Source organism: Phyllopteryx taeniolatus, chromosome 13 (assembly GCF_024500385.1).
Source record: "Phyllopteryx taeniolatus isolate TA_2022b chromosome 13, UOR_Ptae_1.2, whole genome shotgun sequence".
NCBI classification, from domain to species: domain Eukaryota; kingdom Metazoa; phylum Chordata; class Actinopteri; order Syngnathiformes; family Syngnathidae; genus Phyllopteryx; species Phyllopteryx taeniolatus.
The window spans coordinates 13,606,474-13,713,590 of record NC_084514.1 but is presented as its reverse complement, the minus strand read 5'-3'; the positions used below and the strand labels follow the sequence as shown (position 1 = coordinate 13,713,590).

At 43.1% G+C, this 107,117-nt stretch overlaps 1 protein-coding gene and 1 long non-coding RNA gene across 6 annotated transcripts; one reads left to right on the top strand and one right to left on the bottom strand.

Annotated features, from left to right (window-relative positions):
* Nucleotides 1-24,208: 24,208 nt before the first annotated feature.
* On the bottom strand, nt 24,209-90,096 carry runx3 (RUNX family transcription factor 3). Of its 5 annotated transcripts, none has more exons than XM_061794791.1 (8): nt 89,058-90,091; nt 88,716-88,810; nt 58,347-58,588; nt 57,725-57,881; nt 56,361-56,465; nt 42,123-42,266; nt 33,334-33,408; nt 24,209-27,059 (listed from the first exon to the last, which is right to left on the bottom strand). In XM_061794791.1, exons 2-8 carry the CDS (start codon nt 88,771-88,773, stop codon nt 26,590-26,592), a joined length of 1,251 nt encoding a protein of 416 aa, XP_061650775.1. In that variant the 5' UTR covers nt 88,774-88,810; nt 89,058-90,091; the 3' UTR covers nt 24,209-26,589. The 5 variants fall into 5 exon arrangements, with proteins under 5 accessions (XP_061650775.1, XP_061650774.1, XP_061650773.1 ...); XM_061794790.1 differs by having other exon boundaries at nt 33,334-33,411; nt 88,716-88,897; nt 89,058-90,085; XM_061794789.1 differs by having other exon boundaries at nt 33,334-33,411; nt 89,058-90,085.
* On the top strand, nt 68,389-85,592 carry LOC133487909 (uncharacterized). Its single transcript, XR_009791504.1, has 3 exons — nt 68,389-68,684; nt 82,969-83,068; nt 84,529-85,592. It is a non-coding gene; the product is annotated as an uncharacterized LOC133487909 (long non-coding RNA).
* Nucleotides 90,097-107,117: the final 17,021 nt, after the last annotated feature.

Sequence of the window (107,117 nt, the reverse complement as noted above, 5' to 3'; positions counted from 1 at the left end):
ACACCGAAACGAATGTAACTTGCTCATTTCTGAACCGATGAGAGTTACTGCTTAGTCTATGCCAAAACGTATGCTATACTAAACATTTGACAAAATCGGCAAACTTTTTATTTGTTTAGTTTTTTTATAATGCGAAAGGGACTCCCAGTTCCCTTGTCATAATCGTATGCCGTTTTATGCAATCGTATCAGAATCATCTTTATTTGCCAAGTATGTCAAAAACGCACAAGGAATTTGTCTTTTGTTCGGTAGTGGGAGCCGCTCTAGTACTTCAACAATTTACAGAGAATACTTTTGAGACATAAACACATACAAAAATTACAGTCACTGAACAATAAAAGGTTATCAGTAATGTGGTAATGCCAGTACAATTATTATTATTTTCTTTTTCACAATTGTGCAAAAAGATGCAATTAGTTTGAAATGACTAATAAAACGATAGTCCGGTCAAATGACCGTTGTGCAAAGGACGCAGAGACTTCAAGAAATTGATGCAGTTTAAAGTGACTAGTAGTGCAATAATCTGGGACAATGTCAATTGTGCAAATAGTGCAGATGCCACTCAGGCATTGGGCATTGCCAATGCAACAATGTGGAATGTGCTGAAAAAAGAAAGAAACTACTGGTGTGCTGAGCAACAGACATCGAACAGGTCGGCCAAGGGTATCAACAATAGTTAATAACAGAAACATTGTGAGAGCTGTGAAGAAACACCTAAAGAAAACAGTCAGCGACATCACTGCCAACCTCCACAGGGCAGGGGTGAAGGTGTCACAATCCACTGTTTGAAGAAGACTTCGAGAGAAGGCCATACCACAAGATGCGAACCACTCATCAGCAAAAAGAATCGGAAGGCCAGATTGGATTTAGCAAACAAGGACAGAGATGAACCACAAAAGTTTTGGAACAACGTTTTATGGACTGATGAGACCAAGATTAACCTCTACCAAAGTGATGGAAAGGCCAAAGTATGGAGAGAGAAAGAATCTGCTTATGATCCAAAACACGCAAGCTTATCTGTGAAGGATGGTGGAGGTAATGTCATGGCTTGGGCTTGCATGGCTGCTTCTGGAACGGCCTCACTGGTCTTTATTGAGGATGTAACTAATGGCAGCAGCAGAATACATTTTTAAGTCGACAAAAGCATTTTGCCTGGCAATTTACATAAAAATGCTTCCAAACTAATCGGGAGAAGCTTCATCATGCAACAAGACAATGACCCAAAACACACTGCCAACACAACAAGGGACTTCATCTTAGACTGGTCAAGTCAATCACTGGACCTTAACCCAATAGAGCATGCATTTTACCTCCTGAAGAGGAGATTGAAGGGAGAAACCCCCAGAAACAAGCAAGAACTTGAAGAGGCTGCAGTAAAGGCCTGGAAAAGCATTTCAAATGAAGACTGCAACAGTCTGGCGAAGTCAGTGGGTCGCAGGCTTGAAGCAGTTATTGCAAGTAAGTGTAATTATGCCGCCAAATATTAAATGTTATTGACTTGAAGTGAATTTAATAATGTCTGTTCCAATACTTTTGGTCACTTGAAAAGTGCGTGGCTTCCAACAAAAGGTGCTCTGCCCTGAGTTGTTGAACACATCTCGATGTAAATACTATGAAATAAAAGCTGGCATTCTGAACTTTTGTCTCATATACATCTTTTGATCTGAAGCCCCAAAAGCGAATTGACCTTGCCGTTCCAGTACTTTCGGAGGGGACTGTACATCAGTGCATTCCACAGCGCACTTAACAGGACACAACGGATTCTTTTTCTGGGTAGGCCTATGGGGGGGGGGGGGGGGGTCTTGTCTTTGGGTTGTACCTGCCTTTACTTGTTCTCACGGAGTTAGCAGGTTTGTAGTGTATGGGAATTCCATTGGCGAGTGTACTGGACGGAACATTATAGGCTCGGTGTGGTCGGGTTTCGATAATGCGGTCTAGTGGGTGGCGTGAGTCAAAAGGTACGTCGGTATTGGTCAGATTGTGTAGGTTTGGAGGCCCCAGCTGTCATCTGAAATGGTCCCCAAAAGAATTTGGATTGTATGAAGTTTATATATTATAGATCAGAACCCGAAGCTCAAAACTCTAAGGCAGCCCATGCTCAAGACTATTTCACTGAACATTTACCAATTATTGTAGCGTGTACTTTGTTTTGCTAAATCCTACTAAAGTCTTGCGAGAACGTATGAATGTGTCAGTCGAGTGAATGAATGGAAGTAAAAGTGACATACACCGAACCCTGTTGTACGTTGGTACCTGCATATTTCAAGTGCATTTTGCAACATAATGCTCACTGTGTCCTTTATCTGACGCTTGCGAAATGTTGGCCTTCAGTCGGAGGTTACATTGGCATCAGTGTTCAAAACTCTTCATCTGCTGCTGGTTAGAGGAGTGCTAAGGCCGCGTTGAACCTCCAGTAGAGGTGTATTTTTCTTTCCAAATGCCTTAAAATCATACGAGCTGTCATTAAGCCATCAATCTTAATGTCTTTTTGGGCTGCAACAGAGTGGTTTTGTCTGGTGGGCATATATAAGTCATAAATAAGCCTTTGATAGCGCTGCATGACACATCAGTGTGCTTAGAGTAATTCAGAGTGGCACATGGTGGAAAGCATGAAACCTGAGAATATTCTTATATATTGAAACTTTTCAAATGGTTTCAAATGCTGTTAATGTCAGTCTTTTAGCATCTGGTGTCAAGACTGGAATGAATGGCTTTTGTGTGTTTTGTATGTTCAGTTTTTGTGTGTCCTTTCAGTTTACAATTGCTAGAATACACTATCAAAGTCATGAAGTATCATTTTAATTCATTCATAAGTTAAAAATAAATATGCAATACACAACAGTCAATTAAATAAGTCTCGCAACACAAATATTACGAGTAAATACAGCTCTAGTTGTACAAGGTACTTGCTAATTCCCTTTGTGATGGTGGTATTTATTTATTTATTGCACATTTCTATTAGGGAATATGTCATGAAAAAGAATGTCTTTCTCATTAAATACGGCTGTTGATGGAGGTTTTACTGTGGGTGGCTATCTTGTATATCATGTTTATGAAACTCAACGACGACTACTACTACTACTTATTGTGCTTCAATTGTTTCATATTTATTTCATGAAACTGTGTTTTCCTCAACGCGTCACAGGCGATCGGAACGGGCCAATGTCGGAACCTCCCAAGTACAGTCGCGTGGTTGTCGGTGGAGCGTCGTAATCTCGAGCCCATCGACTTCCAAGCCATCGAGCCCGGCTTATCTGGCCTGCGCCCATGCCTCCAGTCAACCAGTCAGGGTGGGTTCTGTGGGCTCACATTGTTTATTTTAACCCTCATTAAAATGTGGTGGGGTGGCTTTTTCTCTCTGGGGCTCAGTGGCTACTGTGGTGGGGAGATAGGGGCCTGTGGTAGATCCCCTTGGGCTGCTCACAAAAGCTGCTTTGCCCCCCATCCCTCACTGGCCACTCACCCCATGTGGGTCCTGCAGTTACACCCTGTGGCAGAGCTGCGGTTTACTACTGCAGTTGCCTGGTAAAGAAGACGAAGTCAGAGTGAGGGTTGAAGGACATTGCAGTTCACGACACGCACCACAAGAGGCCACAATAAGCCACAGAATCTTCCTGCAGGTTTTGGCTTCATTTCCTTTCCACTGTCAGCACTTCTTCACGGGAAGTAAGCACGGGGGTGTTTGTGTGCAAAGGGAGGGGAGGTGTGGATAAAAAGACATGTGGGTGGTAAAGCTGAAAAAGTCTCACACAAAAAAGGAAGGGTATGTCTTTAAGTCTTGTGTCGTCGTGTGACGTGACGTCAGCTTCGTCAGGCCTCTGAGGGGCCTTTCTTGGGGATGTTTAGTCTCTTTATGAGCATACAATAGCTGCCTGTTTTATTTTGTCTGTTTTGACATAAAAGACTGGTGTTGTCAGCAACCACCTCAGCTTTACCTGCCAGCTTATGTTTCTTCAGTGCGTCAAACTAAACGTCCGGTATGTTAACGGCTACAGACGTGTGGGTGTCACAGTGGGCATTTCATGTCCACTGTCCGAAAAATACTCAAGAAGTGTGTGTGTCGGGAATCCGAGTTGCGTGTCCTATGAAGCAGTGTACATGCACAACAGTTTGCGCTCAAGTGAACTAGCAGGTTCGCCTTTGGAGCGTCATGGCGCTACTATGATGAGATCATGACTTTGAAGTTTTGCTCCTGCCATCCATCTTGAAGTCACTGGCTTTGTTTCCCTGCCAGCCACTGCCAAGGCCATCCCCATCCCCATCCCCATCCCCATCCCCCGTAAAGCAGTAAACTCCCCACCTGGCTCCTCCCCGCCATTTCTTCCATTGGTAAAACGACAACAGATTACTCTCACATATCCCCAACTGACACTCAAGCTCTGCTGTGAAGCCCAACGTTTTGACCTCGAAACAACCTTTAGCACCATAGATATAAATGCGGCAAGCCTAGACCGAGAGTCAAATGATGTACGTGTGATCTCGATCTGTTGTTATTGATAAACTGTTGTAAACTGATAAAAGCGGGGTCGCTCGAGTCTAAAAATGGAAAAGTGGTCTCGAAGAAAACAAAACTGGAATGGTTGACTGTGAAAACCAAGATTTTCACGTCAAGTGTTTAGTGTAGTCATGCTCAAATACAGCACAGCCCAGTCACACCTCTTTTATAGGTAACTACCGCTACATATACAGTAAACACACGAAGGTAGCCAACCAGTTCTCAAACACGACCCGAGGAGTCCTGTTACTTTACAAAGTAAATATCGCCTACTACTGGCCCGGCATGCATATTACATGATCATTTTGCCAACACTGTGTTATGTGTGTGCAAAGAAGAAATGTTCCTGTTTTGACTATGTGGTTGTTGTAAAGGTACCCTGAATAAGGGAGATAACTCGTTGGACGCCTGCTTCTACTTCCAAAACCATCTTGTTTTTATAAAGGTTGTGCCTCTCTTTTTTTTTGCATGGAAAGGCACTGCGGTTTTCACTGTTTCAGATCACTGTAATTATTGGGTTGGTCTGGCTTTCACAGCGTGCACACGCTGGCATATGATATTCAAAATGGCCTCTTGAATCTACAGTATATGACTTGGTTGACACAAACTGTGCACTGACATACAGCTTTATAGATATTTGAGTCCATTTGAATAAAAACACTCTCGATTCTCGATTCAAACACATCCATCTATCAAAGGATAGAAACTGTATTTTGTTTGGGTCAGCTCCGTTGCAGTGTTTTTTTCTTCATCCCAAGTAATGGACCAGGATGACAAAAGGGCAAAGTAATGGTGCTACAGTATTGCACGGAGTCATCTCACTGTCAGAATCAGAATCAGAATCAGAATCATCTTTATTTGCCAAGTATGTCCAAAACACACAAGGAATTTGTCTCCGGTAGTTGGAGCCGCTCTAGTACAACAGACAGTCAATTTACAGAACACTTTGGAGACATAAAGACATTGACAAAAAACAACAACAAACAACAATTGTGCAAAAAGATGCAGAGTCCTCAGTTCGAATGGCTAATAACGCAATAGTCCGGTGCAATGACCATTGTGCAAAGGTCCAATCCGATTGCGCCGACATTGTAACCTCACTGTCCAATCCCATTGCTCGGATAGCGTCCTTTCAAGCATCCCATCATATCGATGAACCTTGACCCTGCGAACAGCCCCTATCGAGCATATTTTCATGGAAAAGTATCTCGGTACGTGATGTGCTGTGATGTACAAAGCAACTTGCTAGTTGTCACTTCATTTCTGTTATTAGCGTTCTCGGAGCTTTTGTTTCTTGTTTCCAGCGCACTGCCCCATTTCACCCAACCAACTCGTCTTCTCCCCGGATATTGTGGCACATTCTGATTCCCAACTCTCTTGCCTGTCTACTGCTGCAGTGTCTCTGCAATCCATCAAAGTTCTGGGCCTCAATGCATTGGTGACCATATTTTTCCACCGAGAGGACTGTCGCTTGCCGGGAAAGCCGCACATCGTGTGTGTGTGTGCGTGCACTCATGCCATTTATAGCTACGTGTGCTTTGCACCAGCACACGAGCTTTACGGAAGCCCCCTGGGTCCGTTTCTTCTGTGGTCGGACCACATACCTCAGAACCATGCTTTAGTTGGAAAAGTGTCTGTTTTATTTTCCAGACATCATAACGAGGCAAAGTCCTCCACTGTGTACCCATTGGACAGTAAAAGGCTGCATTGGCCTTGGACTTACTCTCCCCAGTCTTCTCTGGGTTGCCGCTGGTTACAATAAAAAATCAACACCTCTCGTACCCCAGACTTAAGACTTTTCAACATACAGATCTAGTGTCTCCCATGTGCAATCAGCTTGTTCAAGCATCAGGAGGGGTGTGCGCAGTGTTCTAACTTGAAAGCTCTCTAATTGTGGCTTCTGTGTCCGGTGAATCCACGGCGCAGAGCTTAAGGTTTACTACATAGTTCAGTGGCAATTCTTTTCTCCTGGTGAATGCGCTTGCTGACATTTTCCGGTTTCCTTGCTTCACCGTCGCTGCCATCTGGCTGTACATCAGCAACCCTCCAGGACAAATACTGTACGTATCTCAGGTGGCCTCTTTCGGATGGTTGCTGTCGCCTGACGGCGGGACAGAAAAGACTCGAAGGCCAGAACAATGAGCTTGGACATGCTCTGATATTTACTTTTGGATTACTCATGCCTAAGCACTCCTCTTTGTCTTAAATCCCTCAGAGTAACTGTATGGTTTGGATATTTGGGTTTGTGATCCCTTTTTGTTCTATGATCAACAGGCCAAGTGTTACGATGCCACAGCTTCCCGACGAGTGTTATCAAAACTTCTCGAAAACCAAATGGATCTTTTTCTACAGAAGGCTTCAAGGAACTTGCGGAATCGATCCCAAAATACATTCCTTTCTTAAGGCTCACGGCACAACACATTCATTAAGCTTTTAATGTTGTTTATTGTTGCTTTCAAGATGTCACCCGAGACTCGAGTATTGTGTGTTTGATAAACTTGGCCTGCTTTTCACTGCTGATTTATGAATATTTCCACTGATGGGCTTCCAGGATCTGCCCATAAACAGCATCTAAACGAGGGATAGTGGAACTAACACTCAATTCTAAACTATATTACCACCCAAGCGTGCGGGCCGCCTGCTGCGGTCCCTTTTGCTTGGCCCTCACTAGCTCCCGCAACGCCTTGTAACCCCCCCCACCGCCAGGCCGGAGGTAGGAAATCAAACCAATTACTGTTGTATTTAAAGAAAATTGGAGCAAGGCCGGAAAAGTGGGGGCATTTCCAGAAACCGCAAAAAGAAAACTGCAGGGCCACTGTTTGGCATAACACAGAATGACTGGAGCAGAGTGGAATGGGACTTCTCGGGGAAAAAAAGAAAAAATCAATTGTTTGACAATTTACGGTAGAAGCAGTCTTTTTCCAAAGCGATAAAACTACACCAAAAGATGTCAAAAATGAAACTATAAAACATGACTGTTTCAAATTCATCGTCATTGTAGGTTGTATATCTTAATGATTTCTGGATTTTGGAGACTGTTTTTAAAAGACCCTGTGAGGTGATTGCAAGGATTTGTTTCGACATTGTGTAAAATGTAAATAAAAACAGAATGCGATGTTTTGCAAATCGTTTTCAAACTACAGTCAATTGAGGGCACTAGAAGTGTTCCTGAGCTTCCGTGGCAGAGATTGCCAATCGCCGATCGTCAGTGGGGGTGCTGGGTGGCTGCCCATATCACCCATATCAGAAACTGTCGATGATGAAATCCCTAAATTCCTTGCAATTGTACGTTGAGGAACATTGTTCTGTAACTGTTGGACTATTTGGTCACAAAAATGGTGAACCTCAACCAAACCTTGCTTGTGAACAACTGAGCCTTTTGGGGATCCTCCTTTTATACCCAATCATGATCTGTTTACAATTAAACTTAATTGGAATTGAGGTTTGTAAATACATTCAATATGTTAAGACAAATGCTGTCAAGAACAATTTAGTGCTGAAGTGCAGCTATAGGTTTAACTCTTTTTTTCCCCATTTCAGTTGTCTGGAAATTTTGGGCGCAGTACTCACTTGGGCTTTCTGGCACGAGTCAGCCCTTCCCATCTATATAAATACCGAGCGCTTTCATTCCATCAGTGGCTATTAGGCACAATTGAGAGTTACTTAGTAATAATAACTTAACCAATTTTCACCACTACAGCATGCTGTTAGCTAGAAAGCTATTCTGAAAATGCGTCTTCCCTGAAGTGATATGTGTTGTGTGTAATTCGGGCTACAGTGTCTCTGTTGTGTGGACCCACACACGGCGCACAGAGCGAGGCCTTACTATGAATCCCACTCGAATTCTCGGTAGGATATGATGATTGGCTGCTGTATCTTGGGAAGGGCAGGCCACGCAGCTGTAACAAGATGACAATTCCAAAAGTTGGAAACAAAAACACAAATCGAGTTTGTTATGGTTAGGGCTAGGTCTCGGGTTAGGGTTGGTTAAGGTTAGTGGGATTCATAATAACTCCTTCACACTGATGTCAGATACTCTTAGACCTACTGTCCTTCCGGTCTGGATGCAGAAGCCAATCAGATTGTAGCGGCGCAAGTCCTGCAGCCAATCATATTGTGGCGGGTGTGTCCAATTCGCCACCGCCTCACTCCGTGGGTGGGTCCACACAATAAAAACACTTCACTGTTCACTGTTCATTACGTTCACTAGCCCACTAGCTTGCTAGCTAAGGAGCGACTCGCAACCAGCTCATCCAATACGTCACCGCCTTAAGGCTTCTTTATACTCGCGCGGACGTCACTGCGGCTATCCCGCACGCAGTTTACCTTTACACTCACCCCCGCACGCCGTTTTGAAAGTGTGCTGCAGTTCTCCTCCAAGTCGGGGGTGTCGCTACGGCTGGTATTGGCTAGGACGCCACAGGGTGGAGTTTCCTCTGCATTTTGTGGCCATTTCCGGTACCCGTTTTTACTTTCCTTTCCGTAACGAGGAGCAAAGCAACAACAATGGCGACCGTGGAACAGTGTCTGCTAGAACAAATGGACCTAGATGACCAGATGATACGTTTAATGATGCTGCCAAATCGATGGAGAAGGCGGCGGCGTAGGTGCTACGTGGAATCGGGACGAATGCTGATTACACCGTCACAGCATGTGACTAAAACAGACCAATCACGAGAGATGATCTGCGTGGTATTCTACGCGCAGCAACAATTTTTGCCGTGTGCGCGTCAAGAGGGGCCGCGCGGGCCAATGCAATGCGGGCGTTGTCGGCCGCGTGACCGCTTGTGTATAAAGAGGCCTTTACTTGGTGTTGTGTCGGTGTGTGCGTCCACATAACAGATACACACACTTTAGGGAAAGTGAAGTGTTTATTGACACTAGAAAAGACAGGGTTTTCTTACTCCTGCTGCAACGCCTCGAGGACAGCCCAAAGGCTCTGCGGTTTAAAATTAACAACTCAGCGGCCTGCAATTAGCCACCTTTCTTTTGTAAATGCGGCCATTTTTGCCAGATTAGCGGTACACAGACGTGACACACGTTAAATGCTTGACTGCTTGTCTAACAGGGACATCGGAATGTGGTCAACACCACCTTGTGCGATGTTAAAAATAGCATAGGCAAGTGGATGATTATTTTTCACAAAATAATGGCGAAGCAGTTAACAGGCCTCCCTCCTATTTCTTCCGTAGTGCAGATTCAAGTGGCCTTGTGCAAAACTGCCATTGACATTAAGATTTTTCAATATGGTTTTATTTCATTTATTTTGAAGTGTTTTATTGCGGTACACTTTTTTATATTTTTCTTGATTGCACTACTTTCCTGTATATATGAATGGCATGTGTATGTTATATATACATACTTTTTTTTATATAACCATGCAGCACTTTGTGCAACTGTGGACATTGTAAGTGTGCTTTATAAATAAACAGGAAATCCTGGTGAAAAAAAACAAACAAACAAAAAAAAAAATTACTACAGGCTCCAATTACTAATTGTCGCCTGTTGAACACAATGCTGTGAGAAACTATTGTCCACTAGTTCTAAAGCTCTCTCTCGTTACATTACAACACCCTGATTTTGATGGAAATGACTGGCTGCACGCTTACACAACACTGCATACTTTTTGTTTGATACATCTCATGACAGATACACGCCCAGATCTCCTTATAAACATATAGTTGCATTACACATGGTCGCACGGACACAACAAACGCACAAAATATCAACACAGGGCACGTTGGGAAATTCAGTCCGACGTTCTCACCGTGCCCCGAGATTGTGGTACTCAAGAGACAGAGCGAGCTCCATTTTCTATAACTCTACTAATGAACATGTCGGCTATTGGCAGGGATACGTCAGTCAGTAACTATAAACTATGTGTTTATAAAAAGTTCTGGGTGTGCATCAGTAATGGGATGTATCGAACAAAAGTGTCGTGTAAGCATACGGCCAGTCATTTCTATCAGTTCTCTTTCAGTAACTGTGTAAAGAGTCGAGAGTAATCGCCTCATTTACAGAACAATGGTGACAAGATGGTGAAGAAAACTGAACCAGCCAGCCCTTTGGCCATGCAAATTAGAACATCCAAATTGCTGGGCTGTTCACACCTGAGCCACTCGGCATTACACGTAGAAAAGCCAAATGTCTGGCCTTTGGGGGTTCTACTGTTAAACATGCGATATTTCTTTGAATGCCTCATTTGAGTCATTTTTACACACCACAGTTATTCTCTGTGGTGTGTAAAAAAGGGAGATTTCTTTTCACTTTTACAGGGTCTTTCTGTCTTTGTTAAATCATCCATGAACCCGAATGACAAAATTCAGACATACATTATATAGGACGTGACTCCCTATAATGAAGTTGTATCATTTGGGCCTGATCCAAATGAGCATTTGTTGACCTAGGTGGAGATCTACACTCTTTCTAGGTTTTGTTTTGGAATAAAAAGAGTTTTTAAACCTAACAAATTAAAAATAATAATGGCCAAATGCATTGCATTTAGGAAAAGGCATTTCGAGAGCTGCCATGTTTGTGTGCCATGCTCAGTCCAGACAATATTCAAGTTGTGAACATCATGTAATAATAATAATAATAATAATGCCTAAAATATATGCAGGCATCAAACTGAGGAGAAAGTATAATCCTGAAATCAATCTGTGGTTGGACTATGTCACAGGCTGAGGTCATCTTTACTCACAAAAAAGTGCTCTTTTCCACCCCTGATCTGATTTTCTTCTCCTACTTTACCTCTCCCACGTCACCCTCTGATCTGCCTCCTCGCTGTCATCTCTTAGGAAAACCCCTTCATTACCAGGACTTGAATGTAGCGTCTTCATTGTTCCGTGGCCGATCTGGCTGTAAGATCTCGGCACTTAAAAGCAATCATTCCAAAATATGAACGCTCCCTGTAGGACATCTCCAGACAAATGTTCTTCCTTCATCTTCCTCCATGCCTAATGGGCAGAAATAAAAGGGAACCAAATGAAGGTGTCTGGTGTCTACAGGCCAAGAGTTCTGATGCACATCAGTAAACTCATAGGCGCGCGCACACACACAGACACATGCACGCACATGCTCCTTTTGTCATATCTAGGTTCAGATAAAAAAAAAACCAAAAAATGTCATATTCGTGTAACTGGAAAATAACTAAATAACTAAATTTACCCCAAACTAGATGTGTGTTGTAAAGAGTCATACACAAATCCTGTGACTCCGCGAGGACCAGAAATGTTTCAAATCTGTTAATCCTGTCAGAAGAAAGTCACAATGTGATGAAGCTAAAGTTAGAATATCACACAAAAGATCAATTCAGAAATATTTTTTATTGATTGACTGATTTTATTTTTTAAAGTGAGCAGTTATGTGCTGCATCCGAACACATTATAAACGAATGATGCCCAACCAGGGTGCTGCGGCACAGTCATGTGATGTGAGAGATCATCAGGGGTGCTGTGGGAAATGATCCAACTTCACATAATTTGTCCCCCCCAAAAAAAACATCATTTATTGATTACCAATATCTCTTTGTTCATCGATCTATGCCAACAATGTATTGTGACAGACAGACCAATTAAATGCTTTTTCCATTAGATGGGAGAAGCTACAATAAACCTTTGTACCTGTTGCCATCATAAAACAGAGTAAGTCAAGGCTTCCTGCAAATCAGCTTTGTGTTCAATTAAACAGGCTCAGATTTTACACTAAGTCAATTTGTAAGTAAATTGCGACGAGATCATTCTCAGTATTCATTCTTTTTGACATTTTTGTTTGGCGGTGGGTGTGCTGTGATAGTTTTCTCATGTAAAATGTGTGCCACTGCTCAATTAGGGTTGAGAAACACTGCATTAGACCATTTGAACACCACCAAACACCTCAATTCAGTTGGGTCCACATTGCAGAATAGCTTTTAAAAACAAACAAACTAAGTTGGTCTACACTAGTGTCAAATTATTTTTGTTTTGAAGGAATAATCACAGACCTTAGAATTAACATGTTTTAGCCCAGACCCTCTACCCTACTGTTTTTCTGATGGCAATTTACAATGGGGGTTGAATAATATTGAGTGCAACTGTATGCGTGGGTTTTAAATGATTTTGTTCTCATTCGTTTCATGTAGCTAAATAAGAAAACCAAAAACATTTGAAACACGTCAGTGTGATGCACTGCAGTTGTACAACACTGCAAACTAATGCCATGATAATAAGCACATGACACGAACACACACACGCGGGCAGGCACAAACACGCACACACACACACACACACACACACACTTCAAACAATACTTTGCCTTTGTCTCTGCAGGTGCATGCACAATAGACAAAAAACACATTCACAAAAACTGTTTATATCACATGCACACACACTATAAAGCGTGTAAGATGATCTCCCATTAAGGATGAAAACAAACCAGTGAGTGGGAGGTGTCCCCTGAGGTAGTCAGTATAGTGGAATCATGGAACCATGGGAACTGGTTTGCAGGGGCCTGCGGCCAGCCGTGGCCAGACGTGGGGGTGTGTAACACTGTTTGTTGCACACACATACTGGAGACAAAATCACAGTAATCACCTTTTTAGCACTCTGGACACTCAGGTGCTTTGGGGCCCCATGAAAAAAAAGACTTCAATATTATACATTGAAAATAGAATTATGTAGCAACCCCTGTCAGTCATGTTCTCTTCGAATCGTCATCCCATCCCTTTTCTCTCCCTGGGGAAAATGTGGCGGCTGTCGACAGTCAAGCTTTTTGGAGGTGTTACTCCTAAGTCTTTAGGTTTCACTGATCTATTTACCGGAAACATAACTCAAGCCCGTGACTGAATTTTTGTGATGCGGTCCGTTCGTGTGCGCTTCGAAGGGTGATTCATTTTAGATACTGCTGATGGTAAAACGCTATTTGCCTTTGCTGCTTGGGAACAAAGCAGTGGGAAATGAAGGCACAATACAAGCCAATGGCCGCTCACATTCCCACGTGACTTAAAACAGACTTTAACAATCATCCTCATTTTGCTTGCACATTTGGATGAAAAGAGTGAGGGAGACAGAAAGATTGTTTATGTGAACTACAATTTAGCATGTTCCCCTGGCCCAAGCAGGAAGTGAGTAGAGACCTGGTCCACTGGGATCGGATATGTTTCCCCTCCTCACCCTTTTGCTGAAGACACTGAACGAAGCCTGGCACAGAGCTGCAGCGCGTGGCGTCGTGCACTGTGCGTATGCGTGTGGATGCTAATTTCCTGTTTTCTAGCGGAAGCAGCGTGCACGTGTACAGATCGTTATTCTGATTTTCTGTGTGAGAAAAGAGCAAAGAGAAAAAAATAAATATTGTGTCATTTCTCATGAACGTTCATGGGAAACAACTCACATTGTGTCTGGGAAACTGACCCGCTCTTTTAGTAAAACCATATTTTGGTTCCCTGCAAATCCAAATTCTTCAGTTTTAAGTCCAAATAACACAAATCCAATAACACTACAAGTTTTGTTTATTTTCTAATCTTTACAAAGTTCTGGTTTACCCCAACTAATTAATTAAATTCAAGGCTAATTGGGTGGAGACACTTGTGGTCATTTTGCACCAAGACAAGCTTAGATCCATTCAGACATTTTTGTTTTGTGGTTTTAACCAGTGTAGCATTTAGAGGTCTCAGCCACTCGTCCACCATAGTGTGGTCTGTGGAGTTCTATTAAGGCTCTTCTGATTTTGACTTACTGGCTTCCTCGAAGTCAACGGGAGGACAGATGAGTCAGCATTCAGCATTTATTTGATCAGCAAAAATAAACATGTATGACTATGGGCATACTGCGATAATGACCTCACACTTCCAAGTCCCTGTAAAGTGTACATCAAAATGTCACAAATTTGAAACACCGCAGAGAAGGGTATTGTGACAAGTCTGTCAAATTCGAATGAATACAAAAATTGCCAAGTGTATGAAATCAGGCTTCAAAATGGTGAAAAATGGTGACGTCCTCTGAGCTCTGAGACGCTGTGGTGGGTGTGTCCGCTGAATTTGCTGAAATCAAGCCCCGCTCCACTTTTAACTGTCACGCAAATATGTTCACACGTCAAGCATATGCCTACAGTGCGTACGGAAAGTATTCAGACCCTCTTACATTTTTCGGTCTTTGTTATATTGCTGCCATTTGCTAAAATCATTGAATTGAATCTTTTTCCTCATTAATGTCGACACAGCACCCCATATTGACAGAAAAAATGGAATCTTTGCAGATTTATTAAAAAAGAAAAACTGAAATATCACACAGCCATAAGTTTGCTCAGTATTGAATAGAAGCACCCTTTTGCGCTTTTGAGCTAATCCAGCCATGAGTCTTTTTGGTAATGATGCAACAAGTTTTTCACACCTGGATTTGGGGATCCTCTGCCATTCCGCCTTGCAGATCCTCTCCAGTTCTGTCAGATTGGATGGTGAAAGTTGGTGGGCAGCCACTTTCAGGTCTCTCCAGAGATGCTCCATTGGGTTTAAGTCAGGGCTCTGGCTGTGCCATTCACGAACAGTCACGGAGTTGTTCTGAACCAACTCCTTTGTTATTTTAGCTGTGTGCTTATGGTCATTGTCTTGTTGGAAGGTGAAGCATCGGCCCAGTCTGAGGTCCTGAGCGCTTTGGAGAAGGTTTTCGTCCAGGATATCCTTGTACTTGGCTGCATTCATCTTTCCTTCGATTGCAACTAGTCATCCTGCCCCTGCGGCTGAAAAACACCCCCACAGCATGAGGCTGCCACCACCATGCTTCACTGTCGGGACTGTATTGGACAGGTGATGATGAGCAGTGCCTGCTTTTCTCCACACATACCGCTTAGAATTAAGGCCAAAAACTTCTATCTTGGTCTCATCAGACCAGAGAATCTTTATTTCTCACCATCTTGGAGTCTTTCAGGTGTTTTTTTTATAGCAAACTCCATGTGGGATTTCATGTGTCTTGCACTGAGGAGAGGCTTCCGTTGGGCTACTCTGCCATAAAGCCAGGATTGGTGGAGGGCTGCAGTACTTTCTAGAACTCTCTCCCATCTCCCGACTGCATCTCTGGAGCTGAGCCACAGTGACCTTTGGGTTCTTCTTTACCTCTCTCACCAAGGCTCTTCTCCCCCGATTGCTAGGAAGGGTTCTGGTCGTCCCAAACGTCTTCCATTTCAGGATTATGGAGGCCACTGTGCTCTTAAGAACCTTAAGTACAGTAGAAATCTTTTTTTTGCAACCTTGGCCAGATCTGTGCCTTGCCACAATTCTGTCTTTAAGCTCTTCAGGCAGTTCCTTTTGACCTCATGATTCTCATCTGCTCTGACACGCACTGTGAGCTGTAAGGTCTTCTATAGACAGGTGTGTGGCTTTCCTAATCAAGTCCAATCAGTATAATCAAACACGGTCGTGTTATGGTCGTGAAAATACGCTAAATGATTTTAGCAAATGGCTGCAATGTAACAAAGAGTGAAAAATTTAAGGGGGTCTGAATACTGTCCGTACCCACTGTATATATTGTATCCCCAGAGATGCCAACCCCTATCATCACCTCAGGAACATTCTGGATATTTTGTCAGGAACATTTTGATTTTGTCAGGAAAGTTTGCGTCTCAGCCAAAACAAATACACTCCGCCAGAAAGACTCCAAACAACACTTATATTGTCATTATTTTTTCATATTTGTATGATATTTTCTTGATTTGAATAGTTTTGAGCAACAAAACAGCCTTTTAAAATTGTATTTCCGTTTTGATTTGTCCAATATGATGCTTTGGGACTACATGAATTGCTAAATATACAATATTGTAATGACAGTTTAATTTCTCGAATGAGGCATTCAAAGAAATATCAGGTTGTATGGTATTTTAGTAAAGCTAAACTGAAAAAAAAAAGGAAAATAAGATATATTGTCATTTTGAGAAGACTTATCGTAATTTATTTTTCATTATGATTGTGACAAAATGTATTGTGCAAACAAATAAATAACATTGCAGATATAGATATTGAATATGCTAATACGATGAATTCATGTACTTTTAATCGTAGAGGCCACTCCTCTCGGCTGACGTAAACGGTAACGGTCTCATTCCTTTCTGTCCTGTGTGTGGCTGTCGCTTATATATTCACTCTCTGTTGATTTTGGGTTACTCTCGGCTGTAACACCCTTCCAGCCGGACTTCGGTGAAAAGTGTACTGTAGCCGTCCCCAAAAGCACTTATTTTGCTGTGTCACGGCTGCATTTAACAATAGCTTCATGGTTTAGCGTGGCTTAGCGGTCTTCTCCTGTTAATTAAGCCTCATCCTACTTTCGTGATAACAATATTTGTCAGAATGGTAGCTTATTCATCACCGCCATGGAGGCGATGATAAGTGACTGTGAGAGGAGCGGCTCCACACCGTGTTTAGCCACGCTAGCTAGCGAGCCGCACCCACGCAGCTACCGGTCGTCATATGAGGAAGATTCGATGACATCGTCATTAAACGTTTTTGCGATTGGTCGCTAGAGTCCAAATCTTATGTCGGCCAGTCAAAGGTTGCTGTACTTAGAGGTCAAGCACAGGCTAGTTAGATAACTGCACGCTGTAGAGGTGCAAATAGGCAAATAAGTTATTAAAACTAAGTAAAGATTGAATGGAATGAAGGCACTCAGGACTACCTGTATATAGTGGGGGAGGGCCGACTCATGCCAGAAGCAGAATTCACTTTACAGGGTCTTTAAGCCATGTCCACATTAGCATGCGTATTATGAAAAAGCAAATAATTGAATGTATATGCATTATGCAGCAGACAGGGGGAATATATCTAATGAATATATTTTTCAGTATAATCAAGTGATAGTCAAGAGTAACTTCACTATCACTCCATACAATTTGCCATTGTTTATATTGTGCCCTTTGCTGAAATTACTTTCTTTAGCCAGGCAACACTGTGTAATAGTGGTTAGCATGTCTGCCTCACAGTTTTGAGGTCTGAATCTCAGCTCCAAGTTTCCAGTTATTGCTTTTTTATATGGTGCGAAATTACAGCGAGGCTTCCCAATGCACTTAACAATATTAAAAAAAGGTGTGCACACAGATACATCACCGACAGTACGCGTGAAAAGGTTACGAATACAATATGTGAGCATCGCAGGAAAGCCCGAGATATCGGGTGAAACCGCGAAGAATGAGGTGGGCCCACTTACTGAGGCCCTCATTCAAAGTGGCTTTCTGTGAGGAGTTGCATGTTCGCGTGTAGCTTTTCTCCGGGTACGCCGCCTTTCTCCAACGTTGACAAAACGTTAACTAAGGACTCTACATAGCCCATAGGTGTGCATGGTTGTATTTCTATACTTTCCCTGCAATTGACCAGCAGCAAGATGATCCAGTTTGTGAGTGTTGCACTTAAAACGGAAATAAATGTAGCAACTCTCTAAATTGACCTGAAAGTGTTTCTGTGTTTCAGCAAGTGCCCCTTTTCAGTGATCCTCTGGGTCCAATGAGTCCAAAAATCCATGGAGAGGAGCTCCACTGTGGGAACTAGGCTTTGCCCGTTGTGTTGTAATATGGAGTGGTCTCTGTAGACCCGACATTGATGAGATGAGAAACTACCTCACTTGGAGAACCACGTTTCTTTCTCTCCTTCCATTTCCCACTCGCAGTCCTCGAAACAGCACCAGGCATCAGTGTGAGAACAGTTGCATCACAGCCCTGGTGGTTTCTCAGCCCATGGCCCCTGTGTTTCATGATCAATCTGTGGGAATCTCAGTTTTGGACCGCAGCCTGTGTTCCCACCACCAGTCCGGTTAGAAAATAGACTTCTGGATATGTACCCTTCATCTAAACCGAGCCGGTTCTAGCCCGCTTCTTCTCGTAGGTTCGTTTGGGGTAGGAGAGGTCAGTAGGTCAGTAGGCAATGCGGAAGGCCGAATGGTAAGTAAGCAGGCACAACGGTAGTGACACATTGAATGTTGCCTGCATGAGGAATGAGAGAGCTTTACTTTACTAAGTAAGTACTCTTTCCTAAACACTCCCTCTTCTTTGTTTTCTTCCTCTACTCCCAAATTTGCACGAAATACTTTTACCAAAAGGACTTTGATTGATTGAGGATTAAACCATGTGATAGCAGACTGTAAAAATGCACAGATACTGTGGCACTTGTTATAGTTGAATATTTGATCCCTCTTCTCATCCGGCTTTTCACGACAATCCCATCCAGACAGGAGTCCTCCGAGCCAGGCACATGTTTCCACACTTCCTGGGCTGTTACAATATTCGGAAGAACAGCATAAGCAGGAACAGAGTAGGGCTATAAAAAGAAGCTCATGTGCAGTATACCTCCAGATGAGAGCTCTCCTCTGCTCCCCACATGTGGACGAGAGAGCCTGCTCTCACAGTATGTCCAAAGACAGCTGGAAAATCCCCCTGAGCCCCATGTAATTGAAAGCTTATCATCTTCACTTTGTGCTTGGTGAGCAGCGTTTGGGTCAGGAAAGGGGCGTGGGTGTGGAGGGGGTAAGCGGTGGTTGGCAAGGAAGAAGGCAGAGGATGCCACGGGGGCGGCACCCACAGAGCATAAGACAGGAGCCTTGAACAAGACTGTCATCTGTCACACAATGGGAAGTGGACTGTAAGGACTCCGGGCTAGTGCGAGATCTGTCAGCAGGGGATCGTGTGTGCGCGCGTGCGCGTGCGTGTGTAACAGATAGCATGACTCTTTGAGTGTGCAAATTGAATACAGTGTGTGTCAAGCTCGGGTATGTGCATCCTGAAGCTTTGTTGCTTTGCCAACATTGCCTCCATTGGCTTGAGACACACACACACACACACACACACACACACACTAGATGTCTGAGGGAGAAAGCTGAATGGTAAAAATATTGGGAAAAAAATTACATATAATATAAATAGTGGGGAAAGCCAGAGAAAAGTAAAAACCCTTTCAGTGTATGTCCAAGGATTTGGTGGTATTGAATTTCTGGTTAACCACAAGAGAAATCTCAAGTCAGACCATGAATCTTTGGAGGCAAACTACCATAGTTAATAACATATACAAAAATACAAATGCTACAGTGGATCCTCGAGAGCGGGGCAAGAGTGACTTAGTCCATAGCACGCACATTGACTTGGGACCGAAGGCCCAGCGCTTCAAATCCTACGGTGGACGAAGACAAATATGTAATTTGCATCTAGTGGTTTAGAGTGAGTGATTGAATTCTTAATTTCAAACATGAGAAAGAAACAGAACACCAACAGAACAATAGACTTGGAAAAAAAAGTTTCTTTCATTCAAACTTATTTAGTCCTATCTCTACTTCCTTATAATCCTTTAGAGCATCAATATAGTAATAGAATATTATGATAATATAACAATAATAAGTTGGAAATATGAATATATACACATCCTTATTCCTATAGATGAATACAAGTGATTATGTCAGTCACAGCATCATCTTGGATTTGAATAAAAACGTAGAAAAAGATAAACTAAAACAAACAAAACAAAAGAAAACGTAAAAAAAACACCTTTATCTATATATACGTATAAAGATTGTCCCATTTAATAATAATAGGGGCCTCCCACCGTGGAGCAAAAAATACCCCATCAGCTCGACAGAGCTCGAGAGGTTGCGGCAACGTACCGTCCCCCGGATCCACGGCTGCGGTGTCCTTGAAAAAGACACCCACCGATACCCCAAACTGCTTCCCGGGTACCTAAGTAGCCCCCTGCGCCACTTTGTGCCACTAGTAATTTGTGTTTGCTGTGTCCACTACTGCGATGGGTAAAATGCTTCTTCTTCTTCTTCTTCTTCTTCTTCTTCTTCTTCTTCTAATGACTACTCAGTGCCTTGCCATGTTTCGACTCGATTAATCAAAGTGGGTGTGTTAATGTGCGACTGTGTGTGTTGGTGTGAGTGTAGTTTGTGTTTATATGTGGTTCGAGAGAGTCTGCCCTCGGAACACTGCTGCCCTCAACCAAGGCACCGTACCCCCGCCCCCCTTTTCTCAGCTCACACACTGTTTGTGGACCGCATCACTCTGACATTATTTACAATATGTTGAATCAGGCCCGCCTAAATTTTCCGGAAAAAAAATTGCTTCTAAATTTGGAGATCAATTTGGAATTTGACCCAGAGTCATGCATGACCTGTTCAACAACAACCTCTTTTTTTTTTTTGCAGACTTTTTATGACCAGCGTCAACAAGGGGCGTTAGAGAAGCGCACGAGAAGAGAAGCAAAACGCAGACACTGAAGGTTAGGTGACGAGTCCATACATGTCTGGTTTTATTTTGATGCTTTACTATTAACAGTGGTTAACTTCTTTTTACAGTTCTCTGACAATTACACACACACACCTACACACATGCATGCACACACGCACATGCACACACACACACACACACACACACACACATATATATGTATATATATATATACAACCCCAATTCCAATGAAGTTGGGGTTGTACTAAACATAAATAAAAACAGAATACAATGATTTGCAAATCATGTTCAACCTATATTGAATTGAATACACTACAAAGACATTTTATATTTAATGTTCAAACTGATAAACGTTATTGTTTTTAGCAAATAATTATTAACTTTGAATTTTATGGCTGGAACACGTTCCAAAAAAGCTGGGACCGGGTCATGTTTACCACTGTGTTCCATCACCTTTTCTTTTAACAACATTCAATACACGTTTGGGAACTGAGGACACTAATTGTTGAAGCTTTGTAGGCGTAATTCTTTCCCATTCTTGGTGGATGTACAGCTTCAGCTGTTCAACAGTCCGGGGTCTCCCTTGTCGTATTTTACACTTCATAATGCGCCACACATTTTCAATGGGAGACAGGTCTGGACTGCAGGCAGGCCAGTCTAGTACCAGCACTCTTGTTGTTGTGACATGCAGAATATGGTTTGGCATTGTCTTGCTGTAATAAGCAAGGGTGTCCATGAAAAACCTGTATGTACCTTTCAGCATTAATGTTGCCTTCACAGATGTGTAAGCTACCTCTGCTATTGGCACTAACACAGCCCCATACCATCGGCTTTTGAACTTTGCGTCCATAACAGTCCGGATGGTTCTTTTCCTCTTTGGCCCGGAGGACACGACGTCCACAATTTCCAAAAACAATTTGAAATGTGCACTCGTCGGACCACAGAACACTTTTCCACTTTGCCTCAGTCCATCTTAGATGACCTCAGGCCCAGAGAAGCCGGCGGCGTTTCTGATAAATGGCTTTTGCTTTGCATAGTAGAGTTTTAAATTGCACTTACGGATGTAGCGCCAAACTGTATTTACTGAAATTGGTTTTCAGAAGTGTTCCTGAGCCCATGTGGTGATATCCCTTATACACTGATGTCGGTTTTTGATGCAGTGCCGCCTGAGGGATCAAAGGTCACGGACATTCAATGTTGGTTTTCGGCCTTGCCGCTTACATGCAGTGATTTCTCCAGATTCTCTGAACCTTTTGATGATATTATGGACCGTAGATGATGAAATCCCTAAATTCCTTGAAACTGTACGTTGAGGAACATTGTCCTTAAACTGTTAAGACTATTTTCTCACGCACTTGTTCACAAAGAGGTGAACCTCGCCCCATCTTTGCTCGTGAACGACTGAGCAATTCAGGGAAGCTCCTTTTATACCCAATCATGGGACCCACCTGTTCCCAATGAGCCTGTTCACCTGTGGGATGTTCCAAACAGGTGTTTGATGAGCATTCCTCAACTTCCTTGCCACCTGTCCCATCTTTTTTGGAGCGTGTTGGAGCCATAAAATTCTAAGTTAATGCTTATTCGCTAAAAACAATCACGTTTCTCACTTTGAACATGAAATATCTTGTTTTTGTAGTGTATTCAATTAAATATAGGTTGAACATGATTTGCAAATCATTGTATTCTGCTTTTATTTATGTTTAACACAACGTTCCAACTTCATTGGAATTGGGGTGATACAGCTCACAACTGTATCTGAAAGGTCAATGGCCTTTACATTATGCTTTCTTCACCATTAAATTAATTTAAGTCCTTTAGTGTATAATTAAAAACAGTGGATAACAGTTGATAACAGTTTATCAGAACAGAATATCAAAATATTACTTTAAATGCTTAATACAAGACTTAATGCAGGTTTATATGTTGTCATTGTTGAGTGGGAAACTCCTTTATTGAAATTTGGTCAATTTCATATTTCTTTTTATAAATCAATACTATTGGTCAGTCCCCACGTGAGTCTATTATTTTTACAAATGATTGGAAGTGGTAAAGAAAATGGATGGATGAAAATGTTGCAAAATTGCTTGCTGTCTTTGATGATGCAATGTTAATTTTTTGAAAAGTGATGGTTTTGGAGGTGCAAGGATTGCGCCTGATAGCAACGATATCAACATTCTGCCCAAGGAACACCTTCTTTGTAGTCACATTATTTTCAATGGTATAATTGGTCAGGAGCTATAAAAGCTACACCAATGAACGTATACATTGACGAGATCAATTTAGTCTTGTAGCATTTTGTCAGTCAAAAAGATGACTTGTCACTTCCGTGCAATTTGATTTTGTTAGATTAACGCAGTCTTGTTTGCATTCACTCAACAACACAATTCTTTAAAACCAGTAGACATTACAATATCTCAGTCAGTGGCATTGGGTTTTTAACGTGATGTTTTTTTTTGGGTTTTTTTTTGAGGCGGGTTCCAAGGACAATGCTATACATACACTACAGTAACACATATTCATTCTTTCATTCATTTTCTGTATTATAAAACTTTGCAACCAAAATAAACCATCTATTTTGAAATAGTCACTGCTCTGTATGAAATATAAAATATGTATTAGAAAGAAAGGAAAAAGTAATATGGCAATGTATTGCCCTTCCTCCCCTTAATCGAGAGTTGTAGAGTTAAATAAAGTCAGTCTTTCATTTTTTGTCAGTACAAATATTGCAGAAAAGTGTCCAAATATGTGCATTGTATCAATACAATATTGCTGGGGCAATACAGATATGCCATTTTCCTTATTACATTCCTGTGTACCATATAATTCCAATGAGTTTGAAGCTGTTAACATTTATTTTATGTTACTACACGTTGCTTGGACAAGTGATAATTGATGTACTCTCATTCAGGCTGCCAGGGTGAAATTGCATTTTCTGTTTGTGCTTTATTTATTATGGCTTTGGTGCCACTATGTTGACGCAAATTGTGCTTGATTGCCCGTCTCACTAACAGTAAAGAGGAGGATGGTAATTAAAAGAGGGTTGCTGGGAATGGATTGACATGAGGTGGTGGCATGCATGCAATGTCACCTGTTGTGCAAATAAAGAAGATAACTACTGTCGAATTAGTCTGAGTTAGAATGTGCTGGCATGAAACTGTGCTCTATTAACCTTAACCTTAATGATGTTTTGGTTTATGCTCAGCCAACATTATGGTGTCTGTTTCTACATGAGAATTTTACCCCCTGTCATCATGTTTAACATTTTTCCTTTAAACACCTTCCTGTGTTCAATTATAAGAGGCCTCAGAATCCAGACATGGTAGCATTGAGTTTCAGTATTTCAGCTATTGCTGCATGGTATTGTTTTAAGGGCTAAGAAAATAATGTTGAAGAATGTGTGCATAAAGACTGATCCAGAAAATTTACTCAGGTGGGGTTTTCCTCAAAGTGGGTGGTGGGACGTGATCACTTGTAATAATACTTCAGCCTGTCTTTTTTATGTAAGTGAATGGAATTCATATGACTTGAAACTGTAACACATTTGTTTTTAATTACAATTATTAAAAACTACATTATCTGCAAACTTTACAAGCACTCATATGGAAACATGAATGATATTAATACATACAGGGATTCTTTAAATTAACATCTCATGTACATGCTTTGAGCATAAAAACAAAGAAAGCAATTAAGGTTTTTGGTACATTGAAAGAAAATGGGAATTCTTTTGAAAAGAAACAAGCAAGTAGTATTGTGGCCATTAATCCAATATACATTAAAATACAATTCACGGATACAATTTGGCTTCCTAGTTTTACATTGAGAATGACATGACTTTTACCACACAGCCATCATTCACTGTTTTTTACACGTATAAATATTTTTTTTTGTTGGTTTTGTTTCTGTAGCTGCGTTTTTTTTGTTTTGTTTTTTGTTTGGCTACAATAAAAGTCTTCAACCACATTGTAAAGGGGGGCAGGGAAGGTGCTTTTCCTCTGTAGCACAAGGAGACAGGAATGTGACATAGTAAGAGGAATAAGGCTGTGATTGACTGGAAAGCAGTCCCTGGTGTTCCCAACCTCTTGCCCAAAGTTAAGATGAGATAGGCTCCACCTCATCCATGATCATCCATGACCCTAATAAGGACAAGTGCTCTAGAAATTGATTGAATGGTAAGAGAAATAAAGACTGTATGATTGCATAACTTGGAGCAAATGCTCATTCTTTTTTGGCTCACTATTCTCTCATTTTGGAACCAAACAACTTTTAGAATCATGACTCATGTTGTGGAAGATCTTCTCTTTGCTTGATACCTGATACACAGAAGATCATCTTATGTGGGTGTATGAAATAGTGCCAGAGTCATGAGCCCCTGGCACCAATGATTAAATTAGTCCAAAAGCAACATTGAAGGCCAGAAAGGTTTCAAAGTCCTTCCAGATTAACCAGAACAAAGGGCCTGTGACCAGTAGACAGCTTTCTTCTTTGGAATAATCGCCTTTGGTGTTGGTAAGAAGACACCACTGTGACCTCCCTGACATCCCTCTCTTCTACCTTCTTCAGCGATTGAAGGCTCACAAGGGTAGCGACAAGGGAAGTGTACGCACTAACACACACGTGTGTGATGCCGGTATGTACGTGGATGTTAAATTAGGAGCTGTGCATATGTGTGTTCAGCAAATACGTACACGAAAATGCACAAATGTTATCGTTTTTTTTTAGATGTCTGTAAGTAGGAAACAGGGCTGGGGATGGGGATGGGGAATCATAATTGGAATAGTGCAAAAATGAAGCAAATGGCTTGTAAGCACAGGAAGGTAAATTTGGGAAAATGAAAAGATGAAGGGCTTAGCTACCATCTCACAAACAAAGTTGGGCGTGGTTCATATAGAATAAAGATTTTTAGTGCATCAAAGCTACATTGAAAGACAAAATAATAACATTAAAGCTTTGTTTTCTTTCATAATTTAGTTGCAATATATTACACGAATTCCAAATGTATACTTAACAACAAAACATGATATCCATATACTGTAAAAAATATATATATAAAAAGAGGAAAGACGAAGAGAAATGCTTTAAGGATGTGGGGGTAGACGCACACATTTCCTCAGAATTTGGCTCAAATAAATATCAAAAAGTAAACCGTGTCATCCAGTTTCAAAACACCAGAATGCCTCAATAAAAGGCAAAGAGTCAAGGGGCTTGCTTATTCCTGCAGGGACTAAAGAGAGCAAAGTCTCCTCTGTACATTCCTCCAAATATTGTCGTCCATCTTTTTCAAACTTGATTCCCTGATGTCACAGCAGAGGACGTCCAACTGTACTGTACTGAAGCCAACCTGCATACCACATCGCCAAGGTGTCTATTTGAATAATAAGTTAGGGCCATCTGGGCATATGATGACGCTTAGGATGCTACCTGGGAGTATTTTTTAAAAATAGGTTTGACATCATGTTTTTGCATAATTCCAAGTGGAAGCTTAGAAGGACTGATTGCTACAGCAGTGGAGCCAAGCCTTGGAGGGATGTCTGAGTCACTCACGGGGCAAACATTCAGTCTGGTTGCTCTCGTTCACCCTCATGAGGGCTGACTCAGTCTGAAGAGTCTGTCCACCGTCTGCTGTTAACTACAGTATATGGCTTCTCTCAGTTCGTATGGCTTTTGATAGGCTTAAAGGGTACATATCTTAGCACAGTGCAAAAATTCACACAAGAGTTTACAAAATACGTGGACGTTCTGTCAACTTCAAATGCAGAAAGTCTTAATAAGCGACTGCTATGGAAATGAAAGACAAACATGCATCTTTTATCTCTTTTTTTGCTTCTTTTCTTTCAGTGTTCGGGATTTTGTTCATCATTCTCCTCACTTTTCCACCCTTCCCGTATCATCGGGTTCCAAGCGTCTACCAGTCAGTAAGGCCTCCAGACAGATTCATCCAGACGGCCCGAGGCACTCATGGCCGTGGGGGAATTGCTGTGGCTGCCGTCAGCGTCTACGCCATCGCTCTGGGTGTTCAGGCTTGGGTTCATCAGACTGTTGGTGCCACCGGTGCCCGAGGCACCCGAGCAGGAGAGGAGACGGGTAGGGGAGCGCTCACCTCCGGTGTTTGCAACCATGGAGAACTGGTAGGACCCAGATCCTGTGCCGTAATACAAGTAGGAGTTGGATTGGAAGTTTTGGCTCTGGTTGTTTGAGTAGGGAGGCGGCAGGTAGGTGTGGTATCTCGATGGAGCAGACATGCTGAGGCCGCTGATGCCAGTGCTGGAAGTGTTGGTGGAGTAAGGGAAGGCCCCTGGGTAATGTATGCGGGGGTCTGAGAAGCGGGGGTCGGTCAGGGGAGACGGGAAGGTGGTCCTCTGCTGGAATAGATCGGTTGTCCCTGTTGGCAGAAACAAAAGTGGGTCAACAAGAATTTATGAAAGAGAGGAAAGAGCTGTTTGCATAGCATGTCCACACATGGGTATCACCCCCCCCCCCCCCTCCTCCAAAAAAGTATGCATTTGACCTTACGTTCATACACAAACAGCTGTTTTAGGTCCCTGAAAAATGACATTAATTTGACTTCCTAAAACTGCATCGTCAGAGTTCGTTGATCTTATGCTGTTATCTACTTTTCGCTCTTTGCCGTGGTCGCTTTGTGTCCAGTGGTATCCAATTGATAGTTTCTGCGGTCCACCTTTTGTCAGCTCTTCGGGCAACGTGGCCAGCCCATTTCCATTTAAGGCTTTTTATTTTTTGAATGAAGTGGGTAACTCGCGTCTGCTGTCTTATCCAACTGCATCTTTTCTTGTCGCGAATGCATATTTGGCGTTCCAGATAGTTGGGATAGGCTCCAGCACGCCCGCAACCCTAGTGAGGAGAAGCGGCTCAGAAAATGGATGGATGGATGGATGGATGGATGGAGGTTCCTTTGGGTTACACGTAGTCTTTGTATAACTTTGGCATTCGTAGTCCAAGTTTCACTTCCGTAAGTGAGGACTGGTAAAATACATTGATCGAAAACCTTTCTTTTCAAGCAAATGGGAAGATTGCTCTTGAATATAACACTGAGCCTTCCATAAACCTGCCAGGCAAGCTTTATGCGGCGTTCAATTTGAGTGCTTGTATTTCCATCCATTGTGACAAGTTAGCCTAAATAGAAGTAGTTGTCGACGGCGTCTAGGACTTAGTCCTCCATTTTGATATCTTTTTGTGGACAGTAACGTTTGAACATGACCTTCGTTTTGCTTTTGTTCATTTTCAGACTCTAATTCCTGAATACGACGCTGTAGTTGTTCAACATCGTAGGAGAATAAAATGATGTCGTCTGCAAAACAAAGATGGCTCAAATAAGCGCCGTTTCCCAATTGAGCTTTTTAAATATTTCTTCAAGGCAAGCTGTAAATAGCTTCGGAGACAAGTGTGTCGCCTTGCCTGACCCCTTTTCCTAGACTTATTCGTACTCTTTCATCATCAATTTGTATTGAACCTGAAGAATCGTTGTATATTGATTGTAGAATGTTGATCAGCTCAGGTCAGCCCTATCCCTTGATATACTAGCGCCTGCAGTATCGAAGTGGTGGTGACTGAGTCAAACGCTTTTTCATAGTCGATGAAGGCTACACACAGACGCATTTCGCACTCGTTGTGTCATTCGATTATTTGTTGAACTGTCTGTATGTGGTTCATAGTATTCAAACCGCTACGAAAACCCACTTGTTCTATCGGCTGTGCTTCACTGAGTTTGATTCCAATTCGTTTGTCCGATATCTTTGCAAAGTCTTTATAAATCGTTGAGAGCAGGCTTATTGGGCGAGAATTTCTTCGGTCCATCTTATTGCCCGATTTATGTAGCAAAATGATTTCTGCGTTTTTCCATGTGGCCGTTACTTCTAGCAAGTCCAAGCAGCGTTGAAATAGTTTCACAAGGATGTTATTAAGTTTGTTACATCCGGATCGCTTGAAGCATTTCAAGAGAAAGTTTTTCCAGCCCTAAATGAACTAATAGCATTTTAAACCTCTTCGTTCGGGATACATGGAACTGGGTCTCCTTCTAGCTTTCCAATAATCATACATATGTTTCACATATGTCTGTATAAATACATTGAATAATAATACCTAGCCTTTCACTATATTCAGGAAGACAGGACCTTGAACCTTAACCAGTGCAGTTGCTTATTCAGGCTTTTGCTTGATTAAAGAGCATTTGAAACTGGCACCATTGTGTGGGTATAGATTTGTTTTTTAATTCCACAGTGAGCCAGATAGATAATCCTAGTCTGCACCTTTCAAACCCAAACAACTTGGAATTTGACCTGGAAACGGAATAAAAGTTGGGTTGAACAAGATTCTAATGGGACAAAGTGGCTTGACATGAGCTGATCTCCTTCACTCAGCCTCACCGTTGGTATCGGGTCTCCTACCACTCCTATTGCTTGGCTTCCCCTCCTCTTCTGACATGGACATTTTGATGCGTGATTGTACAAAACTATGAAGATGTGGCTTGTTATACACACACTGATGCAGACTTTTGTCTGGCTCACTTCTGTATAGTCACATAGAAGCAGCAAGTATTGTGGCCCTTAAGGGTCCAAAAGGGCCCCGATACTTGACTGGTCGGGGGCGCTGGAAACGCACATTATGCCATTGATGCCAAAACATTACCTGTTGAGTGTCTAAAACCTTTGCGAGGACAAAAGTCATACAGAAACGGATTCATTCTGTATCAGCAGTAGTAGTCCTTCTCCGGAACGTATTGTCTCGTGTGTTTCAAGGGTGTACTGTATGCCTCTCAATTCGAGAAATTTTCTTGGAAATATTTTCATCTTCTCTTCCTAAAGCCTCACAAAGATGAATGAACATATGAAACCCCCTCACCACAGCCCACCTATCGCTCTTCAAAAAACACAGCAACATAAACACTGTCTTTTTCAAAGCAGTGAAAAGAGACTGTCAGCCTTGATGAGTAAGTACTTCGTACAAACGCAGACGACTTGTTGGACTGTTGTTGTGTAACACATCGTCAATCAGAAATGAAGACAACAAAGGCAAAGAAAAAGGGAAATGCCCAGAACAAAGAAAGCATTTATGGGACTATCAAATCAATTCATGTATCTCATAGCCCAGGACCTGTCAGAGGTGAAAACTCCAGTCTGACTTAACAGACTCGAAAATGGAAAAAATAAGCATAGCTGGAGAGGTTGTTTTAGCTTCTGCTGTCACAATCTCAGCTCCGATAGAGCAAAACCATATTGACCTTGCATCCTGAGCTCAGGCGAGGAATCAGTTGCATGTATACTGGTTTGAACAGTGTACATGCAAATGAAGCACACGGCTTTGCCTGACTTGTTCAGTTTTCAAGTGCGGAACACTGACATATTTTGGATGGAGGCAATATGGCCATAAGCCATAACCGTAAACGCCCTGATCCAGTATACGCTCCTAATAGAGAGTTCCTCATACCTGGTGACACCTGCTGCTTACACGCACACACACGCGCACGCACGCGCACACGCCCTGCACACGCCCTGCACAAGCACACAAATGCTCACACACACACACACACACACACACCCCCCTGTCCATTTGTTTAGCCGCTTGTGGCCTTCATGTGTCCAACATGCCCACATGACTGCAAGTGTAAAATATGGATTTGGATGGCAGAAAAAAAGGGATCTTGTATTAGTGAAGGAAGCAGTTGCATGCTACAGACAGCCCCGTGGGGGGGAAATGCCAAACTTGCGTGCCACAGTCTCGTTCAAATGTCTTTTCCCTATGTCTGGAGAACTGGGGTCCATTTTCAACTTCAAAAAAATGTTCCTTTGCACTTTCCATTGATCCTGCTGTGCACTTTTTTTGTCTTCTTTTTGGGGTGACGGAGTCTAGTGGTAATGGTGGGGGCTGTTTCTTTTTCCAGAGTCTACCAGGCGCTGGAGTTCATATCTGATTTCACGCAAGGAAAATTCGAGCCTTCAGCTGCTGTTGATTCGGGTGAAGTGGATTCAGCCCACTAATTCCTACCGGGCTCCCAAAAGAACTCTGTCTGTCTCCTTCCCTCTGTCTGTCTCTCTTCATCTTCTTGTGTCTGTGCTATTTTTAGGTCTCAGGGTGCAGTACTGCAGAGAGGGGAGGGGTTCTGCGGCCTGTCGCGCGGGGGGGGGGGGGCGGTGCGGTCCGCCTCGCGCATGATCCCCACTTGATTGGAGTTGGTGGAAACGTGTTGGCTAAACTGCGGTGGGGATCGACTCCTGTGTTCTTTCAGGGGAAACTCGACTGGACACGTATCACAACATCTTAATGGGCTTGTGCAGTCTCAAAGCTCTTGGCTCGAGTCCAAGAGGAGTTTACTACCACCCAAAACTCCCAGCAGTACAGTAGCTCCCTCTAGAGGAAGGGGCTACATAAACTGTTTTGTAAATGAGAAGCAAACGTTTGCAGTCTGTTTTCTCTCTCCTTAACATGGCGCATACTTTCCTGCCCCCACCCATCATAAGTACAGGCTTCACTGTTGTGGCTGTGGTAACTGTGGTGTATCGTTGGCAGAAAAAAATCTGAAACTAGTAGTAGCTGCTTGTAACCTCTGCATCCCCAAACCACACATGATCTCCATTAGGCTCATCTGAAATGTGTTTGCAAGGACAGAATAGGAGATGGACCCCAGAGGGCTCGCTTGGCACAGTCCAAAGTCTGTGATGTTCACAGGCAACAAAGCGAGTAGCAGGGAACCAGAACTTTTTTTTTTTTTTTTTTGTAAGAACACAGTGTTCCATAGCTCTCTTTCCTCCTCTCCCTCTGAAGCGTAGCGGCACACACTTATTTAATTCTGGGGTGGAGTCCTTCACCTCTTTTTTTGCTTAGCTCAAAAAGACCACTAGTCCACAGTGAAGCGTGTCACCCAGATTGGATAGGAGGTTTGCGTCATTTGCTTATGGGGAAAACACAAGGGCGAGTTTGAAACGACCATGTCTCTGTGCGCGATTGTACATAATTGTGCGTGTGTGTCTGTGATAGAAAGAGAGACTGTACATGGATGAGGTGTTTAGCAAAGAAGAGATGCAAATCCAGGTGCTCACCTGTGAAATGTTTACATAGGCTTGATGCAAACTGTGACGACCAACGCGAGCAATGTTGCCTCAGGGAAATTAGCAAAGGGAAAGAAAAGGGGCTGGACTGGTAATCATTTTCTCATCTTCTTCCTCATACCTTCCTCACATACAATGATAAACTTCTGTACTTCACTGAAGTTTTACGAAAGTAACCACCTGTCTGAGGTTAACAGGTTCTTTGATAAACTGGTTTGGGTGGCTTGAATCTTGTATGTCATAGTACATGCAATTAATGCTGATAACTGGGTGTGGATGCCATGAAGACAGATCTGGCACAGAGCTTCTGCTGTGCAAGTGAAGAACAGGAGACCCAATTGAACACAAATGAGCTCCGGTTGTTTATTCAAGTTTGAATGCTTCGAGGCCGATGCATCATGTTGAATGCAAATGATATTCACCTCTCTTTTAGGGCACCACACCGCACGTGTTACTGCAAACATTTTTGCATGTAAAAGGTCTTGTGACATGTCAGCGAAGCAAGGCACAAAAAGTAATAGTTAATCAGATGTTTGCCGAGACCCCTCTTTGTTGCCCGTGAATAATAATTCATGAGGTTAACAGACCCTTTAAGCTCATTTTATGCGTCCGACATTGATAAATGGTCTTAGAAAGGCCCTTTTCTGAGAAGAGGGGAAGCTGTTGTCGCAGCGAAGGGGGAGACAAATGGAAATGTTCTCAATTTCACTTTTCTTTCAGTTCCAGTTAGGTTGAATGATTTTTGTTTTCAAACATGGGGCACTGCAGTAGCCTTTTCTGTTTTGAACACATAAAATATTCCTCGTCTCTGTATTTATATTTGCCAATTATTTGTCATCAATTGCTGGATCATAAGTTCGTAATTGATCAAGAAATAGCAATGTAAGAGGGCCAGTTTAAAAGTAATCGTAATCGTCTCTCTTCTGCGTGCCGTCATCCTAGTTTGAGTCTGAGTGACTCAGTGCATGTTGTGTGGCATGGTGGTTTGTGTGTGGCTGGGGACAAATAAAAGAATAAGAGGGCTGTTTGACAACTGAGGAAATCCAAATTGCCAAGAAACAAATGAAAGAAAGGAGGAGTGGGAGGGAAAGATGAAGATGAAGAAAGTCAAACAGGGTGGTGGCGTCCTAGGAATGTTCCAGCTGTTCAAGCGCCCTACGGGCAAAATGAAGCAGACTGCAAAATTGTCAGAATGGCACACCCTGTTGTGCCCGCCTTTCCAAAGTTTCTACTCTAATTCATGATTATTATTTTGCCTTTTTTCAAAGTCAAACAGAATACAAATTTATTTTAAAATCTCTGCTTTGATAAGACATGCTCCTGGGCTGCACAAACACATCTATTTCCAGGCACCTAGCACCTAGCACTAACCTCAACTCATCTTACACCTGACTGGTTGGACTTTACCTTATGATTAACAAATGAACAACATGGGCAATGCTTATTATATGCATACAGTAGACAATACACACAAAGCTCTTTAAATTCTTTTTTTTTTTTTTTTTTTAATCTGGAAGATTTCATGAGCAAAATCGAAAAAGGTCTATATACTCGTAAAACCAAAAGATATGTCAGGTCTTGGCAAAGTCTTACCTGGCCATGGTCTGAGGTCTTCCTCCACCTTGCATGTCTTCAGAGAAGGGGTGTCCATCTGATCTTGCCACAGAGCTGCTGAAAGACACAAGTTGCATCAACATCACATGACATACAGTAAGTCATACTTTCAGTATTTTGTGGCGTGCAGACCAATGTGTAGGTGGTGTATGTGCAGGGTGGGGTAGCCACCAGCTGAGCAATATAAATAAAGCTCAGTCAACCCCCCGTCAAACTGTCTTGGCATGTGGAGGTTTGGAGATGTGTCTTCCTGACACAGGCTGGCCTCTGCTGACTGAGCAGTGGGCAGTGATCGGTGATTTTCTCACCAGAGTGAGAGCAGCCTTGGAGAAAACATGCCTGATGGGTCCTTGGCAGATATTTTGGGGTCTTGCAGTCGAGACAATGGTGGGGCAGTGGAGACTTGTGAAAGGCAGCAGCAACCCAACCCAGCCAGTAAAGCTGTCAAGAGGCAAGCGAAGGTCGAGGACCCGCTGGCCCAGCGCGTGGGACCCTGCTTCGCACTCAACGGCCACACCGCAAAAGGCCTGACACAAACAGGCTCTGTTTGCTCTTGGTCTGAAATGATGCGCTTGATTCGAGGCAGCTTGTACTGAGCACTGTGGAAATCTCAACACACAGGCAGTACGTGGGCCGCTCAACATGTTTTTGATACCCAACCGATACACTATAGAGACAAAAGTGTTGGGCCATTACAGCCATAGACAGTGATAGAAGAAGAAGAAGAAGAAGAATCATCTTTTATTGTCATGAACATGCATGCATGCACGCACACGAAATTTGTTCTCTGCATTTAACCCATCACAGTGAACACATACACATGTTAGTGGAACACACTGGAGCAGGGGGCAGCTGAAGCGCCCGGGGAGCATTTCGGGGTATCGGTGTCTTGCTCAAGGACACCACAGCCGTGAGTCCGGAGGATGTTGGCGGATGGTCCCGTCGGGGTTTTGAACCTAGGTCCCCCACGGTGGCAGGCGATGATCTTAACCATTGGGCCACGGCTGCCCTAAAGGTGGACTTGGTATCCCTACAAAGACTTCCTACAAGATTTGCAAGTGTCCCTGTGGGAAATGCTCTCCATTCATCTAGAAGAACATTTGGGAGGTCAGAGTTCATTGATATTGACTCAGAGGTCCTGTCTCACCATTTCTGCCATTTCTGCCCGTCCCAGATGCGTTTGATGGTGTTGAGGTGAAGGATCCAAGATCTTCCATTGTCAACCAAGCAAACCTTTATGGACCTTTGTCATGCGAGAACAAAAAAAAACGGCCTTTGCCACAGTCGGCTACAAAGAAGTGTCCAAAATATCTTGGTGAACTGAAGCTTCTGCAAAGTCCACCCACATGATGTCACGCCTTCCGACTAAATCGTCTGTTGTGTCAGTTAGGGCAAATACGGATGCCAAAGACAAGGAGGGGATGAGCATGATGTTCACCTACACTGTACTAACACTGGGCTCAGCATGTGTAAGATCCACGCTTCCCCTTCACTTCCTCTGCAAAGGACCAAATCAGCACTCAGCCCCTGAGAGGTCCTGCACTATGGTTCACAATGGCAAATTCTTACATATAAATGGCCTTATTCAGACTGGCTTGCAAGCAGCTGGTGTGATTTGCTCAGGAAAATAAACATTTCCTTCAAATATTTTGATTGGCCAGCAGACAGCATCAATACCAGAAGGACAGATTACCCCTGTTAATAAAAATGCCCACCCCTGGGTGGAGCTGGGGAATTGGTGAGGCTGAAATGGGAACGCTAATAGCTAGCTTTGGGGTGGGGCCTGTGGAGGTTTGAGGAGGACATAAATAAACACAAGATAGTGTTTTAAGTTTATGTGTAGTGTCCAGGAAGACCTTTGAGCCCAAATGGCGTCCGTTCTCGTGACTCCTGCGACGCCTCTCAGATAAGTAACACGCTTGCCGCAATGAAGCGTGTCATTGAGAAACAGTGAATGCGGGCCCTTGTGCTGGCTTCCTGTTTCACTTAGGCCTTAGGCGTCGCAACAGGGAGAGAATGCGAGAGCGCGAGCCAGCGAGAAAGAAAGACGCCAACGAGAGGAGAGAGAAAAGCGAGTGCGCTAGAGATGTGAGGAACATGGCCTTGGCTCAGCTATGTTGGACATTTGATACGTCTTTTGAGCCCTCACTTATAACGCGAGCAAAAACAAACACATGGGCTGAAAATTTTGAAGTTCTTTTAGAGGGCTTGTCACCCCCCCCCCCCCGCACTTCCTCTTTCCCCCAGACTCAATAGAGACTGTTCATGGTGCGCATGTAGTTTCTATAATTGCTGAAACGTAAAACTCAGCCTAACTCTGATGTTCAATTATAACTTACACAAACAAAAGAGGCCTGTAAAATACAACTTGCTCTCACTTCTCCTTTTCTTGCTTTTTTTTTTTTTGAACACACGTCCAACCTGTTTTTCTTGAAACATTTTCAATTATAAGTCTTCATTTCAGGGTCAAAAAGAGAGGGTAACCACAACAGAGGCTTACAGGCACCATAACAAATAAACTTCATGGGGGCCATTGACATATTGAATAAATAGTGTCGTGTTTTAAGGACTAGTTTGGTTGCGTTGGCCTCAGAGGGCCAGCTTCCTCCTGAGGTTTGGCACCGAGCTTCTTACAGGGTGACGGCTACACTTTAAAGTCCATGCCATAGCTACCTGACAGTGCAGATTTCCTGTCTCGCTCATGCACCTAATTGGCTGATCATGTCACTCTGGATGTGGAAATAGTCAGAGACTTTTGGCTGCGATGGTAGCAGAGCACCACCTCGAACCTGGGGGGCCAGCCGGCTTGTTTATGTGGAGTCAACACTGTGGTCACTGTGGACGAGGCGGGAGGGGCTTGGTTATGTTAGGCTGGTCCTCCATCAAACAGGACTTTCTCTCGCCCAGTCCGGAGGTAATAGCTTAGGCTTACAGAACAAGAAGGCACAGCTGCAGCAGATGTGTGCTGTCAAACAGGAGGAAGTCAGGGAATTTAACATTTGCCCAAAAGCCCATTAACGCCGGCAATGCGATAGAATTTGGAACATCAAGGTTGAGTACGTTAACAAGTTGAGGTTGATCATTTCTGCCTCATTCCGTCGCTGATTTGATCAACATCATCACGGGGGCTGCTCACTGAGACAAAAATACACGTTTTCAAGTTCTTATCAAAGCCAGCGATTTGACGGCAGAACGTATCTGATATGCTAACACGCACGCACACACACTCACGCACAGTGATGGAGGAAAATCATGTTAAACGATACGCCCTCAGAAGTGCCAGGATTTTCTTTTGAATGTGATATAGCTTAGCTTCCTCTTATAAAAATGTTTTCAAAAAACTTTTGGCTGATTGTTACAGGCTGCGGCAAAGGCATGTTGACTTTTGTCTGGATTTAGCATAAAATGCAAAACTGTGGAGTCATTTAAACGATGATGACAATCACATTTTATATCTGGTTTTTTTTTTTTTTGGGAAGAATTAGCAGGCATTTTTCAGGGATCGTCCAATGGCTAACGTAGACTAAGAGAGGCCGACGTGGCCTTCAAATGACAACTTTGCTGTTTGAGTTAAGAGTGACTGTTGTTTTTCGAATTGTTTTTGCAGTTTTCTTTGCATTTGCTGCCACTGGCTTCCATCCTGAGAAAGCATGGGTTTGCTTTTCATTGCTAAGTGGATGACAGTCAGATCTATGTCCCACGAAAGAAACAACCGCTTCCTTGAAAGCCACTTTTATGATGTCTTGAGGACATTAAACCCTGGATGGAATTGAACTTTTTGCATTTTAACGAGAAGAAAACAGAAGTTATGGTGTTTGGTCCCGGTGGCCCTTTTAAATCCCCCCCCCCCCCGGACACACCTCCAAAAGCCAACAGTCCCGAACTTGGGTTTTAAACCGGACACGGATTTTATATTGGATTGGCAAATTGGTGCAGTTGTCAAGGCGGTTTTTTTATTTTTAGTTTTTTATCTTAGAGAGCTGGCTAATGTAAAATCTCTTTTTTCACAACAGCACCGTGAAACAGTAATCCATACCTTTGTGGATTACCGGAATGCACTTTAGTTTGGAGTCAGCCAGTCCACCCTACAACAACTCCAGTTGCTTCAAAGTGCTGCTGCTCGCCTCCTAACTGGAGCACGTGGGAGGCGAGCACATAACTCCAGTTCCGGCCTCTTCACTGGCTTCGTGTGCAATTTCGAGCCCAGTTTAAGACTCTTTCCTTTGTTTTTAAATCTTAAAATGGCCTCGCCCCACCTCACGTCGCTGAGCTGCTCCACCCCTACGCTCCTGCCAGGTGCCTCAGATCAGCTGACCAGACGCTCCTGGAGGTAACAAGGACGAAACGGAGGCTCAGAAGGGAGAGAGCTTTTTCTGTTGTCGCTCCATCTCTTTGGAATATCCATCCATCCATTTTCTGGACCGCTTCTCCTCACTAGGGTCACGGGCTGCCTATCCCAGCTATCTTCGGGGCGGGGTACACCCCGAACCGGTCGCCAGCCAATCGCAGGGCACATACAAACAAACAACCATTCGCACTCACACTCACGGGCAATTTAGAGTCTTCAACCTACCACGCATGTCTTTGGGATGTGGGAGGAAGCCGGAGTGCCCGGAGAAACCCCCCCCCCCCCAGGCACGGGGAGAAAATGCAAACTCCACACAGGCGGGGATTTGAACCCCGGTCTCCAGCAGATGTGCTGACCACCGTGCCGGCCTCTTTTGGAATAACCCCTCCCTCAACATGAGGCAAGCCCCCTCACTGTCCATTTTTAAAAAGAATCTTAAAACCCATTTTTATTCTTTGGCTTTCAACTCAGCATAAGATTGCACTGGTTTATTTACACTGCTATTAATCTGTTGTTTTAATTTGCTCTATGTTTAACACATTTGATTTGTATATAATGCACAGCATTTTGCGTGCAGCTGTGGTTGTTTTAAAGTGCTCTATAAATAAAGTGGAGTTGAACTGAGTTTTTAAATACTTTTGTGACAGTTAAAGAATGTTAAAATGTTGCTTAAAATAGGCTTCTTCTTCTAATACAATTAATTTCAAAATCTCCAAAAGGTTTTGAAGCAGCCATCTCAAAGTTAAATAAGTGCAAATCAAATTGTTGTTCTTTATGTGAAGCAAGTGTCTACATAAGAAGGCGAGGTCACAGATGCTAAAGGATTAACCCATTCGATATCACAGGAAGACAGCAAATTGCCACCCACAGACACACACAGACGATCAAGAATAACAATTTAGATCGCCTGAGCGTCAGATCTGCTTGACTGCACGAGTCAAACCATGAATTTGAAACCGCACACACACAAACACTCTCCCCGCATTTTGCAGGGAATGAGCTACATGTCTAGCAGGCTTACCTGTAACCACAAAAGAACAAAAAGAAGCCGTGAACGCAACGTCTGCCAAAGTGCAGGAATCCTGTTAGTGCATGTGCCGTAATGAGCTCTTAATTACCCTGTCTGTCTGGGACACTTGTGCAAAACTTGCATTACTGGCAGGAAACTGTATGTGTGTCTATTTTTTATTTTTTTTGGTGTGGAATTGCCTGTGTGTGCGCGTGCGCGTGCGTGCGTGTGTGCGTGTGTGTGTGTGTGTTGCGCACATGCCCAAGATACACGTCCTGCTGACAACAAAAGTGAGCCCACTATTTTAAAGCAAAGCAAAACAATTTGAGTCAAGCACATGATGCAAGGAGACCTTAGTCTCGGGGACAACACTGGGCTGTCTAATTGTCGTCATAAGGCTCCAGCTTTTGCAATAGTGATGTTTTGTGACACGTCGACGGGTGAGCGATGATTCAAACGAGCAGGATTAAGAGTACAGCAAACGACAACAGTGTCTGGCTGAGTTACGTCTGTTGTTTATATGTAAATGCCTTCTCTGAATGGGTTTGATGAAAACAGGACTCTTCTGTTTCAACTTGTAAAACTGTTGCCTGTGCATGAATCCTTCATGTAGTAGACCCATGTCTGTGCTGAAGACGCATTTGGGCTCCCCAGTATAAGCCCCTTTCTTTCACATTGACTTTTCCCCAGCTTTTTTCCAGATCGCCACGCGCGAGAGGTTTTTGAAGTCGGGACGCTGACGCCTTCCAACGTACTCTCAGAGGCGTGTCTGAGGGGAAACGCGAGCAGCCGAGAGCAAAGGTGTGAAGTTTAAAACCTGAGAATCACTGTCCACACCCCTTTTGGTAAAAAGCAAATTTCGCTGTTGCGCTTGTGTCGCCACACATCTAATTATGTTAATGGTGCAACCCGCATATTAGCCGCTTCTGTCTGAGACGGACAGGCGATTGTATCTGTTACAACTGTGAGCGTGTGAAAGTGTTATTTAAAGACAAGTTGGGAGGGTGCAGTTGTGTTCTTTAATTATTTTACAAAGCCTGCCTTTGGTATGCCATCATGACGCTAATACCACATATTAAGGTGTGTGGGTTTTACAGCCGTTCCCTTTCTCTCTCTTAATCACAAATGCCTCTTGTAAAAGGCCTCCAGCCATTGGCAGCCCTAACATGAAAAGGCCTTTACCCTCCCTGTTTGGTTCTAATGATGATAATGTGTTGTGCCTGCTCAAACTGTATTTACAGTGCATGTGTGAGTTGCAACATCACATTGTGCACAAGCCTCTGATGCTCTAATCCCTGAACTAGTCCTGTGTTATAACCTGGCCTACCATTCCATAGTCAACCCAAAAACTTGAAAGGTGCTTGTGTCTCATATTTTTTGCAGATAAGCTACAAATGCCAAGTCTAACTGTAAACTATTTTCAACAAATGAGCATTTCATGGCCTGACTGGACCATCACTTGTTGAGTGCACATGTTGATCATTACAGCCTATCTCGAGCAGACCTTGAGCACTTTGGTATCGCAACACCAATTGGACATCCTGTGTTGTCACTGAAGACTGCCACTGGTTATCTTGGACAAGTTGTCGTGAGTGAGTTTGCTGATCAGCTGAAGAAAAACTCCCCCCACCCCCAAGTCTGTTAAAAAAGGGAATGTGTCTCCTTGAACTTAATAAGGGGACAATTGTATTTATCTATTATGTTTGAAATTTCCCAATCAAATAACCTCAGTTACACCGTATAGCACTTCTCCTCTTAGGTCCAAATGTTGACTCGTAATTGTTATGATGATGATGATGATGATTTTCCTTTTCTTCAGAATCATCTCCTGAAAGTCAGTTGAGGCAAAGTATACCTGGATGACTGACAGTGAAGTCTTTTTTTCGCATCTGATTTTTAATTGTATCTTAATCTGTGTCTATAAAAAAAAATATTGTATTGCTTGTTGTCTTCATAAATGCCATTTGTGTATTAAAGTTAAATGTCATACTCCAGCACTTATGTGTACCGTATTGTGTATTGTAGAAGGGCAGCAATGTTTTATTTTTACGATAACAAGTTGCTGGCTGTTTTGATGTTTCCTGTACAGTACAGGCTGTGCGAAGGATCTGCGTTACCATCAACGGTGAGTTAGGGACATGTGGGAGCTGTATAAAAGTCCCTGTGTTATCCTTAGTCAGCTGGTAAATGTAGGACCTACAGTGTAGGTCCATTCTGGTGACTCAGTGCTGGCTAAGCTGAGCACAAGGCCAAACAGTGGTGAATGGTTGTGATACACACTGATAGTACTGCACCCACGCACGGTCCTGCGCTCACAAACAAGCGCCCCTGAACACAGCAACATGCTGATACAAAGGTAATGAGATTCATTAGCCATCATGAGAACTAAAGAGTGGGCGGGAAGAGAAGGAGAGCAAACTGTGTGTGTTTAGTCTACGTGAGTCCAGACGTGGAATCTTGTTAAAAAGTCTGACATATGACAGAGAATGTACACTCATCTTCACTCCAGCCATCACCCACGCAGCTGTTCACAGTGTATGCACACATCGAACCACCTCAGTCTGAGTCTAAGCCCACGACCCCCCCCCCCCAGAATTCAGCCAGGCTGGGAGTGACGTGATTGCCAAGGTAGCGGGCAGCTGTTACATTCCTGAGGCTGTCGTGTGTGGAGTGCAGAGGCCAACTTCTGCACCCACGCCAAGTTGGGGCTGGCAGCATCCGCCGTAGCACCTGGCCACAGAGCCGCACGCTGTGGGGCCTTGGACCCACCGACGCGGGGCATGTGGGGACAAAGCTAACACAAACTTCCTTTTAGACAACCGACGCTCCCAGCATTGGGTGGGGTATACCACTAACCCCTTTCCTCTGCAAGGCTTGGTATTTCGTGCTGATTGCACAGCAGATACTGTGTCAATGTGACAGATGTACTCTACAGACCACATAAGTTCCATTATGTTCAGTACAGCGGAGTGTTTCTATCAAAAGATATCATAATCCTTATAATTGGGCCCCACCCACTTAGGTCAGCTACATGCAGTACCAGGAAAATCTTTATGATTTTCTGTTTTGAATTACAATTTCTCAAACAAGCTAAACCACTCAAATAATTAACAGGATAAAATGAGTTCATGGATGGAAAATGGATCGAGGGATGATGAAAGGAAATCAAAGTATAGCTAGCTAGTATTGTTCTGATACTTTTCCCTGATCACGTCATTATGTTTGTCCAAATGCTTGTTGCCTGGCAGAATTATTGGTGCTGAAGTCATAACCACTAGGCTCTTGAAAGGAACTGCCTGAAGAGCTCAGAGACAGAATTCGTAACCACTTGGCTCTTTAAAATGGCAAACTAAAACCTTGACTTTGCCACGTGGTGTGTTGTTTTGTGGCCACTGTATATGAAATGCTCACCTGGTGTGGTGCTTAGGTGACTTTGGGGAAGGGGCCGAGGGTTATTGTTCACCGGACCTATTCGCATGGTTCTCTGGTAGCGTTCGATTTCTGACAGCCTGTCCGAAAATTGCTTCTGAGAGTCTTCCATCTTCACTCTGTGTCCTGATAGACAAACAATCGTGAAAAAAAAAAAAAAAAAAATGGTTAATGGACCATCTACAATCAAAAAATGTGAAGAAAAAAAAAAAAGAAAAAAAAAACACAGGAAAGGTTGTTGTCATAGTCACAAAAAGTCAAAAGCAAATAATAAATGCGATAGGGAATGATTTGGTTTAATTCACAAGTCACACTGGATGACGTGACATAAGGGGTCAATGTCACCCTGTTTTCAAACTCCAAACACAAAAATATTGTTCAGAATGGTAGCAGACCTTGAAATACATGGGCCAGACTCTAGTGTTGCCCTGGCTGCACCTGCTGTCGTGTCACCCGCAGATAACGCCAGTAAAAATGCTAGAAATGATTTCCTGAGAATTGTTATTTTCCTGGGATGGTCAGACAACAATATATTGAACACACACATCCAACTTTGACTGACAAAACACTTAGTGATAGGGAAAATCCCAGATAGAGCTAGAAGAACAGGCAGTCATCAGTATTTGCTGTGTTTGTGTGAACATGAGCTCACTTTTAGCAACCTTAATCTTTATGCAGACCCCAGAAGACTAACCCACCCCTTTGCCTTAATGTTAATTAAAAAAAAAAAAAAAAAAGAAGGTATTATAATGGCTTTTATGTGGACACGCACATGTCCTCTTACATGTACACACACCACACACTTTAAATGATCTGGACACACCTTTAATGTCCAAGTCCGGATGAGAGTTATTCCCTCTAATGGGAGGAAGAGATTTTAATGTAACTATCACTGCGCCAAAACTGTGTGTGAACCGGCATGTATACATTCTGTGGTTTTCTCATTGGCATCTCTGCAGACTACCCTAATGTGAAGTAATGGCTGGATTTGAATATTTTATCACTATATAAAGGGGGCAAGGCAGACGGACCAATATGGATTTTGCCCGTCCTTTCTCTCCCTGACCCATGGGCAATATATCTTCACTTGGAGGCTGACCCATGGGTAAAGTTTCCTCTCGTTTACCGCTCTGTCCATTTGGTTGTGCCCACCCCACCGCCTCCCCTCCGTCCCCTCTTTACCAACAATATAGAAAAATATCAACCACAAACACACAAACAGTACGTAAGCAGACACACACGGTGCTCTGGTGTGTGTGTGTGTTGATATAATATTATCTGAAGTGTATGCCGGCCATCTTTTAAACATGAGCCCCAACGCCTCAGTAACAAAGAGTGTGTGTGTGTGTGAAAAAGAAGGACTCACTAATGACTCATCTGTCTGAGCAGACACAGCAGTTCTGTTTATTTTTTGGGATGCGATTCCGCCCATCAGGCCAGCCTGTCCCTAGGATCATGTTGTCAGCACACACGCTGATACGCCATGTGGACAAAATTATTGGGACAGCTGGCCCTTCCATGTACAGGAAGTGGAACTCGGTCCTGTCTTCCAATCCCCTGGGAGCATTTTCTGTAAGATTTGGGCGTGTCTGGATGTGAATTATTTTTTCTCCATTTATCCAGAAGAACAACGAGAGCTCAGAGGTCACTGATGTCGGACGAGGGTGCCTGATCAAGTTCTTCCACACCAATCAAGACTTTATGAGCCTTGCTTTGTGCACTGGGGATCAGTCATGCAGGAACAGAAAAGGGCCTTTACCAAACTGTGCCACAAGCATAATATTGTCCAAAAATGGCTCGGTATGATAAAGAGATTAAGCTTAAGTTTGAGAGGAATTTAGTGAAGGACGGAATAATGTTTAGTATGTCTTCAGTCGATAGGGTTTGGAACTCAGTTTGGGCCTGCTTGTGTGGATTTTACGTGAGGACTCACGTGAGTTGTTTGTCAATTTGTGCCCTGTGATTGAGTGGCGACGAGTCCAGGGTGCGCCCCGCCTGTCGCCAACAGTCAGCTGGGATCGGCTTGGGCCCACGCGCTGCCCTCGTGAGGACGAGCGCCATAGAAAATGGATGGATGGGAACCAAAAGGACCAGTTAAGACTGATTAGAAGCTAAGTAAAACTTTCACTCATATGGTTTGTTTTATTCACCAATGGTCCACTTTTGTTTTAAACCACGATCGAAGGAAAGAATGAAAGTCAGATTGTTTTTTTCCCCCCTTTCCTCTCTCTCACACACTATGACACACACACACACACACAAACAAACATGCACACACAGTCGGTCACCCACACTGAGGCTACTGTCTGGTCTGGGGGCTGCCAGGGGAGGAAAGCCTCCAAATATAGCCCCTATATGTGTCCTTCTGTAGTTATTAAGAGATTTACACCACCTCCAAAGGATCAGGTCAGGGAAATGATACATCCCACCGATCACTGGTTGGAAAAAAAAGGCAGACGGGCAGGGAAAAAAGGATAATTGGCCAGTTTTTTGAAGGCCGCAAGAGGAATGGTGTGCCTCTTTAGTGATCATTCAAACTGGCCACAAGTACACGCACACACTGGAATCCTGCTTCCAGAGGAAGGTTATAGTAGGGTGAGAGGGTTATTTTGGGGGGAGCGGAGGCTTCATTAGAATGACGCCTGGAGCTCATTAACACGGGGGCCACAGACGCTGTTAACACCTCTAATCAAGCGGGAGGCGACGTTAAAACGCTCTCCCTCACCTTCTCAAATGTTGGCTGAAACGCTCTCACCCAACCTGCTGCTTGTGTCTCCTGGATACTTCACAGCTGAATTGAGTTAGTGTGGATGGAGGGCAGCACGCTACATTCACTCATTTTTCCAAACACACATGCAAGGATGATCAGTTCTTTTCTCCTTAGCTTCTTGTGGTTCATTTCAAGTAGTAGTAAATAATAGCTGTCTAATACTCCGTGGTTCTCCCTACAGTTCCAAATATCCATTTTCTATCCGGCTTATCGTGTTCAGGGTTCCAGGGAGCTATCCCTGCTGACTTTGGGCGAAAGGTCAAATACATCCTGTGATTATATTAAAACTAGTCATTACTATTAACTCTTACAAATGGTAACACTATTTCCCAATTAATATTACTACGAATGACAATAGATAAGCAATAGTGAAGAGAGTGTGAGCTTTGTTTTTGCCGCACGCCTGCCAAAGCACCACTATGCTGTGACGTGGAGTGGAGACGCAACTTCATGACGCGTGTATCATGGAGGGAGTGCCGAAAATGATTACATTTAAATTCAAAGATCAATGATCACGTTTAAAAAAAAAAAAAGAAGAATTGGGAAAACGAGAACGGCAACATGCAACTCAAAGAAAACAGACACAACAACAACAACATCAAACGTCATTCATCACTTGGAAACTACAGGTAAGCTACACTCACTTTAGAAATTAAGTTGACCGATCGCTGGTCAAACGTCAACTAAGACATTAAGATGATAGTTAATACGGAGACTGGAGTGGTAAACGATACCGTTAAAAAATAGGATTTCCAAAATACTGTCTAATCTGTGAACATGTACCTTACGTAACCTTGTCCGCCATATTTGATGTCCGTAAACTACGGTAATGAATGGAGTGAACTTCACAAAGGGGCTACTTACAATGTGTACAAAGTTAATTTCTCTCATTTAATCATTCACACACACTAATATATTTGGGGAAACGGATTTAAAAATGGGCTAATTACATATGATTACTCCCATATAAAGGATATTTCAATATTGACCATCACAGTAACAGTGTGACTAAATTGGTAGCTGTAAACACTCATGCAAACGTTAGAACAATAACCACGTGTATTTTTCTAATTAACATCAGCAGATTTGATTTCATACTCTGAAGTTGTTCATTTAGCCTTTACAGGTCTAAATGCAATGAATTGTGTTGTGATCAGTGACAACACATTTTATTAACACTGCAATATATGTTGAAACTGAGCCATTTTGTATGATTTGACCAATGAACTGGCTAAAACCAAATAATGATGTGACATCTACAGAATACATTTAGTCGGGACTCCAAATCCTAATGCAAATAAGCTCCTCGCCCCCAGTTAAACTGATAACTTGCTTCTGAGCAATTAGCCACAACATGGAATGCTAATAAGTAAATAGACATTTGATACTGTATTTCTGGAAGTCCATGGCACGGAGGGGTCTTAACTATTGCAGATCATTTGTGAAGATTAAACCAACTCAGTGTCTACTGGCCTAATCGACGTTACTAATATGCAAATCAGACAACAACAAAAAAACCTTGTATATTACACATGCATTGTTGACAACCTGTATCTATTTTTATCTTTTAGATAATCAAATTATTTCAGGGTTTTACTTTTAAAGCTAGCGCTGTTCTTTCAAAAATGAAAGACAAAACCCCCCCCCCCCCCCCCCCCAAAAAACAATTCTATTCAATTTCTTTTTGTAAGCGTACACAAATCGCAAGCGACAGTGTAGGGCAGCTTTTGTTTGTAAGCAATAGTTTTTTTCTGCTCTTCGGCTCTCCCTCGTTCGAATGTCCATTTCAATTTGGAGTCACCGTGGGGAATGCAAGTCAAAAGCTAAACGAAGATTTTTATCCAAGACACTTTTTTGTCGTGTTGGCGCCACACTAACAAAACGACATCATTGTCTTGCAGTAAACATCGGCTCGTTATGTTAGTGTGGCAAAGTTTGTACGAGCATGGCACACCACACGTAACAGTAACACAGCTGATTTATATATAGTAGTCCAAGAAGTGACTTTGGTTTTTGTTGGGCAAAGTTGAAGCTGGTGACGGTGGGTTGTCACGGTATTGCTGCAAAAGAAAACTTCACGCTTATCGCTGAAGACCTTGCATAGATGTTTTACATCTCTGCTTTTTCACAGTTTCCCCTCATGTTCGGGTTCATACTTTGGCTTGTCGACGACCCCGGTTGTAGCAGCGCATCTGGTGCGACCGCCGACGTTTGACTTCTACTGTGCAGGGCAAGAGGGGTGCCAAAGATCCACTGCAGCCCCATTTCAGAGGGGTTTTTGTGGTTGGATGAATATTTTATGTGTCAGGGTGCACTTAGGAGAGAATGCCCTGTTTTTCTTGCTATGATATCATAACCACAAGATAGAGCTGGGAGAAAGGGGCCAGTACACACATGAGGCCTAAACAGTGGCGCTCAATATGTAGCCGAGCCGAAATGGACGCTGTAGATTTACTAGCCTCCTTTCTGAATCCTCTGAAAGCATTATGGAAGTAAGTCCATGAAGAACAAATAAAATGCTTGATATAAAATGTCTGGTATTAATAATGTACCGAGAAGGAATGGGTGTGGCGTCGTCACCCTCGCTTTGTTTTGTGAGTGTTACATTTCCGGATTGTTTTATCTTCCCTGCAAAACGACTTCTCATGTAGCGTGCACCTCTGCCCCACGCTGAACATTTGGTGGTGGAGATGTGAAAAGTTGTTTTCCACAAGAAGATCAGGTCACCACAGTGTTTGAAGACAGAGCGCGTTAACAGCAAACCCGATGGGAGTCCTGGGCAACTTTCCCTCCACAAAGCCTGTATCAGACCAACGCGAAGAGGGTATTCGCTCGCTGCGACCGTCGGGCCTTCAACACAGTCGCCACCAAGGCGGAAAGCTCAAATACTATGACATGTTCCCTTCCTTTTTCCCTCTATACGCGTGTGTTTGTCTCCATTGAAAGAAAGAAACATGTTCCCCGCGCACAGGGAGACACAGTAAACACAAGCTCTTTTTAGTAAAGGGCTGGGTGCTTTTTCGGGGGCAAACTGAAACTCTATCTGGACAGCAAAGGGCAATACGTGCTTTGGCCCAAATCCAAGTCTGCACCAAGTATATCTGAAGTGTCAATATTTGTATTTGCAATATAAATGGACTCGATAGATAGGCAGCAGATAACAGGCTAGAATTGAAGTTGACAGCATGAATCACACATTGAAATGAAAACCACGTCTGGACCGCAAAGTCAGCGGCAGGCATGATTGATCGAGGATTAATAGGAAAGACTGTATATCGCGTTGTTATTTTGGAGATACCCAATTTGAATGTACCAGTTGAAGCAAAAGCTCAGCTGTGGGACATGATCCAGTTTGTTCAATTGTTAAAGTGGAGCAACAGTTGAAGCGTGTGAGCAAACTTCCGTTTCAACAAGGTTTCAACATCTGTTGAGTAAAGTCATGCACACCTGTCTTTCTCTTCCTCCTGAGCCACTAACAGCCTTGTTGCTACCCCGCCTGTCTTTCCGCCTCTTTTTCTCGAACTTCCCTTTTTGTGTTTTCGCTTGCACCAACCAACACAGCTCAGAGTGGATCACCGCAGCAGCACGCAGCTTGGCGCTCCCAAGGCCACCAATCACACGTTTAGGTATTTCCACTGGGGCAAATCAAAGTTCTTGTTTTGAGGCTGACCCTGAAGGATGTGGTTTTTACCCTCGGTTGGTGATTGTGGCTGTCTCGTCTGGGCCTAAATGAGTCCATGCTCGCCACACGCAGACATTACACAACTGAAAGCTCCTTTGCATAAGCGTTTTCTAAGACTTGGCGCATAACACACATTTTTATTATAATTGAAAGTGGGGGTGCAGGATGTGTGCAAGAAGCCAAATTTGTATCTTTTCAAACACTCTGGTGTCTTTTTTCGCCATTATCTCACCCTCCCTTGCCGCAGCGCTCCAGTCCCTCAGGCAGATGCAGCATTCATCTCGGGGGACAACAGCAGTGTGAAAATCCCCCTCCCATCAACGGAAGTTGCTACACGAAACTGCTTGAGCAGAGAGCGCAGCCTTCCTTCTCTGATAAGATGATAAGGCTCGTTGCGTGTGTGTGTGTGCGTGTGTGTCGAGCAGCCAGTGTCACACAAGGGCTGGCCCACAGGGAGGCAGGTTGAGGCAGGCAAAGAGAAGCAAGGGGTGCCAAACGCACCCAGATCCCCGACCAACACAATAGCGCCCACAGCATACTTCAGACCAATCGGCCGTCTTTTGTCCTGCCTCTCGGTGATGTGTGCGCATGTGTCTCTCTTCGAGAGAGGACTTGAGACATTTACGAGGATATGAGCTGAGCTTTTTTTCAAGGTTTTTTTTTTTGGGGGGGGGGGGGGGGGGGGGGGCTGTTTGCCTTTCTCATTGGTGCTTGTGGAGCACAGACAGGAGCCCAACTGGGCTCTAGTGACACATTATATTAAAGCAATACAGCGGACCCCCGCATACTTGCAGTTCGGCACCAGTGGATTCACCTATTCACAGATCTCTTTTTCAATTTTTTATTTTTTTCCCCTTTTATTTTTTGGGGGGAACCAATCCTGAAAATGTTTATAGGTAGTTTATCCCTACTTATTCAAGAATTCTTTTGGCGTGTGTTATATATATATATAAAGGCGGACTACACCCTGAACTGGTCGGCAGTCGAGTCGCAGGGCACATATAGAGATGAACAAACATTCGCGCTCACATTCACACCGTCACTGAGTGGGAACTGAACCCACGCTGCCCGCGCCAAAGTCAGGCGAGTGTACAGTGAAATATAGTGAAAATTCACTATTCGCGGTCCGGCCAGGTCCATATCCCCCGAGAATAGCGGGGCTCCACGGCACTGCTTCCGACCGTGTTATTGTGTAGCTTTAAAGGCGAATGGCGTGTCGTGTTTGTGAGCGCATATACAGTACGTGTCATTGGGCGACAGGTGGGGCCTCACGAGGCTGTGGGAAAGGAAAGAGATGCTGTTGCTGTCACATACATAAATGCAATGCCAGTAGAAGTGTCAAACGACTGTAACACGTCGGTGCATACTATCCCACGAACAATATCGTGCATTTGACCCTCTGTGTTCATGACAATTCAGTCAAAGTAAAGTGTGAAATATAAAATGTGTGACTTTTTTCCACTGTGCAAGCATGCAAACACAATGTGTCACTTTCACACTGCCACTGGAGGTGGAGTCACAAAGTATGGGCTTGTCTTCTTCTGTGATATTTCCTGTACAGTTTTACACGCCAAGGCTTCCCTCGGTGTTTACCCGCAGGATTGCAACCTTCTGTGCTCCTGGAATGACAAAAAAGACCTCGCTTCACCTATTATTTGCTCACTGTTCCTAACCAATAAAGCCTGAAGAAATAAACATCCAAACCACATGGTGGTGGTACACAAAGTCCTTTCCAGTAACCAGCAGGTGCTTACCCCCACCACACACTCATACACACACTCCACTTCACCCCTGCGCCTGATGCCTCGGCGAGAGAAAACGGTTTATTGTCATAATGCAGCCGAGGAGAAAATATTCCCCCACTCACGGGCCATTTATTTTTCTAAATGCAGATCGGAACTTTTATTGAATTATGCCTGAAAGCTTGTAATGGGTCCCTCCCGTGTGGGTCCGAGTAAATATGGAAGAGCGAGGACACACAGAGCGAGCATTTGACTTCCCCTCGTAGGTAAGTAAACAGGAAAGACGCTCGGCTGGTGCATTTAGCAGCTCGAGGGGAGCTGCAGGGAGGCGGGAAGCGGCGTTGGCGGTGTGTCTCGGCCATTTTCTGAAAATGTCTTCCTCGGCGGCATACTTCCCTGATCGCAATGAATTCGCAGTGTTGTCTGGGGCCTCTGTAAATAATTTGGTAATTCATAGTGTGTCTGGGAGTTCTATCTGGCGTCAGCAAATAAAGGGTGGAAATTTTAGTCTGAGTGGAAAAAGAGAGGGCACTCGAGCCTGAGGCTATTGTGGCTTTCACAGACATCAGCTGGCTTGAAGAGCACATATTACACTCTGTGACTTTGACCATCTTTTTCCCCCTTGTCGTTGTAGAAACTTTGCCTTTCTGCTCCAACTTGCAAGTGCTGCTAATAGACAAACGAGTATGTTTTCTATGTCGAGGTAAGTGTTTCGGTCATTGGTTGTCAACGGTTGTCACCCTGGGACCCGCATTTTTCTATTCTTGCTAAGTCGCCACCCGCTATTACAATAAAGAACAATAAAGAGCATGTATTGTTCCAAAACAGCCCTTGAAAACTTAGGAATATCAGATCCCGACATGTTTAAAGTGCCTTTCGGAGCACCTTACTAAGCAACTTGAGGATGAACATAACTGCATGTAGCACATTTTATATTTTGGCACTGATCTCTTCTTTTTAGGAAAGTGCAACATTAATAGTTTAGGAAGTGAGGGCTGCAGACTCCAGCAACTGCAACGGTTTTAACAGTCTGAATTATGCTCTCATTTTTTCTTTTACTACCTGTCCACGACCCATCCAAAATGGCCCTGCGACCCACCACTTGGGAAGGTGTTAACTGATTCAATAAAGGGGTCAACTGCTGCGGGCACCGGTAAAAAACAAAAAAACAAAAATTGGTCTACTCCAAGCTTATGAAAAAAATGTGTCTTCTTTCACACACGAAATCCATACAAATTCAACATTTATTCAAAAGAGCATACGGACACATTTGGACAACATTTGTCAACCATCACAAGTGTAGGATTTTATGACGGACTGTTGTTAAACACTACATTCCACAAATCTTGGTTATCTTGGCCTTATAATTTGATCGCCGAAGCCAAGTCGTTCTCCTAAGAAGTAGAAAGAACTTTCCGATCACCGGCCGCTACCTAAACAACTGCATGGTGTTGTTTCTCTATCAAAAGCATCCTTTTCTCACCTCCGCGTATGAGCAAATGCTACCTAGACGTCGATGTCTCCGGCTCAGCCAGTCACAGTGCAAGGCAGGCATTAGCAGTCAGGAAAGCACCCAGCACACACACGCCCTCCCCTGGCACTGATACACCCGCAGGCCTTTCTTTCAAAGACACCCATCTCCATTTTCAAACATCAAAGTTGCCTTTGAGAGAGCAATTCGCACTGAGGCCCAGCCTTTCATGTGATTTGTGGAGCAGGGGCGTGGCACAACCCGGGCGCTGAGCTGACTTAAAGCGATGGAAGCACCTGGCAGGTGCATGAGCGGCGACACACACACACACACACACACACACACACACACAAGGGGCGACAACAACCACACAGCCCTTTGTTGACTTTAGGGAAGGACTGCAATATCATAGGAAAAAGAAGCAAATGTCATTGTGCGTCTATTTGCATACTTTGTACAGTATGTGTGCCAAATGCAAATAGCCACACACACACACACACACACACACACACACACACACAAGCACACACATTCGGTCGTGTTTTGTTGCCTGTATTTATTCGACAGGGTGTGTAACAGCTACCTACAACTCCAGGAATATAAAGGCAGACTTGGGGTATGCGTGTGTGTGTGTGTGTGTCCATGTGTGACTGTGTATTCATATATTATTTCAAGTTTCGCTGCATGCTACGCCTCCGACATCTTTTCTGTTGGTCTTTTCGACGGCTCTAAAAGTAATTTGGGTGTTCGGGAGGGAAAAAAAGCATTCGCAAGCCGATCAGAATTCTTTTAGTTTAAAAGCTGAAGTCACATTCAGAGACTTTCCACAGACGAGCATTTCACGTTCACTTTCACGTTCACTTTCACGCCTCAAAAAGGTGACATACACGCACAACCCACTGACATCCAATGACAGGCTCAATGTAGAGGTCAAAAAAAAAATGTCAGGTTTTAATTCGTTAGATTTTTGTGATTGTAGTTTTCAGTGATTTACGATAGATAGCCCTGTACAATAATGGGGTGTGTTTCTAAACTTTTGCCTCTCAAAGGCAACAACACACAAAGATTAGAAATAGTGAGAAATCTTCTCTCACAGTGTCAATACTGAGCATTATGTACAACTTATATATATCTTTGATCAGATCTCCAATTTTACCTTATAAAGTGTCTGGTGAGTGTCCACCTTCCACATTTTTGATGTTGTTTTAGAATGTGATGTCACGAGCTGAAAATACAGACGCAATGACTTCATGAAGCTTCTGATTCATTTGACAGCGAAGAGCGCTGCAGATACAGAAATACAAACAGTGCACTGCACCCCTCCCTTCACCGCCGCACCATGAGTGTATCGGGAGCGGCTGATCTCATGCGTAAGTGAGGCAATGAGAAGAGCACCCAAAATATAGTTGGCGGATTTATTGGTGAGAGGAACCATGCGAGGGCGTGTGGTTTGAGGGAACCGATAGTAACGACAACCACCTTTTTTTTTTTTTTTTTTTTTGCGAGTGTCTGTTGGTTTTTGCCAAAACTGCTTCTCAGAAGAAGAAGAGGGGGAGCTTTCAGTTGCGACAGTTGTGCTTCCAGTTTGGCCTCAGCAGAAGTTTGATAATAATACGACAGATAGATCGAGCGGGGTGACGCATGCCGGATGCGTGATGAGGAAATCAGCAGTGAGGGAGACAAAACTACTGAGCTGAACATGTAACTTATTCTGCGTTCGGGGACATAATCTGTGTGAATTCGCAGCCCAGCACAATGAAAATGACGAGTGTGCGCCTCTATTGTTCTGACACTATAGGATGACATGCTGAATCATCATTATGATTCAAAACCGTATACACTCCTTCAGTGCCATGCGAGCACACACCTGCAGTGCCAGGTGAGCAGGGCAGAGCCAAGGCTGCTTTCTCTGCACTGCATTGACAAAGCAGGTGAAGGCAGGAAAACCTGGATGAACAATGTAGAACTGTCCCGAGGATCACAAAAAAAAAAAACATGCAGTTGCTTTAATGTGTTGGCAAAAGTGTCAAAAGTCGCCCAAAGTGCCTCGCTGCCTTTCTCGGCTGTAAAAGTGGCACGGACGACATAAAGTGGTGTCCTGTGCCGAGAAAAGAATCAGGTTATTTTGATGGTCCTGATCATTTCTGAACGGGCATGCATACTCATGTTCTTTGTCGTGACATGACACGACTGATATTCTTTCAAAGTACTTCTTGTTTCAATAAAAGACGCCCTTTGTCTCGTCTTATATTTCTCTTTTATAGTTCATTTAAAACAAACAAAAAAAGGACTTAAAAGGGCATTTGCTTGAAATAGAAGCGCTTTGAAAAATGCTAATAATTTTCTCTTTTTTTTTTAATTGTCATTGTGGTTGTATTTTGCAGTAGCGTAGAAGTTCAAAGAATCATCCTGAGTGATGTTTCTTACATTCAAATGTCATGTTTCTGAATAAAGAAACCCAAATATTGGAAACGCTTCTAAATATAAACTGTGTGCATTTGTGTACACAGTTACACTATAAGACTATAGTTTAACAAAAGTCTAACTCAAGCTCTTAAGACTCTCTCGAGCAAAATGGAGCATTGTTCATACTTTTGCAAAAAGCAAATTCTCTATGCCATTAGATTGTGTAGCTGAACCGAATGTTTTGCCAAGTGCAGTAGCCTGCACTCCAAAATGTTTCAACATCTTAAACGACTGCATATTATATTGACTGAAGCCCCATCAGCTTTGGCAGGGACCTAAATCGGTCCCGTCCTATATTAAACCGCGTCACCTTTTAAAAATGGGTCAGTGTAAAAGAAGCGTGGCCACGCTGACGCCTCAGCTAGAGCTGCAACATTTTGGCAGGCAGGAGACGTCTTTTATGCATGCAGTTATTTCAAAGTGAGACGCTTGCAGATGCACATGCGAATGCGTGCGCACACAATCAGATTGAAACTATCCACACACACACACACACACACACACACACTCACTGTTTATTATTATCGAGTCCCTCCCTGTTTGCACTCACTGTTCTCTTGCCGCTGCAAATAGCGTGCAACCTTGCAGGGGTGCTGGGGGGGATGTCAGTGGGTGCCGAAGACCCTCTCTGAGTGCCCCCCGGCCCCTCTGCCAGGCGTACATGTGTGGCACTCGATACCTCTCTCTCCGTGCTCTGTTTTGACTGAAGTAAATCCCGTCCCAAATATCCCTGCGCACAGACATGAGCACACGCCTCAGCTATCGCTCCGAAACCCTGCACGCTCGAACCATGGAAACTGGGTCTCTCCATCGGAATGGTCATGAAATCCTCCCCATCCCATCTATCCCACCTTGAGCTCATGAAAAATGGCACGCATTGGCTGCATCCATCAGGCCCTGACTCATCGAAGGGCTGCTCTGCTTCATTCCTCACATTAGCAGTATTAAACCACATGTGAATGTGAGCTTTAGGAGGCACGCCTCCCTGCCGGGGATGACACTCGGGGGGGGGGGGGGGGATAAACCAAGATCTACTACTTACAGCGTGCGGTTGGTCAAGTATGACTCTTGGTCTGACGAGAAGGTAAAGACGGTCTGGTGGGTCGAGGGGCTTATCGAAAGCCACGTTACCGCCGAGCAGTAGAATTCAGTGCAACATGGCACAGGACTGTTTGTGCCATAAAACCCAAATTATGGGCTGTGTCAGCTTTGAAAAATACGATCGTGAGGCAACGTAGCCCACGGAGGAAGCCGATAAAGATGAGGACTCTAACAATAAACAAAAAAGAGGACATCTAGTATTTCGTGCTATTTTTTACCAGTCGTGAAAGTTTACGCAAAAACTACTCAAGTGATTTGCATGAAATCTTGTGGTGGGATGGTACGTGTCAAACAATAAATGATTATATCTATTTTTTCAATCTGTACAAAAATTAAAACAAGGGGATTATTTGAAATGTGTTATACTTTAGAGTTACAATAAAACAAACCCAGAATACAAATGGTGGTCCCTTCTGCCGTAACCCTTACAGTTGACATAATTTGCATAACATATCATCTATCCGTCCATTTTCTGTAGCGCTAATCCTCACTCGGGTCGCGGGCATGCTGGAGCCTATCCCGGCTATTTTTCAGCTCAACTGGTTGCCGGCCAATCGCACGGCACATACGCAAATAACTCTTCACATTCACGTTCACACGAAAGGACAATTTAGAGTCTTCAATTAACCCACCATACTTGTTTTGGAGATGTGGGAAGTACCCGGAGAAAACGGAGAAATGGTGCAAACTCCACCACCCCACGTTTTTTGACCTTGGCAAAGGACAGCGACCAACCACGTGTTAGATATTAGTTTTAGCCTTTGCCTTTTTAGTGCTACAAGAAGACAAGCGTTTGTCTTTTTTCCCACTCAGGTTGCCACTCAGAAGTGCTGATTGTCTGATGACCATTCAACAGATTGCACTTTGTCAAGGGGCTACACCACATCAGCTGGTACCCCAAAGGCAGGCTGCCAAATTGTTTTGAAAAAACTGTGGCAAATTTCGACAAAGCGTGTTAGCACGTGTGTGTGTGCGTGCGAGTACTCACTTCGCGGTTCACGTGGCCCATCCACAGTGACCTTGATGGCGCGGTGGTATGTGGCCACTTGAGGCGGTCCGGTAAAAACTGTGATGGTCAGCGTGAAGCTTTTTCCTGCACAAACAGCATTGCAGCATTTAAATGTATGATTATACAAATACTTTTTTAAACACTTCATTATTTCCTCAGCCTCTAAACGTCGGTTGCTTGCGTGTCGCTGAGGCCTTCGGCATTGAAAAAGGATGACTGAGAAGAATGCAATTGGGACCACCTCAGTTGAGGGCCTGACAGTGGTTATATGAGTTGGATTATTGAGAATGTGCTCCAGATTGCCTGAAAATGCTCACAGTGATGGTTTATTGTTCAACAAGGCGGGATCTTAGCCCCATCTGCATCCAAGTCAGTGGACGGGAGAAGTGGGGGGTCTCGTCCCATACAGACGTGGGAGAGACATTGCGTGTTAAAAAGAGACTGTGTGGGAGGAGGGGGGCAACGATGGTGTTAATTTACTGCCTAAATCATATGTGTGGGCTACCTTATAATTTAAGGACAATAGGCCGCTTCCATTGTTCAGGAACTTCAGAATAAAATAAACAATAAAAGCCCCCCCTAGTCCCAAAATACTTCTAAAGCGATTTAGGAAATAATACAAATAATAATAATAATACAGCTGGAAGAATTCTCAAAGAATGCAAACATTAAATCTATTCTTACTATGATATTACAGAGGCAGGGATGCCAGGGATCTGGAAAAAAAAAAAATCTTACATTGGGTCAATCAATATGCATCAATATGCGCAATGAAAAATCTTTTTTTTTTTTTATTTGTTTTGTTTGATTTTATTATTTTTTTGAAGGGCCATTGTCAGTTATGGACACTTAACGGTCATCAACCACCGACGGCGTCCCTGAACACAGGCGTCATCATCATTATAAAAAATGTTTTGTTTTAAATAATATGGCACAAGAAACATGCGGCGCAGGTTTCTGCATTAACCTCGAAACAAAATAGGTCTGCCGAAAATGCAAAGAAAAGAGGACTTGCACCACTCATCCATCTGTCGGGACTGCACCGCACGTGGGCAGCGAGCGGGTCGCCCCACGGATCGAGAACATCTGCGTGCAGCGTGACGCACGACACGTCAAATGCGGGTACGCGCTCGATCCTGAATCAAATCATTCTACATTTAGAATCCTTGCAATTTTTAATCTTTACAACAACAACAACAACAAAAAAAAACAGCAGGCGTAAAGGAAAAATGATAATGATGAAATTGCTACTTTATTTTTTATTTTTTGGCTTCTATTTCATATTTTCCTCCGGCGGGTTCCTCAGTAAAATTCCTTGGAATTGTAGCAGTGCGCGTATTCACCTCGTCCGCTTCTCCCAACGAAGCGCAGGTCGTTGAAGCGGGCCACTTGGTTCTTCATCACGGCGGAGGCGTTCCTCAGCTCGGCCGAGTAGTTCTCGTCGTTCCCGGCCATGACGGTGACCAGAGTGCCGTCGGGGACATCGCCGAGGGCCACAACCTGCAGGGGAGAAGGACACCAAAACAAACACAAACACAAAAACAAGGGGGACCGTCACCGTGGAGCTCCAAATCATGCATGCGAAACACAGGATCCATTATTTCATATATCCCCTATTAACGTGCATGTTGGGAAATGGGAAATTCTCCAACAAAGACAGTTCTGAGTCGTTTTATTATCAAGAAACGCGTATCAATAAATGCGGATTTTTTTAAAAACAAAAACAATTATTATTATTATTATTATTATTATTATTATCGATGCAAACGTGACGGCAATTGCGTTTGCATTTCTACAAAATGTCACCACGTCAATTGCAAGCTGCAGTTGTGTTTGAGTGCATTTGAAATAAATGTGTTGCATCCGGATCGGATCAGTAATGAAGTACGTGTCTAAAAATATGCGATCGTCTCATGCGTTCATGTGTTACATGCCGCTTTGCCAAAATCATTTGGAACTTCTTGCCTTAAACGCCACGGGGAGAGTCTTGTTGCACCTCCAGTGGGACGGCAGGACCGAGCACAGGAAGTTGGGGCTGTCGGTCCGGACCAGCTCGCCGGCGTGGTCCGCCAGGACGTCCACCACATTCCTGGTGTCGGGTCTGGCCCTGAGCGGCCCCGGGGTGGCCATGGCCCCGGTGCCGTCTACGAGCTTACTACAGGTGAAGGACGTGGAGGGCGGCGTGAACCGTCTGGTGGTGGGCGGCTCTACGGGAATATGCATCACAACAACAGCTGGGGTCAGTGTCAAACTGACGGGAGGGGGGGTGGGTGGGAGGGGGGCGGTGGTGGTGGTCGCCTCGGGGTCTGCTAGTGCCTAGTTAGTCAAAATTGTTTTCGTCAGCGACAAACAAATCCAGCCGCGGCGGTGGTGGTGGTGGTGGTGGTGGTGGTGGTGTAAAAAAAAAACAACAACAAAAAAAAAAGTCCAGCTGACTTAAACGTCTTAAATAAAGCAAAATATCGAAAATAACAGTTGATAGAAGTCGCGTCAGATCTCACAAGACTCCAATAAAAACAGCTAAAGCCACACTGAAACTGTCGGGAAGTGTCCTTCTCCCGCGCGTAAAATGTGCGTCAAACTTTATTTATCCGGGTCCTCGTCAATTAATAATAAAAAAAAAAAAAAAAAAAAGAAACCCCAATCGAGGGGTCGCCGGCTGCCTGCAGAGATTTCACTCCAAGTTGTCCACCGCAGAGCACATGAAGGGCGCGCGGAGACGTCGCCAGGCTGAATGGAGAGCTCAACAGTGCCGCGCATTAGTTTACCCGAGTCATTTTAATCTTTAGTGGTCCGGAGTGCGGAGACGCTTTCCGCCAATCGAGCTTCTGGGTTGGGCTTGCAGCAGACCAATCAAAGTCGCCGCCGCCGCCGCCGCCGCCGCCGCCGCCGCCGCTTCCACAAGCCTTCAACTGCCTCCAGCGCATCTCTTTCTTAGACGCTTCGAAACCGGAATGGACGCCAAATAACCAGAGTTGACGCTCTTTTAATAATAAAAAAAAAAAAAAAAAAAAAAAAAAATACAAAAAACATTTCCAAAAAAAACCAAACTTTCATATTCAATCACAGATCAATACCGACTCAAGTCGCACACGCACACAACTGCTGCATTTCATAGCATTGAACATTTCAGCCAGACAAAAAGATCATGTGAGACACGACTTATTTGTATGATGACAAAACATTTCAAATACGAGCTCGTCATATATTTTCTCTTTCATCTCAATGAGGTTTGAATGCTTCTCACCTTCCCTTTGAATGCAAATCCAAATATTTGTCATCAATTGAAAAACCAGACCACAAATAATAATGTCGAGGCAGTGAAGCACATTTGGCAAATATGTTCCACGCGTGACAGTATTGAATTGATTCGAGATGATGAAACCATACATACAAAGATGCGTGCCGTTCTGCTTGCGCACACTAGTTGGCGCATTTGCCTTTCATTTCAAATGGCCTCCGCGTGGGAGAGGACACTTTCATCTCTTCTCGAAAATACATCAAATCAACTCAATTCATAGCCGCTCACCCAAAGAAACTCAACTAGAAGAGTTGTCAATTCAGAAAGTCTATCAAATACATACATGAGGTACTTTTTTTACGATCTATCTATAAATAAAACCCCTCCGTGATTTAGAATTGAAAGGATCTTGAATTCTCTACATTTGTTCGTTCATTCGTAGCACATTATTCACAGATCATGCAATTGAAATTGTTGATCATTTCATTAAATAATCGATGTGTGGGAACTGCGTGTTTTTTTTTTTTTGGGAGTACACGCCTCACAATATTGTATTAAATCAGGCGTTTTCATGAGAGACATTTCTTTTGTTATTTATGAGGATGGTTCATTTGCGAATTTAAAACATTATAGAATCATTCAGGGGTTTCAATGAATTTAATATGATCAGCACTGAAAGAAAAAACAGGGTGTTAACCAACCAAAGCTTCGGATGGAGCAAGCATGTACAAGACTTCTTTTATAGCATCCAAATTCAACTGCTTGATTTATTTTAACATGTTGAATCGAAAGTTCATCTCGTTGATTAATAACGTCGGCGCTGTCGTCGTCTTCGGAGATTATTGCGGCAGTCCTCAATTATCACACGAACGAATGAGAGCCACACGCACACACACACACACACACACACAAAGAAAATGACAAGAAAAATGTTCTAATGAAGCCTCACCGCATGCCAGTGACCTTTGGAAGTGTGCATTAATTGTCAAACTTCCAAAGGCATTCTCTCAGTCGCAGTGCAGCCACACAGGCACAAATGATGGTTTTCATTTGAACATGGAAATGAAATCGTTCTAGTTTACGATGCATGACGCATGTACAAATAAATGCAATACAGTTCTGATATTTTCAAATCGGCTCGATCTCGGTCTGTGTCTTTTTCGATTCATACAGAGAGAGCATGCAGGAAAATCCCTGAAATGTTCGCACCTTTTTTTTTTTTTATTTCCGAGTGCTTCCTAAATATTGGTCAAATGAAAAGTGCTCCGTACAGAATATTCCCTCATAAGGACCCTTGGGAGGAAAAATGGAAATGTGTAATCCCCACAATGCAAGACACAGCGCCATTCACGAAATTATTATTATTATTATTATTATTATTATTATTATGATGATTTCCAAATATTAATCCCTCATGGGGAAATTGAATTGACACTCTGCTGTATATTTGTGTTGCACACCACACAGAGAAGCAGCACACACAGACACACACTCACACACACACACACGCATATATATCCATGCAGACATGGAGCGATGTCAGAGTGAAAGGGGCACACAAGTGAAACCCGGTTCGGTGTCTTGCTCAATCAGGATGCAGAATAGGAGCTCTCCAACAGTCGTTGCTCTTTTTTGGTTTGCAGCGGGAAACAAACTGGGACTCTCTAGTTCCAAAGCCCGAGTCCTTATGGGTGACCACACGACCTCTATTTCTAGTAAGGCTCAATGGAGACAATGCTAATACTCGAGATATTTCAGTCATTGAGCCGGTTCATGATTAAATTGTGAGCACACACTCCAGTTATACGCCACGGCCTGGCCTTAATGTGCCCTGTCACGTTTAGACCTCGGCATTTCAGCATGCACTTTCTACAGTTTCAGCCGCATAGGACGGAGCTCGCCACGGCTCTGAACGACTTTTAATGATTTAGGCGGGTCAGGCTTGAAATCAAGACAGAACTGCTGGAGGACATGCAAAACCTCAAACTCACCTCAGATAGGCCCCAGCACATGTGAGTGTTCATGTGTGTGGATGTGTGTATCGTGATACATTTGTCCAGCGTCATCAGACACGGTTTCATGTAGAAAAGTCAAAGTTGAAAGTGTTTGATCGTTTTTTTGTCTTTGAATAATAATAACCAATAACTTCTTCTACACTATCAACAAAGGTATGACTTCATTGGTTAGTATATTGTGAAAAATGGTGAGCTTATTTTTGCACTTATATGGGCGACATGAATGTTAAATGTTCTTTGAAGCATTGCTTGAACAGTTATGGAATGTTTTATGATCACGACAGTTTGACCCTGTTCCTATTGCCGAGACCATCACAATATTTGCCTTCGTCAACCTTGGAGATTCAGCTGCACTGCTGTCCGTATCAGGCACGTGCACACATAGACCCCAAGTGACGCTTAAGCACCGGCCCTTTTGACCTGGATGAAAAAAAGTGCCCCTTTTGCCGCAGCTAATTTTTTTTTCTTCATTCATCAATATTTGAAAAAAATCAAAATGACCCTCTGTGTAATCAATTCAACTCAAAAGTCTTTTGATATCTGACAAGCATTTGAGTCCTTTGGAGAATTATACATACAGTATGAAATGATGTATGACATGAATGCTTTGGAGTTTTTTTTGTACCCTTCTGCGGACTAATAGCTTTGAACCATGAGACCCCTCTGATGCTGAGGAATGTCCCTGTGGACCATGGCTTGTGTTGTAAGATATGACTACAAAAATGTCAGGAAAAGCCTACTAGAAAAGCTGAGATTTATTTTGGGTTTATTTATAGTGGCACTTTATGTGGTTCTAGTTGTGTGTTGACTCCCATTTAACATGAGTTTGAATGTCTCCCCAAGAGGGCGTGTGCACTTGTGCTACTATGTTAACTCACTTGTTTATTTTGACCCTACTTCTCCTCTCGAAAATATGGATTTTTTTTTTCCAATTTTTGTCCAATTGTACAGGTGATAGGTGAACTAATCGTGGGGGAAAAAAAACCTTTCAAAATGATTTATCTTGGTCTCATTTTGATATACCACAAAAACCTGCCATTAAAACAGGGGGTGTGTAGACTTTTTATAGACACTGTAGCTTCCCTTCACCTTCCTTGTTAATAGTTGTATTATTGACTGTGATGATTGCGTTAACAGAAATAATATAAAGGAATAAGACATAATCCATACAGTACTGTTTTTCTTTTCTTAATTGTACAAATAGTTATTAGTATTATTTTTTCTTTTTTGCTTGAGCACCCTTGCGCCTAAAAATGTCTGTACACATGCCTGGTCTGTGTTGTGTTTAATACCGAAAACAAACGTATTATTCTTAGGCTCACATAAGTAAAAGGTCTGAATGGAATGACTCACGCGAGCAAAACCGAAATCCACCTTATTTAACGTTGAACCATATCGGTCATAGAGTAAAGACGACTAGTATTGGAATCATTCGGGGTCGTGCCACCCACTGTGCCTCAGAGCCACTTAAAAGTCACTTTGAAGATGGGCGAAACCTCAGCCATGCGAATCCTCTCCCGCTTTGGCATTCTTCTTTTTTTTTTCAGCTCGATAGAATGAATCTATTAACCTGTGTCAACGTTTGGGCTATTTTCAGACTAAGACTTTGGAAGGGTAACTATTCATTTGGAGAGGGGGCTGTGGAGCCAATTAGACCCAGTTTGAGGTTGGGTGATGACCTAAGACAAAGATTTCTATCTTTAGAGAAGCTGTGGCCGTCACACATTTCTGTACATTCACAAATTACAGGGCAGGCTTTGGCCCTCAACCCACTGAATGCATTCCTTCCCAAAAGTGTCTGCTCAAATTTCATCTGGAGGTTTGTGCTCAGTGGAAATATGAGTGCTGTGAATGGACAACTATGAAATGGTGTTTTATTCCTCTCGGATTAAATTAGGACCACTTCAGGGCTCGGGGTATTTTTTTGTATGAGTGATGAATTCTGCGGTGACTCTGGAACGTTGAGCTTGTTTACTCGTTCGTCCTCGTGAGGCAGCGAGCTATGGATTTGACTTTTTCTGCTCCATATAGTGGAGCTGAGTGTCTGCGATTAGATGATGGAATTCACCAAAGCCATTTGCACAGGTCCCCTCAAAGCCACATCATCCATTTTCGGCAGGAGCGACTAAATTTATGTTGTCGGCACTTTGTTGCTCTGATCACGGCTCTGGTTTGACCACACTGTAAAGTGTGTCAGCATGTCATGTTTGACGCTCATGTCGATATTCTACCAGAAAAAAAAAAAAAAAAACGGAGCAATTCAATTGTTTACATTGAATGACTGTTTTAGTTTGAATCAGGCACAAGCCGTTTTTGTCAATAGCGCTTTCATTCAGGGGAGGCTTTAGACAATTTCTGACATTCAGAGAGCCTAAAAACGAACCGATTTTCAATCCTGACCCTCTGTTGAAAGAGTGTTGGTTTGCCCTGTGTTCCAGACCACTGAAAGTGACTTTAGACTCTTCGAGGTAAGTCCATTTTATTGCACCCCCAATTTTCGGGGTACTATGAATGGCGTGGTACCCTCAAAGACACAGCCTTTGTATCCTTGACATTTGGAAACATAATATAGTATTTACACCTTTTCACCCTGGAAGAGGTGCAAATACAATACTTACACTGGAGTCCAGTGGGGCCCCATACAGTACATTCATAATGATAATAATCATTTGGATTTATACTGCACCGTTAGGGGACAGAAATGGACCCTACTGTACATCTATTTCTGTCAATCTTACTATAATTCAGTAGAGTTGGCAGGCAGGAAGTATACGCACAACCTCATTCCTGAGACTTGTTTTGCAAGATTGGTTCTGCCTTGAGATTGGTCAAGACAGGCTTGTTTTGTAAAATTGTGACAAATGTGTCAAATTCGGTAGACCAATAGAAAGTGATATGCTGCAGTCATGTCATCAAAGTCTGGACGTATACGTTAGGACAAAAGGTGGGCTTGTCTGTCTGAACATGCTACTAATGTTGTTCCTAGGCTTTTCTTTGTGAGCTCGGGTGGATGTGGTGCACATTTCTTTTTTTAAATTCAGATTTGTTTTGTTGCTCAAAAAGTATTGGTGGGTTATGCTGTCACAATAAGCTTTTTATTGAAGACAATTCATAATTTGCTGCTGGATGGTATGCTGAGCTACGGAAGAAAAGAATAGAAGACTTGCGACACTCAAATGTCTACACTGGAAAAACACTCAGACCAAAAAATGGTGTAACTTGCATTTTCAGACCTGTCCAGAAGTTGAAAATAAACAAGAAGACAAAAGTTTAGGCCCATCATTTTTGGGAGATTATTTCTCTGTTGTAACAATGCTTCTTGCCACTGCATTGTATACAGTTGAAAAAAGCTGTTTATTTCCTGTCATTTCCCTTTATTCCCTTTGTCTCATGCTGGTCACCAGCCTCGCCACACTCTCCTGTGGGATGGCACAACACTCACTCCTCAACCAGAAGTTGGCTCAGATCAGGCAACACGCTTGTGCTAGTCACTTTAGTACGAGCATTGCCCCAAAGCGGATCTCACAAGGGTTCGCTTGGGTTAAGGTCAGGACTGTTGGCAGGCTACGCCGTCCTTTTTAATGCCAAATTGTGCACAATGAGATTTTTCCACTTGTGGAACCATCACAATTTCTCCACCAAAACGTGTGAGTCTACTGATGCGGCAGTCTTCGTAGCATGCTCAGGATACACAACTGAACATAACAATGCTCCAATGCAAGTGTTAAATGGGCGGTGAAGAGCTGCCATGGAGCCCTGTGGGAGTTTGTTCCCGATTGTCTGGGCAGAGAGCTGTGTGCCGTATCGTCCCGCAAGCCTGACTCGAAATCTGTAGAATACAACCCATGTTTCATGAAAGTGCTGAAGGGGTTAGGACCCAGTCTTCTTGAAGTGTGGTCTTCTTTGCACGCCACTTCTGTCTGTCTTAAGTGGATTGAAGCCATTACTTTGGAGATGATACTTGGGCTCACACCAAATAATGCTGGAACTTGTTTTTAGCAGAAGACCGTTTTGAAGTTGCCCTATTACACAGGCTTTGTCGAGATCAGGCATACGTGGCAAATGGCCGCTTTAACAGGGCCCACGCTCACAGATATCAGGCATATGATTGTGATCACCAGGAGGTTCCAGAAGCTCAAAACGAGAGTCAACAGCAGCAACAGAATGAGTTGTTTGACATTGGCCATTGAGATATGCCACATGTTTCTTTTCCTTTTTTCACTGACATTGTAGTGACTTCTGTGCACAGCCTGGGACGAGTTCCCACTCAGCGACTCAGTGAATGCAAGTGTGAATGGTTGTCTGTCTCTATAGTGACTGCTGACCAGTCCGGGATATAATCTGCCTTTCACCTGAAGCCATCTGGGAGAGGCCCCAGCTCCCCGCAACCTTGAAATGGATAAGCGTGACCAAATGGATGGATGGATAGATGGACACATGGGCGCAACGTACATACTCGGTTTTGCTGCTTTTCCCACTCATCATGTTCGTTACAAATGGGGCATCCTTTAAAAACAGGCTTTCTAACAGGGTGAATTTATTGGTAAGAAGCAGCCATCCATCCATTTTCTGTACCGCTTATGCTCACTAGGGTCATGCGTATGCTGGAGCCTATCCCAGCAGACTCTGGGCGAGAGGCGGGGTAGACCCCGGACTGGTCGCCAGCCAATTGCAAGGCACATAGAAACAACCATTCGCACTCACATTCACACTTACGGCCAATATCGAGTTTTCACGTAACTTCCCAGAGTGGGACGGTGGGCGACTGGTTCTCATGTCTGCTTCACAGTTCTGAGGACCCGGGTTCAAATCCGGCCTCGTCTGTCTGGGTGTTTCCTCCCGCATCCCAGTGCATTTACAATTTTCCCTCAATTGCTGTTCTTATTTCTTGGTAAATCTTGGTAATATTTTACATCATCATCATCTGTTCACTCTGATACTAACACTATCTTTACTACATATTTTCCGACTCTATCTATACGTATAGAAACTGTGTATATATGTACTGCATATGTTGTTGACGTCTCCAAACGTGGCAGCTAAATAAACTGGAAGCCTGACGAATTGGGATGAGACAAACACTGGAGCAGACATTGAGCCCATCGGCCTCATGCATCTTTAATACACTCCTTACGTTCTATAAAAGGTGCAGAGTGGAGCCGAGGGCTTATTAAAGCCTCCTGAATCAATTGAGCAAAATAATGGCTGTTGGGGGACAACTCCACCTATGTTTATATTTCGGTAAATTGATTTTTAAGGGCTTAATTTTGAATGTGCTAAACATGTTGCTGTGTATCTAACATGTTATTGCGTGAATGCTTGACTCTCTGCAATTTTGCTGTTAATAGGAGAATACCATTAACTTGCTCTGCAAAACATTATAGCATGGCCATAGCTATTTGTCTCAATGAAAAACACACAAAAAAACAAAGCAAAATACTTACATTTTCTATATTATTATCTTCCTCTTTATCTGGAAAGGACAAGGATTTGAAACATCAGCAGCTGTCCAAAGGGGACCTTGTATGCCTCATTGCGCAACACAAATGATTTATTCCTTCAAATCAGCCACAACTATAATGAAAAATGAAAAAAAAAGGAATGAATAGAACCACAGTAAATAAAATAAAATATGATAATGACATATTAATATTATTGCATATTTTATTACTGAATAAAATACTAACTAACCACAACCAATAATATTAATCATAATCATGTTATTGTACTTGAAATGTTAACCAAAAGTGCCCTAGAAAGGACAAAAGCATATTGTCACTGTCAAGCTGAAACTTCCTTTGACTAAATTTGGTCATTTCATATTTTTTCCCCCCCACAAATCGATCCTATTGGTCAGACTCAGTCCCCGTGTGGGTCGGCTCAGTTTATTTTTGTGTTTTAAATTTTGTTTTGAAATTATTGACCAATCTAAAGTGTTGAATATGGCTTGCTCTTTTTGAAGATGCAATGTTAATGACTCGACGCCAGCGATATGCATATATGATTGTAATAGATAGCTGTCGTGTATGTCGTAGAAGTACGTGCAGAAATTATGTAGGCATTTTGCCTAAAACCTCTCTTAGTAGTCACACACAGTATCCAACACATTATGTGTAATTTAACCATGTCTGAATTGAATATGTGAACGGAAGGCATTTCTGGTAAATGATTATACTAGCTAGAACAGTAGCATACTATCCTACAATGCAACAGTGTTGACAGCATACAAAATTAAGCACTAAATTAAGCACTGGCAGACAGTGAACAAGGCAGTGCTGGCATGACGGTGCCACATTTCTAAATGGGCATGTGGGGTTGACATCATTGCTGTGTTTTGTGAAATGTAATTTTGTTTTTTCAAATGTTGTTGCGTAATGACCCGGATTTTCCAAACCATACAAAGTAAGTGCAATTAACAAGCATTGGAAAATGGGTTTGGATATATATATATATATATATATATACATATACATATACATATACATATATACACAGTACTGTTGAATAGTAAAAACAAATATGACGTTTCTCTTGAAATATTACTATTGATCCACATTGGAATGAATTCAAATCATGTAAAGATATTCATATAGAATACGGTAGTCCTTTACATAGTGCAGGTTTAGTGTTGTTTTATCTGCAATTAAGCTTCTAAATAAACAACCATAATCTGTATAATGAGATACCCTCCGATATTGGGCAGCCCTCATTAACCCAACCTCACCTCCCCCCTCTCAGCGTGTCACGGTGGCTCCACCCTCACATCATCCATCGGGTACACTCACCCAATGATGACAGTTAGCGGTCTGTGATGTGGTTGCTGGGCCTGTTTATTCTTTGGAAACCTACTAAAAGTAGCATTGGAGTATAAGCTCACCAAAAGGCCCCCGTGCTATTATAGGAGCACTTTGGGCAGACTTTTGATCTGGTGGGTTTGTAAATAAGGACCCGCCTTACTGCGGCCACTGCTTTTCCATCTATATTGTTTAAAGTGGGGGAAGCTATTTGGCATCAACGTTGGTTTGTAACCCGGAACTGAATATTACAGTAAGTCCAAAATTCATTTGATTCCGACTTGTGGACTTGTGCGCAACACACAGAAGATGTGTTTTAAAATGAAAATAACCCCATTTCTTTTGTGAAGGACAGAATGTATTTTTTGCAGTGTATTTATTGAGACTGTGAGAATCTATATAACTTTAACATTTAAATGACTACCATAAATACATCAAGTCCCCAATTTTTTTCAGCTGTGGTTTTTCATGCAAGCTATAATCATTTCTCATCTTTCTTTGTCTCTTTGTCTGTTTGTGTATTTGTGTGTGACACACACACGCACGCACACACACACACACACACACATGCAGTGTTTCTCCTTTGCTGGCGAGAGCTTCTGATGCAAGGACGGCAATCTGTAATCTGTAGTAATTGCATGTTGCAGAAAAACATTTTTCCGCTGTGGTAATCGCTGCAATATGTGCAGTTGTGTTGCCAAAGTGACAGCACCCCCACCTCCCTACACATAAACACCCTCACGCCACACAGGATCCTGACTCACTCTGACTTTGCCGAATGTGTCCAATGAAAATTTTGGAGTCTACTTCTCAGGATGGCCGAAAGCCAGAGAGACTAACAGAGACAAGTAACTGTTTTATTGTGACAAACTGGGGATTGGTGGGTGCACTCACACAGATAGACAGTCAGACACACACACAGACACACACACACACATACCTGCAGCACAGCCATGTTGCATTCACCTTCACCAAATGTGTACAGTTCCTGCCAGTGACAGTTTAACTGCCACGCAGCCCGAGTGCCAGGTTCCAGCTCCCACACAAAGATCAGGGGACGGATGTTTGAATGGTGCTTCACACTTGCCTTCTCACTTGAAACTTTAAACAGCTACTGTATGCCAGGGGCGATTCTAGGATCAGCATCAGCGGTTAGGGGTGCTGAGCTCCCCGCCAGGCAAGATACATTTCATTAGTTTGTACATTTCAATGTAACTTCCTTTTCACATTTATGAAAGGAAAGCATAACATTCTTTGGCAAAGTCTGTGACTAAACCATCAAATCCGATAAAGCTTATTTTGATGTTGAGTCCGGGGTTCAAATCCCGGCCCCGCCTGTGTGGAGTTTGCATGTTCTCCCCGCGCCTGCGTGGGTTTTCTCCGGGCACTCGGGTTTCATCCCACATCCCAAAGACATGCGTGGTAGGCTGATTGAGTACTCTAAATGACCCTTAGGTGTGAATGTGTATGCGGCTGGTGGTTTGTTTATATGTGCGCTGTGATTGGCTGGCGACCAATTCAGGGTGTACCCCGCCTCTCGCCCGAAGATAGCTGAGATAGGCTCCAGCTCGCCCGCGACCCGAGTGAGGAGAAGGGGAACGGGAGATGAATGAATGAATGAGTGATGTTGAGCCACTTCAAAGGAGAAATTGATTGCTTCTTTAAAACCAACATATTGTAACCCTACTCATTTTTGGGGAAAGACAACTCATTTTAATACAGCATCTCCACTTACACATGATCAATATGCATTTTTTTTCTGGAGTAAACCATCTCTCTCTGTAGTGACTACTGCTAATAACAAAAATGGAACTTGGACTTATTTTGGGGAACTTCATAAGACTTTTGTGAAGCCGGCACGGTGGGCGACTGGTTAGCACATCTGCCTCACAGTTCTGGGGACCGGGGTTCAAATCCCCTCCCCGCCTGTGTGGAGTTTGCATGTTCTCCCCGTGCCTGGGTAGGTTTTTTCCGGGTACTCCGGTTTCCTCCCACATCCCAAAAACATGCGTGGTAGGTTGATTGAAGACTCTAAATTGCCCGTAGGTGTGAATGTGAGTGTGTATGGTTGTTTGTTTGTATGTGCCCTGCGATTGGCTGGCGACCGGTTTAGGGTATACCCTGCCCCCCTCCCGAAGAGAGCTGGGATAGGCTCCAGCAGCCGTGACCCTGGTGAGGATAAGTGGTACAGAAAATGGATGGATGGACTTTTGTGAAGACAATACCGGCAATAATCTACAAGCCCAATTCCAATGAAGTTGGGACGTTGTGTTAAACATAAATAAAAACAGAATACAATGATTTGCAAATCATGTTCAACCTACATTTAATTGAATACACTACAAAGACAAGATATTTAATGTTCAAACTGATACACTTTATTGTTTTTAGCAAATAATCATTAACTTAGAATTTTATGGCTGCAACACGTTCCAAAAAAGCTGGGACCGGGTCATGTTTACCACTGTGTTCCATCATCTTTTCTTTTAACAACATTCAATAAACGTTTGGGAACTGAGGACACTAATTGAGGACTCGTACCCGCACTCTTCTACTACGAAGCCACGCTGTTGTAACACGTGCAGAATGTGGTTTGGCATTGTCTTGCTGAAATAAGCAGGGGCGTCCATGACAAAGACACTTGGATGGCAGCATATATTTCTCCAAAACCTGTATGTACCTTTCAGCGTTAATGGTGCCTTCACAGATGTGTAAGTTACCCCTGCCATTGGCACTAACACAGCCCCATACCATCACAGATGCTGGCTTTTGAACTTTGCGTCCATAACAGTCCGGATGATTCTTTTCCTATTTGGCCCGGAGGACATGACGTCCACAATTTCCAAAAACAATTTGAAATGTGGACTCGTCGGACCACAGAACACTTTTCCACTTTGCGTCAGTCCATCTTAGATGACCTCAGGCCCAAAGAAGCCGGCGGCGTTTCTGGGTGTTGTTGATAAATGGCTTTTGCTTTGCATAGTAGAGTTTCAAGTTGCACTTACGGATGTAGCGCCGAACTGGATTTACTGACATTGGTTTTCTGAAGTGTTCCTGAGCCCATGTGATGATATCCCTTACACATTGATGTCGGTTTTTGATGCAGTGCCGCCTGAGGGATCGAAGGTCACGGGCATTCAATGTTGGTTTTCAGGCTTGCCGCTTACATGCAGTGATTTCTCCAGATTCTATGAAACTTTTGATGATATTATGGACCGTAGATGATGAAATCCCTAAATTCCTTGCAATAGTATGTTGAGGAACATTGTCCTTAAACTGTTTGACTATTTTCCCACGCACTTGTTCACAAAGAGGTGAACCTCGCCCCATCTTTACTTGTGAATGACTGAGCAATTCAGGGAAGGTCCTTTTATACCCAACCATGGCACCCACCTGTTCCCAATGATCCTGTTCACCTGTGGGATGTTCCAAACAGGTATTTGATGAGCATTCCTCAACTTTCTCAGTCTTTTTTGACACCTGTCCCAGCTTTTTTGGAACATGTTGCAGCCATAAAACTCTGGGTTAATGATTATTTGCTAAAAACAATCAAGTTTATCAGTTTGAACATTAAATATCTTCTCTGTGTAGTGTATTCAATTAAATACAGGTTGAACATGATTTGCAAATCACTGTATTCTGTTTTTATTTCTGTTTAACACAACGTCCCAACTTCATTGGAATTGGGGTTGTATTAAATCCTTTCTTTGCTCCTCTCTCTCTCTCTCTCTCTGTCCTAAAAGGAGTAAAACTGTTAATGTGCTTCCAGTTAGTAAGTTATTTAGTAGCACCTGGGCTTTAAAAATATCAAAAGAGTCTAAATGACACAGTAAATAACTTCCCCTCATTTCAATTCAAACAGAGGACATTTGTGCCTTCTGTGACCACATGAAATGTTTCCTAGCTACCAAAAATAATGTCAGCTAACTCCTACGTAACAACATAAACAGTGACCTAAGGTTACATGCAACTAAAATGAGAAATGGTAACGATAAAAGTGTGGTGTTTGTATTGAGTGGTAGAAGTTAAGAAATGTTCCACATATCCTTAAGCCTACCTGGCTTTCGTCACTGTTTGGATATCACGACAAGGCAGCGTATTGCTCTGTGTAGATAGCACGCTCAGAGTCCGGTCAGCAAGCGGTGGGAAGGATTGGGTGGAATAAACCACTTTTGAGGTGTGGGTCCTACTGTATTTTTGTTGTTAAAATGTTAGGTCTCAACCAAGTACTGTATGTTTTTTTTGGTACTTTTCTAGTTTGTTTAAAAAGAACATACGCACAAAAAAATGAATTCATTCATTCATCTAGGGGGCGTTTGAGCCCCCCCACACAAATGGGCTCGAGACACCTACAGTACGCTACTACTATGACACAAAAAAAACCAGGTGATCATTATAACGTACCTCGTCTTATACAAGTATCACTCCTTTTTCATGTTTTTTTCCCTTGGAGAAGTGGGTCATATTTGTCAAAGTTCCTCATGATTAGTGGAAGTTGAAGCCACATGAAATGGAACACAAGCACTGAGAGTCCGCGGCTGAACTATTGCATGTATTCATTATCGAGCCATCGCCTCCTTTCGCACCACTTTGACACCTGTCAAAATGTTTCATATTTGAGGGCATCACTGACTTGAATTGACACTTGGGTTCAGTGGTGGCGGGGGGGACTATAATCCAGGTTGACCTTTAAACATCACACTGGCTCGGCAAATAACCCTATTAACAGCCGCATCATCACCCTGTGCCTCAACAGCAAGCCGCCAAATGATATCACTGTGGACAAAGTGTTGAGACAACTGGTCATTACACCATTACATCAACAGGAAGAGGAAATCCAAGTAAATCTAGAGTAGGTTCCCCTCTAGCTAGGACAGCTTCCACTCTACTGAGAAAACTTTCTACAAGATTTTGAAGTGTGTCTGTTGAGGCACTGATGATGGACCTGAGGGGGCGCATGATTCAAAGCCTCTTTTCTAGTTCGTTCCAAATTTGTTTTATTAGGATAGGGTCATGACTGACAAATTCTTACTAAAAGTCATGCTGGAACAGAAATCGGCCTACATCAACTGTTCCCACAAAGCTGAAAGCCCATATAAGCAATTGTCCAAAATGTCATCGTTCATCAATTAAGATGAGTGTCTTGTCAATTTGTCCATAAAGCATATAAGTATGTGGAAATAAACAGTAACTTCCATCAGCACAAAACCACACACATGCACGCAGGTACACACGCACGCACACACACACACACACACACACACACCTAGCCTACTGATCAGTAATGCTCAGAGACATTTATAGACACACAGTCATAGACACCAAGATTGCAACCAGACTGCGTGTGCAAAGCTTTTCCTCTCTGGGCTGCTGTAGCCATCCAACCTCCCAGCAGTTGAACTTTCCTGTCTCTAATGGAGTCTTTCTGTCAGATCAAACAGCTCTCACTGACGAGGAGAGGAGACAGATCGCAGTGCTGGAAGCCATTCAGTCTGACAACCCAAACACATTTGACTGGCAACGCAGCCTGCCTCCACTCTCCTAACGCTAGAGATTCCACACAAATGTAGTTATGCCACTAGAAAGGGGAAGAGGGGTGGGTGGGTGGGGGGGGGGCACAAAGACAAGGCCTTCATAGCTCAGTCTTTCCTTGAATGAAATCGCATGTGAGCCGAATATTAGGAAGTGCGCTGGGCTTTCAGCAACCACCAAGTCATTAAAATGGAGTCTGTAAACCACATTTCTACCAGCAGACAATGCCCCTTTGTGCTTGGCCTCCCCTTGCTGGAGGAAAAGCTTAAAAAGCAAAGATAAGAGAAGGAAGATGCACAGACCAGTTAAAAAAAAAGACAGATGAGTTGAAAATGAGTTGATATTTGATTTTTGGTCAATGGAGTGAATGTCAGTCAAGGTATTTCCTTTTGGCTCTTGTAGATATTCGACTGCTCATGAAATTCCGCTTTTTATTCCTGCCTTTGAGAATAAGCCCCATGTTTCTGAGGTTGCGGGACGTGAAGGTCCGTCCACCTGTAACCTCAAAATTCAGTACAAGAGCTGTGTTACTGAGTCACTGATGGTGTAATAGTACAGTCGCCTGACTTCGGTGCGGGTAGTGTGGGTTCAGTTCCCACTCAGTGATGGTGTGAATGGTTGTCTGTGTCTGTATGTTCCCTGCAACTGACTGGAGACCAGTTCAGGGTGTTGTCTGCCTTTTGCCCGAAGTCAGCTGGGATAGGCTCCACCGCCCGTGACCTTGTACGGGATAAGCGGTATTGAGAATGGATGGATGGAGCATTATTAAATCATCTTTTTAAAATGATTGATTTGGATGTTGGCATAGACATTACACACCTGATATCAACACTAGAATTATAAATATTAATACATACAAATTGAGAATATCTGTTAAAAATATGAATGATATATGTAAATAGAAAGATAATAATGCTCAGTTCTGACTTGACATTATCAAGAGGTGATGATTTGACAAAATTATTTTATTGTGGTTACGGTCTAATACTTTGCCACTCTGGTGTAGTGGAGACGGTAACAAACCATAAACACCTTTCAATGTGATGCAGTGCGGTTCTACACTGCTGCAAACTACAAGCACAATAATGGCCAGATTGTTAAGTGAACACCTTTCTGACTTTGTCAATCACAATTCAATTTGTAAAGGCGTAATTGGGTATTGTTCTTGTATTTCCAACATTTCACCGATCGTCATCGGTGTCTGTCCCTTTCAGCCCCATACATTAGTGTTACAGGGTCATTCTAGGCTCTGTCAGACTCATTCAAGTACAAAAGGACTTCAAAGGGCCCCACAAATGTTGAATTTGCATTAATTTCCCTCTTCAGAGGGGTTCTGCTTCCCGAGCGCCATCTGACTCACCGCAGAATCCATCCAGATTCCAGCAGCAAGCCCGATGCTAGTTTCCTGACAAATGTCCATGCCACTTTTCTCTGCAGACCCGAGACAACTCTTGGAAAGTTCTTGGCAGGCCCGCTGGGCTTTTAATTGTAAGGAAACAAAGGCGTGGCGACTCTCAGCCTGCATGTCAAGGAGCTCCAGAGCCCACTTGTACACATGATACTGTCATGCTTCACAAAAGTAATATTTGGCAGCAAAAGATGATTGTCAGTTATTCCAGTTGACTTCTAAATGAAATCTAATAAGGAAAATGAACCATCTCCACATGTCACAGAGTTTTTTTTTTTTTTTTTTCCTGCAGTGAGAACAAAGAGCGACAGCCTAGCATGCACCAGTTAAACTTACAACTCTGGGCTCCATTCCCAGACCTGCACCCACCCAATGGAATACCTCCTTTTAAAATTGCAATAGCCATGGACCTGACTTGATTGGATTCCAGGAAACCACCCATGTGTCCGAAGTGACTAAATGTTTCCTCTCATCATCTCCATCGCTAATCAGCCGTGGCGTTCCCTGTGTCCCGTTAGCACCCAGGCCACATGGAGCTAAAACATGGTGAGGGCAGGACTTTCCCTCTTTAAAGCAGAGCCTGAGGCATCCATATGAGGCTTTGCTGGGACTGCTCGCTAATCCTCTGATTGCAGTGTTTAGGCCAGCTCCCTGCTGCTCCACGTCAAGGCGGCCACAGCTAACGAAAAGCTAATGACACGACGATGACAAGGAGCGTTTGTAAATCCAATCAGTAGCATGGAGTCTGGCTGCCTGGTGATTAGGTTGATCAAACTGTGCTGACTGAACGACTGGTCCACTATGCGCCTCTTATGTCATCACGCTGATTAAAGAGTCCGTCGGTCTCTCTCACACAAACGTCTTTCTGCCAGGTTGGCAGTGCCTCCAGACAGTTGTCATGTTTCTAAGTGGTAGACAAATGGTACTTGTCACTTTTCAATTCAAAATTAGCAAAACAGTTCAATTTGACTTCCTGACGCACACAATGGACTCACGATATAATAGCTTGGATTACATTCAATTGAAGATGGGCCTCTGCCAACCCCTAACAATGTCAAATAGTGATAAACACTGTGCATAAATTACAATATAGTTTGATTTTTTGTGGGTTTTCCCCTCCGCCCCCCCCCCCAAAAAAAAATTTCAGCAAATCATGTCCTACCTTTGGGCACACATCTGTTTGGGTACCAGTCTCAGTAGGTCATGGTTTGTTTGTATATGGTGGAGTTTGACATAACGGATGCCATAGATTGGTTGACCGAGACCTGTCACTTCCCCGTTTTAATGGACTGCAATAATTGAAGGTACTGAACAAAAGGTGTCATTTGAAAATATGGCAGATATAGGGGATCGCTGCTCACGTTTGCTGTTGCGGCGTTTAACATCAGTCATTTGTTTCACTTGTTTGATGTCACACTGGAAACGTTAGCACGATTTAAATATTTCAAATGTACCTTGGCAAGTAACATGCTCAAAGGGTATCTTAGTGTTATGTAATGGCTAAAATGAAGTGTGGGAAAACAATTCATTTTTTGTTGGTGATAAGTTTGTGCACCTTGAATAAATTATGAAGCAAAAATGATGGTGAGGAATTTCTATCAGACTAAAAAATAAATAAATAAACAAATTCATACAAAAATAGGCTAGCACATATTTCGACAGTATAATATATCCCGTCCAAGAAAAGGATGAAGCTTTCGACTACTGCTGCATACTGGAGTCAAGTCATTGGTCACTTTAAACAATATGTGCTGACTGAAAGTTGTTAAAATTAATATCTTAAGTTGAAAGAAAAGAACTTACATGCATAAAATATAGCAGTTCAATGCTGTTGGAGAGTGGGTCGAGATTAGTCTGGAGTGAATTGCTGCAACCCCTTAAAAACTTTTGCATATATAAGAGTAACTGCTTACTGTACACTGTAGTCAGATATATTTGATCTAAGCAGAAGACACACATTTGTAACATAAAGAGGGAAGTCAGTCAGAGTTTTGGGTTAAGACTTCTGATGTTTTGTTCGCACCGTGTGGGTAATGCTGACGGACTGACACATGAGCAGACCATATGTTTGTCCTGACTAGCCATTACGGTTAGGTCAGACAGTATTTAGAAAAGGGCCAAAACGTTACAGTCATCATGTTGACATGCGCCTCCCAGACTCAGCATAAGGAAAGAAATCCAGGCTGTGGGTATTCGCTGTATATGAGGACATTTACCATATAGGTGCTTGTGACTGCTGTGACCACGAGACAAGCACATAAAGCAGACGACATGACCTCACAATACTAGACAGACATTGGAGAAGAACTTGTGTCGCACAGCTCACGAGGAATCCCTTACATCGTGTCTTTGACTGAACAAAAAATGAATAAGTGATAAAGCACCAGCTGGCTAGAATTAACTTTAGGGAAAAACCATACAGGGATCAATCATTAGTTTCAAATAGATCAGATCAAACGTTCAAATCTAAAACACAAAAAGCACAAAACTGTCAAAACATTTCTGTTTGTGACGGGTAATGTGCTGACAAAAAGCAAACAAACGTCCTACGATGAACTGATCTCAGCTACCTCAAGCAGGATTGATTGGACTTTATTTAAGTTGACATAGGTAGTAACAATAATAATAATAATAATAATAATAACATCCCCAGTGTCCACAAAACACTTCCTGATTTAAAACTGATATATGATGTAACTTCATTTAAAAAATATTTCACACTTAATATCTACAGATGCATGATTTCATACTGTTCCATGTAGTAAAGGGAAGCATTAGCGCAAATATCGATTCTGTAGTCTATCTCTATCCACTCTCTGCAGCATATTCGGAGTGATCATGCGTAATGCTTCAGTCGAACAAATTTTCAGCTCATGGGGATAAGTATAAAGAAATCCAGTTGCAGTGTTGACATTGGAGGCCACTTGCAGTTTTTCAGGCGCTTATTGAGAAATCTGACAGCGAGATGCACCGTTTTGCTGAAGAAGGTAGTCACCAACATCAACAGAGGTGGACACATCAAGTTGATTAGCAACTCCAGGTAATGTTGACCAGTAACAGTTAATCCAAAGAAGTTTCAAAGAAGAAGAGGCCATACAGTGTATTGAGGTATTATGGGCCATAGGATTAAATAAAACAAATATTGTTGAATCAATGGATTCCATCTTTGTCAATATACTGTATTTGAATTGGTTTAGATATCACAACGTCAAGAAATCAGAGAGTCTTTTTATGGACACCCTGTAAAATATCCATTCTTCCATTTTCTACACCGCTTATCCTCACTAGGGTTGCGGGTATGCTGGGGCCTATCTCAGCTACCTGCGGGCGAGAAGCAGGGTACACCCGAACTGGTTGCCAGCCAATCGCAACAGCAAAAAAAACATTCGCACCTACGGGCTATTTAGAGTCTTTCATCAACCTATCGTGCATGTTTTTGAGATGTGAGAGGAAACCGGAGTACCCGGAGAAAACCCACGCAGACACGGGGAGAACATGCAAACTCCACACAGGTGAAACCGGATTTGAACCTGGTTCCTCAGAACTGTGAGGCAGATGTGCTAACCGGTCAGCCACCGCGCCGTACCGTACCCATTTATCTCACAAATCAAACTCAAATACCTTCAAGGTCTCCCAGACAGGATCTTATAAAACTCTTACAACAATCCATCCATCCATCCATCCATTCTCTACCGCTTATCCGGGTCGGGTCGCGGGGGCAGTAGCTTCAGCAGGGACGCCCAGACTTCCCTCTCCCCAGCCACTTCATCCAGCTCTTCCGGGGGGATCCCGAGGCGTTCCCAGGCCAGCCGAAGGATGTAGTCTCTCCAGCGTGTCCTGGGTCGTCCCTGGGGTCTCCTCCCGGTGGGACATGCCCGGAACACTTCACCAGGGAGGCGTCCGGGAGGCATCCGAATCAGATGCCCCAGCCACCTCATCTGGCTCCTCTCAATGCGGAGGAGCAGCGGCTCTACTCTGAGATCCTCCCGGATGACCGAGCTTCTCACCCTCTCTCTAAGGGAGAGCCCGGACACCCTGCGGAGGAAACTCATTTCGGCCGCTTGTATCCGGGATCTTGTTCTTTCGGTCACGACCCACAGCTGATGACCATAGGTGAGGGTAGGAACGAAGATCGACCGGTAAATTGAGAGCTTCGCCTTTCGGCTTAGCTCTTTCTTACTTTCTTACAACAATCCATGTACTCCAATACATTATTGCACAGCATTGTAATTATATACTGTAGAGAGTAGTGACCCCACAGTTGTGTTCTGTAAATAGGTGTTAAGAGTTTTACAAGTTCTGACTGTCTGCGAGGCCATGAAAGTATCTGAATGTGATTGGATGAGCGCGTGTCTGAATGTGATTGGACGAACGAGTCATGGGGCGGGGCCAGTGCAACTAGTGGTTTTGTGTTTGGAGACGAACGACCACACAGGGAGTTGACAACTGAAAAAAATACCAATGACGTCATTGATTAATCGATGTCGACTTGACTATCGTCGGTATAAAAAAGTCGTTCAAGTCCTAATCTTAACAGGCTCAAGCCCATCAACCTAAGTAATGCGTGAGTCAGACATGAGTCAGTGGTCATCGTCGGTAAAAATGTCTACTGAAGCAAAACTTTGTCCATTTCAAGTTGCAGTAAAGCTCCATATTCCATACAAATACTGTAAGTAATGGTGTTATATACTGTAGCTAATAGCACAAGGTACATTTTTGTTTTATTGAGATGTGGTACAGTCATGTGGTTGTAGGCGAAGGGTTCGAAACAAACCTTGACAAATTAAGAGAATGACAAATGTGAAAAAATGAATACATCATTAAAAAAGACTTCTCATTGATTTGGGGGATTCTGTTGCACAAGGAACAAGCTAATGAAAAGTCCTGTCTACTTTCGGAAAGATTAACAGCTTGTAAGTGAGACAAATCGACCTCTAAGAGATGATTCATTGAGTCAGACGTCAGGAGTCATCTGGTATAGTGGTTGATTTTTAGAAACCAAGTGATGATGTCAAGATTTTCATACAATAGTCAAATAATGCAGTCTTCCTGAACTCGTTCCTGAATGGTTCAACAACAAAAAAGTAAAAATCACAATGTACATTTGTGTTTGTGATCGGAAATAAAACTCAATCTTTATTCCCCTGATGATGACGTTATTCTACATCCACTCATGAGAATTTTGTAAAAGTTAAATTTTGGTACTATAGTATAACATTTTTAACTGGACTATATTTCAGTTATTGCAACAGTGACACATTGCAAACCATTTCCTGTTGCAAATCCCTTCACAAATATGGTGGACACGTAATGCCGAAAGCATTATTATTAATTATTATTGTTATTATTATTATCAAAATCAAAATATTGCTGTGAAAATGTCATACTTTGTCACAGTCTATTCATTTCTAGCTTATTGTTTTTCATTCTATTAATTAATGAATACATCCATCCGTCCATCCATTTTCTACACCGCTGAGCCTCACTAGGGTCGCGGGTATGCTGGAGCCAATCCCAGCTAACTGTGGGCAGAAGGCGGGGTACACCCTGAACTGGTTGCCAGCCAATCGCAGGACACATACAAACAAACAACCATTGGCACTCACATTCACACCTACGGGCAATTTGGAGTCTTCTTCAACCTATCATGCATTATTTTGGCATGTGGGTGGAAGCCGGAGTATCCGGAGAAAACCCACGCAGGCACGGGGAGAACATGCAAACTCCACACAGGTGAGGCTGGATTTGAACCTGGTTCCTCAGAACTGTGAGGCGGATGTGCTAACCAGTTGGTCACCATGCCACCCTTAATAAATACATATATTTGAAAAATAACAATCAATAAAAGATATTTTTAACGCAAACTAAAATAATGAACATCTTCTCCTTGTTAACTTTACCTTTCAAATATTACTAATGCAAAATGTTAGTAAAAAAAAAAATCCATATCTTGTCACTTAATTATTCCTAATTAAAACAAAAAAAAGCTATTCATGTTGCACTTAAATTTCAGTGAAACAGTTACTGTTCAGCTACAGTATAACATTCATTCATTCATCTTCCGTTCCACTTATCCTCACTAGGGTCACGGGCGTGCCGGAGCCTATCCCAGCTATCTTCGGGCGAGAGGCGGGGTACACCATGAACTGGTCGCCAGCCAATCGCAGGGCACATATAAACAAACAACCATTCACACACACATTCACACCTAAGGGCAATTTACAACCTACCACGCATGTTTTCGGGATGTGGGAGGAAACCGGAGTACCCGGAGAAAACCCACCCGAGCAAAGGGAGAACATGCAAACTCCACACAGGCGGGGAGGGGATTTGAACCCCGGTCCCCAGAACTGTGAGGCAGATGTGCAACCAGTCTTCCTCCGTGCCTACACTATAACAATGCAACTATAAAATTCTGAACTTCGGCAATATAAGCATTACTGCAACCATCGATAAGACCTGGCGCATCTACCCCCTATAAGAGTTTTTAAATTAACAGTCAGCTTTTTACTTTCTCTGAATTGCATTGCTTTTTGTACTAAGGCAAAGTACATTCCTGCAACATTAGAGTTCCTGCCACAAACATGCTATGCTGAAAAAACAATCTGTTCTTCCATCTAAGAGGCTGAAAGTATTGTATAGATAAACTTTCAGATTTGGATGCGTAGAGCTGAAGCCGTTTCACCCCATACTAGACATAGACACTCCAATTAAAATGACCTGACCTTGAGCTTTATACTATGCAGGAATTCATGTTGATTATAGTGACTCAACTTTACAAAAACACATTCTTCTCTGTCAGGGAAATCTTTACAGCATGAATCTTTATCGGATTGGCATCAAGGAATGTTGCTCCGTGGTTGCTTGCAGACCACCAGAAAATTGTATTTACTACTACACTTAACACAACTCGAACCTTGACCCACGCAAGGCTCAACATGGTGGTTTGAGCCAAAAGTGTGGAAGGGTGGAGGCAGCTTTAACATTAGTCAACCACATAATCAGAGCGCCCCTCTGTACTCTCTGCATGGAAGACATCTAACTAGCAAACACTAAAAGTGTTCCCCATAACGTTGTGTTGACAGACAGTGAAAACGGCGAGACAGACCAAAAAGTAAATAAGTACCTCCAAAACGTTTACAGACATAATCAAGTCCAGAATGTTTCTTCTATCCAATATGCCTTCAGACTTTTATAAATAGATATTATACCCAGCTAAATTGGAGACAGAATCTTGCTTCTCTGTAGCTGACATGAGTTTTCTATTATTTGCTTTCACTTTAGAATATTGAAACTGTTAATATCTAGTTACAAATTTCAGCTTGCTTAGCTTGGCATCTAGCGGGGGCCTCACACTCAGCGAGGCTTTCAAGAGCCTCCAATCAAGCCCATTTATTTTTGTCAGAGAAATCATCTTAATCAAATTGTTATTATATTTTTGCCATATGCCTACTACAGTATATCATCTTGAAAATGCAGTCCTTTTTTCCAGTACAGTTTCAGTGTGTCACTGGTTCTTTACTTTGGAATGTATCCACTGTGAGTGATTGACATGCATTTAAACTGTCATTTTATAACACTGTATGTGTCTACTCAGGTTTTTCAACTCCCCAAAACAAACCGGATCAGCCCTCACAATCCTTCAAAATAACCCTGTCACGACTGTAGTGAGGCAGGGTTCATTTCTCACACATACTGTAAGTACCCGCTTCCATTTGTACAGTGCAATAAGCCAAATGCATAGAACCATTCCCACCCTAAGAAACCTAAGCATTTTTACTCTGCCACGAAGGGAGATGGCTCCCAAGACTGTAACACTCCAAAGTGAACTCCCGTATAAAAAAGGGTGAAAAAAATAAAGAAGACTTGACCAGTGCTATAATAACAAGTTATACGCACTGAAATTCTTTTAAAACTCATTCACTCAAAATTGGATTTCAAATTCCATCGGAAAGCAATCGGCGCAATTAGCTCCAAAATTGATTGATTGATCAACTGATTGCTTTATTGGATATAAACTTGTAACAGAAAAGATAACAGAAGAAAAAAAGAAAGGGGACCAGCAATAACTTTCATCCACAATCATTTTCAAAAGAACTAAAAAGAAGTAAAAAAAAAAGAATCTAGTTCCACCCTTTGTTCTCTATATAATTTTGACTTATATCATATTAGGTTACATTATACATATACATTGAAGATAATTGTTGAAAACAAATACTGAGAACTCTGTAGTACTTAATTGTGTAACGTTAAACTGTTTTTCACCCTTTCAGTTTTCCTGATTTTTTTGGGGACGCCAAGTTATGAATTGGGTGCCCGATATGATTCGCCGCTCCCTCAGTTGTATAAAAATTGAGCACCTTCGTTCGCAACAGCAGTTATCTGATGCATCTTCCCTTCAGATTGTCTGCTGGCATGGCCACTTTAGAGTGCCTCGTTGTTGGCCGTCAGGGTGCGCACGTCACGGTGTGAAAGGCGGAAGCGCTAGGAGATGAAACGAAAGGGAGATGAAAAAAAGTCCGATTTGACACCTAGTGTGTGGACCGGGTCTTCAAGCTGGTGTGGTTGCTTTTAGAGCGCCTCATGTTCAGCTATGAGTGCACACAAGCCGCGGTGAGAAAGGTGGAAACATGAGGAGGAGAAAAGAAGGGGAGAAAAAAAAAGCCCTAACTGACGGGGTTCGCGCTAGTGTGGCCGCTTTAGAGCGCCTCGTTGTTGGGGCTGAGTGAGTGCACGACATAGAGAGGAAGGTGGATGTTTAAAAAGTCTGCCTTAGCACCCAGCGTGCGGACCGAGGATTCTGTCTGGTGTGGTCGCTTAAGAGCGCCTCGTTGTCTCAGGGTGCATGGAAAAGCCCCACGACGACCCGGTGAGATGTACTCCAGCCACTTGGAGGCTTTAAGTGGATATATTTTTTGCAGCTCACACATATAGTTATGTGTAGACATAAGAAAGATAAAAAAATTTTTGGGTTGTAGAATCATTTGATTGACAGTTGGTGGTTTCAGCACATTGAGTGGACACGCCCACAACAACTGAGACCGGACAAAAAGGCTTGATTTTTCATGATTTTGAAGCCTCATTTTATATACGTGGTGATTTTTTTTAAATCATTCAAATTTGACAAGATCATTAATAACACTCTTCTCTTTTGTAGTGACTATGGCCCGGTTGCCACTGCAACACCCCCCCAACGCCCCCCCCAACAATTTGATAATCTGCATTCTTCCAAGCTGCCCCGCTGTGCAAGACGACCACAAGGATGCCTAATTTATCTCACCCGGACCTTAAACTAATTAACAGCTCCACGACAAGTCTGGGTTCCAGTCATCAAAGACTACTCTTTTTCTTTCGAACTGATAGAGCGACCATAAGGTTGGACCCTCTCAACCACTGGGAACATTGCTGGAACGCAGACGACACCCGCTAGCGGTTGAGAGTTACTGCAAACCTGTGGACTCGCATTCGAAGTTTCTTTAACTGTTTTGATATTTTACAAACTCTGCAGAAATATTCAAAATGTATGCCTTGGTGTCTGGGTCATAGCTTCGGCTTTACAGGTCCAGCTGCGAGACTTAGAGAACTGTTTGTCATGATTTGAAGTCAAACAGTACGAAATGTTGTATTGAACAATAAGCAGTTGATCTGCCAAGATTAAAGTTGAAACAATCATTCTATATGCTTGATCTATGAGAAAGAGTACAAAGTTGGGAGTATTTTATATTAATATATGATTTTTACACCATTTTTATGGCTAAATTGTAGACCAAAATTCAAGTCGATGGGCGTGGTCTTCTCCAGTTTCCCCCGTCTCCTAGACACGCCTCCTGGGTATTTAACCTTTGACTCCCGCCTCTTCTCGGGCTCTTTTGTCTTGCTTCTTGGCTCGTCCTGACTAAACTCCGATCCACTTTGGGGGCTGGCCGCAGCCAACCCCCCCCTTCCCCTTTGTTTGTTCGAACACGCGGTTCTGCCAACGTGAACCTGGGATGCAAACTTGGCTTTCCGGCCTACGTGGGTCACCGCTAGGCAATCAGAGCAACTGCTACTAAAAAAGTACCCTGTACGCTCCAAACCAAGTGTGAACACTCAGAAGTTGCTAGCGGGTCTCTCAAAAGGCAGGAAGAGCTACGGTCGTATTCTCGCACCGAGAGCATGATGAAAAACTTCCCTTTTTCTTCTCCTGCCTTTTTGTTTTATTTTTGTGCATCTTCTTCTTCAACCAAACTTGCTTCGTTTTCTTCCAGAGATGCGTGGAAGAAAGACCATCCCCAAATACCAGCTGATCTACGGTTGTGAGTAGCACAACTATCGTTGCCAGAATGTACAAAATTAGTGCCTAATAATTTTGGGGAAAATGCCAGCTTCAACCAAATACCAACTTTGCTCTCTCTCGCTATGATTCACTCATTTCACGCTCACATTTTAATTTTTAGCCCAGCAACACACGATGTCCTATTTCCGTTTTCATCAATTTTTCTTTCTTTCACCAGTTTGTCTGTCCTTTGTTCTGGAGTTATATCCCTCCATATTGTTTCCCTGTAGATTTCCCTTTAGATATAATTCAATCTTTTGTAAAATTCCACTTCTTGTTGCGTTTTGTGTGTGTTTTGAGTTAATAACGAAGCCGCTGTCATAGAGAACTTGTATTTCATAAAAATAGCAGCCTTCTAGATTATGAGCCTGATCGCGGTTTTTCATCCCTTTTCTCTAAATTTTACACATCTAAAAAAGAGAGGGGGTGCCCCTTTACGAGACAAAAATAGTTTGATTTTAATGTTAAACGTAAATCGTACCAAACCGGAAGTAACGCAGGCGCTCACTTCCGGCTAATCTCGTTTCCAAATTCATTAAGTTTTTATCCTAAACCAGTAAACGCTACACTGTGGTGTGTCAAATTTAGAAGACATTTATTTTAAATTTACAGGGACATTCTAAACAGCAATGTATTACAGTTAAAAAAAAAACATTTTAGAAGAAAAAAAAAAACACAAAAAAAAATGCCCATCATATAGAGCAGCTGTAATAAAACCCTTACATTGGGTGGTGGTCTAATATATTTTTCTAGCACTGTAGAAGGTCATAAGCCCCATGTGTTTCCTGCCAAAAACCAGTCAGAAAAGCAATAAACACAAATGCTCTTCTTTTAATGGAGAAATAATGCCTAGGTCTGATAAAACTGCTCTGTCTCCTTTGACATGATTTGGTGACCTGACATTTTCTTTTAGACTAACTCAGTTTTATTGAATTGTGCAGTTGTATCTCATGCTGTGATTGGTGAATGTACATGGTAGTGGAAACGAATCAATGTTATATGTTTAACAAAGGGAACATTTGTCTTGTTCTGTCTGCAAAATGTTGTTTTTGTTATTAAATAGTGTGTGAGCTGCACAAGAGCAGGTGTAGCCTCATTGTGGTTACTATCAGTGAGCTGCAGCAGCAGCAGCAGCAGCAGCATTGAAAGACCGCATCAGATTAGCACCTCATTGGTGCAAAGCTCTCGAGCTTCTCATCTCATAGCAACGGTTAGACCGGTCACTTTGTCTTGCAGCACATTAGGAGTTAAATGCCACGAGAACAACAGCCGCTCTGTCTGGCTTGTGAGTGCCTTGATGCGCATGTGTGATATGTTTTATGTGCGGCAGTTAATGCGTGTGAGTTTTAGCGAAGGCCTGAGGTTTCTGAGGTGAGGTGTCCTCTGGCTTCTCACGCAAAGCGCATCTGATGTTGCCCATCACATGCTGGCATGTCCGCTCTGTTAGATGACATACTAGACAAGGTGGAATGACTGGAAGTCATTTTATTGAAAAAAAAAATCTTCTCTAATAACTCAAGTGTCATAGTTCTGTATGTTCCGTACAACAGTATCTACTGATGCTTTCTTTTTTTCCATGAGCTGCATGTTGCACCTTACTAAAGTCAATGTTTGGGAAGCTGAGCATTCCTCTTAATTTCAGTTTGATTTAAGCCTGAAAAAAGAGCGCTTTTGCCAAATTGCGCTACCAGTGTAACGCAAGTTGTTAACCACCAGAGTATTCTACTTACATGAGGGCTGCCCCATTTGAAATGCTTTCAGATGGAGCTGAAGGATTTAATCACTCTTGGCCTTTGTTCTCACACAGTTCGGTTTCAGACTACTGACATTGTGAATTGTAAAAGGAGATTGCATATTCAGTAATGATTTCCAACGGGGATTACAGTTTTACATGCTCCACCGATTTCGCCCCATCGCTTACAGTATATACTGGCTCATATCCCGTCTGGTGGCGCCTGAAAATGTAAATCAGGCGCCACCAGAACACATTATTTTAGAAGTTAGACCATCCTGATAGACTGTGTGTGAGACCTGAAATCAGTGGGCCGAACAGATCCAGCGCTTTTAGAGAAGAAAGAGTGAAAAAAAGCTGGGACTTGTCATGAGGAAGTTTTTATAGAAGCTTATGTGAACATTGGAACATCATCCGTTGTCACTGTGGTTCCACTGAGACTACAGGAATTGGTCTCACGAGAGCCACAGATGTACAGTTTAATGATTTACAGACAGCGTGAGGCTCCACAGATTTTAACATGCACTCTGCAAACAATTAGAAGCTCTTGTGGCCGTCTGTAATTAACACTGCAACGAGGCCTTAATTGGGAAAGTGATTTTATTTTCTTCTCCTGCCTCCATTTGCCGCCTTGACAAACTGGGTGAACCCGTTACCAACTACTTGATGATGATTTCAAAAGGCTTACCATCACTTTGTATAATACAAAACAACAACAAATTGCTCATATACTTTCAACCTTCTTTTTTCTACTCACAATCAAAGGCTACCCTGTTTGTACATGAAAGCTCTGTGATTGGAATTACCATGACAACAAATGGTTTGTTCATTAAGGCTCGTGCCAAGTATAGTGCACTCACCTCACCACACAGACCAAAAGTACCTCCTGGAAGTAAAGCAGCTTGATATGTTTTTTCACTCTCTCTTTTATTGTATTGCTGTGTTCCAGTAAAGAGCCCAATCGCATGGAGCTTGTATTCTCCCTGAAAGTCTGTGGTGAGAAGACCATAATGGTGCTACTCCATCAAGCCTACAGGAAAACACAAGGAGGCGAGGAAGAGGAGGAGATGCGTAGCGGCCGCAACTGGATGAGGGCAACTGAGCCAGTTATATTTTCGTATCCCATGATGCCTAAATGGACTCATCCACTGACATTTGAATACGGCATCGCATGCATTCTTGTCCAAACGAAACCCAACATTCAGAGCTAGAAGACAGTGAGGGGAATTCTTGAAGGGGAGGGGGTTTGAGGAGTTAGGGGTGGGGGTTTACAGACGGGGGGCGGATCAACACTCACCTCTGAGCAGACTGCTGCTGTAGTTGGAGAAGGAGTCAAAGATGCTGTTGGATGCCATGACAAGGAACGTCTCTCAGCACTCGGCCTCCACCAACCTTTGGGAAGAGACGGATGTGAGCCCGAGAGGACAGCAGTCATTCAGCTCCTAGAACTGTTTGCAAGCAAGAAGTTTGGGTTCGTGACTACCGCAGGAATCCCAAAAGCCACAAGCCAGCACAGAGCAGCAGCATGTGTTAGTACCAGCACATATTGGAGAGGGAAGGTGTAGGTCAGAGGAGAAAGTGAAAGAAATGACAGTAAGCAAAAGAAGCAATGCGACTCCGAGGGTTCAGGTGGGCTCACCTGAGCTGGAGATGACAGGAGGCCTTCCAAACTGACCTCAAGGGACGAGAAGGGTTCGGTTCGTGGTGGTCTTTGACGCAACGGGCTGCGGAGTCTGAGGTTAGCAACGTAGCCTGATAGCGTGGTCCTTGTTTCTCTCGCCCAATGTTGGTACCCTGACTAAGGCGTCAGTGCTAGTAAAAAGCTAAAAGCCACAATGCATCTGCATCCTCCTCGCCATCCTCCACACACACAGGCACAAACTCTCCCCCTCTGTGAGTGGTGGAGCCCGCGTCACATGTGACGTGAGGTCACTGGGCCTCACTCTCCCTCCCCTCCTTCCCTCACTCGCTTCCTTTCCTATCATCTTTTGCTGTTTTTTTCCCCCTACGGTTTCTCTTTCTCAGTTCGTACTTTCCATCATTCTTTCACTCGACACTCACACTTTTCTTTGGACATCCAAGTTTTTGGAAACATTCTATTTTCTTTTCAGTTCAAACCAGGCGGCAGCCTCCGCCACTGTGGTTGCGCTGAGGTTTGCACAGAGCACCCTGATCTGTGCACTAGACATTACTACCTTTTTTCTTTGACCTAAAACATTCAAATGTTTTAGGCCAAATGCACAACAAAAGCAAATGAGAGGAAATACACTGAATTTACTCTTGGCTGCACATGTGCTGTATGTCCTGTACAAGTTTTATGTTTGTCTGACTCACAGCACATCTGTGTTTGTAACAACCAGTGGTTTGGGGCCTGCAAAACCTCCACCCTCAGTTACCACTTGATAGTATCGTAATCTTTGTCAAATTAGAAGAAACAGTAGCAATAGCGCTGACAGATTATTATAGTTCCTCTCAGAATGAAAACATTTGAGTGGTACCATGTATTCATCCCATCTAACGCCCATTCTGTTCATAGTCGAGGGTGACTAGGAGCCAGTTGACTTTGGGTCACATTCACTCCTTTGAGCATTTTTGAGTCTTTTCAGACTAGAGCAGGGGTCACCAATGTGGTGCCCACGAGCACCAGGTTACGCCCAAGGACTACATGAGAGGCCCGAGAGCCTATCTACTGTAAAAATAGCTGACCAGTGGTGGGACATTGTGATTTCTTACAAATGTTGTAGTAGTGATCATTTGAAAATGTAAACACTGGCAGAGATTTATTGAAATAAAGTGTTGCAGATTGATGTTTCTCTGTTTCCTATCTGATTAATTTCATCCATTCATTAGGGTCGCGGGTGTGCTAGAGCCTGTCCAAGCCGACTTCGAGCGAGAGGCGAGGCACACCATGCACTAGTCGCCACCCGATCACTGAGCACATATAGACAATCAACCATTCACACTCATATGCACACCTGAGGATAAGAGTCTTCAAATGACCTGCAATGCATGTTTTTGGACTGAGGGAGGAAACAGAGGTACCTGGAGAAAACCTACGCAAGAACGGCGAGAACAGCCAAACAAAAGGCCGGTTTTGAACCCCCAACCTCAGAACTGTGAGGCGGACATGCTAAGCAGGCAGCAACCTTGCCACCCTCTTGTGAAGTCCATCCCTCCATCCATTTTCTGAGCCGCTTCTCCTCACTAGGGTCGCGGGCGTGCTGGAGCCTATCCCGGCTGTCATCGGGCAGGAGGCGGGGTACACCCTGAACTGGTTGCCAGCCAATCGCAGGGCACATCGAAACAAACAACCATTCGCACTCACAGTCATGCCTACGGGCAATTTAGAGTCTTCAATTAATGCATGTTTTTGGGATGTGGGAGGAAACCGGAGTGCCCGGAGAAAACCCACGCAGGCACGGGGAGAACATGCAAACTCCACACAGGCGGGGACGGGGATTGAACCCCGCACCTCAGAACTGTGAGGCTGACGCTCTAACCAGTCGGCCACCGTGCCGCCTCTTGTGAAGTCATTTTTGATAATTATTGTAAGAAATCACTAACATGATCAGTGTCTTTCCATGAATAGCAATAATTATTAAGAATAAAATATAGCTAACGGTAACATGAGCTAATTTGTTGGTTTCAGAAGTGTGTATCAAGTTTCAGTTTCAATAAGGTTGGTGACTCCTGGTCAAGAGTGCAACCTAAAATACTTATGTTTTTGAAATGTGGGAGGAAACCGGAGTACCCGAAGGAGCACTCATTCATTCATTCATTTTCCATACCGCTTATCCTCACTAGGGTCCCGGGCGAGCTGGAGTCTATCCCAGCTGACTCTGGGCAAGACGCGGGGTACACCCTAGACTGGTTGCCAGCTAACCACAGGGCACATATAAACAAACAACCATTCGCATTCACTTTCACACCTATGGGCAATTTAGAGTCTTCAATTAACCTACCATGCAATGTTTTTGGAATGCTCGGAGAAAACCCACCCAGGCACAATATGCAAACTCAACACAGGTGAGGCTGGATTTGAACCCAGGTCCTCAGAATTGTGAGGCAGATGTGCTAACCAGTCGGCTATCGTGCCGCCCTATATTGGTTATTCCATTGATTAATTGAATAAAAATTCATGTTGCATTACGTGTACGAGATGTATATGTAAATGTAAATCCCTTAAGGCACTCAGCTTGGTAACGGTCAGTAGAAAGTAGAAATCGTCAATAGCGTGATATTATTTGCATTGTACTTGGCTAAAGTCTTTGGCGTTTTTTTTTTTTATTTGTTTGTTAGTCTAACACAGCTTGCTAATCAATTAGTAGATACTAGGCCTCGGACTTGCCCACTAAAACTAAAACAGAAAAACTGGACTGAATCAGAATTGAATCGTTTCTCTTCGTACTATTCTGATATAAAGATGTCGTTGTCCAATTAATGAAAAATACAATTTGGTTATTTGAAAATGACGTGGTTGCGTCCTGGTCACAGTTTTTTGGGTGGGGTCACAGATTTTGTCACAACAACAGGAAACAAATACACTAACGAATTTTGGCTGGTGAGTTTTAGCAAACGTTTCTCCCCCTGGAAAAGTGTTTCTTTTTAATTTGAAATGGCTTACTTTAACCAGGATCCCTCTCCACACCATGGCCAAAGGTAGAAGCCCTGGTATGTTTTGTGCCCATCGCAATGCCTTAATTGCGTAAATCTCCACGGGCTGCGGAGATCATCGTCTTGGAGGAAACCTTTCGTGATCCACGATCAGCTGCAGGACTTGATAGCTACTGTGCAACCGTGCGTTTGCGCATGCACAGTAAGTGCAAATGGCGTCAGCTATAAACAAGGGCTCGACATTGTGTTGTGCAATGTTTTTTTTCTTTTTTTCAAAGTAAATGCATTGAAATTCTTGTCAGAATAAAGTCCGTTTTATGTTTTTCATTGATTGGTTTTGTTTCAAATCTGAAAATTCTGATTAGGTGTTATTTTTCTTCAGTGGACTGAAATGCCAATTCGAGTCACCACCCATTCGTTAATAGCCCTATTAGATTCTGAGTGATTTGAATCTATAAACTAAACATTTAATGTTTTGCTCCAGTAAAACAGCACTCACCCATCCATCCATTATCCTGTTCAGGGATCAGCAGTCAATCACAGGGCACATACAGACCCAGAACCATTTACAATCACATTCACACTTAAGGGCCATTTAGAGTATTCGATCAATTTAAAATGAATGAAAATGGAGGACATGGGGCAAGTAAAAAGACAATAAAATAGAAATTTGTTTAATTTTGACTAATGTCATAATATCCCACAGACACGCTTTAACATCTTAGTAGACATTCTCCGAAGAGGGGATGCTGTTATAGCAGCAAAGAGGAGCTCAAGTTCATATTTAGATATTGCTTTGTGTCCGAATACGTGTGGAAGTGTACGTTCAGTTCAGGTATTGTGTTTCCACTCCACATCTCTCTTTTTTCTTTTCCGTTTGAGTAGGACATACATATAGAGTAGATATTTGGAGGCTTTTGCAGTATCTTTGCTGGGATTAAGTACAAAGTTGTTCAACCGGCGTGTGTTTTTTGCACTTTTTGGATTGATTTTAACAAAAACATTTTCACTGATGCAGCTCGAACTGTATCAGGCTGTACTTCGGAAAATTCCGTTTTTTTTCTCATGATGTCATGCGAGTAAAAGTGTCACAGGACTAAAATGATGAGTACAATAGTAAAGTGAGCATTGTGACATTAATGATGGTGCAGTGCACGCATGTTTGTGTTTGAGCCTGTTAATGTGAATACAAGTACAAATCACTGGCCTTTGCAAACCTGTGGTATCCTCACTTCCTCCGTCTGGTGTCTCCCAGCGACACAATAACCACGTCTGGTGATGGGAGAGCATAACCAAACCACCGTCTGGTCACTCATGTGACCCACTTTACTTCCCATGGTTTCTTTTTCACACTGCCTTGCGTACAGATGCCAGCCCACGGTGTGTTCTGCTAATTGCTGGACACAACTGCAGCATAGACCACAGCATGTGTTTGTATGTGTATATATACAGTACCATGTTCTGAACGAGTGTGTGTGTGTGTGTGTGTGTCAGAGAGCGCTTCCCGGTAGCCCGCACTGCCCCTTAAATGAGCAGTTGCCGTGGAGTTAGGCGGCAACGCAGGCTAAATGACACGGCGCGTCGGCAAGTGTGGCCGAATACTGAGGCCACAGTCGTGGCCCCAGGGCTTTTATCAGCGCGTCCGCATGGCCACTGTAGGCCTGTGACTTAACCTCACACACAGCGAGGTTTCCTCTTCTCACACCTCTCTTGCCTCCCGACATGGCCTGGGCCTGCCAGCCGAGCGACAGATTACAGCTCAGCCTCTGCTGCTGCCGCACTGGCCCACACTGGCCGGTCAAATAAAGACTTGCCACTCGGTTGGCTCTCGGAGCTTCTACGGTCAAACTCGAGCGAAAGATGAGGATGCTGGAAACAAACAAAAAAAGGTATCTGAGTTGCTGCTTGCTTTAGCTCAGGTCCGGTTCAGTCAGGGTACAGGTCCGAGACGTCGTCTCAGCTGTGAACCTCAGGAACTCATTCATTGGATCGTTGGTTTCACAGCCCACATTTAAAATAATGTATCCCACATGCATTGTGCGAGTCTCAGGTAAAAATACACACTTTTGTTTGTTATTCATTATGCTGTTTATCACATTTGAAAGGGTTTTGTGGAAAGAAAAATATTCAAGATGGGTTTCCACTTGAATTGAACACAGGACCATCCCGCAGTTTTGTGCAAGAATAAGAGTTGGCACCATTGTAATGTGGCCCGAAGTCGAAATTTGAAGAAAGCGCTGCAGTCAAGGCCTTTCACTCAGTCTGCTGTGTTTTTCTTCTTTGTCTAGGTAAACATCTGCTTCATGTTTTGAAATGAAATCTCATGGCTTTGCACTGCCCATGACTGTGAGGGGGAAAATAGTCTGAAGATCATTGTGGCTGTCTTTCACTCACTTTTTTTTTCCCTCTGCCCAAGCCTTGTTTATCAAGCCCCTGTATTTAAGCTCAATATAACTCCTGTTTTGCTGAGAAAACTGTGGTGGTTTAATCACTGTCAGTGGTCCTACGCCTCTCGGGTGTGGCTCGCGACTCAAAAAGGACCCAGTGCGGTCGTGCATCCAGCTGCAAAGGGGCTTATTTTGTGGTCTAAAAATTGCAGGCTTCCCCATATGTTCCCCATAAACGTGGAATGCAGCGTGGGATTCACGAGCCTTTTATAATGGAGTGGCCGTCATTGAATCAAACACCATGTCCCTTCCTGCCTCAGGGTTCGGCCTTGGGAGCCCATTTTAGGCAGCATGAACAGGTTCCATGCCCTAAATGTTATTCACACTTCATACCGGACCTTAGCGTCCATTAATTGAGGTCCCTGCTTGCTTTCGCGACTGCCCACCCATAGTCTATTCTCATAACTTTATGGAAGGGGCGTAACCTCTTCAAGGCACCTCCATATAACTTAAATCACCATGGAATCGTTCAAAAGCAAAGCACCGGTATTATAGAGCACTACCATACACTTAATGAGATCGAATGAAAGAGCTAATCAGTTTTGACTGATACATCAGATATTCATTTAACACATCTTCCTCTTCTAGTATTATTATTAGTAGTAGTATTGTTGCTGTTGTCTTTTTTTTAATTCCCTTTTTCCGTCAGTGTGTGTGTCTGATGTAATTCCAATTTGTCACTAACTGACTGACATGGGGTTGGGTTCAAGTGCTACTTGAGTGCACATGAAGACTTAATGCTTTTAAACTGTAAATGTTTCCCTAATGTTCATAAACACTCACCAGACACTTCATTAGGTACACCTGCATAATCTAATGTTATCTAATACAAGAGCTGCATCACAAATTCACTACGTCCAAAGATTATGTATCCTATTCACTTTTGATGGACACTGTCACAGAGGTATCGATTTACCAATGTTTATTATTCGGTTGTGGTTTGCAGTTGTGTAGAACTGCACTGCACGATTGAAAAAGAGTTTCTAATATTTTGATTACCTAATAGCTGCATGAAACAACTCTCTTGTACACCAAAGGTAGAATTCCTGAGCCATCTCTTTGGAACCTATTAGATGCAGTGAAGTGTCTGGCGAGTATTGCAAATTTCTAACAAGTGCAGCAACGAAGCGTTTGAGTTGAAACGTTGCGGGAGAACGCGCACGGTACGCTAGCTGCTTTTGTCGTGAGCGAGGCACTCCCAGATGCGGCGGTTTTAGCATGCAATATCACGGTTGGAAGTGATCACCAGGCCCATTATTTATTTATTAGCTCCAGCAGACACGAAGACTGTCCTAACCACACTGAGAGGAGGGGAAGACGGGGGGGTTGCAGAACTGCGTTGTGTCACATCGCCCACATTGCAGGCCTCTGCCGATACCGTAGCGTGTGCAGTCGTCAACAGGCGTAACGGTTAGGAGAAAACAATCACTGCACTGACATTTATGGCAGAAGTGGATCCCTCATTTGAAAGCACTGAACATCATTCCTAGTCCGCCGTGTAGCTGGGTTGCTATTTACAGGTAAAAGAAGCAGGCACCAACTGCTTCACTTAAGCTTTCCTGTTATTTTATAGCGGTGCCAAAACAAATACTGGACATCCGGGTTTCTTTCCAGTAGGAGCGTTCTTAACTATTGCTACTACTGGCAATGAGCTGCAATGCAAACTAATTCCAAAATGTATGGCTATGAAATAGATCATGTTTTCCTACAGACATTTAGCACAGAAATAAATGTTTGTTTGTTTTTTTGCTCAAAGTGCCTAACTCTCAGCAGGCATATTAAGGTATAATATGAATGTATATGATTCATATTAAGGTGGGTGGGGGGCGGGGGGTATTGTTTCCTGATTGCTAGGAATAGAGAAGACATTTTAGCCAACATTTCTAAATTACAAATCACACAAAAGTATCCCCCCCCCAAAAAAAAAATACAAAATCCACAACTCTGTTTTTCTTTTTGAATTTATTGATATCAGTCCGTTTTTGTACGTATTATTATTTTTTTTAAATCAGAGTGTAACTGCAGTGAAATTTTAAACTAAACCATATGAAAATTATTTATATTAGAAATATATATATATATATATATATACATGCTGTTGGTGTTTTGTTGTTTCTGCTGTCATATATAAAACCCTAAACCTTTATATATATCGTCTACAGTACTTGTCACACTATTACAGTGTGTGTGTGCGTGTGTGTGAGTGCGTGCGTGTGTGTTTTGTGTTTTCTGAACCATTTGTTTTCACCAAAGTGGTAAATTCACACTATGCTTTGAGGCACACAGTGGCACCACATCATGGCAAGAGAGCGAAGAGGCTCACGTGCGGCAGCATCACATAAAAGCACCAGTAAAGCCGAGACCTATGTCACCCCAAATGCCCCGATGCAGCACACACACATGCATGTAGACACGAACCAAACCAGAATAGATCTTGCCACAAACCCAAATGATCCCAGTGACCTCAGGTATCATCGGAGCTAACATCGCTGGAATACTGCGATCTCGCAAGACTTTCTTTTCCTCTTTGCCGCCTGATTTCTGATGCTGAAATCAAATGTAACTCGCAATGTAAATGCATGCTCAGTTGCAGCTGTGCTTTTTGCGTTTAGTACCCGTGCATGTGCATGATCCTCCCTGCTCTCATACGCACTTCCTGTGGTTCAGACGTGGCTTTTGGATGTGGCAGACAAGCTTGCTTGTCTGAGAGGGGCAGGATGTTCCTCTACTGCAGATGCACAGCGGTTAATTCAGACACTGTGTGAATGTGAGCGCATTCATTCTTTATTAAACACTCATGTAAACTGTATTTCATTAGGACCCACTCACATAATACTTTTACATACGCTTGATTTGAATTAATTAGCTAGGCATTTTGGGAGATTGTGTAGATAATTTCAAAGTTATGACATAGTATTGTACGAGCACAAGGTTCATGTGCGGCTCCACTACTTCCAAACTTCTTGAGCATGTTAGTTAGTATTCATTGAGTCTTTTTTTTTCTACTTTACTTGCAGGATATATTATATCAGAACTTAGCTGCAGGCTTCTTTGCAGTTACCAGCCCATTCAAATGCAACATTCCAGTGGCACCATTATGAACACAGAGTGCAACTTCATGCCTCTGTCAAACATTGGCTGCGTTTGGGCAAATAAACCAGCATCAACACTGACAAAAAGATAATTGTTCCTCCTGCCAGTGCTATTTTTTGGTAATGTGGTCAACATTCAAATCATACCTCATCATAACTCTGCCACCCTGTGAGTGTGTATTTCTTTTGCATGTAGCAGTGACCTGTTTTCATACAGCAGCTCACATGTTCCGATACCTGACCGAGACCGAGCACGGAAGGGGGCTCCAGAAATCCTAGACCGAGCGAATGTCTGTCAAACAGTAAATGCAGGCATACGGTACGTAAACTGTACAGTCTCGAGAAAGCCGGTAACATGATAGCGAGCGCCACTTTTCTCCAAAATCTTCTTCTCACTTTCTGTTTTAGCTTTCCCTCATGCTGCCGCTCTTTTGTTTTTCTCCCTGTGACAAATATGAGTGTTGTCTATTGGTGACACAGGCCACTCTTGGCGGCCTATTCTCAACTCTACAAACACACACGCACGCACGCACACACACACACACACAATTGACCATCCCGCTCTGCATCACAGTTCATCCTCGGTGCTCTTTAATATCAAAATTCATTGTTCTTTGTCATTCATTGTAGTGCAGGATTATATGTGGTGTGTGTGTGTGTGTGTGTGTGTGTGTGTGTGTGTGCGTGCGTGTGTGGGCGTTCGCATGTCGCCTCACAAGTGGAGCACCAGCCACCGCATTGTCTCATCTTGGGGGTCAGGGCGTTTGCTGCTCCTAATGAAGGCCACTCAGGGTAGCCTCTCCCCCAGCCCGTAATGCATCCCAGACCCCCAGGACGAGCTGCAGATTACACTGCACAAATCTAATAACTTTATTGTTCTCTTAAAGAGTCTCCGATAGCTATAAGGAACTTCTAAAGACGTCTATTAATCCCTACAAAATTGTCGTTGACTTTCGGAATGTGGGCTCAGAAAATTGAATATTTGCACTGGCTTGTGATAACGTACACCATGAAAATGCAAATCAAATTGAGCAAGAAGCTATTTATTTCGTATGCTATCCAAACAGCAGCTAATCATCTTCAAACGTTTAAACTTTAGCAAATTATTGTTCAATGTCAGAACTGTGAGGTAGACGCTCTAACCAGTCGTTTGACATCTTCAAACAATTTAAAACACAACAAATCATTACGGCAGCATGGTGTAATAGTGTTTAGAACATCTGTCCTGGATTCGACTCTCGGCTCGAGCCCTCCTGCTTGGAGTTTGCAAGTTCCCCCCATGCCTGCATGGGTTTTCCTCCGGTATTTCAGCTTCCTCCACATTCCTGAAACATGCAATTGCCTGGCAAATTTTCAAAGGAATTGGTCATTGAGTTTGTGCATTTAAACATATAATGGACTCAATGCATTTTCAGTGTACTATTTATTTTAATTTTCTTTGCTTGCGTGCAAACCTAAAGGCTCCACTGTGTCATTCCCAGTGTTAATTGCTGTAATACATAGATGACAAACCCAAGGCCAAGGGGCCAGATCCGGTCCCCCAGATCATTTTATGTGGCCCGCGAAAGCAAATCCTGTGTGCCAACTTGCATAATCCTTGCTCAAATCTGTACCAAAATTTCCAATTGTCATATGTAATAAATAATGTTGAGATATTGTAATAATTACTTGTTCCCCAAACCATTTGTACAGTAACTTGAACAATAGTTTTCAAAACTAGCTATCCATCAATTTGTTGTGTACTGTATATTGTATGTAATTATATGATGAGGCGATTAAACAATTGTACGGTTTCACAGTCACAACGGGCCGGAACCTCTGAATGAAACCATAACTATAACGATGACAAAAAATGATTTTGTCATCCCTGCTGTAATAGGTCCAGAGACAGCATACACTTTGAAACAAGCAGGTGCTTTTTGCATTCGCTTTAGGAAGCACAAGAAAAAACAAAGTGCATCTTTTGATGATGATTTAGTGTGTGTGTGTGTGTGTGCGCGTGTCGCGCCTACACACACACACACACGCTGACTGGGAATGACTGCTTGCTGACATACTGGGGCTTTGTGGTTGTGGTCTTTCTTGCTGTGCAGACAACCGAGAAGGAACTGTCTCTTTTTATTCCGTATTTCTCTTTGCTTTTTGTGACTGCGTGTGTTTGTGCGTCTTCTAATTCCAGTCTCCCATTCACATGTGATACAATGCTACTTGCGAACATGTGAACCCTCCATTCATTTCGCCAGAAGGTTTTTAAGATAATATCTATATACTTAGTAGACACCTAAATTATGTTAAAATGGCTCTAAAAGTCTATTTAAATAAGCATACTAATGCTGTATGTTTGACTGACAGTCACAGAAATATTATTAATATTAATATTCATAATTCATGTTATTAAGTGTTTATTTATGTGGTTGTAGTTTTCTGAATATTGAACTGGGCTGCGTCATATAGGAGGTGTTCTGAATATCAAATGAGTGCAGTAAATTCTCACAGTGGTTGAATAACGAAAGCTCTCTACCCAGAATCCTTGGTTAGCTTCCGTTAAGTCGAGTCATCTCGACAGCACAAAGGCCTCGATGTCACCCACTCACTCACAAACCCCGTACTTCCAAGTATTATCTGCGTCACAGCCAAGATGTACGCAAATTCAGTTAGCGCATCTACAAAGTTGGGAATTGACCTCATCCAGCAGCGTGGGGGTTCTTTTGGCTTTTCTCAGTTCTGGGCTGACAATTAGAGGTTCAAAGGAAGTGACCGCAACAAAACGTTGCTTGCTGATTTGCGTGCAAAAGAAGTGGTTTCTACAAACCCACACATGCACACACCTTTCCACGGAGTTGTGAACCTGTAGATATCACCGTCATTGTCTGCATCAGTGAATTCCAACCAGTGTGCTGCGGCACATTAGTGTGCCGTGAGCGCTTTTTAGGTGTGCCGTGGGAAATTATAAAATTGTACTGAATTGCTCCAAAAACTCTTTTATTTATAAGAAATAATGCATCTGTTCCTCTATTTATGCCAGTGAGGCATAGTGACAAACAGAACAAACAAATGCTCTTCTATGAGATGGCAGCAAGTACGTACAGTAGTTAATGTATCCACTTTTTCTGACATTTTTGTCTGTTGCTGTGCCATGAGCTTTTTCAATTGTAAAATATGTGCCTTGGCTCCATCAAGATTGGAAATCACTGGTCTGCATCATTGGAATCGTGCATGGAAGAGAACGCAAATGAGATGAAGAAAAGGTTTGAGGAGCCAGCGTCACTTCATTCTGAAACAGAGAACAGATTTGGCTCTAGTCCTTTAGTTTATCATCATAATTACAATTTAAAAAACAAAAAGTTCATGCTCCTCAATAATGAGGAAAATAATCATCCTCATCATCGTCATACATCTTGTTCCCAACCAGATGGGTAGGCCCCCTCAAAGCTTGCATGATAGCATGTCATGAACAAAATTACTGCTAGCACAACGTGCTTCGGGACTTTGCTTATGCTCTGAAAATAAGTCTGAACTCTCATGTGTCACTCTTTACAATATTTACCAACATCCCTCTGAGCCATTTCACGAGTAAGTGTACAGCATGTAAGTGGTGTGCTTGAGCAAAGACGGGCTTGCCAAATTGGGCTTAACGTAGTAAGGTAATTTATGATGGCTGTAATATAGCAACATCTAGAATCCGCTACTTTATACTTAAATTGTGCTTATAGAGATTTATTTCTCCACATTTTCAAATGAGATATGCAATAATATTCAAAATGTTATAGGGCTGTGCGCCCTGGAAAATGCCTCTCATTCAGGTTTTTAAACTGTCATCTTAACACTTAAAGGTCAAGAAAAAGATGTTATGGGGTCAGTGAAAATTCCTATTTGCATTGTTTATATGTTATGTAATACATCCACGTAGCTTCCAGCAAGTTTTGAACCACAGTTTAGCTAAAAATGATTTTTTTTTTAGGACGCATATTGAGTCCTCCCTAAACATACCCGAAGCTCAAGACACCGGGATGCGCAAGGGCTACCGGAAGTGACGTTGCAGTTGACGAACACAGCGCGCTACACACTGTACGCAGTGGCGAGCAACGTGTTGGAACACGTGGAGGAGGAGGAGGATTTCGACGTACATGAACACCCAACTGAACTTGGCGTCGTACACGTTTGAGCCGATCAGACAGTGACGACGCCGAGCAGGCAAGTAGCAGCTGTACAACAGAAAAGGAGATTGGCCACTGGCTCCACGTGACGGTATGTCGATAGCATGTCTATAAATACACTCATGGCTTTTTGAGCACGACTATGCGAATTATATATTCCCATATGTTTCAGTGACACAGCCCAAGCTTTTACATAGGATGCAATATTCCTATATATTGTGTGCCCCTCGCTCGAGTAGCGTTATTACACGCTGCAAACAAAGTCTTTGCCGTGTGTCGTAAAGACAACAAAAGTACAGACAACAGTACTGAAAACTACTGCGTGGGTGTTTTTTTCCTACTCCCCAGTGCATAGCGACCATAATAGAGTCGTAGGTATATACAAGGAAATGCTCACCTCTTGTCTGCGCCGCTTCGCTGCTGCACTGTGGCGGCGGCGAGATTTAGTTCTGTTGCTGCCGGTTGAGGTCCCGTTGGCCGTAGGAAAAATAGTTGGCACCGCAGCTGGTTTCAGCTTCTGCCTCCGTAGCCAAGGCTTTTTGCTCAGCCTTTTTCAAAACCCGCCGGTTCGAAGCGCTCAGCACAGTTTGGAACGCTTGCTAGGCACCCACAGCCGACCGCGTTTCTTCCCCTGTCGATTGACTTTCACTATCCACTGGTCACGTATTCCTTCTTCACTTGGAAAGACCCCCGAAGAAAAACCTAACCGCTGCCTGAACCATTTGTACAGCCAAATGCCACACAATAAACCATCGTGACATTGTTAATAACAACAAATGTAGAAGGACGGGAACAACAGCATGGAACAATAGCACACAACGGCGAACGAACAGGCTGTTTGGCTTGTGTGACGTCACAGTGCCGGAAAGAGACGAAGACCGGAAGGCGTGGGATACAAAAAGCATCATATTTAGCGATTTAACTGCTATCTATTGAAACGGCAGTGGTGCTTTGCAAAGCGGTTCTAGAGTTATCAAGAACCATTTTTCAATCTGTGTCCTCTGACCTTTAATCTTTCAGACTGGGTTACTGCACAAGATCCAGAGGTCAAAGGTTAAACTGGCACATGTTCCGGTACAGTGTTCTGCCACTAACAATTTTACATCACGCTAAAGCAATAAATACAATATGTTGTAAAAGAAAATTTATGTTATTGACACAATGAGATGATAATGCGTCCCCTTTTGTTAGGAGTAGGACTCACACGTTATTAGTATTACTGTACTGTATATCAGAAGTCTTGAACTGCATGCAACAGTGCTATAAAATAAAGCTATGGTTGTTTCAATTTGACAGAATTTAAGGCATGAATCAAATCCCCAAAATAAGCATTTGGTGTCAATCTTTCGCTTCTTGGCTCTTGGTGCGCTTGATCAGTCAGCGAATGATCGAAAAGGATAAAAAGGGAGCCTGAAACCTTTTATGATAACACAGGTAGCATTTTGTTTGGCTTTGTGCACATACAAAAAGTATATTTGAATTTTAGCTGACTTGAGAAATTCAAAACATCTTTCAAAATAACACAAATCGCTCATGGAATAAAGGGAGCTTGTGCAGTAGAATGCTGTCGAAGGCTCTAATTTATTCCGCAGAAGTTCTTTCAGCTTTTGCTGAAAGGCAAAGGCGTGTGTGCTAGATTGTATTTCGGGTGTGTTTGTTAACAGCATCGTGCCGACCGAAAGGCCCGCTACAGCTGAGAGAAATAAGAGACAGGTTGGCATGGAGGAGACTTGGCTTGGCACAGCTCTGGCCGCAGACGGGTTCCGGTATGAGGTTACAGCGTAGTTTACCTCTCTGTGGCTTGACAACTCCATACACAGAGAGAAAAGTAACCATGCACAGACAGAGCATGCATATCCCAACCTACTGAGGAGTTCAGGATATTTGGGCTAACATTTACAGATGGCTTCCCACCGGGGACCTTTATTTCTTTCAATAAGGAGTCTTTTATTTCTTACAGTTGTCCCCCAGTGAGATTGAGGTGATTCGTGACTCTCAAAAGCCGTTATCAGAATTTAGAAAAGTGGCACACATGAATCACTTCAGCCAGTACATGGTTGTCATGGATTGGGGTTCAGGCACTTCATTCAGGACGCCTTCACGTGTTTAGGATAATTTGAGAGCTGAATCGAAAACATCTGCTTTGGAAAGATAACAATTCTCAGTTTTAGTTTCAAGACACTGTCATGGCGTTCTTAATCTATCAATAGGATTCTTTTTGGTTGGAGCGGCAGCGTTTTATATATATATATATATAACTGCACTGCACTATCCCTTTGACTTGACCAATCAGCAGAGCACATAAAGAGCTGTAGATGCCATAACATGCCAGCTTACCCGTTTTATAGAACCTGTTTTTAATAGTTATGGTTCATCCATCCATGCATCCATTTTCTGTCGCGCTTCTCCTCACGCGGGTCGCGGGCATGCTGGAGCCTATCCCAGCAGGAGGCGGGGTACACCCTGAACTGGTTGCCAGCCAATCGCAGTAGTTATGGTTCATATTTCATTTCCAAGAATGGAAAAAAAAAAACATCATGATAAAAGAAAATGCAGTATAATGATTCCAATCTCCTAAAACCTTTGAGCTGTATACAGTATTTCTTTTTTTTTTTAAAAGAAGTACAAAACTTTTCTCTCTCTCTTTGCCATTTTTATGTGACATCTAAACCATTTGGTAGGGGTTCATATTTTAAAAAACTGCTGATTGTTATTATAAATGCCCACAGGAAATAGAAAATGCAAAAATGTTTGTATTGTTTTATAGAGTTACACCGAGAGCTGTTTCTAATATTTTGTATCTGTCGGGAAGCTAAACAAGTTTACCAAAATAGTAAAAAGTGCACACATAATACATCCCTGCAAACCATAAACCAAAATGCCTCCCTGCAGGTTTCAATGGTAGCATTGTTATATTTTTCCAAGAAGGTTTGCTACAGCAATTCCATTTGAGATCTCAGTAGTTTATGGAGATGTACCGAATGTCATAGCCAATGAGTGTTTAACTTCAGTTAAAATGACTTTGACTACAATTTTAAATGTACCTTCATCTTTCTGACATCTGTATTTATGTCATGACTTTTCTTTTGGGAGCAGGTCTTCAGAATGCGCGTTGTGTCTCTACGCCCCCCCCCCCCCCCCCCCCCCCCCCCGCCTCTCTTAAATCAAGAAGGCAGAAGTGAGAAACGGTTGAAAAGTGCGACAAGCGTCTTCCTGTTGTGTGTGTGCGAAACCCCAGACGACTGTCTACGTTGCTCGCACGCAAACGCCGACTGGGGAACCATGGCAACGGCAGGTCCCCACATACAGAAGGCGGAAGTGAGCCAATACTGAGGAAGTTATTGGTTTTTTGATGGCCATCGCCGTGGTTTCATGAGAAAAACCTTACCTCAGCCGGGGGGTGTGCAGATGCTCAGCTGGCGTGGGAACGTAATCTTCACAGTGATGATAGTAGTGACACAATTGGTATGACGATTGGTCATTACTTTGAAGACAAAGACCTTTTGTAATGTTTTTCGTTTTTTTTAGATCAGACTGAGAATTTTTGAAGGCCAAAGTCTGGCACAATACACATTCGCCACAAATCAATCTTGGAGTTGACAAACATCAAATAATTCTCTTACTACATAAGGCCATGATGGATGGGGGGAATGGATGAGAAAGGTTATCAGGAAAATCAATTGTCAAGTCAAGTACAGATAGCAGAAACATTTGTATTTGTACTTCATGACTACCCACCAATGTGAATTTTCATTGCAACATTGTGTTGACCAAAATCACATAATGATACATTTTCGAATCATTATTCCAAACACCACGCGTATTCATGCGAGTGTTTTCTAAGGCAGCTTCCCATGATGCACCTCCAGTTCTGTCGTGACAGCGTCCCTGTGTTGTCATGGAAACAACATGAGACCTGTTTTGGCCAACCACATAAACTTACCCCATCTTTAACTTTGAACCAAGCTGTGAGCTACATTTTAAGTGTGTGTGTGTGTGTGTGTGTGTGTGTGTCGACCAGAATCCCACACTGACTGCTCTTTGCTGCTCTCCCCGTTAATCAGACAGGCAACTGATGGCTGCCTAATGAAGCGATGCAACAATTATATCATGTCATTGCCTGAAAGCCCTTACCAAGATTGCTCTGATGTCATCCCCTGTACTGCTCGCAGCCTCTTTCAGGCATCATTGCGTGCTGTCTTGGGACTGCAGCGATATGCGCTGATGTATTAACCAGATTGTCCTCTGTTAATTTCTTTCTCACCTCGTCAAAAGCTTCTCTCAGCCTTTACACTCTGTTTTTGAGGTAATTACAATTTCCAATAACCTCGAGGGAAGTGCCAACTCACGGCTCCTTGCCATGCGCCCACATGTGGGTGTCTGGCTCACGGTGGATGTATGTGAGACAGAGAATCTTCATCTTCAACACTTACAGTGGGTTCTCATTTTTATGAGCAGATATGAAAGACTTTGTTTCAATTCATTTCAGTCATCGATTTGTCATAAATAATTGTAACATTGTCACAGATTGAAACAAGCGTTGTGAGCATTGTTCCAATCGATGAATTATTATGTATCAAGTAGTCATCAAGTAGATGAATTGATCATCCCCACGGTTGATGAAGTCAATTGTCAATTCCTAGCTTGAGCACATTTTTGAAATGTCTTTCCATCCATCCATCCTGATGATCCTGTTCTTGGGTTGCAGGGAGCTGGATCCTATCGCAGCTAAATTCAGGCAAGAGGTGGACTACACCCTGGACTGGTTAAAATGTTTTGCCCGAGAAAAGAAAAAAAAAAAAAAGAAAATGTACAAACTTATACACACTATTAGTCTCGATTTATTGATCTATCATGCACCTATTTCTAACAGTGTAACATAACAGAGGCGAAAACACATGTTGCAGCATGTGGCTATACATGCGGCTGAGTAAATCCATATCCCAAAGCCACGCCTGCCACAGCCTTGGCCTCAAGTGTTCTCTGAGCTCTGCCTGGGTTTACCAAGCATGTCACCAAGCACCCTTGGGTCCCTTCAGCAGGAACCCAACAACCCCCAGGCCACAGTCTACTAGAGCTGTGATTCCCAACCAGGTTGCGCTAGTGTGCCATGAGATCACAATTTGATCTCATTTGTTCCAAATATATCATTTATCAATATATTTTGTATACTCTGTTAATTTGTTCATTTCTTCGGTGGGCGACTGGTTAGCACATCTACCTCACAGTTCTGTGGACCCGGGTTCAAATCCCCGCCTGTGTGGAGTTTGCATGTTCTCCCCGTGTCTGTGTGGATTTTCTCCGGGTACTCCGGTTTGCTCCCACATCCCAAAAACATGCATGGTAGGTTAATTGAAGACTCTAAATTGGCCGTAGGTGTGAAAGTGAG

Bases quoted from the DNA above. Each gene is read 5' to 3' on its own strand.
- runx3 (XM_061794790.1), bottom strand. From the start codon at position 88,773: ATGGCATCCAACAGCATCTTTGACTCCTTCTCCAACTACAGCAGCAGT. The intron at 57,882-58,346 runs GCAAGAAGTTCC...TCTCCCCTGCAG, and splicing joins CTCTCCCCGTGGCGTTTAAG to GTTGTGGCCCTCGGCGATGT. The intron at 33,412-42,122 runs GTGAGCATTTCA...TGTGTCTTTCAG, and splicing joins TCACCTAAGCACCACACCAG to CAGCTCTGTGGCAAGATCAG.